Below are 144,179 nucleotides of genomic sequence, written 5' to 3'. Positions count from 1 at the left end.
TAGGTGCCAGGTAATTATCTAGTGATGTGGTTCCCCTCATTAAAAAGGGCTCCTTGAATTGTCCACTGCATTAAAATTTTTAGGGCTGGACATTTTTTCAACATGCAGCGTGTCCAGTTTTTGAATGGGCATTAAAGGTACTTTTATTCAGATTGTTTTTAAAAAAAGGTAAATAGGCCAATATTTTAAAAAGCACTAAGAGCCGTTTCGCTCAATATTTTCCCAGAACACGGTTCCATTTCCAATTATCCTACTTTTCTTCAAACCTTACAACTACAAATGAATAGCAGATGTCAACTGCTACTGAAGGTTACTTTCTGAATGCTGACTGTTCTTGCTTATTGGAAGCCCTTTTAGTGATTTCTTTTTCTTTCGGTTGCCATGACAATATTTGGCCTAATCCCACGGGTTTTTTCAAATCTAAAGAACACTCTGTAGGCAAGTGAAATTATCATTAAAATGGAGCGCGTTCAGCCTGTATTATGCTGATCTGTAATGTGCTTGCTTTGTTAGCGTAATGTAGACAAAGCAATGATCTCAAGTGATGCACTGAAGAACAAGCCTATGGTCCTTGAGTACTTGTCAGATGGTAAACGCAGATGTCCTCTCTCACCCACACTCTTCTTCGGGTCCTCCTACAACCCGCCTACCTCATTAGACGCCTCTTAGTTAAGGTCCAGTACTGTCAACGCCACACAATTTGGAGTAACATTGGATAGGGAGTTCAAATAGGTGCTCCGTTAGCTATGTTGTTCTTATATATATGTTATCCAGGCAAAATGTCCCAAACGTGATTAGGCTGATGCATCCTCCCTTATTTTAGTCTAAGGTCCAGATACAAGATGAGGCGTTCTTTATCACCCCTAATAAATAACGATACCATGGGATACGTTATGTATCTGGTGCGATAAATAATACCTATTATGAGTTTATGGGGAATGACATGAGGATTTTGGTGTTTAACATACCAAAATCCGCATGTTACTGTGGCCCATATTGAAACTTTTTTAGCGCCGCATTTGCGTCATTTTTTGACGCAAAAGCTGTGCAAATTTACAAAATACAGGGGCATATTTATACTCCGTTTGCGCCGAATTAGCGTAGGTTTTTTCGACGCAAATTCGGCGCAAAACTAATGCCATATTTATACTTTGGCGTTAGACGCGTCTAGCGCCAAAGTTGGAGTAAAGAGCGTCATTTTTTTGCGTGAACGCCTTCCTTGCGTTAATGAGATGCAAGGTAGGCGTTCCCGTCCAAAAAAATGTCTGCGACGCAAATGCGTCGTATTTATACTCCCGGGCAAAAATCACGCCCGGGAGTGGTCGGGTCAAAAAACCCCGCATTTGCGCCTCTTTTTAACGCCTGGGTCAGGGCAGGCGTTAAGGGACCTGTGGGCTCAAAATGAGCCCACAGCTGCCCTCCAATGCCCCCAGGGACCCCCCCTGCCACCCTTGCCCACCCCAGGAGGACACCCAAGGATGGAGGGACCCACCGCAGGGACATTCAGGTAAGTTCAGGTAAGTATAACATTTTTTTTTTATATTTTTTTTTTGGCATAGGGGGGCCTGATTTGTGCCCCCCTACATGCCACAATGCCCAATGACCATGCCCAGGGGACATAAGTCCCCTGGGCATGGCCATTGGGCAAGGGGGCATGACTCCTGTCTTTACTAAGACAGGAGTCATGTAAATGGCGTCTGGGCGTCGTTAAAAATGGCGCAAATCGGGTGGAGGCGATTTTTTGCGTCAACCTGACTTGCACCATTTTTAAGACGCCCTAGCGCCATTTTTCCCAACGCCGGCGCTGCCTGGTGTACGTGGTTTTTTTCCACGCACACCAGGCAGCGCCGGTCTGCTTGCGCCGGCTAACGCCATTCAATAAATACGGCGCCCGCATGGCGCTTCAGAATGACGTTAGCCGGCGCAAAATTTTTTGACGCTAAACTGCGTTAGCGCAGTTTAGCGTCAAAAAGTATAAATACGGGCCACAATTGTATTTTGTAAGTTTGCACAGCTTTTGCGTCTAAAATTGGCGCAAATGCGGCGCTAAAAAAGTATAAATACGGACCTGTATGTTTTCCCCTATTACATTTCAGCATGTTTGACCTGATGAAATTTAATAAACTTTTGGTCATTTAAATCATTCCATAATTATCGGATGCATTAAATAAAACAAAACTCGTATTTCCGTCCCATGTCTAAACAGGGGATTTAGGCATAGGACGAATTAACCGCACAACTTTTTAAAACTTGAAGGGGACGTGTAGATACCGTTTATGTACTGTAGACTTTAAAAAAAGAAACGTCTGCTTCATTGGCATCCTTATGGATTACTTATTTTATTCATTTGAGAAGAACAATAACTGTAAGCCACAGGAATCTTTCTTTCCTTATTTTTCTTTTATTGATTTCACAAGTTAACACCATTACAACACAATGGTAACAGTTCCCCTCTTCCCTCACCACACCCCTTCATACAGTCAGTGGACAGTCACCCCTACATTGCAATTGACTGTATAAAGCCAGATCACAGTGTCCAATAAACATTAGTATAACTGTACTCGCCAGACACAGAGGCATCGGAACCCAGCATGGGCCTCCCCCGCAGATCCTTCATCAGCTCCGCTGAACTACACATCCTCCAGATCCAGTATGCTCTCGTTTGTGAGTTTTCCAACTCTTGCTGTAACCAGGTCTCCATCCTATCCCATTCTATTCTACCATCCTGATTATTGCCACTGTATATCAGCTTTTGACATCCTCCACATGCTGCCCTTACTCATTGTGTGAGTTCCTACAGCCATTGCTTCCTGGTAGGAGACCGCTTGGTCATCCAGCACAGTGCTATCCATTTCTTTGCACTGGCTAAACCTAGCTTTAATACCTTCTTGGCATGTTTTGTATGGGTGGTTCGAGGCACAAGACCTAGAACGCACATCCGAATTGTGGGGGACACGTACATATCAGTTATATTTCCCAATATCAGGGTCACTGTCTCTCAAAAGGCCCCCACAGCTTGGCACATCCACCACATGTGAAGATAAGCCCCAGCGGTTGATCAGCATTTGAGACAATTTTCCTGTTTGGTTGGATCTAATCTGTGTAGACATAATCCCTGTGTATGCATTTGTAGTGAACCAACTTCCACCTTGCATTACAAATCATCCTTGTACAGTTACTCAGCGCAGAGGCCCATTCACCCTTGCTCAGTTCCTCACTCATGTCCCCCTCCCATAGTGTCTTAAGTTCTGTGATGCGGGAGGCCTTCCGTGGGACAAAAAGGACATATAAGCGTGATATAAGTTTATGCTCGTCCCCCATGTCAGGTAGAGTTTGATTCAGTGCGTGAGTGTCAGGCTCTAGTGGGAATCCCGGCAAAGTCTTTCTGATGGCCGCCGCCAGTCAGGCATATGCCAGGAAGCATCCACCCATGACATTCCACTGTCTGCAATAGTATGCATACCCCAACATTCTGCCATCCGCACATAGGTGCTCAAAGCATTGTGGGCCAGTGTTCTCCCCCTGTGCTCCAGAAAGATGTATGCCTCCCCCTACCTCCTTGTCGCTTTATCCCAGATAGTCAACAGCGTCTTAAACTGTTCTGGTAAGGCTAATCTGAATTTACGTGTTGTCAGATGTAATGCCAATAATTTCCAGGGTCTGATTAATCTGGCGAGAATCCCTTTAATAGGGCCCGTTCCTTCACCCCAAAACCATGGTATCACATGTTGAAGATGAGCAGCCCAGTAGTACATCTTAAAGTTTGGTGTGTGTAGCCCCCTTCTATCCTAAGAGAGAACCAAGACCTCTAGGCTGATTTGTGCCCGCCTGTGTCCCCAGTATCGTAATCTTAATAATCCATCTATTCTATGTAAGCAAGCCTCAGGGATACTAATTGACATGTGCTGCAGTACATAGAGTATCCTCAGGAGCATTATCATCTTGCTTATTGCTATTCGTCTCATCAACGACATTGAGAATTTTAGGTATTTTTGTATGCTTTTGTTCAAGACTATCTAATAATACTCCTATGTTTCCGTCATATCTTATCTTAAGTGTACTCTCTATGAATTTAATAGGTATTGTCTGCACTTTAATACTGGCGAGGTTCATCCCTGTAGGCTTAGACTTCTGAATCTGATAAAGTGTGGACTTATCTGCATTCAATTTAAATCCTGAGTGGGATTCCACTGTCTTTAGAGTATCATGTATTGTGGGCCATGTGTCTGTTGGATTCCTTATTGTTAGCAATATATAATCTGCGTAAAGCAGTATGACCTCCCATTTACCTCCCACCATTATCCCTTTGTCTTTATGTCCAGAGAGAATAATCCTGGCCATTGGTTTGATTATCATGGAAAAGATCAGCCCTGAAAGGGGCCACCCTTGCTGTGCCCCCCTCTCTATCGGCCAGTCTCCAGAAACCCTGTGGCCCACCTTCGCTCTGCCCCTGCTATTAGTGTATAACAATATTACCCATTTTAAGTAGTTCAGTCCTAAGTCGTATCTGCATAGTGTGTGTTTCATCAATGCCCAGTTTACGAAATCAAATGCCTTGTGTGCATCCAAACATGCCACCGCACAAGGCTCTAACCCCTTTTTTGCTTATTCCATCCTCAAAAAGGCTTTTCTGACATTAGTAGTTGTAGTGCGGCCACCCATGAATGCTGATTGGTCCTTATGTATGATCCCGTCAGTCAGTGTGCCAATATTTTCCCCAATAATGTTCCATCCACATTAATCATCGATAAGGGATGATAAGGTTTGCAATCTGTTGGGTATTTACCAGGCTTGGGTATCATTACTATATTGGCTTCAAGTAGTAACTCTGGAAGTATGCCCTTCTCAAAGGCCTCTGTATACATTGCCAGCAGTGGCCCCCATAACAGATCCGCATTTGCCTGGTAAAATTCTATGCTAAGGCTGTCCATAGCTGGTATTTTGCCCGTGTTCATGTTTTTAATCGCTCATCTAACATCAGATTCCCCAGTTGGAGCATTTGACACCTCTTGTGCCGTTACACCTACCATGGGCATGTGAGCCTCATCTAATATAGTTGCAATCCCTGCCTCATCCTCCTGTCCTGCTTGTGCATATAGCTGTCTATAAAATTCTGCAAAGCAGTGTAGAATGTTGTTTTGGGTGGTCAGAGATGCCCCAAGTGCATCTTGGATTGAAATCACTGCATTCCCACCTCTCTCTCTATTGACCAGCCACGCCAGGAGTCTAACTGGGTGGTCACCTTGTTCATGCATCGTTTCTGTGTACATCTTGTAGTCATGTTTCCAAAGTGTGTCCAGGCTTCCTCTAACTTCCCCTGCAGTCTGTGTCTAGCATCCCATATCCCCACTGTATGTGGGACCTGACTATGTATATCTGCTATTTGTTGCTCAAGGGTCGTAACCGTGTGTCCCAGTGATTTGCAAACTCCATCGGTTGTCACCATATATTTCCCACCTATAGTATCTTTAAAAGCCTCCCAAGGTATTTCGGCTGATTTTACTGTGCAAAGAACTCCTGTATTGCTGCCCTTATTTTTTCCTGATATGCCTCATCCAATTATGTTCAGGGCTGCAGCTGCCATTGCTGTACCGGTGCCACATACATCCAATTCACCATCTCCACCTTGTGAGGCACTTGATCCAATAGAGTTTCATGGAAGTACTGCGTCATCCCAAATTAGCCTAGCTGTTCGGGGTGTATGAATGTATAATCTATCATAGAAAAAGTCCCTTGCGGTGGAGAATAGAAAGAGTACCCCCTCTGGTCCCCATGCTGTGTTCTCAATAGTTCTTCTAGGTAGCTCTACTAGATTGCGTGTGTCCGTACCCTCTAAGAGGGCCCGGGAGGACCATCCAAATGGTCTAGCTTGGGTTTAGAGCTATCTAATTGCCTATCCGGTACACAATTGCAGTCGACCATCCAGAGTATCTCATTGTGCGCATACGGTGTTACGGTGTGCACCACTGTTTCAAATAATTCAAATGTATCTATATTTGAGGCATATGTGTTTGAGAGGACTATAGGTCTACCTCCTATTTCACCCATAATTCCCACATAATGACCATCTGCTGCCTCACAATATCAACCCCCTTGCTGAGGACAGAAATATAGAGTACTACAGCCAGCCCACCATTTGGAGAGTAGCTTCTCGTGTTCCTGTTGCAATAGATGTGTTTCCTGCAACATCACTATTTTCGCCTTCTGCTTTCATATATACGACCATATTCTTTGCCTCTTAATGGGATTCTGTATCCCCTTAACATTCCATGACAGTGCAGTCACCCCATGTGCTTATAATTAGATTCTCCTTTGTGCCTCGGTGAAAATGCACCAGTCTGGCTCCACTATGTGTTTAGCCTGCACCTCTCCTTCTGGCTCTCTGATGCCCCTGGCCCCCAACCAAATAACTAGTAAAATTGAACAGTCCCCTACACCACACCCATGTGGCTCTCCCCAACTCAGCCACCACAACTGACACATGCTGTGCCTCCCCAATTTCCCTCTCAACGACACATATTCTACCCTCTCCTGGACTGCTGCCTCTAGAGTCCCCATATGGGATTCCCTGGTTCCCTCTCCGACTCACAACATATTTTCGATCCAGTGTAAATTGCTCCCCCCTCGGACTTGCACATATTCACATCAGGATCTGCTTCCCCCTCCCACATTCTCCACCTCGTGTCAGTGATTACTTGGCTGTCACCCCACCAATTATCAATGGTTTTCAATGATCTGCATTGCATCCTCCCCATTGTCAAAGAAGTGTCTTTTTCCCTGGAAGTCTATGCACAGGCACGCCGGTGACATCAGTGTATAATCTAATCCTTTATCGATTGTGCTTGATTTCCATAAATGATCTCGGTCTCCATAGAGTGGCCACACCATAGTCTAATTAAAAAGAGATTCTATTTCTATAGTATTCCACTGTGCATTTTTGGCATGCCTCCTCTAGAATGGTCATCTTGTCCTTGTACCGCAAAATCAACATTATCAGCTTTCTTGGTAGGTCTTTTGGCTTGGGTTTACCTTACAGTTTTCTGTGACCCTGTCATTCCCCAACACAGGTTAATATCTCAACTAGCCAGGATTCAAGAAACTGTTCCACCGGAGTAGTGTCAGTTCCCTCAGGTAATCCCAGAATGCAGACATTGTTACATCTCGATCTGTCTTCTAAATCCACTAGTTTAGCCTCCTGTGCCTGTAGCCACCTCGCCTGATCAGCAACTTGGGTAGTGTGTGTGGCTAGCACCTCATTCATATCTTCAGTTTTTGTTCCCAGATCTTTCACTTCATCCCTCCTTTTATCCATGTCTTGGCACAATAGCGCCACTGTGATGGCCACCCCATCATGTTTCTTCTGTGATTGCTTTCTTACTTTTCAGGATTACATTTTTAAGTTCTAGGTTTGATGGAGGTGAGGGGTTCCTGAGCCCAGGCTCCTCATTGGGAGCAGAACTATGCATCTTCCCAGGTGCCCCCAGGTAGGGGAGGGATGGTGGACTCACCATCCCTCCCCATACCAACTACGAATGCCTTGGTGGGCACACCTCTGCTCTTACCATTCCGTCTTTGCTGGGGAGGCACCTCACTGCCCGTCCACGAGGCTTCAGCAGTGTTATGGAGGGCGGGAGAGAGGCCAATCCATAACCACCTCTTCTCGCTGCCTAGACACCTAGCGCCCTCTTTCCCCTAGCTGTGCAGGGCTGAGATCAGTATCCCCAGTATCCAGTGACAGGCCTCTTCTGACATCCGTCAGCTTTGCGCTGCTGTGTGACTCACCACCTGGTACTCTTCCAATGTCTTCTTTTAATCTTCCAGCATCTGCGTCTTAGTGTGCCCGTGCTGCACCCTGCAGGCGGTGCGGGACAGGCCTGGCTCAGCCTGAACTGTGCTCCCGGTCCGATAGCAGTTCACTCGCTGGTGGTTCAGCTCCTCTAGTCCACGCTTCACTGGGGTTGGGGCCATCCCTGCTTGTTTACAGGGCAGCGTACTGCTGGTCAGGAGCTATGGGGGACTCAGCACAATAATATGTTGGAGCCGCCATGAAGTACGTCCTCTCAGGTCTCAGATCTTGGCCCCTCCCGCCACAACAATGTTTGCATGAATCAAGTATCACAGTTTATGCTTTTTATCAATATGAGTCATCCGCAGTTCAACATGGAATGCTTATTACAACTAGTATTTCTGTCTTCTGCCATTCATTCAATTTGTGAAATTACAACATGCAGCTCATATTCTTTTAATAGTATTTTTTCTAATGATATTTGTTTTATTTTTTCAAAACATTTTATAGGAAATTATGGCCCTCATTACAACGTTGGCGGTAAGTGCCGCTTACCACCATGCTGACTGCCGCCAACATCCCGTGACCGCAGCGGTATACCGCTACTGGTATTATGACCCACACATAGAAATCCACCACTATACAGACACCCACACAAGTCCGCCAGCCCAAAGGTCAGTGATAAACTGGCAGTACCAAAACCCACACCGTTACGCCAACAGAAATACGCCCACAGCATCATGACCGATGAGTCACCGCTGCAGACATTCAACCACGGTAAACCATTGGCAGTACAGACCGCCGTGCTCAAAATACACACACACATACAAAACAACACCACATTGGACAATTCAAAATACACATACCTGACACTCATACGCACACCACACCTACACACCCACAACACTATGGTTAGAGCGGCAGACCCTGATGCAGAGATCTGGCCTGGGACCAAGGTTCAATTCCCGCCTCAGCGGGTCTTGGGCTCAATTCCCTTGGACCAGATAATTCTCGTCTCGGTGCTTAATCTAATTAATGGGCCCCACTATGTAACTCTGGGCAATAGCTTGCTTAATCTCCACAACGGCCCTGACAGCGCTTGGATGCCTGGCTTCCCCCTGGGGGTTGCCCAGGAGTGGGCGCCTCACAGGAAAACAGCCATGAGGGGTTCCACAGCGGTATGCAGACAGCGCCTTGAGACCCCAACGGGTGAGTAGTGCGCAATACAAGTGTGGAGTTTTTACAGTTTACAACACTATAAAACACACACCCACAATACCCACACCCCTTTATGACCCAGAGATATTGGCAAGTGAGAGAGAGACAAGCCAGGAACACCCACTGAAACTGAGCCACAAAACGCCATCACCAATACACCATCCACGCAACTCACAGCACACACCCCAACACATCACCCCACACACTCTCACGCATACCACTCACACTACACCTATGGCACCACAAAGACACCCCAGGTTCTCAGAGGAGGAACTAAGGGTCATGGTGGAGGAAATCATTCGGGTAGAGCCACAGCTATTTGGATCACAGGTGCAGCAGACATCTATTGCAAGGAAGATGGAGCTATGGCGAGAGTCGTGGACAGAGTCAACGCCGTGGGACAGCACCCAAGAACAAGGGATGACATCAGGAAGAGGTGGAACGACCTTCGGGGGAAGGTGCGTTCCGTGGTAGCAAGACACCAGATAGCAGTACAGAGGACTGGTGGTGGATGCCCACCTCCTCCCCCACAACTAACAACATGGGAGGAGCAAGTCCTGGCGATAACGCATCCTGGGAGCCTCACAGGATTAGCAGGAGAACTGGTAAGTCAAATCTTAACTACTTTCTCCCCCACCCTACGTACATGCCACCACAAACAACAACCCCTACCCTCACCCCCATCACCCCACCACCTCACATATACCCAATCATCACAACTCACCCATCCCAATACCAAGCCCTGCATGCAACATCAATGCATGGACACCCATCACAGACCTGCATGGACACCCATCACCACAACAGGCACACTGGTGACAATCACTTAGCCAAACCAAGCACAATTCACACAAGCCAAAACTGCCTTGCTAATAACAACCATAGAGGGAAACATATCCATACAGAAGATGGCACACGTAGATACAATAACACTGCATTTACATCCTGTACAGGACCTCCACTCAACATCACTGGAGAGGAGGTGCGAGCCACATCAAGTCCCCCCCCCCCCCCTGAAGAGGCCCACAGTGATGACAGCAGCTCTGGACACCTGGACCACGATGACCAACCTGGCCCATCAGGGACCTCTGGACAGTCGGTGACCCAGGCAAAGTCCCAACCCACCACAGAGCCCCCCCCCTCAGTAAACACCACCACAGCACCCACCCAGTGGGCCCATCCTTCTGTCTCCAGGACACGTCAATCAGCAGTGTGTCCACCACTACAGGGACCCCAGGCAACCCCACAAACACAGGACGATCAGGGACCTGGGGTCAGTGGCAGTGGGCACACAGTTCAGGGGACAGAGGCACAGGACAACAGGGAAGCTGGGAACACTGCTGTGCCACAGGGGGAGGACAGGCCCAGGGAACCGACTCTCCATGAGGCACTCACCAACATCCTGGGAGTATACCACCATTCCCAGGAGACCATGGGCCAGATACTGGCCAAACTGCAGGAGACCCAGCAGCTGCAGGTGGGACAGTACCTGGAGATTAGGAAGGACCTGAGGGGGATTCACACCACCCTGGTCACCATTGCAGTGGTGCTGGCAGACATGGCCGACACCATGAGGGAGGCAGTGGCACACCAGCGAGCCCCTGACACTAGCCAAACGGAAGAACAGCCCTTCACCTCCGCCGGCGCTAGTGGACAGGAGGCCCTGCCACAGGGCCAACAGGCCACCAGCACCCCACCCCCTGCAGAAGGAGAACCACCCCGCAAACGGTCCCTGCGATCCAGGCAGAAGCCAGAGAACATTGCCAAGACCACCGCCAGGAAATAAGGGTCTCCTGAATGGCACCCTTCTGTCCCACTCTGTCACCCTGTCTACCTTGAACTGCCATTGCTCCCCTTCCTATGCCCCCTTGGACAATGTACCTGTGATAAAAACAGACTGGACTCTATCCTGGACTTTCCTCCATCAGCAACCCAGCCCATTGCAATACCCCCTACACTTATTATCACAGAAATAAACACCCTTGGAACAAAATCAAATATGGAGTCTGTCAATTCTTTGACAAATGTATTAGTTTCACAAACTGTAAACATTGCAATTCAAATGCACTGTAATATTTACATAGGTATGACCTGTAGTGGGCAGCAGTAAACACACCAGGAGCCAGAGTGGGCCACAGAGATCTGAAAATAGAGATGCCAAAGGGTACAGAGAGTGGCCATAGAAATAGGGAAATCAGGCTGCCATGCTCAATGTCAAACACAAAACTGCAATGGAAGGTGAAGTTACAGTGTCCTACCTGTGTGTCACTGGAAGTACTGTTAAATTAGTGTACTTCTGTTGTCCACATCTTCTTCCTCTGCCTCCTCTTCGTCACTGTCCACAGGCTCCACCGCTGCCACACGGCCATCCCCAGGCTCATCCTCCTACAGAAAAGGCACCTGGCGTCTCAAGGCCAGGTTGTACAACATGCAGTGATGATCTGGCACACCTTCTTGGATGAGTAGTACAGGAATCTCCCTGTCAGATGGAGGTGCTGGAATCTGGCCTTCAGGAGGCCAAACGTTCTCTCAATGATCCTCCTTGTTCTCCCATGTGCCTCATTGTAACGATCCTCTGCCCTTGTCATGGCATTCCTCACTGGGGTGAGTAGCCAGGAGAGGTTGGGGTAACCAGAGTCACCTGAAAATATTCGAGGGATACCTGTTAGCCACACACTCACCCTTAGGGCCAACCCCACACCCATTTACCTACATCAACTGGGTGGGGACCATGGGCTCACCTATTAGCCACACCCGGTGCATCTGGAGTTGAGACATCACACATGGGATGCTGCTATTCCTCAAGATAAAGGCATCATGCACAGAGCGAGTATACTTGGCATTGACATGGGAGATGTACTGGTCTGCCAAACACACCATCTGCACATTCAGAGAGTGAAAGCTTTTCCTATTTCTGAACACTTGTTCATTTCTCCAGGGGGGGGGGACAAATTAAATATGTATACCATCAATGGCACCAATGATGTTAGGGATATGTCCCAGTGCATAGAAGTCAGCCTTTACTGTGGCCAAATCCTCCACCTGGGGGAATACGATGTAGCTGCACATATGTTTCAGCAGGGCAGACAAAACTTTGGTCAGCACATTTGAGAACATAGGCTGTGACATCCCTGATGCCATGGCCACTGTCTTTTGGAAGGAACCACTTGCCAGAAAATGGAGCACTGACAGTACCTGCACTAGAGGGGAATACCTGTGGGGTGGCGGATAGCGGAAATCAGGTTTGGCTCCAGTTGGGCACACAGTTCTTGGATTGTGGCCCTATCAAGTCTGTAGGTCAGGATAATGTGCCTGTCCTGCATTGTTGTCAGTTCCACCAAGGGTCTGTACACAGGGGGATGTCTCCATCTCCTATTCATCCTCAGCGGTTGCACTTTAGGGTGACAAACAGTGAGCAGAAGGTCATATTCACACATATGTCATAATTAATATTCAATTCTTCCTTTACAGAAACAGTATGTGAACTCGTAAGTCAGTTGATGTGCCAATGTCTGCTGTGACGCAGTTAGGTGCCATGGCCTGTACCCCCTGAAATGGCGGCTGCCTGACCTGTGAGGAGAGAGAAGTGGAAATGATGTAAATCCGCTGGCATTGTGCACTGTTGCGGTTGGCGGTCGACGACTGCTGCGCAACATCGCATTGGTTATCATTGGGCCCTATCGGTCCCAGGAACCAATGGCGATGTACGCCGGCGGTGACTGTACGCACAGCCGCGGATTTGACCGCCATTTTCTATCTATGCACTCACTTGCTACCTACCTTCAACAGGGGAGGACCTACACTGCAAGTGCTGCTGTGACCTGTCTCTGGAAGCGACAATGGCTTGAGTGTCTGGGGAAGGGCCCCTGCTTTCACTTCCAAGGAGTTGGAGAGACTAGTGGATGGGGTCCTACCCCAGTACACTTTACTCTGTGGTCCTCCAGACAAACAGGTGAGTACACTGTGAGCATGATGCGTGGGCCATGAATGCATGGATTGCTGTGTGTGTAAGCCCTGTGTGGGGGGTATGAGGGGTCCTGGGCAGAGTGCAGCATGTAAGGTGGTTGGTGTATGTGCATCGGGGCATGGGTGGGAACTGGTGGGCAATGAGAATGATGGTCCAGACTGGTGAGTAATTTCCATTTCTGCATATATGTTGGGCAATGTATGTGCGTAAGTGGATTGGGGCTATGGTGGGCCATGAGTATAACAGTCCAGACGGTATGACTAATACCCTTTCTGCTGCATTTTTTCTGCAGGTCAGCGCCCATCACAAAAAGGGTATTTGGCGTGCCATCACCAAGGAGGTGCAGAGCCTGGGGGTCTTTGACAGGCAGAGCACCCACTGCCGCAAACGGAGGGGGGGACCTGCACCTCCGGGCAAGGAAGACAGCAGAGGCCCAGCTGGGGCTGGCCTCCCAACAAGGAAGGGGTGCCCGTTGTACCCTGACCCCCCTGATGTTCCGCATCCTGGCGGTGGCTTATCAAGAGTTGGATGGGCGCTTGAAGGCATCACAGCAGCCACAAGGGGGTGAGTACAGATTCAGAATCATGACTGCGCGTGTTCAGGTATTACCTGGGTGGGGGATGTGGGCTGTGGGTGCTCCTAGGCCAGGGCAAACATGGCAGGGTATGTTCAATGATGGGCAATATCAGATGCATTCCAACCCCAATAGTGTTAGTGGGCATCTACTACTGGGCAGGGTCCTGTGGGTTTCAGGTGTGCAGCTAATGGCATTAGGCATTTTACCCCATGGGCTGGTGACTAGCAGTGTAACTGGTAGTGCATGGCCTACTGCATAGGGCTGTTCCCTGTACGTTTTGTACACCAACGGTAGTGTTGTTGCTGGCATTGACCAAGTGTATCCTCTGTCTCTCTCCCCATTTTTGTTTTGTCCCCCTGTCCTTTTGTGCATTAGCATCATCTTGCGGAGGAGCAGTGGCACCGGCGATGGAGGGAGCTGCATCCCACATGGGCCTGGAGGCCGAATCCACCAACGGTGAGGGCACCAGTGGGACAGAGGGCTAGGGGAGCACCACGACGGAGACAGGAGGGGACACTACCGACAGTGACTCCTCCTCCGATGGAAGCTCCCTGACGGACACCTCTGTGCCCACCACAAGTACAGCCACCACCCCCGTACCAGCACCGCCCTCCCAGCAGCCCCTCAGCGTGTTTTCCATGCCCGCTCACACAGGGTGGGCATCTCCTTCGCCCCAGGCACCTCAGGCCCTGCCCCAGTCAGCCCTGCTGCCCTCAGTGAGGAGGCTATTGACCTCCTGAGATCCCTCTCTGATGGGCAGTCAACCATACTGAATGCCATCCAGGGTGTAGCAGGGCATTTGCAACAAACAAATGCATACCTGGAGGGCATTCACTCAGCCCAACAGAGAGCATTCCAGGCTCTGGCCAATGCACTGATGGCAGCCTTTGGCTCTGTCTCCAGCCTCCCCCTCCAACTTCCTCTACCCAGTCCCAATCCCCTCAACCCCAGCCTATTCCAAGCACACCTTCAGACCAGCAATCAAAACACAGAAGTAGCTCACGCAAAAACAAGCACCACACTTCATCTCACAGGCACTCACACAAGCACCATCCACATGTAGACACACCAACATCCACTGCCTCCACTGTGTCCCCCTCCTCCTCCTCATCCACCTCCCTCCCAGTAGCATCTCCACTCACACCTGCATGCACTACATCCTCATCCACTACCTCCATCACCAGCACGCCTATCACTACACGCCCCTCACTGGCAGTCACCACCCCCACATCCATGCACACATCCCATGTGTCCTCTCCCACTCTGTCTGTGCCCCCTCTTCCCAAGGTACACAAATGCAAGCAGACACACACCCAACAGCCATCCACCTCACAACAGCATCCAGCCCATGCACCTGCACCCAAACACAGCAGACTGACACCTCCTACAACTACTCCCTCTTCTTCCACTCTCAAACCTTCACCCACTTCCCACCCCAGTGTCCCTAAGAAGCTTTTCCTCACAAACATTGACCTATTCCCTACCCCTCCCCCCGTCCTTCACCTCGGGTCAGGGTGGCCAGAACCCAGCCCAACACCTCAGCCACCCAGTCCACGGCCACCGTGGTTTCTGCAGCTACTGCAGGTGTGAGAGGCTCCAAGAGGCACCCGTCAGCCCAGCCAGTGTGCCAGCAACACCTGCCAAGGTCAAGAAGGGGCCGCCACCTACTAAGGGCAAGAAGGGGACACCAGCCAGCAAGGGGAAGGAGCCACAACCAGCCAGCAAGGGCAAGGCAAAGACACCAGCCGGCAGAAGCAAGGAGGCAATACCATCTGCCAAGGGCAGGAAGGGGCACAGAACACCAGCCATGGCACTTCAGCCGTCCGAGGCTGCAGGTGAAGGCCTGGAGGCTACCACCATCACTGCCAGCACCGCCACCTGCATTGCGCCCAGCACCGCCACCTGCACCGCGGCCAGCACCGTCACATGCACCGCCTCTAGCAGCACCACTGCCAGCAACAGCAGCCCCAGTGGGCAGCTGTCCGAGGCTGCAGGTGAAGGCCTTCAGGCTACCACCACCACTGTCAGCACCGCCACCTGCAGCGCAACTGGCATCCACTGAGCAGCCGTCACCGCCGGCGAGCAGTGTGTAGTGGTGAGTTCATGGGCTGCAGTGCGTCCTGGTCCCTGCAACACCTGTCGGTGTGACACCCAGGTGAGAGACTGTGACCTTGCCCCATCCAGGATGAAGCACACTGGGCACAATGCCCCCTCCAAAACCAGTGGAAGAAGCCATCCACTCACTGCATCCTTGCCAGGATGAAGCACACTGGGCACAAGCCCCTTCCAGAACCAGTGGAAGAAGCCATCCACTCAGCCCCTCCTTGCCAGGATGAAGCACACTGAGCGCAAGGCCCCCTCCAGAACCAGTGGAAGAAGCCATCCACTTAGCCCCTCCTTGTCAGGATGAAGCACATTGGGCACAATGCCCCCTCCGGAACCAGTGGAAGAAGCCATCCACTCAGCCCCTCCTTGCCAGGATGAAGCACACTGGGCACAAGGCCCCCTCCACAACCAGTGGAAGAAGCCATCCTTCCACAGCCCCTCCTTGCCAGGATGAAGCACAATGAGCACAATGCCCCCTCCAGAACAAGTGGAAGAAGCCATCCACTTAGCCCCTCCTTGCCAGGATGAACCACACTGGGCACAATGCTCCCTCCAGAACCAGTGGAAGAAGGCATCCACTTGAGAGACTGTGGCCTTGCACTCCCCAGGACCAAGCAGTGGGCATGGATCCCCCTCCTGGCCAGTGGCGTAGTACCATCTTCCGGCTGAGGTGCTCCCCCATTCCCCATCCCCCTGAGGTGCCTGTGTGTTTTCGACCTGATGCCCCTGCAGTGTTCTCTCCGTATTGAGGCAGGAGTCAAGTGTGGCCTTGGCCTATGTGTTTTGGCCCAGTGGGCCATGGGCATTTTGTAGTGGGCATTGTCCCTCCTTTTGTATATATTGTACATTCTGTTCATTGCTTTATGAAAGTATTTCTCAACATTACTAATATTACACTTGTTTTACTCCATTCCTTTTGTCCTTGCGTTATTCCTGAGGGTTACGGGGTGTATATGTAATGTTGTTGCATGTGTTTGTATGTATGGTGTTGGGGGTGAGGGTGGGGTGGGGGTGTTGCGTGTGTGTGTGTCACTCTCTCCCCCCCCCTCCCTTGTGTGCTAGGTGCAGTACTCACCATGGTCGTCTTCGCCGGCGTTTGTGTTCCTGGTGTATGAGAAGGTAGACCAGCATGGGGAACACCTGCAGTTCGGGCTCCATGGCGTCGTGGTTCTTCCTTGAGTGTCGAGAGGTGAGTCGTTTCCCTTCAGAGTAGTGTTTCCGTCGTGCTTTTGATGGCGTTGGTACCACCCCAGAAAATCTGGCGGATAGGCGTGTTGTAATGCAGTGGGCGGTACATTGTCTTCCGCCTGGCTGTTGGAGGTTACAGCCACGGTGTTTGTTGCTACCGCCGGTCGGTGTGTTTAAGTGGCTGTGTTGGCAGTTTCCGCCATGGTCATGATTCCAATTTGTTTACCGCTGTCCTGTTGGCGGTATTACTGCCATTTTATCACCGACCGCCAGGGTTGTAATGAAGTCCTATATCTTTTCTTACCTATTTTTTTCTCCTCTTTTTATTATTTGATTATCCACTACATTTCGTGCCAAATGAAACTTTGAATATTATCCTTGTTTACATCAATGAAAACATGCTAATTCTTATTCCATCCAACATTTACTTGCACTTTGTGTTTCCACTTTCAACTCCCTCCAGCTCTGCATACCTAAAGAGTATTGCTAACCAATCAATTCAGAAACTCCATGGTAGCTATGGAACTCATACAGTGTTCACATAATTCTGGAAACCTATCTACAATGACAATTACAGTTCGGGTTGTCCTGCACACATTGTATTCTTTTTAGAAAAACATGACCTACAAATGAACTACTTTAAACATAAAAAAATATTTTTTTCTTGTCATGTATGGTTGTCCCAGGGTTGAGGGCACCCAGGTTTTTGATCCACTACACTTGATCCCCTACACTATACTTGTGCAATCTATGGCCATAAACTGCACCTTTTCCATTCACTTCAGTCAAAGTTAGCTGAACATTCCCACTCCATTTAGAAATTTAATATGTTTACTGTACTGTGTAGATTCCAGGTCTAATTCTTGCATTTTGTTGTTCATTTACTTCTGTCCAGTTGTTTCAGAGCATTTAGGCCCTCATTATGACATTGGCGGTAAGTCCCGCTTACGGCCATGCTGACTGCACACACACACATAGCAATCCGTCACTATACAGCCTCACACGTCTGCCAGACCAAAGGTCAGTGATAAACTGGCGGTAGCAAAACCCACACCATTACGGCCAACAGAACTACGCCCACAGCATTATGACCCACGAATCACCGTGGCGGACATTCAACAGCAGTAAACCATTGGCGGTGCATACCACTGCGCTCAAAATACACACACACATACAAAACAACACTACATTGGATGATTCAAACTACACACACCTGACACACATACACACACCACACCCACACCACTATAAAATACACATCCACGTTACCCACAACCCTTTACGACTAGAAAGAATTACCACCAGAGAGCGAGAGACACCAAGAGCACCCACAGAACCAGAGCCACAGAACACCATCACCCATACACCATCCACGCCCCTTACAGCACACACCCCAACACATCACCCCACACACCCTCAAACACACCACACACACTACACCCATGGCACCACAAAGACACCACAGACTCTCTGAGGAGGAGCTAAGGGTCATGGTGGAGGAAATCATCTGAGTAGAGCCACAGCTATTCGGATCACAGTTGCAGCAGACATCCATTGCTAGGAAGATGGAGCTATGGCGGAGGATCATGGACAGGGTCAACGCTGTGGGACAGCACCCCAGAACAAGGGATGACATCAGAAAGAGGTGGAACTATCTACGGGGGAAGTTGCGTTCCGTGGTAGCAAGACACCAGATAGCAGTAGAGGACTGCTGGTGGACCCCCAACTCCTCCCCCACAACTAACAACATGAGAGGAGCAAGTCTTGGAATACTGCATCCTGAAAGCCTGGCAGGAGTAGCAGGAGGACTGGACTCTGGTAAGTCAACGCTTTACTACTTTCACCCCCCCCCCTACCTGCATGCCATCACATACCCCCACCCCTACCCTCACCACATTACTCTACCACCTCACATACACCCCACCATCACAACTCACCCATCACAATACCAAGCCCTGCATGCACTACCAATGCATGGACATCACTCATAGCCCTGCATGGACACCCAACACTAAAGGATGCACACTAGAGAGAATCACCTAGCCAGCAAAATCACTACTCACACAATGCAAAGCTGACAGGGCAATCACAACCATAGAGGGCAACACACCCATGCCCAAGATGGCACACGCAGAAACAATAACACTGCATTTACATCCCCACAGGTCCCCCACACAACGTCACCAGAGATGAGGTGCCAGCAACATCCAGTACCCCCACAGAAGAGGCCCACAGTGATGACAGCAGCTCTGGACACCTGGATCTGGATAACCAACCTGGCCCATGAGGGATCTCTGGACAGTCGGTTACCCAGCCACAGTCCCATACCACCACAGAGCCTCCCCCCTCAGGAAACACAACCACAGCACCCACCCAGCGGGCCCATACCTCTGTTCCCAGACACGTCATTCAGCAGTGTGTCCACCATTACAGGGACCCCAGGCCACCCCACAAACACAGGACGATCAGTGACCTGGGGTCAGTGGCAGTGGGCACATGGTTCAGGGGACAGAGGCACAGGACAACAGGGAAGCTGGGAGGACTGCTGTGCAACAAGGGAAGGACAGGCCCAGGGAACCGACTCTCCAGGAGGCACTCACCAACATTCTGGGAGCATACCACCATTCCCAAGAGACGATGGGACAGATACTGGACAAGTTGCAGGAGGCCCAGCGGCTGTAGGAGGGACAGTACCTGGGGATCAGGAAGGACCTGAAGGACATCCACACCACCCTGGTTACCATTGCAAGTGTGCTGGCAGACATGACCAACACCATGAGGGAGGCAGTGGCACACCACCGGGCCCCTGACACTAGCCACACCGATGAACAGCCCTCCACCTCTGCTGCCTCTAGTGGACAGGAGGCCCCGCCACAGGAACAACAGGCCACCAGCACCTCTCTCCCTGCAGAAGGAGAACCACCCCACAAACGGTCCCTGCGATCCAGGCAGAAGCCAGAGAACATTGCCAAGACCCCGCCAGAAAATAACACTCTCATGATTGTCACCCTTGTGTCCCACTCTGTCATCCTGTCCACCTTGAGCTGCCATTGCTCCCCTTCCTATGCCCCCTTGGACAATGCACCTGTGATACAAATAGATTAGACTCTATCCTGGACTTTTCTCCACCATCAACCCAGCCCATTCCACTACCCCCTCTACTTCTTAGCACTTAAATAAACACCATTTAAAAATACAAGTATGGAGTCTGTCAAATGATTGAACAAAGTATTCGTTTAACAAGCTTTAAACACTGCAATACAACTGTACAGGAATAAATACGTAGGAATGACCTGTAGTAGGATGCAGTCAGCACACCAGTTGCCAGAGTGGGGCACAGATATTTATAAATAGAGATACCAAAGGGTACAGTAAGTGGCCATAGAATTGGGAGAATCTGCCTGCCATGTACAATGTCAAACACAAAACAGTCAGTGTACAGTGAAGTTACAGTGTCTTACCTGTGTATCACTGGAAGTACTGTTGTATAATTGCTGTTCTGTTGTCCTCATCCTCTGCCTCCTCATCTTCACTGTCCACAGGATCCACTGCTGTCCCACGGCCATATCCAGCCTCATCCTCCTGCAGAAAAGGCTCCTGGCGTACATCTCAAGGCAAGGTTATGCAACATGCAGCATGCCACGATTATCTGGCAGACCTTCTTGGGTGAGTAGTACAGGGATCCACCAGTTGGATGGAGGCAATGAAACCTGGCCTTCAGGAGGCCGAATGACCTTTCTATTATTCTTCTTGTTCGCCCATGTGCCTCATTGTAACGTTCCACTGCTCTTGTCCTGGGATTCCTCACAGGGGTCAGTAGCCGTGAGAGGTTGGGGAGCCAGAGTCACCTGGAAATATCGAGGGATACCTGTTAGCCACACACTAACCCTTATGACCAACACCATACCCATACACCAACATACACTGTGTGGGAACCAGGGCTCACCTATTAGCCACATCTGGTGCCTCTGGAGTTGAGCCACCACATATGGGATGATGCTATTCCTCAGGATAAAGGCATCATACGCAGACCCAGGATACTTTGCATTGACGTGGGAGATGAACTGGTCCGCCAGGCACACTATCTGCACATTCATGAGTGAAAGCTCTTTCGATTTCTGAAGACCTGTTCATTTCTCAGGGGGGGAGACAAATGCAATATGTGTACCATTGATTGCCCCAATGATTTTGGGGATATGCCCCATTGCTTAGAAGTCAGCTTTCACTGTGGCCAAATCCTCCACCTGGGGAAAAACAATGTAGCTGCGCATGTGTTTAATCATGGCAGGCAACACTCTGGTCAGCACTATTGAGAACATTGGCTGTGACATTCCTGCTGCCAAGCCCACTGTCACTTGGAAGGTGCCAGTTGCCAAGAAATGGAGCACAAATAGGACTTGCACAAGAGGGGGATCCCAGTGGGGTGACGGATAGCAGATATCAGGTCAGGCTCCAATTGGGCACACAGCTCTGTGATTGTGGCCCTGTCCAGTCTATAGATGAGGATAATGTGCCTGTCTTCCATTGCTGCCAAGTCCACCAGGGGTCTGTACACAGGTGGATGTCTCCATCTCCTATTCACCCTCAGCAGTTGTAATCTACGGGGCAAAATGGGGAGCACCTGGTCAGTATTCCACATTTCCAAACACTACACTGCATTGCATGTTGTGACTGTAACAGTATTTTGTTGGTGTTAGAATTTGGGTCTTTGGTTGACAGTCAGGTTACCCCCTGTCCAAGCAAGGACCCTCACTCTAGTCAGGGTAAAAGAGAATCACCCTCAGCTAAGCCCTGCTTACCCCCTTGGTAGCTTGGCACAAGCAGTAGGCTTAACTTCAGAGTGCTAGGTGTAAAGTATTTGTACCAACACACACAGTAACGTAATGAAAACACTACAAAATGGCACAACACAGGTTTAGAAAAATAGGAAATATTTATCTAAACAAAACAAGACCAATAAATCACAATACACAAGTAAAGTTATTAATACAAATGCAAAAAGAGTCTTTAAGTATTTTTAAACACACACTAACCCTGTCAGCATGAAAAATACCTTGGGAGCATCAAAAATGACCCCCCACTGGCGAGTGCGTGTCAAAAAGGGCTTGCGATGCGTTGATTCCACTCACGAGTGGGACCTTGCATCATTTCTCCTTTCGCCGGGTCGGCTGCGTTGTTTCTTCTCTCTGCAGGAGAGCGATGAGTCGATCCGGTCAGCACTCTCGGGTCCGGGAAGGCTTTGCATTGTTTTTACACGCCCAGCGGTACTTGAGTCAGAAATCCAGCTGCACAATTATCCGAAAACCACGTAGAGCGGGCTGCGATCTCCCAGCCTCCGTCAGCGATGCTGCGTGTCGTTTCTCCTGCTCCATGTGTCAATTCTTCAGTCGCGTTTCCGGTGAGCGTCGATTTTCAGCTGCAGAGCCGGCTGTGCGTCGTTTCTTCAGCCGCAGATCGGAGTCACGCTGATCTTTTCCCCGCATGGCGCTCTGTGCGTGGATTTCCCTTTCTTTAGGCTTGCAGCTTCTCCTTTCAGGGTCCAAGGAACTGGATGGGCACCACAGGGCAGTAGGAGTCTCTCCAGAGACTTCAAGTGCTGACAGAGAGAAGTCTTTGCTGTCCCTGAGACTTCAAACAACAGGAGGCAAGCTGTAAATCAAGCCCTTGGAGATTTCTTCTCAAGATGGAAGGCACACAAAGTCCATCTTTGCCCTCTGCAGGATAGCCCCACAAAGCACAGTCACAGGCAGGGCAGCTCTTCTTCCTCAGCTCTTCTCCAGGCAGAGGTTCCTCTTGTTTCCAGAAGTGTTTCTAAAGTCTGTGGTTTTGGGTGCCCTTCCTATACCCAATTTCTCCTTTGAAGTAGGCCTACTTCAAAGTAATGTCTCTTTTGAATGTGAAATCCTGCCTTGCCCAGGCCAGGCCCCAGGCACTCACCAGGGGGTCAGAGACTGCATTGTGTGAGGGCAGGCACAGCCCTTTCAGGTGTAAGTGACTACTCCTTCCCTCCCTCCTAGCACAGATGGCTCATCAGGAAATGCAGACTACACCGCAGCTCCCTTTGTGTCACTGTCTAGTGTGAGGTGCAACCAGCCCAACTGTCGAATTGTCCCAGACAGGGAATCCACAAACAGACAGAGTCACAGAAATGGTCTAAGCAAGAAAATGCTCACTTTCTAAAAGTGGCATTTTCGAACACACAATCTTAAAATCAACTTTACTAAAAGATGTATTTTTAAATTGTGAGCTCAGAGACCCCAAACTCCACATGTCCATCCGCTCCCAAAGGGAATCTACACTTTAATCATATTTAAAGGTAGCCCCCATGTTAACCTATGAGAGGGACAGGCCTTACAACAGTAAAAAAATGAATTTAACAATATTTCACTGTCAGGACATACAAAACACATTACTATATGCCCTACCATAACCATCCACTGCACCCTGCCCTTGGGGCTACCTAGGGCCTACCTTAGGGGTGTCTGACATGTAGGAAAAGGGAAGGTTTAGGCCTGGCAAGTGGGTACACTTGCCAAGTCAAATTTACAGTTAAAACTGTACACACAGACACTGCAGTGGCAGGTCTGGGACATGATTACAGAGATACTTATGTGGGTGGCACAACCAGTGCTGCAGGCCCACAAGTAACATTTGATTGACAGGCCCTGGCATCTCTAGTGCACTCTACTAGGGACTTACTAGTAAATCAAATATGCCAATCATGGATAAACCAATCAACCATACAATTTACACAGAGAGCATATGCACTTTAGCACTGGTTAGCAGTGGTAAAGTGCTCAGAGTTAAAAAGCCAACATCAACAGGTCAGAAAAAATAGGAGGCAGGAGGCAAAAAGATTGGGGATGACCCTGCATAAGCAAAAAAGTTCAACAGTTGGATAGGCCCAAATGGTGCCTTTGTGTACTGTGACACAGTTAGGTTCCATGTCCTGCCCCCCTGAAATGGCGTCCGCCTGTCCTGTGTGGATGGACATGTGAAAATGAGGTAATGCCGCTGACGTTATGTCCCTTTGCGGAAGGCGGTCGAGTACCACTGTGCAACTCCTCATTGGTTGTCATTGGGCTCTATGGGTTACAGTAGCCAATGGTGATGTACGCCGGTGGTGACGGCACACACCGCCGCGGACGTGACTGCCGTTTTCTATCTGTTCACTCACTTACTACCTGACCTTCAACAGGAGAGGACCCACACTGCAAGTGCTGCTGTTACCTGTGTCTGGAACCGACCATGGATCGTGTCACTGGGGAAAGGGCCCCTGCCTTCACTGCTGTGGAGTTGGAGAGACTGGTAGATGGGGTCCTACCCCAGTACTGAATGCAGTATGGGCCTCTAGACCAACAGGTGAGTACACTCTGAGCACAGTGCACGCGGTATAAATGCATGGAGTGCTGTGTGTGAGGACCGCATGTGGGGGGGGTTGGTGGAAGTGTTCTGGGCAGCGTGATGCATGTATGGTGGGCAATGTCTGTGCGTAAGGGGATGGAAGGGCTATGGTGGGCAACGACAGGCCGGACTGTCTGACTGATACCTTTTTCTATGTTTCATTTTCTGCAGGTCAGCGCCCATCAGAAAAAGGGTATATGGTGTGCCTTTGGGACGTGCGGACCCTGGGGGTCTGGGGCAGGAGGAGCACCCACTGTCGCAAACGGTGGGAGGACCTGAGACGCTGGGCAAAGAAGACGGAGGAGGCCCAGCAGGGGATGGCCTCCCAACGAGGAATGGGGTGCCCATCGAACCCTGACCCCCCTGATGGCCCGCATACTGGCGGTGGCCTATCCAGAGCTTGATGGGTGCTTGAGTGCATCACAGCAGCCACAAGGAGGTGAGTAGTTTCCCTATATACTACTTGCACATGGTGGGGTGGTCTCCGGGTGGGGAATGTGGGCCACTGGGTGCCTCTAGGCCAGGCCGAATATTTCAGGGTAGGTCCCATGTTGGGCAGGGGTTGATGAACACCACCTCCTACCAAGGTAGTAGGAATCCACTACTTGGCAGGGGTCTGTGGGTGGCAGGTATGAAACTATTGGCATTAGGCATTCCTGTCCATGGCTTGGTGGCTAGCATTGCGACTAGTAGTGCATTGCCTAGTGCATAGGGCTGCTCCCTGTGTGTGTGTCGTGTACACCAACGGTGGGGTTGTTGGCGCCATTGACCAAGTGTATCCTTTGTCTCCCCCCCCCACTTTTTGTTTTTTCACCCTGTCCTTCTGTGCATTAACATCATCTGGCGGAGGAGCAGAGGCACCGGCGACGGAGGGAGCTGCATCCCACAGGGCCCATGAGGCCGAATCCACCGACAGTGAGGGCACCAGTGGGACAGAGGGCGAGGGGAGCACCACGGTGGAGACAGGAGGGGACAGTTCTGACAGTGATACCTCCTCCGATGGAAGCTCCAAGGTTGTGGCAGACACCTTTAGGCCCACCCCAACTACAGGTACAGCTGCCACCCCCGTACCAGCACCGCCCTCCCAGCAGCCCCTCAGAGAGTTTCCCATGCGCGCTCAACCAGGAGGGTGGGCATCTCCTTCGTCCCAGTTTGCCCCGTTGCCCTAAGTGAGGAGGCTATTGACCTCCTGCGATCCCTCTCTGTTGGGCAGTCAACCATTGTGAATGCCATCCAGGGGCTGCCAGGTCATTTGCAACAAACAAATACATTCCTGGAGGGCATTCACTCTGGCATGGCGGCCCAACAGAGATCCATCCAGGCTCTGGCCTCCTCCCTGATGGCAGCCATTGTCCCTGTTTCTAGCCTCCTCCCTCCAACTTCCTCTACGTAGTCCCCTCAACCCCAACCTATCCCAAGCACACAGGCAGACCAGCATGCACACAAGACAACACACAAGAGTGGACATGGCAAACACAAGCACCACACATCATCCCACAGGCACTCACACAAACACCATCCAGATGCAGACATACCAATGTCCCCCTCCTCGTCCTCCACCTCCCTACCAGTAGCGTCTCCACTCACACCTGCATGTACTACATCCTCATCCATTACCACCATCACCAGCACACCTATCAGTACTCACTCCTCACTGGCAGTCACCACACCCACATCCATGCACCCGTCCCCTGTGTCCTCTCCCACTGTGTCTGTGCCCCACCTCCCAAAGTACACAAACACAAGCACTCAGAAACCCAACAGCCATCCACCTCGCAACAGCATCCAGCCCATGTACCTGCACCCAAAATCAGCACACAGACACCTCCAAAAACCACTCCCTCTTCCTCCACTCCCAAAGCTTCACCCTCTTCCTGCCACAATGTCCCTAAGAAGCTTTTTCTCTCTACCGTTGACCTCATCCCTACCCCTCCCTCTGTCCTTTACATCAGGCCAGGGTGGTCAGAACCCAGGCAAGCACCTCAGCCACCCAGTCCACGGCCAGAGTAGTGTCCACTGCTACTGCAGGTGGGAGAGGCTCCAGGGAATCAGCCATCAGCACTGAAAGTGTGCCTGCACCAGCTGCCAAAGGGAAGGGCAAGGAAGCACCACCAGCTGCCCAGGGAAAGGGCAAGGAGGCACCACCAGCTGCCAAAGGGAAGGGCAAGGAGGCACCACCAGCTGCCAAAGGGAAGGGCAAGGGGCTTGCACGAGCAGGCAGGCAGGACAGGAGGTCTGGGGCTCAATCTGAGCCCCCACCACCAACCATGGAGGTTCAGCCATCCGAGGCTGCAGGGGAAGGGCTGGAGCCTCCCCACCCACTGCCTGCACCGTCACTAGCACCGCCACCAGCATCAACAGCCCCAGTGGGCAGCCGTCCGAGGCTGCAGGGGAAGGGCTGGAGCCTCCCTCCACCGCCACCAGCACTGCCAGCATCACCACTGCCAGCATCAGCAGCCCCTGTGGGCAGCCGTACGAGGCTGCACGGTAAGGGCTGAAGCCTCCTCCTCCACCACTGCCACCAGCACCACTAGCATCACCACTGCCAGCATCAGCAGCCCCAGTGGGCAGCCGTCTGAGGCTGCAGGGGATGGGCTGTAGCCTCCCCCCACCACTGCCAGCCTGCCACCAGCCCTGCCACTGCCACCACTGGGCATCCGTCACTACCGGCGGGCAGTGGGTAGTCCTGCCTCCATGGGCTGTAGTGCGTCCTGGACCCAGCAAATCCTGTAGGTGTGACACCCAGGTGAGAGACTGTGACCTTGCACTCACACAAGTGCTGCATCACAGGGCACAATGCCCCCTCCAGAACCAGTGGAAGAAGCCATCCACTCACCACACCCTTGCCAGGATGAAGCACACTAGGCACAAGGCCCTCTCCAGAACCAGTGGAAGAAGCCATCCACTCACCTCATCCTTGCCAGGATGAAGCACACTGGGCACAAGGCCCCCTCCAGAACTAGTGGAAGAAGCCATCCACTCACAGCATCATTGCCAGGATGAAGCACACTGGGCACAATGACTCCCCCAGCACCAGTGGAAGAAGCCACCCACTCACTGCATCCTTGCCAGGATGAAGCACTGGGCACAATGTCCCCTCCAGAACCAGTGGAGAGGCCATCCACTCAACGCATCCTTGCCAGGATGAAGCACATTGTGCACAAGTCCCCCTCCAGAACCAGTGGAAGAAGCCATCCACTCACCGCCTCCTTGCCAGGATGGAGCATACTGGGCACAAGGCCCCCTCCAGAACCAGTGGGGTAGCCATCACTTGAGAGACTGTGGCCTTCCATTCCCCAGGACCAAGTAGTGGGCAAACCACCCACTTAAGAGACTGTGGCCTTGCACTCCCCAGGACATCGCACAGGGCATGTATCCCCCTCCAGGACCAGTGGTGTTGTACCATCTCCCGGATGAGGTACCCCGCCATTCCCCATCCCCCTTAGGTGCCTGTGCATTTTCGACCTGATGCCCCTGCAGTGTTGTCTCAGTGTTGTTGCAGGAGTGAGGTGGGGCCTTGGCCTATGTGTTGTGGCCCTGTCGCCCACGGACATTGAGGACTGGGCAGTGTCCCTCCATTTGTATATATGTATATACTGTTTTGATTTAGAAGCACATATTTCTACTATTTTATCTTATTACACTCTCTTTAATCAATTCCTTTTGTCCTTGCATTATTCCTGTGGAGTACGGGGTGGATATGTAATGTTATTGCATTTGTTTGTGTGTATGGTGTTAGGGGTGGGGGTGTTGCGTGTTGCATGTGTGTGATACTCTCTTTTTCTTCCCCCCTTCCTTTTTCCTCCCCCATACCTTGTGTGCTAGGCGGCAGTACTCACCGTGGTCGTCTTCACCGGCTTTGGTGCTCGTAATTAAGGAAGAGGTAGACGAGCATGAGGAAAATGTGCAACTCGGGCTCCATGGCATTGTGGTTGCTCCCTGAGTGTCCAAAGGTGAGTCCTTTGACTTCTGTGTTCTGTTTCCGCCGTGCTTTTGATGTCGTTGGGACTGCCCCAGAAAAGGTGGCGGATAGGCCTGTCTTAATACAGTGGGCGGAACATTGTCTTCCACCTGGCTGTTGGCGGTTACTGCTGCGATGCTTGTTGCTAACGCCATGGCGGTCTGTGTGTTAAAGTGGCTGTCTGTCTGAGCGGTTTCCGCTGTGGTCAAAATTCCATTTTTTTTTGCGCCGGCCTGTTGGCGGTATTACCGCCGCTTTATCACTGATCGCCAGGGTTGTAATGAGGGCTTTAGAGTGTTTTGAAGTATGACGTGTGAATGATCCACTCTTGGGTGAGCTGTAATTGTAATTGTAATTTTATGTATATGATGCTTACTACCCGTGACGAGGCGTCAAAGCGATTTTTGGTGAGTAGCGCGTCACTCCGGAACCCAAAAAGATTAGTGGTGGCTTAGTATAGCGAAATATGAGCACAACATTATTATTAGTATGAGTTGATTTGAACAAAAGCTATGTGAGTTTGTTAGTAGGTTGGAATAGAATAATGGAGAGATAGGGGAGGGAAGAATCCAGAAGTGTTAATTGCGAGTTTATAGTAATAGGATGAGGCATGAGATGAGTAAAGGAAAGATGGAGGAGGGAGGAGTCTGTAGACAAGGGTTAGGGAGATCATAGTAGTTGAAGGGGTTTTATAGGATGAGTCAAAGGTGAGATAAGTCAGGGAGAATTTAGTAGGGTTGTTTGGGAGATCATAGTAGTAAACTGAGGTTTGGGGTGAGCCAGGAGCGGTAGAGGAGGGAAGAGCTTAGGCAGGGTGATTTTGGAGATCATAGAAGTAGAATCGGTTTGGGATGAGTCAGAGAGTGGGGATGGAGGATAGATAATTATAGAGGTATAGGGTGATAGGGTGATGGGTATACACAGCAAAGCTTACGAGAGAGATTTGTTTTTCTTCCTCTTGTACAGTAGGACTAGAATAATAAATAAATAGATATGTAAATACATAGTAAGGGGATATGTGTGTAAGGAATATAATAATGGATATAATATTCTGAGATTTAAAGTTGTGTTGTATAAACACAGACTTTGAAGATTAGCAATATTTGAGGTTAATTTATTTGTGTACTTTTCTAACATTATTTTATCTTTCCTCAATTTTCAATAGCAAAATGCCTGCTGATAATTGCTCATTGTGATAGCTAAAATGAAAGCAAGGATTTATAAGTAGCGAGTTTATCAAGGAACTATGCAATGACATATGAACTTGTTAAGCATACAATAATATACACATATGTACACATACACATACATTGTATACATACTTGTTTATACATATATGTGCACATATATATGCACATACACACACACATATATATCTATATCTATTTATATATATATATATAGAGAGAGAGAAATATATATATATACATTTAACTGTGAGTAAATATACATTTGTTCATTTGTTATACAGGTTGAAAGAGTATGTACATATTTTATTATTATGAAATAGTAATTATATATACTTCTTAAAGAAATAAACATATCTAGATATGTACACATAATCAGATTATATATGTTTACCAACACAGGCATATGCAGTCCATTGCTGTTTGAATATGGTGGTTATGAAGGAATGTGCCAACTCTAAAGTAATCTTCTGAAGGGAAGATAGTTATCCGTGGATCTTATATTTGAGGGTAAGGTATGCCATAGTTTGGAGGCTTGAACAGAGAAGATGTACCACATATAGGCCCTGATTTAAGAAGGCCTAGTGCCACTTTAGCGTTGCCTTAGCATAATTTTTTTGATGCTAGGGTGGCCTTTTCCCTACGCAATATTTACAAATTGGCGCAATGCGTGCATTGCACCACTTTGTAACCCTTTGCACTACATTATGCCTGCACCAGGCATAATTTATGGAAAGGGGGCATTAACCCGTTGGGGGAGGGACGAATAAATGGTGCAAAGTAATCTAAGAGAGTTCTTTTGTCATTTTTTTCAGCACTTTTAACGCCTGCTCAGAGCAGGCATTAAAAGGGGGCACACCATTGTTTACAATGCGCCCCTATGTACTGTTCATGGTTAGCGCCAACATTTTGAACAGTAGATCAATAGCATCAAAAACGTTGACATTATTGTCCCCTACGCTGCACCATGGTGTGCCGTATCTTAGATATGGCGCACACATGGTGACAGTAGGGGGGCACTAACGGGCAGGCCACTTTCCTTAAATCTGTCCCATAGTATTTTTCTTGTATGGTTGTGTTTTAAGGCAGGGTGCCAAACTTGAGCGGAGGTTTATTTGTTGAATATATTTGGTGATTTTTTTCTTAATGAAAAGTGGTCCTGTTCTATGTATTGCTTTGTGGGTGATACAAAGCAGCTTGAAGGTGGATCTTCAAGCAACCGGTAACCAATGTAGGTCCTTCAAGGCAGGGGAGGTGTGGGCTTGTGGCTTCACATGTAATAGTAGCCTGGCAGCCGAGTTCAGAATGCGTTGTAGTTTTTTCATAGTAGATCGAGATGATCCATGGTAGAGGTCGTTGGCATAATCTAGTTTAGGTAGTACAAGAGAGATAGTAGCCTGGACCTTGTGTGGAAATCCGAGGTGGGGGAAAATGTATCACAGATTTTTCAAGGTGATGAAGCTTGATTGTGTTAATTTGTCCACTTGGGCATTCATTGTTAACTTAGAGTCCATGGTAATTCCAAGGAAATTAACTTCCTTAGATACTTGAGGAGGTGGCCCCAGATCGTCAAGCCAGGCATACTGTGGGTAATAATTTTTCCAGTCCCCACAGGTGATTATTTCAGTTTTGGAATTTTTCTGTTTCAGATGGCTCCACATCATCCACTGATCAATGAGTTTGAGGCAACTGAATATTTGTGAGTTTCCAGTGCCTTTGGGGCATTCCAATTTAAGGAGTATTTGTGTGTCATCTGCATAGTTGTAGCATGTGAGTTAAAATTATTTAATCAATTCTGGTAATGACATCATGTAGATGTTGAAAAGCATAGGTGAGGTGATTGATCCTTGAGAGACCCCTGCTTTTGTGAGCAGGGTGTGGACGAGAAAAGGGGAGAATAGATGACATTTGTTCTGTTTTGAAGGTAGGATGTGATCCAGTAGAGAGCAGCTCCTTCTATGCCAGCTTTGTGGAGTCTTTGAATTAGGGTGTCATGGTCAGCAGTGTCAAAGGTAGCTCAGAGGTCCAAGAGAATAGTGCAGCAACTCCATTGCGGTCAACTGTGTTTTTAAGATCATCCCAGATTGTGATGAGTGCAGATTCAGTGCCTGTTCTTGCGCAAAATCCAGTTTGATAGCCTGAAAGTATGGAGTTATCTTCAGTGAAATATGACATCTGGGTGAATACTGCTCATTCTATGTGTTTGCACAGGAAAAATCAATTTGTAATCGATCTTTAGTTGTTGGAGTATTGTGGGTCCAGGTTTGTTTTCTTTGATGCACATGTATGTATTTTTAAGGTCTTCAGGAGATGTTCCCCTAGTCAAAGAATCTTTGATGATTCTTCTTGTGGTGGCAAAAGTAGTTAAAAAATGTTCTTGAAGATATGTGCTGGACAAAGGTCTGAAGGGCTACCAGAAGGCCTGCTTGCTTTGACCAAATACATAAATTCATTTTGTGATATTTGTTTGAAGGAGTGCAAATGTTGGGTTAGGTTACTCTTGGAGGGAATTTTAGGAAACAAGTTGGTGCTGGTGGTTTTCCTTTGTTTTCATTAGGAGTCCAATGTGTCTGCCTTAGTTGTGTAATGATTTGCCAGTTTGTCTGTGAATTCTTAAGTTATGGGATGAGTTTCTTCCATGCATTTAGGTTTTTGAAATTCGTTATAAAATTCTTTATTAGCAGATTTAGCATTTTGAATTCTGTCTGAGTAGTACCTTTTTTAGCTTTTTTGATTCATGAGTTGTCTGTTACGTTTGTGTAGATGAAGGTAGCCTTGAATGTTGTTTGTTTTGAGAAAGTTTTGTTGCGGCCTTTTAATTTGTTATTTTAACTTTTTTAGTTCTGTATTCCTCCAAAGTGTTGGTTTTCTTCTGTTGTGTTTCATTTTTTTCAGTGGTAATAGGATATCAAAAGCTTCCTGTAGCCACTCATAAAGTTTTGGAACAAAATTTATTGTGTCTAGATCTGTGTTGGCTGTTAGTTGTGTTTCTAAGTCTTCAAAATTGAATTTGTTCCATGGTCAATAGATGAATATATGTAAGGTGGTCTTGGGTGTGTTGGTTTGTGGTGTTTTTTATTATGGAAAGTTGCTAAATGGTGGTCTAACCATGTGACTGGTGTGATGCTTTGAACCGTAACTAGTTCTGGGTTTGCAAAAATGACATCTAGGTTTTGTCCAGTGATGTGTGTGGGATCGTGTACAATCTGATGTAGGTTCAATGTGACTAGGCCAGTGGTGATACTTTTTGGATGTGGCATATTGGTTTTGTCAAACCAAATGTTTAGGTCCTCAAGAATGCAGAGGTTGGAGTATAACGTTATAAGGTTTAAAACTGTGTCTAGAAATGTGTCTGGGAATGTTTAATTATTAGGTGGAGGTCTGTAAAGGAGGAGAAAGTTACAGGAGGAAGTTGGTTTCCGTTTGCATCTGGTGGTAAGGGCCTCACAACCTTGTATGGAAATGTTTTCTATTTGCTGAGATTTATTGTTTGAACAGAATAGCTAGTCCACCTCCTCTTTTGCCTATACAGTCTTGAGTGATAGTTTGATAGTCTGGAGGAACGTCCTCATACAACACTGGGGCCATGTCATTTCCCTGTTATGAATAGTAAGTCAGCTTGTGTGTCAGTGAACATGTCGTAGATGTGGTGCTCGTTTTTTTAGAGTGATCAAGCATTTATGAGCAGGCAATTTAGAAACTGTGTTTTGGTGGTGGGATCATTCTGTTTGGGAGGAGGGTGAGCAGTATATTTTGAGTTTGTAGCAGGTGAGTTGTTAGTTGTGATAACTGTAAGAGGGTCACAATACTGTTGTTTTCTATATTGTGTTCCTCGTCCAGCAGGCTTAGGAGGCATTTTGTTAGGTCTGTGTATGTTGGTGGTGGGCTTGGTGATTGAGAGTGACATGATGAGTTTATCTTTTTTGCACAGTAGCCTTGCTGTGACAGGGGGATGCAAAGTTGTTAAGAGTGGCATGTTGTTTATTTTGTTTCTGTCTGTTTAGGGTGGAAGAAGTATGGGTTAGGGGAGGTGTAGGAGCCTGTGAATCATAATCTAAGCCTCTAAATTGTGCAATGGATGAGAGGCGGGTGAATGAATGTTGCTGTGTTGGGATGTATGTGTTAGATGTTAGTGAATAGTGAGAAGTTTGGAGTAAAGATTGGTCAGGATTTGTATTATTTGTGTAGTCATGAGGGTGGGAGTGGGTGTGACGGAAAGTATTATGAAAGTTTGTGTTATTTTGTGCTGATGTGTGTGTGGTTTATTTAGTGGAAAAGTGAGAGGAGATATTGATGTAGTGGTTTCCTGTGAAGGATTTGCATGTGAGTTGCTGCTGGTGAGTGGCGTTTGAATAGTCCAGGGGGTGGTAGTATGTTTTGGAGAAGAGTGTATGTGGTGTTTAGGAGGGTATAGACAAGAGTTATGAGTGTTTGTGTTAGATTTCATTGGTGAAAGAGGTAAAATGTGTGGTGGAGTGGCATGTAAGGATTGTATGGTTGTATGTAATTGGTGAACAGATGAGGAGGGTGTTGGTGGATGTTGTGATGGTAGGCTGAGTATAGGAGTTGTCATGATAAAAACTGGTCTGGTAGGAGCAAATAGAGGATGGAGCTGGTATTTGTATGAACAGGGAGTTTTTGTCTCGATGGATGAAAGTTATGTAGAATGTCGCTTTGTGTTGTGTGGGCGATGTGTAGATGTGTTAGTGGTCATGGACAGTTGTGTTTAGTGTGAGAATGACGGTGTCAATGTTGTAGTGGTTGTGGATATGTGTATAGGTGTGGTATGTGGTATTTTATGGGTGTTGTTGGGATGTTAAAATCTGTATGAGGTTAGTTTGTGGTGCATGAGTTAAATGTATTGTGTTTGGTTGCTGGAGGATGTGGAGAGTTTAAGGTAGTTGCAGAAAAATGGAAAATTGGGCAGCATGTCTGGCCCTAGTCCCGACCTGTCTCGAACAGGCCCAAACAGGCAATTGCCCTTGTCCCCTCCACCCTTAGCCTCGATGTCCAGGCTGAGACGCCCAAGCCCTAAGCTTAAATAGCCCTGTTGGCAAATGGAACCCTAGCCCTAGCCCTAACCATTCAGAATCCTAACCCTAAACCCAAGAGCCAATAGGACACCAGGCCCTATTAACCAATCAAAACCTAGCCCAGACAGACAATCACAACAGGAACCCTAAAACCTTTGTCCAATATGAACCCTAGCTCTAGGACCAAGCAAAGCCCTTAACCAGACAGCCAGTACCAACAGGAACCCTCAAAACCTTTGCTGAATGGGAACTCTAGCCCTAGTCCCAAACCCGAACTGAGCCCTGACAGCCATTCACAACAGGAACCCCTAAAACCTTTTTTCCAATAGGAACCATAGCCCTGGCACCAATCACAGCACAAACTGTATCCCTTAAGCCAATAGAAATATAAACCGCAGCAACCACTCAAAATAACATAAGCAACAACCAATAGAAACTTATATAAGGGCCATGTTACCTTAAGCCCAAGCCCCTGTGGAAGGGAGGAGGGAAATAGCCCTCCATTCAGAATCTCCTTGGAAACATGCAGGCAGGATCCACACTTCCAAGCTAGCAGACTCTACTTTCCAGGTAAGGGACAGTTCAGAAAGCACTGAAATACTGCTTGTCGTGCACTCAAAATTATGGTTTTTTTAAGGCAAAAACAAGTGGTGCATACACTTTCCAAACACAGTTTAAATCACAGACCAGATTAAGCAAGCTCCTAAATACACTCTAGTTAGCCACTGAGGTGTATGTAGCCTTGTGAGAAACGAAAAAGGGGGACGCTTGAGGCAGTCTTTGTGAAAAGGTAGGAAGGAAATTTCAAAGTCACAGGTAAACAAACAGCAGTTTAAAAGCACTAAGTTTGCTGAAACACAGGGAGCCTAATAGAAACAGCTACGGGTAGGAGAAATACACTTTTTAACAAATAACAGGAATACACAGATTAAGCAAACTCTTACCAGACTCTTAAGACTCTGGCCCATTCAGCTGTATTAGGGTGCAGGTAAAGCTGGGGTCACAAAATGGAGATGGCTGTCTTGGGATTCCCAGAAAAGGGACAGGGTCCCTACGCGAATAAGGAGAGAGATACAGGGAAATATACAATAAGTAAAAAGTACATCACTCTCCTATTAATTCAAAACAACCTTTTTTCCAAAACAGGCCTGACTAATATTCAAAAATATATTGATCCAAACATAAATATATGTGTGTATATATACATCATTATTACAAACTATACAATTTCTAAAATAAACCATAGACCCCTGTCGTCTCAAAGGTCCTCAAACGCAAGACCTTAACAGATACGCATATATATCAACACACAAGGACCATGAACAACTGACTGCACATAAAACATACATATAGACAATAAAAAGACACCGGAAAGACAAACAATTACGTACACAATGATATTTTCAAGCAATAAATAAAGATCAAAAAACTCAAATTTAAATATCCAATAAATGATGAACTAAGCCATCACACCCATATATGGATAATTTTCAAATTCTCTCCAATAGTGAGCTTTCCACAAGTCCATTCCACAGATATGGTGGTTAATGTCACAAGAATCAATGCTCATACATTCCACAGATATAATGGTTAATATCAGAAGAATCACTTCTCATAATAAGCACATAAATTCGAGCTGTTATAGCTGAATCCGGTTCGTCTTTAGATGGAAGTTCTCATCAAAGATGTTTCTTCGTCAATTAATAAATCCTCCTTGCTGCCAATTGGTGGATCATCCTTACTGTTTTAGTGGATCCTCAGAACTGCCAAAACTGCTGATGCGTGTTTCGGTGGACTTGTACTTTCAAATATATTAATTATGCTCCCAGCCACCTTCATCAGGGCACTAAATCCCATATTGCGCACTGCATCATCTTTTTAAATTTCTAAATAAGTTAAAAACATAATTACTTCTGTATCGAGGATACAGCGTATTATAGGGGCATATGTTAAATCTGTTCCCATGTGTGGGGGCCCATTTGAGTGAGTGTGGGGACCAAACACTAGTCAACAGTGCGGATATAGTGTATAATACAGAGAACTAAATCAAGCCACGTGGTATGTACAGAAATAGCGGAGACCTTCAGCCCATGCATACAGAACGGTTAGAGAAGTGTCACACATAAAGAAATTGCATGTTTACCTGATGATAATAGAGGCAACATAGAATAGACTACCACAATGCTAGAGGGTCCGAGGACCAATGCGCTGAAACTACAAAAAGAATTGTCTTTCAGAAGAGTAAACACGGGCACGCACATACCTATAAAATTAAAAGAACGCATTTCCGCAGTCATTTCAACCTGTAAAACCTACCTTCAAAAATCTTCTGAGGAATGAAATGTGATCATCTATACGAGTGGACAGGACTAAAATCTCTGTGCGACGCGGCATCCAAACACGTTATTAAAACACTGGGAGCTGCTTACCAGAAGATATAGAAGTAGACGAGAGACAGCCGTCCCTCTTGCTGTGCTATAGTAATTCAGAAAGACATGGCGGCCATCTTGGAAGGGAATAGTTTAGTTATATGTAGCAATAGTAATTAACTAAAGGAGTACAAAAAGCGATGAAAATGCAAAATACATAATCAAAAGTGATCATTAAACTTCAATACAAGCTAAAACTTGTAGAAGTTAGGAAAATCATGGCTCAATGGTTCACAGGTACTTCTTCGCTCGCCTCTTTGTATGACTGGGCATCACTAGCCTAAAAAACTACTTAAAGGGCGTTGTGCCAAGGGATGTCTTCATTTAAACCCCTTTTAAAGGTCTCCAAAAAGAAGATCCAAAATATCTCCTTCTTTTTTATAAGTTTTTCAGAAAACATATCGTCCCTCGAGGTTATTTTTTCCAAGATGGTCCATCTGGTCTCATCTTCCTTGTGGTTAAATGTGATCCAGTGTGCGACCAAGGGAGCATTAGGCTTCCGAGTTCTAATGGAAGATTTGTGTTCAGACAGTCTCACTCTAAATTCCCTTGATGTCTCACCAACGTATCCTAGATTACACGGACATAGGATAAGGTAGATCACATTTTTTGATCTACAATTCATCATGGTGTTGAGGGCACTAGTTTTTCCATTATAAATGACATATTTTGAAACTATAGTCGCTTTACATGCATGACAGCTACCACATTTAAAATTGCCTTTAATGGGATCCATTCCTGTGATCGATCTTTGTGTCGGTTCTTGCAAACAAGTGACCGCAGTTCGAACTAGGATGTTGCACAAGTTTTTATTTCTCTTAAAAGCAAATAAAGATTTCTCTAGATAGACAGAGTCTTCACTGGTGTTCAAGATATGCCACTCTGAATTAATGATCTTTCGAATTCTATCATTTAAACTAGAGTGATGGATAACACATGCCAGCCTGTCATTGTTAGTACAATTCTTACCCTGGAAAAGTGATTCACAATTATAGTATTTTGCTCTTTTAAGCGAATCTTTAATTACTTTTGTGGGGTATCCTCTCTGCCTCAGTTTGTTGGAAAGGACATCTGCATATTTAACAAAATCTTTCATCTCTGTACAATTCCTTCTCAAACGCAAGAACTGTGAGAAAGGAATGGCCTGACTCTGACTCCTCGGGTGGAAACTATCATAATGTAGGAGAGTGTTTCGTGCTGTGGGTTTGGTAAATAGGGACACTAAAAGGCATCCATCAAGATGTTTAATATAGACATATAAAAACTCTACCTGATTATAATCCCACTTGATAGTAAATTTCAGATTATTATCACAGAGGTTCAGCCATAAAAATAGCTCATTCAGTTCCTGTTCTCCTCCACTCCAGATAAAAAACACGTCATCTATATATCTACACCATAGATGGATGTTTTAAAAAAATGGAGCAATCTCATTGTAGATATGTCTCTTCTCAAATGCTCCAACATCTAAGTTTGCTACACTGGGAGCGCAAGCAGCGCCCATACTTACTCCCTTAATTTGTACGTAAACTGTTCGATTAAATTCAAAATAATTGTTAAATAGAACAATCTTAAGACATTCTAAAATGAATGCATGTAAGGGATCTGAACCCAGGTCTGCAAAAAAAAGCCTCAACGCAATCAAGTGCCTGTTGTTGGGGAATGTTAGTATACAGGGACTCTAGGTCCATAGTAACCAATATTTCTTGTTTAGAATTGAAGCCTAATCCTTCAAGTTTAGAGATGACATGTCCTGTATCTCGAAAGTAAGAGGGGAGCTGCGTCATAAATGGTTTCAAGAAAGTTTCAACCTATTGAGATAACGGTTCAATGGCTGAATCAATAGTGGAGACAATGGGGCATAACAGGGTATCTAAGGGGTTCTTATGTACCTTAGGAAGTCCATATATGATGGGAAATCTAGTATGTTCATGAGTAAGAAACTCAAACTCTTTCTTGCAAATAAGGCCCGACTCTAGTGCAATGCTGTTCTTAACTTTAATCTCTCTCTTGATACGGGGCTCTGGATCACCAGATATTACTCTATAGAATTCACGACATAGGAGCATATTCAACATCTTCTCATTATAGTATGTTGTATCTAATACTGCAATTCCGCCTCCTTTGTCACATGGTTTTATCGTGAGCTTGTTGTTATCTTTTAAATTTAGTAAGGCTGCATTTTCTTCTTTTTTCAGATTGGATTTAGATTTGGGGATATGTTTAAACATGTTCTCGAATGTTTGTACCATAGCTTTCTCAAAGATGGCCACTTCTGGGCCTAAAGATTCAAGGCTTGGAACAAAAGATGATGGAGGTTTTAAGCCTGATCTACTAGGGTGTTGTGGAGGGGAAAATGTAGAGAAGTATTTCTTAACACAAATACGTCTGAAGAAGGCATGTAGGTTCCTCATGAATTCAAATCTATTGATGTGCGTATTAGGAACAAATGATAGACCTTTCGCTAAAAGACACTCAGAGACGCAGTCTAAAACAGTCATATTCAAATTGAAGATTGGGATGTTATCTAATCTCTCCAATATTGGTAGCGCCTGGTCTGTAAGAAACGAGCCGATGGATCTGACTGTGGAGGTCTGTTCCCTCGATGTTGTAGGAACCTGGGTCTGAAGTTGTGTCTTCTGTTCTGTAAAAAAAACAGGGGCTGGACTGATAGTAATCAGATTGATCTTGTCTGTTGCTGTATGAGTCAAAATGATGAGAACTACCCTCACCTTCAGAGTCTGAAGTATCAGAAAAAGTGACTATTTTCTTAGATGTCCAATCCTGTCTATCACTCAAAGGCAATTGAGGCTGTTTATAATACTGTTCAGATAGATAGGGGTATGTCTTTTCAAGAGTGAAATATCTAATATCCTTCCTGAGTTTATCAGTTTTTCTCTTGATCAAATATTGGTTGAATGACTCAAAATAAATTTTTATTTTCTCAAGCTTCTTCTTAGCTTCTTCTAGTGCTACGGATTGTTTCAGTTTACCCTCCAATTCTTCTATTTCTGAGAGTAATACAGTAATAATTTCTCTGGCTATCTCTATGATTAATAGCATCCAATCTCGTGAACAATGATTAGAGATCAGGGACCACTTCTGTAAAAATTGTTTAATCTCAACAAATAATCCTGGGACATTCCTCACTCTTAAACCATTTGGGATCGTAACTGCTTTGAGATATTCTAACAGAAATTCAGCATGGGCTTCAGCTCTCCGAGGTTTCATTTTTAGATTCAACTGTTTCATCTGATCATTTTTCAAACTGTTAGAAAAGATGGAGTCTGACCCAGTGTTAAGACTCGAGCCAACAATCCTAGGTAAATCTGCTTCGGAGAACCCAAATGTCTTAATGCTCTCCATCGAGTCAGTGACCTACGTGAATAGCACTGATGAATAGGTCCTCTAGAAAAACAGTGGATCTAAAGAAACTAATGAATAAATGGATTCACTGGGCCCCACAAACACACAAAGGAGCAGACAGGGGGAAACAGTTTGTACAATAAATTTCAAACCACGACTACCCTGACAGCAACGTGCAGTGCATCAACAAACCAAGAAAAGGTACAGGGTCCCAACGCGAATAAGGAGAGAGATACAGGGATATATACAATAAGTAAAAAGTACATCACTCTCCTATTAATTCAAAACAACCTATTTTCCAAAACAGGCCTGACTAATATTCAAAAATATATTGATCCAAACATAAGTATATGTGTGTATATATACATCATTATTACAAACTATACAATTTCTAAAATAAACCATAGACCCCTGTCGACTCTAAGGTCCTCAAATACAAGGCCTTAACAGATACACATATATATATCAACACACAAGGACCATGAACAACTGACTGAACATAAAACATACATATAGACAATAAAAAGACACCGGAAAGACAAACAATTACGTACACAATTATATTTTCAAGCAATAAATAAAGATAAAAAAACTCAAATTTAAATATCCAATAAATGATGAATTAAGTTATCACACCCATATATGAATAATTTTCAAATTCTCTCCAATAGTGAGCTTTCCACAAGTCCATTCCACAGATATGGTGGTTAATGTCACAAGAATCAATGCTCAAACATTCCACAGATATAATGGTTAATATCACAAGAATCAATTCTCATAATAAGCACATAAATTCTAGCTGTTATAGCTGAATCCGGTTAGTCATTAGATGGAAGTTCTCATCAAAGATGTTTCTTCGTCAATTAATAAATCCTCCTTGCTGCCAATTGGTGGATAATCCTTACTGTCTTAGTGGATCCTCAGAACTGCCAAAACTGTCGACGCGTGTTTCGGTGGACCTGTACTTTCAAATATATTCATTATGCTCCCGGCCACCTTCATCAGGGCACTATATCCCATATTGCGCTCCGCGTCATCTTTTTAAATTTATATATAAGTTAAAAACATAATTACTTCTGTATCGAGGATACAGCGTATTATAGGGGCATATGTTAAATCTGTTCCCATGTGTGGGGGCCCATTTGAGTGAGTGTGGGGACCAAACACTAGTCAACAGTGCGGATATAGTGTATAATACAGAGAACTAAATCAAGCCACGTGGTATGTACAGAAATGGCGGAGACCTTCAGCCCATGCATACAGAACGGTTAGAGAAGTGTCACACATAAAGAAATTGCATGTTTACCTGATGATAATAGAGGGAACATTGAATAGACTACCACAATGCTAGAGGAACCGAGGACCAATGCGCTGAAACTGCAAAAAGAATTGTCTTTCAGAAGAGTAAACGCGGGCACGCACATACCTATAAGATCAAAAGAACGCATTTCCACAGTCATTTCAACCTATAGACCCTACCTTCAAAAATCTTCTGAGGAATGAAATGTGATCATCTATACGAGTGGACAGGACTGAAATCTCAGTGCGACGCGGCATCCAAACACATTATTAAAACACCGGGAGCTGCTTACCAGAAGATATGGAAGTAGATGAGGGACAGCCGTCCCTCTTGTTGTGCTATAGTAATTCAGAAAGACATGATGGCCATCTTGGAAGGGAATAGTTTAGTTATATGTAGCAATAGTAATTAAGTAAAGGAGTACAAAAAGCGAGGAAAGTGCTAAATACATAATCAAAAGTGATCATTAAACTTCAATACAAGCTAAAACTTGTAGAAGTTAGGTAAATCATGGCTCAATGGTTCACAGGTATCTCTTCGCTCGCCTCTTCGTAGGGCGTTGTGCCAAGGGATGTCTTCATTTAAACCCCTTTTAAAGGTCTCCAAAAAGAAGATCCAAAATACCTCCTTATTTTTTCTAAGTTTCGAAAGATCATTAATTCAGAGTGGCATATCTTGAACTCCAGTGAAGACTCTAGAAGACTCTGTCTATCTAGAGGAACATTTATTTTCGAAAGATCATTGATTCAGAGTGGCATATCTTGAACACCAGTGAAGACTCTGTCTATCTAGAGAAACCTTTATTTGCTTTTAAGAGAAATAAAAACTTGCACTACATCCTAGTTCGATCTGCAGTTACTTGTTCGCAAGAACCGAAGCAGAGATCGATCACAGGAATGGTTCCCATTAAAGGCAATTTTAAATGTGGGAGCTGTCATGCATGTAAAGCGGCTATAGTTTCAAAAAATTTCATTTATAATGGAAAAACGATTGCCCTCAACACCGTGACGAATTGTAGATCAAAAAATTTGATCTACCTTATCCTATGTCTGTGTAATCTAGGATACATTGGTGAGACATCAAGGTAATTTAGAGTGAGACTGTCTGAACACAAATCTTCCATTAGAACTCGGAAGCCTAATGCTCCCTTGGTCGCACACTGGTTTATTTTAGAAATTGTGTAGTTTGTAATAATGATGTATACATACACACATATACTTATGTTTGGATCAATACATTTTTGAATATTAGTCAGGCCTGTTTTGGAAAAGAGGTTGTTTTGAATTAATAGGAGAGTGATGTACTTTTTGCTTATTGTCTTGGGATTCCCTCCACAAGCTCAAAAGCCCACTTCAGGTGTAAGGGAAGGGCTCAGGTTGCCTGGGATTTAGGGAGCCAATCACCAGGCCTGAGCTCCTGTGGAAGAGAGGAGGGAGGTGCTCCTCTATTCAGAATCTCCTTGGATACAGACAGGCAGAATCCACATTTTACAGCTAGCAGAGTCTACTTTCCAGAGAAGGGACAGATCAGAAAGCACTGAAATACTGCTTGACGCACACTCAAATATATGGCTTTTTCAAGGCAAAAACAAGTGGTGTACACACTTTCCAAACACAGCTTAAATCACAGATTGTGAGAAAAGGCCTCTTTTTGACATGGTTAGCCCCTACTTTTTGCCTGATGTATGATGTAGATTAGCAATTGTAGTGCCCAGAGTCCCTGCTAACCAGGTTCCCTGGGCCAGAGTTCTTTTCCTAAAACTGTTGTGATCCATTGGCACAATTGAATATAACCTTAGCTACTATAAGTCCCTAGTAAAAGGGTACTCAGATACGCATGGCATAGGGTACTATCGGTAGGCCCCTGAGGGCAGCAGCACTGATTGTGTCACCCTCTAGAGCCATGCATCCAGATGCACCATGCACGGCCATTGCAGGCTAAGTATTCTGGTGCAAAGCTAAAACACAAACTTGATATGGCACACTACCTGTGTGCCCTGTCCACCATGCGCTGCATTTACTTTGGGGAAGACACCCCTCTTGCAGGCCTTGCAGCCCAAAGCCAAGGTGCACCATATTAAATGTGAAGCCATAATGGCATTAGCAATATGTCCCACTGGGTCCTTGCTGAACCTGGGACATAGTGAGTGAACATAGCAGCCATTTTAATACATCTGCTGGACACTGGTCAACACAAGTTGCCCAGCGACATGATGGCCACTCTCAATCCTGGGTTGTTTGGTATCAAACAACTAACAATGATAAATCCAAACTGGTTCCAGTATTGGATTTATCCCTAAATGTACCCAGGGGTCGTCATAGAGGTGCCCCTGCAAAAGCTAACTACCCTGGCATGGTTGCTAACTGGTTCTATCCAGCCTGCTACCTCCAGACACCTAATCTACAAACTTTGAGGGAGAGCCCTGTCTCTCTGGTTTGTAGAACAATGCCCTTCCTGTGTGGAGGTGCTAACACTCCCTCCCTCAGGAATGTGCACTGCCCTGGCAGTGAGCTTCAAAGGGCTTACCGCCTTTGAAACTCGACCTCCAGGCCGCCTGCTGGTAGCAGCAGATGGTCAGCCCCTTTGCAAACCCCCACTTTTGGCAGAAGCAAAGGTGGGAAACCACACAAAGAATAGGGTGAATGGCCCCACCTGGCAAGTACCACCCCTAAAGTGTAGCCTGCAAGGTGGACACTCCATTTCATTTTCCTCCATCTTAGATGGAAGGAAAATAGCCAATCAGGTCTAGGGAAGTGACCCTTCCCACAGGAAGTGGTCAGTATAGTGGGTGCAGCCACACAAAGGTAAGTGTCCCATTGCACACTAACAGGTTCCCCCTAAAACGCCAACTAAATTCAATATTTAGTCGGCACCCCTAGACCAGATAATCAGATCTGAGGGACACAAAGAAGACCAGTACAAAGAAGATTCAAGGCATGAGAACTGTGGACCTGCTGCACAAAGAATAAGCGCCAAACCCAAGCTGCTGCACCCAGGGACCCGACAATCTTTGCTGAGGAGCTGCAGGACAACTGGACTGACCTCTAGAACCCCAGAGGGTATCCAGGCTTCACCAATCAGCCAAGAACTTCCCCCAGAGTGGATGTACCACCCTGCAACAAAGAAGAGACAATCAACCCAGAAAGGGTTACTTCACTGACTGGCCACTAACTCCCGAACCAGAAGTTACAGTGATACCCAACAGCACACCAACAAGCACAAGGACAAACCCTGTAAGTGTGCCATGTTTGGTGGCACTGTACCCTCCAGTGGCTGAACCATACCAGTACCCTATGAGGTAAGTGAGGGTGTGTCGGGGGAAGTGTTCAAGAAACTAGTGAGGGAGCGCCGCGCCCGCAACTCGTCGAGGCCCCATGCCCAATTTGGGGCCTCGAGAAAAATAAAGATTGGCAGTGGCGCAGCACGCCCGGCTGCCACGGACCACGGCAGCGCCCCGAGCTGAATGCTCGGCTCGCGCCGCGGCCTGCTGCAGCGTGACACGTGCAGGTTATTCACGGCGGAGACCAAAGTCTGGTGTTGTCTCTGGGACGCTCTTCTTTACCGGCCCCAGACAGTCAGAGTCAGGGTGTCATCACGCGTTGCAATCTGAATTCCCCAAATGTTTTCTGTCACCATCAGGTAGGAGACCAACAGTTCTTTATTGGATCGAAAGATCGGAAATCCAGTAACAAATTCAAGTGTTTAAGGTTTGGGTTTTTGAGTTTCTCTGGCAGGGTGAATCGCCAGTGAACTTTTGTAAAGTTTTAAACCAGTGAAAGCAAAGTCGTAGTGAACAATATTAACATATTGATGATTTTCGTGATTTCATGATGTACTCATAAAGCGAGAAACAAAATCGAAAGTGAACTTTTGTCAAGTGTTGAAGCAGTGAAATTAAAGTTGTAACGAACAATATTAATATATCATTGACTTTCGTAATTCCATGATGTTCTCGTGAAGTGAGAAACAAAATCGGAAGTGAATTTTTGTTAAGTGTTGAATTAGCTAAATCAATGTCATAACTAACAATATTTATATTCCGATCAACCCTAAAACAAAAGAAGGTCACAGTATTCACAGGTATTAGTGACTATGGTTTTGAACTTTGAAATTATATTTACTGAGAGAGAACAGACAAAATTTGAATTCTCATAATCTGCTTCCAGGTCTCCCCCCGCAGTACCCTCCCTAATTCCCTTCCCCTTGTCTGGCCATTCTGACACTCTGTATATACACACAATCAGAGTCAGAGCTGCCGGAAGGTGGGCCTCTTGAGGGTACTGCTCCTGAGAACCAATCAAACGAATCTTGACACCTACACTGAGCATATTAAGCAAGCTCCTAAACACACTGTAGTTAGCCACTGAGGTGTATGTAGCCTTGTGAGGAAAAAAGGGGAGGGGGCACTTGAGGCAGTCTTTGTGAAAAACTAGGATGGAAATTTCAAACAGTCACATGTAAAAAACAGCAGTTTAAAAGCACCAAGTTTGCTGAAACACAGGGAGCCTAACATAAAACGTAAACAGGCACATGTAGGAGAAAGACACTTTTTAACAAATAACAAGAATACAAATATTAAGCAAACTCTTACCAGTCTCCTAAGACTCTGGCTCACTGGGCTGTAGTGGGGCGCAGGTAAAACTGGGCTCACAAAATGGAGGTGGCTGTTTTGGGGTTCCCTCCACTGCAGGTGTGAGGAGAGGTCTCAGGTTGCCTGGCAGCTAGGGAGCCAATCACCAGGCCCAAGCTCCTGTGGAAGGGAGGAGGGAGGTCTTCTTCTAATCAGAATCTCCTTGGATATGGAAAGGTAGAGTCCACACTTCTGAGCTGGCAGAATCTACTTTCCAGGTAAGGGACAGATCACAAATCACTGAAATACTGCTTGTCGCACACTCAAATATAAGGGATTTTTCAAAGCAAATACAAGTGGTGCACACACTTTACAAACACAGTTTAAATCACAGAGCAGATTAAGCAAGATCCTGAACACACTGAACACACTCTAGTTAGCCACTGATCGCCTGGGGACCTTTTCTGGACTCGCTCATCCAGCCACATCAGCCCTTCAACACCAGACTCGCTGCTTCTTCATAATCTTTTACTGACGCTGGAAGTCAAAGGAGTTTTATCGTAATAGAAAACAATGTCCATGGCACCTTTTGAGAAAAGGCTCAACTAGAAGCACTAGAAGCACTAACGACCACTTAATGTACACCAAGTCACATTTGATATAGAGCCCAAAAAGGTTCTGGGACACCTTTGATAAGTACTTACAGAAAAGGAAACCTCCATAGTTATTACTGACTCAGTCATGCATTGACAACCCATATAGATCATGTGATTCCATGCAAGCCTAAAGTATCTCCCTCTGATAAAGTATCTGCTGCAAATCTCAAGTTCACCAAAATATGTAGATACCTCAGTTGATACACTGAGACATCCCTGTGGGGAAGACACCTAACAATATCAAAAGTTCGTACACCCTATCCCTGTCTCTTCTCTCTCTTTTACCTTTCTTCTTCCCATATGTTTCTTCATCTTAAGGATTTTGGTGGCCCTAGGCTAATCATATTGTGGGGGGCCCTACCAGCTTTGAATTAGGATTCAGTTATAGCTTTTTCATGCCCTCTTTAGCCATGTCACTGACAGTGCACAGGCATAGTTGTCCAACTTCTAAATCGGTTTTCGTCTACTATTCAGGGACTGTGAAGTGAGTTTTCTATATTGCAATATTGCAGCTGCACAGTAATGTAACTGAGAATAATCCCTCTGACATCCTCCCATTTCCCATATGTGAGGTACTGTTTTGATCTAAAAGAAACTTCTTTATGGATGTTGCATTAAACATAAACACAACATTTCTCTGAAAAATGTCTGTGATAGATTCTCACACATCACCCACATTAACAATAAATTAAAGGAAAGCAATTTTTAAAACAAGCTATTTAAGAGTTATTCAAGGTCATTAGGGCAAGACTCTCTGCAGAACAGAGTTGGCTCTATAACGGGCCCCCTGAAAGGCTGGGGCCCTGGGCCAGAGCACAATTTGCCCATGCCTTAAAACGCCTCTAACTTGAACATGTATGCTTGCATCCTTGTACCTCCACATGTGTACAGCGATGACTAATATAACGGTCACTTCAATAGTGTGAACCCACCTTTAAGTCGGATGGTAATTTATCTCATCAAATTCATTGCATGACAACTGTTCCTTAGCACCAACCAAGACGCATTTTATAAGGAGTGCCACGCTCATATATAATTGTATAGCACCCTACTGTCAGACTACATGTAATTCCATGTATGTTATTGTCACATACTCTCAGTATTTTAATGGGCATGTTGCTTTGTACTGTTTCTTTCAAAATTCAATAAAAGCATCTTTGAAATAAAAAAAATATTTCCAGTCTGTTTAGCTCACAGATCGCACATCGGCCTCCAGATTAGAAGCAGAAATATCCAACTTTGCATGCAATACAAGAGCCTGGCAGGACTGGTGCAGGAGGGCTTGGTGAGATGTCATTCATTCCCCACTACTACCATTATACTCCCCCCATGGCTAGCAGTGGCACATGAAGCTAAGGCAATGGCACAACTTTAAATGTTAGGATTTCAAACCAGGGACGACGTGCAAGAATACTACTTTCATCACTGTGGTAGACCTCAAGGGGTCCTCTTGATGTACACCTTTGGACATATTTATGTACTACTGCCTCAGAGGTGCCAGCAGATTGGTCACCCCTGGTTTTCTTGAAGAACCAGGGGAGAGGGGCTCTTCTGGAGAGGGGTAATTATGTTAGAACCAGGTGGGAAGAGGCAGTGGGGTTGATGACATCGATAGATCCCTGGACCCAAACAGTTGTGATATCCTCAGGCAGCATTCTGTGTATCATACATTACAAATTCTTGCATCAAGCATATTACACATCTTTGGCTCTTAGCGTTTTGACTTCCGGGAGAGGTCACACTGTTTGAGGTGTGGGGTGCCAGATGCCGATTTTCTACTTCAGTGCAGCGGGCCACAGGGGGCCCTGCACTGCCCACAATGATGTTATGAGCAAAGCAGCCCCCCCCGCCCAGCACCCTTGGAATGTACACTGTCTGCTACAGTAGACAGTGCGCATTCCGAGGGTGCTTGGGGCACCCTCTGTGCGACAACCTTGGCCTCGGCTCCATGAAGAGCCAAGGCCAATGCCCCGGCATGGTTTCCAATGTGCCTGCCAGAGGAAACCTCAGATTTCGGAGGTGTCCGCCAGTCAGCCCAGTGGAAATCTTGTAATGGGCCCAGGGGGTGGGGGGATATCACCAGCTCTGCAGCGGCCACCTCTCCAGGGGGCTGGTGAGCCAACGGTCAGCACGCCAGTAACGTAATGAGGCCCAAAGATTATTTTCAAACATCAAAAATGTTAGCTAATAATGTGTCTCATTGTGATGAAATATGTAGCTAATGGCGCATTCATATTTTGAAATCTAATGTTAGTTTTGTTTTCTGTAACTCTTACTTTACATTTCGTTATTGTTTTACAACATAAGCACTAATACATGGATATTTGCTTTAATAAATACAAAAAATGTGTCACACGTAGCATAATTATTGAGATTTGTTTGAATCCTCTTCCCTGATGGCATGTCTATTTTACATGCATGATGTTCGGACAGTCTATGCAATTGTAAAATAGATAGATACCTTTTATATTTTTCATTTTTATGAGTGCTCCCTTTGTGTTTTATTTTAATTGGCATAATCATTTTCCTTATGTACTGATTTTTTTGTATGCAAATGTTAGATTGGTATTAAAACTCTTTCTTTTAACTTTCCATCCATTTGAATCATTTCTGAATTGTTTATATAATTTCTCTCATGTTTCCACTTTGCAACATGTATCTTAAAAAGATAAAGTTCTATTTTTTTAAAAACTTTGGTAACAGTAGAACACATTTTGGCAGAAGTAAACAGAAATATTTTATGCGAAGAATATTGTAGGAAATCCTTTTCTGCGTGGTAATCCCGACTTTTTCACTTTCTACTGGACACTATTGGGGTCATTACGAGTTTGGCGGTCCCAACACAGGACCACCAAATTCGCAGGGAGGGCACCACAGCCATGGTGGTGGAGTTCCCCCTGTCCTATTACGATGTCTCTGCCAGTCTGACCAGTAGCAACATTGTACTATAGCATTCCTGCCAGTCAGTCCGGCAGGAACACTGCTACGAGATAGCACTCGGCTCCCTAAAAGGAGCCAAGTGCTATCTCGTAGCACAGAAGGAGATGAACAGACAGTGCCCATTCCAATGGCACTGGGCATGGGCGGCACATGATCGTGGGCAGTGCAGGGCACCCTCTGTGGCCCCCTGCACTACCTTTCCGCTAGCATTTTCATTACGGGCTCCATGCCATGAAAAGGCTGGAGGAAAGGGGGTTTTGTAATCCATATGGTGGCGCTGAGTTCAGCACTGCAATGGCTGATTACAGGCCCAAGTCTGACCGCCAAAGTCTTAATTTGGTGGTTGGACTGTCAAAGCTGCACCGGTCTGACTGCCACTGCGAGTCTAGTGGTCTGTAGACCGCCGGACTCATAATGAAGCTCTATATTTTTGCTGGCTTTAGAACAGTGCTCCCCCTTTTAACATAGTTGAACTGCTTACTCTAAATTGGCATATTTAACTTGCTACAATTCTCTAGTATATGCTACAAAGTGGTACTAAATGCCACTAGAACTGGATAGCACCTTTGGGTAAACAACTTTTACCATGCAGTCTTTACAACAAGTCACCTTTACAACAAAGACCCTCATTACGAGTTTGGCAGTTGGAAAACTCTGACCTCCAAACTCGCGGGGAGGAGGCAGTCGTCATACCGGCTGCCTCCCCCTGGTTGTATCACGATTCACCTGCTGGGCTGACCTGCGGGAACATAGTATTACAACGTTCCCGCCAGTCAAACCGATGGGAACCATGCTATGATATTGATCTCAGCTCCCTTAAGCAGAACAGTACCCTCAGAATACGCGCTGTCTGCACATTCTGAGGGTGCTGGGCAGGGGGAATGGGTTGTTCAGGGGGTCTCCCTGTGGCACCCTGCACTGTGTTTCTGCCAGCCTGGCGGAAACATAAGTCTTGATCAGCATGGTGGTGATGAGTTCAGCGGCACCGTGGCTGACCACGAGTCCAACTGCCACCAGCCTGTCAGGAATCCTATTCCTGACGGAGACAGCGGTTCCCTGGCGGTTTGACCCCCAGGGTTGTAATGTGGTTTTTGAGTGTAGCAGTCTAACCGTCACCATGAGTCTGGCTTTCCTTTATATGCATGTCTCTCCCATGCATGCCTTTACCATGGATAATGTTAAGTATAGGTAAAAAATACATATATATGTGTTTGTATATATATGTATATAGTACATCAAAATTATAAAAACATATACTATAAATACACAGATATAAATAAATAATAAAGTATTATTATACCTACTCTTAAAATGGTAAAGGTATATGTATGGTAAAGACCTCACTATAAAGGCAGGGAAGCACACATGCATGTATATATAGTTGTTAATATCTGTATATTAAAATTTATATCTATGTATATGGGACAGTGCATTCATAATTATTTATTCATTAATGCACTTGTGTTTTAATGTTTTAACTACATTCATATTTATTTAATTAAAATGCATTTTTCATTTAAAAATAGGTAATTTATTTTAGGGGCATATTTTAAGGATTTAAGGTTAATTGGTGGTGAAGTGAAATAATACCCAGGTCTTATTTAAATACTTGAATACTAATGTTTTAATAACATAATATTTTTTTAATTGTGATAGAAATTTCTTACAAATATGCAAAATAACTTTTAAGGGGCAGGACATAAGGAATCTAGGGGTAATGGTTGTGGAAGTGTATTAATATTCAGAAAATATAAATACTTTATTATTAGTAATGTTAGTTAAGTTATAGTTATTTATATTATAATGCAAGTCTCTTACAACTATGCGAAATATTTTTAGGGGCAGAATGTAAGGAATTTAGGGATAATAGGTGGGTAGTGTACTAATACTTGGGTCTAAACTTGAATAGTTTGGTAAAAATATCCTTCAAAAATAAAAAATCCAAAATTAATAAAAATAGTAAATGAAAAGTAATTCAAATATTTTGAAAAATTAAATAGATTACGAAATACATTAAAAAAATATTGAACAAACAATTGTTGCTGTTAGAACATAACAGGTAAATATAAATACATTACAAAATACACAACAGACAATTTAAAATTAAAAAACTATTAAGGAACTTTAAAAAAGTAATAACTAATTATTGATCTGTAAAAACAAATAAAGCTTATCCTTACAAAATGACTTACCATTTTCAATAAAATGCAATATCATTAATAAAAAAAATGTCAAAGGTTTCTCCATACCTTCCAATTCATTTTAATTGGGGAAATTGTATTTTTTGTTTTTACTATGCAGCTTGACATTGCCAGTTGTGAGTCTGTTTCTACAGGTGGCGGAGCATGGCGGCCAAAATTACAAGCAAGGAGAATTTGTGGCCTGGTAAAACCAATGTAATTCACTAAAAATAGCATATAATTTAGGATATCTATTGTAAGGAGAGAACTAGGGAGGTGGAATTATGTTAATTAAATATTTGTGTATGTATTTCATGTTCTAACCAGAATTAGATCCACAAACAGGTTGCTTTTGTGAGCACACATCATGCCAGTTGACATTTAAAAAAAAAAGGGGGGGTTGTATTGTTTACTTATTGTTTACTTCATGACTCTCTTCAGAAACAAAACTGTATGTTAGTCTGATGGGATGGATTTTTATTTGATTTTCATCATGGGGAGAAGAAAAAAGATTCCATGAAGAAAGTGGAACATATTAGTGGGTTATGTTAGTGGGTTATAACACTCCTATATTTGAAGAAGTAGGTCTTTAATATACAAAAACAATTTTTAGGTTATAACTGTGATGGAGAAGCCATGAAACAAGAAGATTGAACTTTGGGTTTACTTTTGTATTTTGTCTTCAAAAAACGAATATGTGGCATGTAAGGTACCTTGGGAGGATTTATTCAAATGATTGACAGTTGAATAAAGAAAACAAAAACAGGTAGGACTAATTGAATTTTAATTTTGAAATAAAAACATCTAATTTAAAAAATAGTCAATTTAATTAACCTTAATAAAACACAGGAAAAGAATATCATGTTATTAGAAATGGAGGTAAAAGTGTTGGAAGTATGCAGTATTGTTTAGGTAGTTAGCAGCTTTCAATAATGAAAACCATTTGATTTTAGCCAACAGTGTTTTCAGTATTTCATTATATATTTTTTTTTAATTTCAGGATGCCAGACTACTAGTCAGTGATTGCACTTGTTTCATCTCCATGGAAACTTTGGGGCATATTTAAGAGCCGCTAGGGCCACCAGTGGCTCAATGCCCTGCTCCGTACTTATAAGGTGGCGTTAAGCCCTTTGCGTACAGGGGCATGCAATGGGTGTTGCTGTGAGCATGCAACAGCAACCCCCATTGCATTTTGACGCTGCCTCAGATTTACAAGTTTCAATACACCTGAGGCAGAGTCAAAATTTATCCCCACCCAAGGGTGGTGTTATAGTGGCACAACGAGGAGAAATGCTTTAATTTCTCCTTCTTTTTTACTCTTTCTATGTGTGCTGCATTCTGCAGCATGCATAGAAATAACAAAATGCCAGACATGATTGTTTATGTGTGCGCACGTGTCCCTTTCTGCACATAAACGATCATTTCAAAATCACTCTTAGGCACCTCTGTGTGTGCTGCATTTTGCAGCACACACTGAATTGCCAAATCACCATTAGTCATTGTTTATGTGCAGGAAGGAACTCCTTCCCACACATAAACAATCAAATCCCCTCAATGCAGACATCCTTGCACAGTGATACAAGTATGACTGCATTGGCGCTAGGCAGCTCAATTTAGGGCCAGCGCAGGTGACCACACAGGAGTGCGCCATATTCAATTAAATACGCATTGCTATGGTGTGAAAATGACATGGCGCGGCGCTGCCAATTTTGGCACAGTGTCACACTCCATAATTTTCTGTTAAATATAGGCCTTTGTTCTTTTTTATTATTCCCAAGAAATGATACTAACTGTGGTGACCTTTTCCAATTGTGCTGTTAAATGAGTTATGACAGCCTTCAATAGCACTGTTGTCTCACTCTAAACAGGTTCAATAGCAGTACCGCCACTCAATTGGAAAAATGTGCTTCCTTCTCTGCCCTGCTTAGATGACCAATCCATGTCTCTTCAGAGTAATTTAGAAGTGGTGCCAATTTTTCCTCCTTCTGCATAAAAAACTCTGACTGTATAGTTGAAATACCATAGTCATCCACACAATCAGGAGGTACGAAACTCAAAGCAGTTATTTGTTTCAATCGTAATAGCAATTTACTAGATGAAACATAACCCTGAGCCAAGGATGCTTTTTGAATTTGTTTCCAGTAAACCGGGTAAAAATGAAAAAACAACCTTAAATTTGTGTATTAGGATAAATATTATTAATAGGGTAAATCTTCTGATTATGATTTTCCTAGGACCTTTATTCACTGGTTTGGATTGTGTCTCGGACATAAATTCAGTATAAGTTAAGCATTATTTGCCAGCTAATAAGCTATAAATTGAAGTACTTGTTTGTTACTAGTGTTAGCATGTATTGTGTACATTTGAGAAATGGATGAAGGATGGACTGGATTTAAAAGTACTGTTAATCATCATAATTATCCTGTTTTCAATGTTTACAGTATTATGAAGAATAGGGAATTCAGGAAAATGTTTCTTGGGGTATTTACTGTCGCACATAAGTAAGGTTAATGATTAATAGATTCTAGTTATTATAGATAATATTAGAAAAAGTTTGAGGAGTTTAATGATGGAGATTACACACCTGGTTTCACAGTTGAATCATTTTTCTTAAAGTCTTTCTATGCAATAAATGTACCCACCAATTTTCAAAAGTCTGTTTCCTTTTTGTGAAAGGACATGGTGGGCTTGGCCATGATTCTTCATGTTTTTCTGCTTTGAAAGTAAAGAATGTTATTTCTCCGAACCTTCTAAATAGGGACAATTTTACATTGTTTCAATCTGTAGAGAGAATCAAAAGAGATGTTAAACTATCATTTTCTGTATGGGGTTGAAAAAATAGTTAATGTTTTGTTCTGAAGAAAACGTTAAGTTGTTTACATTCTGCCTGTGAAATTGGCTGAATTTTGGTCAGTCCACGTTACTCTTTAATGCAAATATCCGGTTAAATTCCACCATTCACGGTATGGCGGAATGTTTCTCCAACAAGGCTCCACAAAATGCAAGCTGGCGAGTGCAAGCAAATTTTGGCATCCCCTAGCATGATTTTCTAATGGAGGCAGTCGCAGACGGTCACAAGCGGTCATGGTCAGAGGGCTGCTGAAGAAATTGATTTGCTGACGCTCAAGTAGATTTTCTACTTGTGTGGCAGCAAACTCAACTCAAATGGCTGTGTACGTTTCTACAATGCATGGTGTTGTTCATGCAGATTTTTCAGTCCTGCTTGTGCTACTTAGTTTAACTTGCAGTGTGAACAGCGCAAGCTGCATATTTTTCACCCATTGATGAAACTCAGCAGAATGTTGCAGAGTTGTTATGTAACTGTGTGGATTTCTGAGGAGTGAAACTCCACAAGTTTCACCCACCCTTATTATTTACCTTTAGGTTTAAACTTTTGTTCTTTGTAGGCAGCGTTAGTCATCTAAGACAGTTGAACTTTGGATTTCTACTTTACTTGAATCTGTGGTGTAGTCCTGAAATGGGACAAAAAGTTTTTCAGTTGGTTTACATTACTGTTCTAATATATCTAATTATAGCTAATTTATCAGGTAACAGAAAAAGTTGTTAGTTACTTAAACTTCATATTGGGGGCTACTTTTGATGAAGCCAAAGTTTTTCATCTGCATTTCTTGCATTACACAAGAATGTGTTGCTGTATGAAATCTGCAGGAACGTTTTACAAAGACAAGGAGTTATTTAAGAATTTCAAAATTTCAAAACAATGTTTACCTTGTTTGATGCCTCAGTGTTTTGGTGATCACTGGTACTTCTTGCTAAAAAGTAATTTATCTCTTGAATCAAGTTTTGTGAGGACTGTCATAGATCTATTCTGTGGAAAAAACAGATTGAAGATTTTGCTCCACAAAGCGTTTATATACTTGTTTTTTCTTTTTTTTTACGAAGGAGAACAAGGTTATTAAAAAAAGAAAAATGTTTGTAAAAACGTTTATATGTTATTAAAAAAAGCTTTTTATTTTACAGTGTCCAGCACCATCCCTGAGATAGCATTGACTGGAGATAGAATAGTAAATCTGCCCCTTACTGTGTTCAGCACCTTTCCTGTGATTGTGTAGATTGACGTTGGAAGAGTAAATCTGCCCCCTACAGTGTCCAGCACTTTCCCTGAGTTAGCGCTGATTGCAATTTGAATAGTAAATCTGTCCCTACAACATTCAGCACCTACCCCGAGGTGGCATAGATTGGAGTTGAAATAGAAAATCGGCCCTCTAGAGTGCCCAGCACTTTACCTGAGGTAGAATAGATTGGAATTGGAATAGTAAATCTACCCCTACAGTGTCCAGCACCTTCCTGGGTTAGTGTAGATTGGAGTTGGAATAGCAAATCTGTCCTGTAGGTCCATTAGATGCTTCCTACATGCCACAACACATCTAGTCAGGAGCTGGAATAAATATGATCAAATTTCATCCATCCTTATTCAACTTTATTGGCTTCCCTTTTTGGCCCTCATCATCTTCAAAACCAGTTGCTTCAGTTACAAAGCCCTCATGACCAGTGCCCCTGCTTATACTGCAGACATTCTCGCCGTCTCTCATGACTCTAGGCACAGTTGCTTCAGTTACAAAGCCCTCATGATCATTGCCCCTACTTATATTGCAGACATGCTCGCCGTCTCTCATGACTCTAGGCACACCCACAGCCAGGTCGCCATCAGATTAGAGACCATGAAGTGTAAAAAAGTGTTAAAAAGCCAGCAGGCCCTATCCATCTGTGCACCCTATAAACAATATCCTAATATCAATCAGGGTCATCACAATACTGCTAGAATTTAGGAAAGAGTTGAAGACACACCTCTTTAAAGAGCAATACGTCACAATGTAATAACAATACAATAACCAGCTACCTCTCATCTTTCCCTTGAGGACTGTACATTTGCCTATGACCCTCTACAGCTTTCGGATGCCTTTTTGGCTAGGTTAGTGTCATACAAATACAACATACATGCATACATACATACCACACTCACTGGAAAAAGCCATTGTGAGGTGGGTCTTTCCATATTTTGAATATATCTGAAAGGAAACGCTGAAAGCCTCTGTTGGATTCAGGTGGGATCAAGCTCATTCACAGATTAAAACCTAGAACCCACACTGTTGAAACCGGCAGAAAAGGTGGTCCAAGAAGGAAAAGCAGACTATTCACTATGCTACACATTCAGCCAATACCAGAGGAAATCAAAAAAACATTGAAAGTGTCAAGAAAGAGGACCACGCCATGTCACAGGCTTTTGAGACATTGTCTTGTGTGAAAAAAGAGATACATCTTCATTCTGACAAATTGATTTTTCTGTCCCATGCAGTATGATCCCTGGAAAATAGGAGATAAAAGTAAACAACTATTAGTTCCAAAAGAAATTCTAAAACTGATGCTGGATCTGGACCATGACCATATTACCAGAGGACACTTGGACACTTTTAATTTTACAATCTCCATCATCAAGAGGCTTGTATTGCATGGAGTACATGCTGACATCAGAAGAAATTGCTGGTCCTTCAAATACGCCACACGAAACTGTATGGAGGTATTCCAAAGTCGCTCCCCAATCTAAACCAGGAACAGAAAGGACCCATAAAGCCTTCTGTTAGATGGTTTACATATATTCTGATAATCCAGGATTATTCTGCTAAATACTTCAAAACAGGAGCCTTTTGCACCATCCTGACCACTAATATAGTGTTAGCCCTCATGCCAATTTTTGACAAGGACATATCACCAAAGGACACCCTCACTGACCAAGGCACTCCTTTTTATCCAGAATTATGAAAAGAATCTGAAAAGGTTACAGATTGAAGCAAAACGCCCATCTGCCTACCATCCCACAACTGACATGATGTTACAGCATGTTACTGGCATTTTATCAGCCATCCCAAAACCCATCATGGTATAGGCACTTATAAGGCATGCAGGTTCTATTACATGGTCTCCTTACAGTTATACCTCACCCCAATGGAGTACCAAAACCAACTGCTTGAGCAGGCTCACAGTCAGGATAATGTAACAGGAAATCCCGAAAACAACAGAAAACAATAATTCTACATTTACTACTAAATTGTTATATATTACTGTATTTTATGAGTTAGATCAACTACTGCAAGTTCCACATACAGAACAACCTGATCTGGATACTTATGCCAGAGGTACCTTTGATAATTCATGATATAGGAAAGATGCCTCTTTGTTGGAATACTGCAAGGAGTTCAAGGTGCAAATATGACCACAAATTGACAATAAACTGTTTACTGTTTGTGTGGCACTTCAGTGGCACACAAGAGCAGAAGGGTAGATAGTTGGAGAAACCAACAAAATAAATTTAGTCCATTCAGACTGCGTGTAAAAATTTTTTTGAGAAGGCGGAGGTTGTACTCAAAGAACAAACATTCTTGACTTAAGGCCACTAAATTACTCTCCATAAGTTAGTCTCAGATCACTAGCTGAAGGTTCCAACATTCTTTTCTTAAACGCTTCATACAACATAAAATTTACTTTGGAAGTACTCAGTGTCCTCTCTGGTTGGACACTCAGTAATGTACTTCTGTTCAGATAATAATGCATTTAAAAAACGTCTCAAAAGTCTTGGTACACAAAATCCCTTCTTTGATGAAAATTGTATTGCACAACGTTTTTCTTAGTAGGTAAGCTATCCTATTATGACTTCTTTGGTCCTGTGTTTGAAATGTCTGCTTCAAATCCATGCCTATGGCGAAAAGCAAATTGTGCTGGTTATATTTAAATAGAAAAATATGTTTCTGCTTGAGGAATTCAAAGGATTAGCTGATTTATCCAGTCCTTGCTCCAAATCCCCAGCCCACTGAGCCAAAATAAAATCTAAATTAAAGACACAAATGTGAATGTTATTTCATTTTTATAAATATTTTGATATCTGTTTGGCACTTGTTCTGTCAGGACGACAATGCAAAGAAATCTCAAATATCAGCCTCTGGTTTGTTTTGTTTATATAGCTGTCCATTGTATTCAAGTAATAGTGTGTCTATCATATCACATGTGTTGTGGATCATATGATGGGCTATTGCCAAAATCATTAAATCATAGAGAAGGCAATGCTTACAAAAATAATAAATATCATGTAAGCGACCGATTTATTGAAAGGAACATACATGTCGACCTACACAAAACTCTTTGCCCCGACTTTCCAGTATCAAATTCTCTCTATACTATACCTTATCTGATATCTAATAACTCCTTGTTTACTTTTATTGTCTTACACTTGGTCTGAAATATGATCTAGGCCATACGAATTTTGTGGCAGAGGAGGACCACATTAGATGGTAGAGCTTTCCAAATTTTTGGCGCAAAGGCAAAACAGGTGGCACATTCTCTGGCCTCATTATCGCGTTATATTGCCAATGTAACACACGTTGATGCACAAAAGATCCCAAATGCTGTGAAAAGTACACATGTTTCTTATGATTGAAAATTACTTGTGTTCAGCAGGGACTGTTTTATGAATAGCTGCACTAGATCATTGCATAGAAAAGCGTGTGTTTTATGTGCACAGGCTGCCTAAAGTGCAAAGATTGAACTCTTAGCTTCTCTGAGCTAGTGCATGATATTCAGACAGCACAACTTGGAAAATAAAAGAGGCAACCATTGCTCTTTGTTTTCCAAGATGTGTTTTCTACTAACTAAGCACTAACATGGAGACATTCTGAGTTAAATGTATGTGCTTTAAACAGTGCAAACACATAAAAACAGGTGTTCTGCTCTGAGCCAGAGCAACTGTTCATGATACATCCCCGAGCCTATTAAAATGTCGTTCATCAAGAAGTAATGGTTTTGACTTGCCTGGAAGCTCAAAAACACAATTGTTTTAACAGTATCTCTTTTAACTTCAAGAGAAAACAGTATGTGACCTATTCACAAAGGAAAATTTACAAATGAGTAAATCTACATATGGTAATTTACTCTTACACTTTCAATCATTGCGGCGAATCAGTCGGGGGGTCTCAAGGCGCGGGGGATGGTTCTACCTCGTGGTGGACTGTTCATTTGACGTTCTAGATATTAACTGCCAAGTGTGAGAAGCAATGTCCTCTGCTGTTTACTCTGCTTATCTGGGTGATGTTTGCGAGGAAGAGGGAGGTAGATCAAAGGAGTCTGTTTGGCTGGTGGAAGGTCATTTGTTTATTGATGTATGCTGGTCCTGCATTGTGCAGGACTTTGTATGCAAGGGTCAGCATCTTGTACTGGATCAGTGTAGTTTCTTGAGGTGGAGTGCGCTGTGAGTTCATCTGGGGAGTTCGAGCACGTGTCTGGCTCCTGAGTTTTGTATTATCTGTAGACTTTTCAGGAGCTGTGCATGGATTCCTACGCAGAGTGTGTTCCCGTAGTCCAACCTGCTGATGACGAGGGCTTGCGTGACGGTCTTTCTGGTGTTGACTGTGAGCCACTTAAATATCTTGCGGAGCATGTGCAGGGTGTGGAAGCAGGCGGATGAGACAGCATTCACCTGTTTCTTCATGGATAGCTTGTTGTCCAGGATGATGCAGAGGTTGCAGGCTTGGTCTACCGGTGTGAGAGAGGGGCCAAGTTTAGTGGGCAATCATGCTTCATTTCATGGTGAAGTGCTGTTCCCAAAGATGAGGACTTCCTTTTCATTGGTGTCGGGCTTGAAGCTGGATATCATCAGATTAGGAGATGGTGTACATTTCCCGTGATCTAACAGTGTTGGCCAGGGTATCATGTGCATGTTGAAGGGGGTGGGGCTGAGGGATGATCTTTGGGGGATGCCGCAGATGATCTTCTTGGGTTCTGAGTTGAATGGTGGTAGGCAGATACTCTGGGCTTTTGTGGGTGAGGAATGAGGCGATCCATTTGAGGGAGTTTCCCTAGATTCCAAAATGATGGAGTCTGTTGATCAAGATGTGGTGAGAGATAGTGTCAAAGGCAGTTGACGGGTCCAGGAGGATGAGGACTGCTGTTTCACCCCAGTCTAGGAGGGCTTTGATGTCGTTGGAGGCAGCAATCAGGACTCTTTCAGAGCTGTAGTTGGCCTGGAATCTAGATTTGAAAGGGGCCAGGAGGTTGTTGTGTTCCAGGTCTTTGGTGAGTTGTTGTTTGATTGCCTTCTTGAGAACCTTCGCTGGAAATAGGAGTAGTGAGATAGGCTGGTAGTTCTTTGGTTCTGCAAGGTCAATGGATGGTTTCTTCAGAAGGGGCCTTACTTTAGCATGTTTCCAGTCCTCAGGGAATGTGGTTGAGGTGATGGAGGTGTTCAAGACTTTTTTGAGATTGTTGCCAATAGTCCTGCTCCTGAGGGTGAAGGCATGGTAAGGCAGATTCCGAGAGTGCTCCCTAAAGCACGGAGTTCATGGTTAAGATAGTGGCTTCAGTCATGAGATGTTCCCAATGGGTGAGTGGTGTTCATGGTGAGTGTTTGTGGGCACTTGCAGGTTGAGACTGCATATGGCAGAGGGTTGGGGGTCAAAGTTTTTGTAGATGACAGATCTTGTCATGGAAGAGGTTTGCCAGGGTGTTGCACAGTTCTTGGGTGGAAGTAATGTTGTTCCCGGTGGCTGAAGGGTTAGAGAACTCCATCAAGAGCTCCTTGCTGTGGTTAGATCTGGCTTCTATGGGGTCTCTTAGGGTGCTTTTTTCATTGTTTTCAGGCAGGAGGTGGTGGTATTGGTTGAGTGCAGTCTTGATGGTGGAGAGGTCTTCTGGCTCTTTGCTGGTGTGCCACCTTCTTTCTAGTTGTCTGCAGCTGCGTTTATTGGATTTCCGCTCCTCGGTGAACCAGCTCGCTCTTCTGGTGGATCCTTTTGATTTTACTGATTTAGTGTGGCCGATTTTGTTGGCACCTTCAATGAACCCTTGGGAGAGATTTTTTGCAGCCTGGTCCGGGTTGGATGATGTGTGCTGAATAGTGCTGGGCAGCCATGTGCACTACAAGTGCTACAGTATAGTATAGTATAGTTTAGTATAGTATAGTATAGTATAGTGTAGTATAGGTAGGTGGGAGTTGAGAATGTTGTTCCACTGATCTCCCGATATATTTTTCCAGTTTCTGCGAATGGAGCTCGGGGCGTGGTGTTGGTGATGGTCAGTCCTGAGATGGTGAAATAGATGCAGTGGTGACTGGTCAAAGTGAGCTGTGAGACGTGGGTGTACTTTACTCTATCCCTGGAAGAAAAGATGGGGTTGAGTGTGTGTCCGGCGATATGGGTGGGGTTGGTGACAAGTTGCTTGACACTGATGTTGTTCATGCTTTCCAGGAGGTTGGTTGTGTTGGTGTCACTGAGGTCATTGAGGTGGAGGTTGAGGTCTTCTGGGAAGATGTAGTGCTCAGAGTTATTGGCCGTTGGAGACATGAGGTTTGAGATGTGGATGCAGGATCTGGGGTGCAGTCCTGGTAGTCTGCAGGTGAGGGTGCCTCTGATGGTGCTTTTTTCATCTGTGAGTAGTTGAAAATGCAGATGTTCCATTATGTGGGTTGGGTCCACCAAGGAGGTTGTTCAGTAGAGGGCATCCTTATAGATGATGGCAATACCACCTCTGTATTTGTTGGTTTGGCCCTGGTGTTGTATCTTGTATCTTCCAGGATTGCGTGGAGAATCCAGTGTGGAGGTGGGATTCAGTCGGGTTTCCGTGAGGAAGATGGTGTCCGGGGTGAAAGATATGATTGTGTCCCAGATTTCCTTGGCGTGTCTGCCGAGCGATCGTGCGTTGAGTAGGATGCACAGGAGTTGTGCCATGGTGATTTTGGTTGGAGTAGTGGTCGTTGTTTTGTTTGCAGTTTTTCTGAAGTTGTTGTTTGCTTTGGTATGCACGTGAACTGGCAGTACTGACAGGAGAAAGGTCCTCTGGTGGTGCAAAGAGATGTGCAGCAACAGTTGTTGTTGTCCATGTGCCCGGGTTCTGAGGTCTGCTGCGGTGTACCTTTATGGGGTGGAAGAACCTGGGTTTCTGGCACTGAACACAGCCCTCATGTGGGTGGGCACAGACTGGCTTGGCTTTGCCATGCCTTCATGCATCTATTGCTACAGCCTCTGTTAAGTATGTCCTGGGGGAGGCAGGGAGGGGCTTTGGGAGGCAGGAAGCGGTGGAAAACCACCAGTGTGGCAGGTCAGCTTGCAGGAAAAAACAAATAACCAAAGTGACAAAAGGCAACCAAATAACCAGAGTGAATGAAGGCAAGCAAGTAACCAGAGTGACAAAAGGCAAACAAGTAACCAGAGTGACAACAGGCACAGAAAGACAAATAAACCAAGGCACAGAGATAGCGGAGTGGACAGACAAGGCGATATAAGACAATACAATGCAGATGAACAAGTTAGGCAATGGCACAGAAAACAGCAAAGGAAGAGCAGCAAAAGTGAACCGGGGTCAATAGCAGACAAGAGAGATCACACTAGGCTGTACGACAGTGAGGGGGAGCTGGCACAGGGACCTGCTCAATTGGGTTATGCTGTAGCCTCCACAAAGTAGGTCCTGTGGGGAAGGAGGGGTGCTGGGAGGTGGGAAGCGAGAGGCAGGAAGCAGAGGGAAAGCAAGCAGTGCAGCGGGCCGGCTTGCAGGAAAATAAATACCCAGAGTGACAAAAAGCAAACAGTCAGCGTGGCAAAAGGCAAACAAATAACCACAGTGACAAAAGGCACACAAATAACCAGAGTGACAAAAGACACAGAAAGACAATAAACCAAGGCACAAAGACAACTTTACTGCTTGTGACTATTCACCATTTCCGAGTGTAATGTTACTACAAAGACTCCCTCATTAAATTCATGGGAGTGGAGTCTAATTTATGGATATAAAGTCATTACTAGTAACTTTCCACATGCAGGGCGATGTCTATCACACCAGGGTGGAGACCTCCCTAGGGTAAAGTATAGGGAAAAGTAAAAAGGTTTAAGAAACTTTTTTTTAAAAATACAAATAGTTTATGATAAATCTTAATGTATATCTATTTTACATATGTAATTTATATCTAGAAAAATGTAAGACATCTTTTCAAATTAAATATTTCATTAACGTAGATAAATTAAATTAAATGATTTTTTTAAACATGCATTTAAAACATAACACCCACCCAAAGTAAAATGTTTGTATTTATTATATGTTAAAAATCACAAAAACATGTATAGAATTATTTTTAAATGGTTTATGTATTTAAACTATACATTTATGGTTTTATTTAAAAGGGTTATTAAAATAGTTTATAATCAAATATTAATTTTAATTTGTTTATATATTAACATTAAAGTACACACTTATGTAGTTTTAAAGGTTCGAATAAATGATTTTATTTTAATATTATACCTATAGGGTTATTTTAGAAGTCACTGCCTCTATTATTTTCTTCTGAGGGCGTAGCAGTAACAGTGGTTGGCGATGTGTGGTGCAGGACTTACTCCACATCTGAGCTGGAGTACTGTTTGAGGTCCTCTATGGCTGTAGTGACTATAGTAGTAAAGCTTGTGAATAGCAATGGGCTTATTCTTTTGTGAATGGGTCTATGTCCTTACCTGAATCCCTCCTTACCTCTCCCTAAATCCCTCCCATTTAGTGGTAAGCATTCTCCATTTTCCAGCCCCTAATTCCTCCCCCATTTACTACTAAATCTTTGTCGTTTGTGTGCAGATATCTCCTTAGTCAGGCAATGACCACTGCATACAAAAGATTAGAGTTGTGGTATTAACCATAAAACAAAATGCAGTATGTTAATAGCCTTGATGAGTTTGGTACCAACAAATAGCTAAAGCTGTCTGTTGGCATGACCTAAGAAGCTATGCAGGACTCTATTTTAAACAATTCATGCATGCATATGTTGTAAGTGTAGAACTAAGGAGCACTGAATGATTCAAGACATCAGCGGTTGAAAAGAGAATGTTTTGTGGTCTGTGAATGCCCTCTTGAAATAACCACTGCTCTGACAACACTATCTCTGTCATAACAGGAATCTGCAGGAATAATGAAGTAAAACACATTCATGACAAAGAAAAAAACATGAATTCCACCCTGTTTGCATTCAGTGGCGGCTGGCAACTTTAGGAGGCGCGGGCGGGCGATAAGCACACTCACTCATTCATTCACACACGCACATCCATTCACAACACTCATCAACATTCAAACATACATGCCTGCACCAGACATTCATTTAAAAAAAACACACACACTTACCTTCAGCTCAGAGGTCCCACGAGGGCTGGGACTGTTGCCTTCCCTCTCTGGCTGACCCTAAGTCAGCCAGTGAGGGAAGGCAGCAATCCCAACATCGTCACAGAGTGGGATGGGGTCAGTGAGACCCAATACCCCGCTGATTGACACTCGCCCTGGACGCTTCAGAGCTTAAACCTGAAGCGCCCAGGTTGGAGTCAATGGGTGACGCTTCCCCTCGTCACCGAGGAGGAGGGCCTTGAGGAACCTTTGCTGAACCAAGGAGATCACACCCATAGGAGCTGTGAACGCTTCAGCCCAGCAAAGTTCAGCTCAGGCAGCCAGGTGTCTCTGAAAATCATGCATGTCTTGCTCCTTGCTGCCTGAGCTGAACATGAAGAGTGTCTGTCAGGCTGACCTTTCCTCAGCCTGACAGGCACTCTTCATGAGGGTCAAAAGGTGTGGGGGGCCGTGGCCCCTCCACCCTAAAGGACGGGCCGTGCCTGTTTGCATTACGTTGAAACATGTAATGAGTTATTTCTTGATGTATACCGAAGTCCTTTGCAAGTGCAAGGGTGGGATCATTTATACTCTCAGGGAAAGTTTCACATCATTAGCACCAGTTTAACACCTGAGCGCAGCAATCAACAACTGAGTTAACTTTTGCAAAGTGCGTGACAATGCACTGAACCATTTGTTATCTGTTTCTTTTAGTAACGTTTGACCCACTTGGGCTGGAAAAAAAAATTTCCTTTGAAATCTACCAAAGATTCAATAGCGTGTGGCATAGGCGAACAGTAGTACATTAAGTAATTAAATGACTCGGAAATCGTGACCTTGATGTAATAAATAAAGAAACAAAGACAATATGAAAGGATCATGTTTTTAAATACTTAGAATCTCACTGAATTTGATATCTAGCTGCATTGCAAGATCTGTGAATACTGACACTGGTATATTCAGTAGTGCGTCTTGGCAGCATATTAGTTGGATAATTTTCAGTAACTGTGTTTTTTGTGCAAGTCTGTTAGCACTAGTTCCTCTCTAAACCTGTTTGCTAAATGATTGCAAGCACCAGAAATCCTTTGAAAATGCTCTATACTGTTGGTGGCAGAATTGTTCAACAGCAGAATCAAATTATTATTCTACCTTACTTCTGTTGAACTGATATACATGATAGTATGGTAATAGTAAAACTGTCATTGGTGAACCCATTTGGAGACGCATCCTTGGTCCCCTTGTCTCACAGAAGCAGCCTCTGCAATCATGCCCACCAGTATTCTCAATCCTTTGCTGTCCCAGCATAGGCCATCCAACCTTGACTGTTGGGAAGCAACAGCCAGGATACGTAGCATGACGTGCAGGGTTCTGCCATAGGGGGATTCAATGGTATTCTGGGTTGTGGGCAGCTGAGGTGTCAAGGCGAGCCAATACTGAGTGGACATTGCCCTGCTTGAGTGCTACTATCAGGAGGTTTTTAGGGTTTTACACTTAGGGCTTTATTACGAGTACGGCGGTACATGGACCGCCGTACTCGCTGTGGTGGTTCTGACAGCCACAACCTTGGCGGTCCAACCTCCACATCACAGTGCTGGCAGTCAGACCACCAGGATCAGAGATCCTGACGGGATAGTGGCAGTGCAAGTCTGGTCAGCCATGGCAGTGCCGAGTTCTACAACAGTTGTGCTGATCATGACTTTCCTTTCTGCCAGCCATTTCATGATGGTGTCACTGCCATGAAGAGGGTGGTGGAAAGACAGAGTTGGGGCCACGGGGGGCTCCTGCACTTCCCATGACTATGTTATGGGCACCTGTCAGCACACTCAGAATGTGAACTGTCTGCCATGGCAGACAGTGTGCATTCCGAGTGTGCTGTGTGCTGCAGCCTTGGCCTCGCCTCGCCTCTCTGAGAGACAAAGCCTATACCGTCTCACTGTTTCCGCCTGCCAACCTGGCGGAAACATCGTAATATGGTGGTGGGGAGGCTGCCGGCTAGGCAGTCACCTCCCCACCGTTGTATTGGCAGTCCACCGGTCTGATTGCTGAGATCGTAATGAGGCCCTTAGACTTAATTTTCTTCTGAACTTTGATAAAATCATTTTGCAAACAGTGCTACTAATCTCAGGCATATGTAGGTGGCAAAGAATGGTTCAAACAACTGAGTGAGATGGTAAACAAAGCCTGCAAAAGAAAAGAAAACAAATTATAAAATGAGGCAGTAACACTTTGTCCATCTTTCTATACTAAGTCCAGGCACACTGAGGCGAGTCATTCACTTCACTGTATGTAGGGATGGTGAGAAGGAGACTTCGACCTGGAGTGATGACAAGCACAGGTGTTCCCCAAATATTAAAAAAGGAACAACCCAAAGTGGCAGGGGCACTGGTCTACCAAGTGCTTAAAAACAGAAGTGCAAGGGCCCACAGATTTTCTTAGGAGCTTACAGCAGGCACTGCTGAAGGGCAGAGTTGTGGGATACCAGCCCTGCCTGGTTCCGATCCCACCTCATACCTTTTTCTTGCACCCCTCTACGCTGTTAGACTCTTCGTCTCACTGTGCAGGTGTTTTTTCAACCTTGCTTTCTTCCTTTGGCATTGTTTACATATGTTTGCCGTCCTCCTTTTAAGTCTCTTTCCCAACTTTCTCCCTCTTGGTCAAAAACTGACTGAAGGAATTCATCATGAGCACTGGTGCCCTGACAAGGCTCACATTGATGTCAGGGATTGAAAATGAGAAGGAGCCACAGGCCCCAGCTCATGTTTTCAAGGTCACGCACATCTCGGGAGCTGCATGCCTGCATTAGTGGCACTCGGACATCTATTTCTGTACACTCGGCTTTTGCCTTTTTGGATATTGCCGCAGTGTATGAAATATAAGAGCGTCCCAGTGCCCCAGTGTTTGTTTAAACGAAATCGTAAGCCATAAAAGGCAACTTTTCTGAAGTCTAAGTCTCTGGTCACGCGCCGCTAGGAGCAGGGTGATTTGGAACATCGTGAACTAATTGTATTTGTTCGTAAAAATTGATTTCTTCAGAAATGCCACGCAGTTAACAAGGTTCATATGCGGCATAGTATTATAGAACTAGCAGGGAAAAATTTGTTTTCTGTAAACCAAACTGTACGTGGCCTAATCTACCCAATTAAAGTTTATAATGACTTTAGCTTCGCCCTGCGTTGCTAAACGGTTACTCCCTACTAAAGATATTAGCATGTTCTTTGTAGTAAACATGGTGAGCAAATGTTTGACTTTTATGTAATGGTTCTTAAAAGACAGCTTGTTTCCTCACGCAAAATACTAGACCTTGATTCCAAGTTTGTTGGCCAATAACATGCAGATTTTGTGCTTACCACGCCAACATCGCAATAGTATATAAAATGCCGTATAGTTTTCCCTTGTTAAATTCCAGCTGGCTTGACCTGCTGAAATTTACGTGTGGCCTCACATATTTGATTGTACTCACACGTTTTATTTACTAGAGCAGTGGACAACACCCATTCAACAGAACAGCGCACACTTATTTAATTTTTAGATGTCACACTTTTTTCCGCTACTTTTATTAAACTGTTGTTGCTAAAAACTCAGGTCACATGGTCTTAAGGACATAATTTGAATTAGCTAATTTATGCAGGTGCAAATGTATTTCTGACTGTTTGTCTACGCACCTGTTTAGAGTGGGTGCAAATTCAGCAGACTATTTAATAATTAAAGGTAATTTCTAATACCATTGCTCATTGCTTATAATAGGTTTAAATGCCCACCTTCCTGAGAATGGGGGTAGGTTGTTCTTTTTAATCTTTTTTAATTAACGAATGTCTTAATCCATGAACATTTGCGGGTGTTATGTGGTCATAGTACAAACTACTGTACCACAGACCTTCAACCATAGTGTATGCATAGTTTGTTGATTATAGATTCACTTAGCACAGTCAAATTGAGTTTGTGTTAATGAATTTGCAGTTACTAAGTCAATCTTGTTTCTCTAAAGGAAGGATTCTCAACACTTGCACCACAAAGTGAAAACCTGAAGAATTAGATATGAAAAAATAGCATTTTTGAATAGCGATTAGTGCACAATATGTTATGATATTTGTCTTCAGCAGATCCTTCCATAAAAGCAAGAAAACTGTTGTAATTGGTTTTAAAGTAATTAGGCATGGCCTTTTTACTTGGAAAATCACGACGGACGTGTGACTTGAACTTACAATCTTACAATTTTCAATACTTATAGAAATGTAATTAAATTGAAGAATGTTACCATGTTGGACATTATTATCTGTAAGTAACGTGATCCAAGCAATTTAATCATCTTGAAGTTAAATAATGCCAAAGTAAGTACATGTCATGTCTAATGGACAAAGCAGAAGGACGGTTACGTTATCACCTTACAGTTATGACGCAAATGAATTCAAATACCTATTGAAAACATTGGCGCCCATATTTATACTTTTTTAGCGCCGCATTTGCGTCATTTTTTTGACGCAAAAGCGCCGCAAACTTACAAAATACAATTGTATTTTGTGAGTTTGCGCCGCTTTTGCGTCAAAAAGCGGCGCAAACGCGGAGCTAAAAAAGTATAAATATGGGCTGAGTATACCTGCAATATACTGATGTGGGGTCCAATGGCAGGATGCAACACATCTGCCAACCATTTCTGTTCTTTCTTTTTGTTGTAGAGTGTTACACAGTTGTCAATTTGTCTTGGAAAGTGTTTGTTCTTTTTAAACTGTTTTGACCAGGGTTTTGCTCCGATTTACTCTTCCTTGGACTGCGAACGAGAAAACAACATTCAGTTTGCGTTCCTCTAGTCAAACAGCTGCTTTGTTGGGATTCATCTATGTCATGCAACACCTTTTTGTGAGTCTGAATTCTCACCTCTCTATGTGACTGTTAGAAATGGTCAGGAATCCATCATATGCCAGATTTATAAATAAATCGCTGTATTCAGAAAGGCAGTCTAGTTGGCTTTGCGATTGAAAGTCCTAATCTGCAATGTCCAGATGTGCATTCTAATGATCAAATGTCACAGTAAATTGGAATGCATACATTTTGAACCCTTGCGAGTTGCAAGGGGAAGTTTGCATTAAAGGTGTATCCCCTAGTTCAGACTCTCAAAAAATGCAACACTTTCTTGTGAGTGCTCCTAAGGTCATATACTGAATAGTACCATTCACAGATGGATGGATGTCGGAACTACGCCTGCCGGAACAACGAATGCCTGAACAACGAGGTCGGAACAACAACCTCGTTGTTACCACTAATGTCTTTATCACGAATGCCTTAACAACGATTTTTCGTTGTAAAGGCATTCCTGGTAAAAGCATTAGTGATAGGCATCCATTGTTCCTGCATGCGTCCCCCTGGCCCCCCACCCCCACCCCTAAAAATTACCACGACCCCCCACCCCCCTAAAACCATACCAACCCCCCACCCTTGCCCCTAAAACTACCCCGCCCGCCCATAAAACTGACCCCCACCCTACCCCCAAAACCTACAACAACCCCAACCCCCACCCCATCCCTGAAACCTAAAGTACCCCCAGCCCTAAAACTACTCCGAGCCCCCCACCCTGCCCCTAAACCTAAATCCCCCCAACCCCGCCCCTAAAATTACCCGACCCCACAATCCACCCCTAAAACCTAAAACCCCAAGCCCCCACCCCTGCCCCTAAAACTGACCCCCCCCACTCCCAAAACCTAAAACAACCCCAACCCCCACCCCATCCCTGAAACCTAAAGTACCCCAACCCCCACCCCTAAAACTACTCCGAGCCCCCCACCCTGCCCCTAAACTGAAACCCCCTAACCCCCGCCCCACCCCTAAAATTACCCGACCCCCCCAACCCACCCCTAAAACCTAAAACAACTCCAACCTCCACCCCATCCCTGAAACCTAAAGTACCCCACCCCTAAAACTACTCCGAGCCCCCACCCTGCCCCTAAACCCCCCACCCCACCCCTAAAATTACCCGACCCCCCAACCCACCCCTAAAACCTAAAACCCCAAACCCCCACCCCACCCCTAAAACTGACGCCCGCCCTACCCCCTAAACCTAAAACAACCCCAACCCCACCCCATCCCTGAAACCTAAAGTACCCCAACCCCTAAAACTACTCCGAGCCCCCCACCCTGCCCCTAGACCTAAACCCCCCAACCCCCACCCAGAGTGGAATAGCATAAACTGATGTGGAGTAGAGTGGAGTAGCATATAGTGGTATTGTGTAGAAGAGTGGAGTGCCATAGAGTGGAGTGGTGTAGAGGGGAGTGGCATACAGTAGAGTGGCTTACAGTGGAATAGGCTTTCGTGAAGTTGCCTACAGTGGAGGTGTGTACGGTGGACTTGTGTAGAGTGGAGTGGTGTACAGTGTCATACAGTCCAGCGGAGTAGAGTGTAATCGTGTAGACTCGAGTGGCACAGAGAGAAGGGACATAGAGTGGATTGGTGTACAGCTGAGTGGCATAGAGTAGAATAGCATAGAGGGGACTGGCCTACAGAGGAATGGCATATAGTTGAGTGGCGTAGAGTGGAATAGCGCAGAGTGGAGTGGCATAATGTGAAATAACATAGAGTGGAGGGGTGTAGAGTGGAGTGGAGTGGCATAAAGTGGAATAGCGCAGAGTGCCATGGCATAGAGTGGAGTGGCCTAGAGTGGAATAGCATAGAGTGGAGTGGTGTTGAGTGGAGTGGAGTGGTTTAGAGTGGAGTAACGTAGAGTGGAATATTGTACAATGGAGTATCATAGAGCGGCATAGAGTAAAGTGGTATAGAGTGGAGTGGTGTAGATTGGCCTTGAGTGAAGTGGTGTACACTGGAATAGCATAGAGTGGAGTGAATTACAGTTGAATAGTGCAGAGTGTAGTGGCATAGAGTGGAGTGGTATACAGTGGAGTGGCGTAAAGTGGATTAGCATCAATTTGAGTGATGGACAGTTGTGTAGTGTAGACTGGAATGGCATAGACTGGATTGACATGCATTGCAGTAGAATAGAGTGATTTGGAAAAGACTAGAGAGGCATAGAGTTGAGTACTGTAGAATGGAGTGGCGTAGAGTGGAAAAGCATAGAATGGAGTGGCGTAGAGTAGAGTAGCATAGAGTAGTGTGGCATAGAGTTGAGTGGCATACAGTGTAGAGTTGTAGAGTGGAAAGGCATACAGTAGAAAAGTGTAGAGTGGAGTGGTATTGACTGGAGTTGTGTAGAATGGAACAGCATAGTGTGGAGTGGCACAAAGTAGCACAGAGTCAAGTGATGTAGAGTAAGGTAGCATAGAGTGGAGAGGCGTAGAGTGGGTGAAATGCCATGTCATAAAGTATGGTGTCAGACAGTGTGTTACTGTGAAGGGAAATGGAGCAAAGTGGCGTTGACTGGCATGGGGTGGCGTGGCATACATTGGGATAGATTAGAGGGGAGTAAGGTAGCGTGGAATAGCATACAGTGGAGTGGCATACAGTGGGGAGACGTACAGTAGAGTGGAGTTTCGTGTCACAGAGTGCTGCGTTGTACAGTGTGCTACTGTGGAGAGGTGTACACTGGAATGGTGTAAAATGGTATGTCGTAGAGTGGAGTGTCATACTGTGGAATAGCATAAAGTGGAGTGGTATAGAGTGGAGTGGTGTAGAGTGGAATGGCGTACAGTAGAGTGGAATGTCCTGTCATAGAATGCTGTGTCGTACAGTGTGTTACAGCAGGGGGTGTAGACTGGAGTGGCATAGAGTGGAATAGCAGAGCATGGAGTTTCATAGAGTTGAGTAGAGTACAGTGGAGTGCTATACAGTAGAGTGGCATAGAGTGGAGTGGCATAGAGTGGAATAGCATAAAGTGGATTGGCATAGAGTGGAACAGCCTAGAGTAGAGTAGCATCGAGTAGAGTGGTGTACAGTAAAGTGGCATAGAGTGGAATAGCAGAGTCGAGTGGCATAGACTTGAGTGGTGCAAAGTGGAATAGAACAGAGTGGAATAGCATAGAATGGAGTAAAGTTAAGTGGCATAGAGTGGAGTGGTGTAAAGTGGAGTGACATAGAGTAGAATAGCGTAGAGTGGGATAGTTAGAGTGGAGCTGTGTACTGTGGAGTGCCATAGAGTAGAATAGTGTAGGGTGGAGTGGCATACAGTGCTGTACAGTGCAATGTTTAGAAAGAAGCAGAAAATGGCTACACGCATGTAGAGTATATTTTGCAGGAATATAGATCATAGTGTGGGAATGGGCCTTTTTGGAAGTAGATATAAATTGTTTTAGTAGTGTTAAAGTTATAAGGCACAAGATTGTAGTTATTTATTGGTCCCCAGTATACCGCTGTAACTGCATGGTATACAGCGGAACATCACAATGCCAAAACAGTGAATGATTGGGTAATAAAAGTCCTTATGAAATTAAAGGGTGGCCATAAAGCTTAGACCAAATTTATTCTGCTTTCTGGATTTAAGTGGACAGATAGGTGGTCATTACAACATTGGCGGTAAAAGCTGCTTACCGCCGTGCAGAAGACCGCCAACACACCGCCGCGGCAGCGGAAATCCACCACAGCTATTATGACCCACAGCATGGAATCCGCCAAAATTCAGACACCCACACAAGTCCGCCACACCAAAGGTCAGTGATAAACTGGCGAAAACAAATCCTCCTTCGTCATGCCAACAGAAATATGCCCACACTATCACGACCCATGAATCCACGTGGCGGTCTTTCAACCGCGGTATTCCATTGGCGGTACACACCGCTGCATTCAAAATACACACACTCTTACAAAACATTACCACATTGGACAATTCCAAATACACACACCTGATACACATACACACACCACTCCCACACACCCAATACAATATAAAACACACACCCACATCACCCACAAACCCCTACAACCACAATTACTGAGAGAAGGCTAGAGAGAGACACCACCATCAACAATACTAGCATCCACAGGCACACAACACCATCACCCACATAACTTCTACGCACCTCACACTACACACCACTACATATCAGCACACTTATCACCCCACACATCACCTACACCACCCCATGGCACGGCAAAGACACCCCAGGTTCTCGGAGGAGGAGCTCAGGGTCATGGTGGAGGAAATCGGCCGGGTAGAGCCACAGCTATTCGGATCACAGGTGCAGCACACCTCCATTGCAGGGAAGATGGAGCTATGGCGCAGAATAGTGGACAGGGTCAACGCAGTGGGACAGCACCCAAGAAACCTGGAGGACATCAGGAAGAGGTGCAACAACCTACGGGAAGGTGCGTTCCGTGGTCTCAAGACACCACCTGGCAGTTCAGCGGACTGGCGGCGGACCCCCACCTCCTCCCCCACAACTAACAACATGGGAGGAGCAGGTCTTGGCTATTCTGCATCCTGAGGGCCTTGCAGGAGTAGGTGGACGAATGGACTCTGGTAAGTCAAATCTTAACTATTACATCCCCCACCCTACATGCATGTCAGCACATACCCCCACCCTCACCCCATCACTCTAACTCCTCACAAATGTCCCAGCATCACAAACCACACATCCTAACACCAAGCCCTGCATGCAACAACAAAGCATGGACACCCATCACTAAAGCATGCCCACTGCACATACCCATACACACCACTAAACCATCATCACACAAGGTCCCACACAGGAATGCAAGCACTGGGGTACACGGTCACCCACCTATTGCACACCATGGCACACAAATATGTAATAAACATCCTTTTATACCCCTGCAGGACCCCTACCCAACGTCACCGGACAGGAGGGTCCACACATGTCTACACCACCAACAGAAGAGGCCCACAGTGATGACAGCAGCTCTGTCCAACTGGATCTAGATGACCAGCCCGGCCCATCGGGGACCTCTGGACAGTCGGTTCCCCTCACCCAGTCACAGGCCACCACAGACCTTCCCCCCTCTGGAAACACCAGCACAGCACCCACCCAGCAGGCCCATACCTCCGTCCCCAGGACATGTCAATCAGCAGTGTGTCCACCACTACAGGGAATCCAGGCTAACCCACCACCCCAACAACAACAGGGACCTGGGGGCAGTAGTAGTGGGAACACAGTCCAGGGGACGGAGGCCCAGGAACACAGGGGAACTGGGAGGGCTGCTCTGCGACGGGGCGGACAGGCCCAGGGAACCCACTCTCCACGAGGCCCTCTCCAACATCATGGGAGCCTACCACCACTCCCAGGAGACGATGGTAACGGTACTGGCCAAGTTTCAGGAGACCCAGCGCCTGCAGGAGGAACAGTATTCGGGCTTCAGGGAGGAATTCAGAGCCATCAATTCCACCCTGGGCACCATCATAGGGGTGCTGAAGGAACTTGTGAACACCAGGAGGGACACTGTGGCACTACAAGGGGCCCCTGACACTAGCATGGACGATGAACTGCCCACCACCTCCGCCTGCGCTAGTGGACAGGAGGCACCGCCACAGGACTACCACACCAGCACCCCACCCCCTGCAGAGGGAGAACCACCTCGCAAACGGTCCCTGAGATCCAGGACAAAGACAGAGAACAATGCCAAGACCCCCGCCAAGAAATAAGACCACCCTGAATGTCATCCTACTGTCCCACTTTGTCACCCTGTCCATCCTTAAACTGCCCCAGCTCCACTTCCTATGCCCATTAGGGCAATGCACCTGTGAGACTAATAGACTGGACTCTGTCATGGACATTCCTCCACCATCACCCCTCACCATTTTGCTACCCCCTCCAATATTGAGCACTTAAATAAACACCCTTAAAGTACAAAACAATCTGGAGTCAGTCTGTGATTTCGGAATAGTGTATTAGCAATTACTGTGGCAAAAAGCTCTTTCGTTTGTAATGTCAACATACCTATGTCACACAGCTCTAGTCCATGAGTAATCAAAGCAGATGTCACACATTGGGACCCACATCTGTGAAATCGTAAGGGAAAGTAACAACTCAGTGACCATACACTGAGTGAAAACGACAGACAGTAGAGAGGTAGTAGTGTTTAAGTACATGTAGTAGGCAGGTTTGTATTCGTCCCTGTGTTTCACTGGAAATATTGCTTGATCACTGAGTCCCTGTTGTCCATGTCTTCTTCTTCTGCTTCCTCGTCTTCACTGTCCACAGGCTCCACAGCTGCACCAACACCGCCATCTGGACCATCCTCCTGCAGAAAAGGCACCTGTCGTCGCAAAGCCAAGTTGTGAAGCATACAGCAGGCCACGATGATCTGGCACACCTTCTTTGGTGAGTAGAATAGGGATCCACCTGTCATATGGAGGCACCTGAACCTGGCCTTCAGGAGGCCGAAGGTCCGCTCGATCACCCTCTTAGTTCGCCCATGGGCCTCATTGTAGCGTTCCTCTGCCCTTGTCCTGGGATTCCTCACTGGGGTCAGTAGCCATGACAGGTTGGGGTAACCAGAGTCACCTGCAAATGGCGAGGGACAACTGTTAGACACACACTAATCTGTAGGGATATCCCCAGACCCAGACAACCATTCCCACTGTCTTGCTTCCAGGTGCTCACCTAATAGCCACACACAGTGCCTCTGGAGTTGACCCATCACATAAGGGATGCTGCTATTCCGCTGGATGTAGGCGTCATGCACTGAGCCAGGGAACTTGGCATTCACATGGGAGATGTACTGGTCTGCCAAACATACCATCTGTACGTTCATCGAATGATAACTCTTCCGGTTTCTGTATACCTGTTCACTCCTGTGGTGGGGGACCAAAGCCACATGTGTCCCATCAATGGCACCTATGATGTTGGGGATATGTCCCAGGGCATAGAAATCACCTTTCACTGTAGGCAAATCCTCCACCTGAGGGAAAACGATGTAGCTCTGCATGTGTTTCAGCAGGGCAGACAACACTCTGGACAACACGTTGGAAAACATAGGCAGGGACATCCCTGATGCTATGGCCACTGTTGTTTCAAATGACCCACTTGCAAGGAAATGGAGCACTGACAGCACCTGCACTTGAGGGGGGATTCCTGTGGGATGGCGGATAGCTGACATCAGGTCTGGCTCCAACTGGCTACACAGTTCCTGGATTGTGACATGGTCAAGCCTGTATGTGATGATCACATGTCTTTCCTCCATTGTCGACAGGTCCACCAACGTTCTGTACAACAGAGGATGCCGCCATCTCCTCACATGTCCCAGCGGACGGTGCCTATGAAGGACAACAGCGAGCACAGAGTCAAACAACTCAGAGGTACGTACCCACAGCTTACACAGAACACCAATCATAATCTAAAAAGTGGCCTGTATGTCTGTTGAGTCTGGGCCTAGGTATGTGTGACGTAGTTAAAAATGAAGCCATGTGGGCCCCTGAAATGGTGGCTGCCTGACCTCTAAAGTGGGTCAATGGGATGTGAGGTAACTGTGCTGGCGTTGTACACCATCGTGGTAGGCGGTCGAAGACCGCGGCGCAATGCTGCATTGGTTAACATTGGACCCTATGGGTCCCAGGAGCCAATGACGATGTACGCCGGCGGTGACGGTACGCACTGCAGCGGACGTGACCGCCATTTTCTATCTGTTCAATCACTCGATACCTGATCTTTGACAGGAGAGGACCTACACTGCAAGTGCTGCTGTGACCTCGGTCTGGAAGAGACAATGGCTCGAGTGTCTGGGGAAAGGGCCTCTGCCTTCACATCGGAGGAGTTGGAAAAACTTGTGGATGGGGTCCTCCCCCAGTACACGTTACTCTACGGTCCTCCAAACAAACAGGTAAGTACACTGGGAGCATGCTGTATGGGCTATGCCTGTGTGGAGAGGTGTGGATGTAAGAAGGAAGGGGAGAGTGCAGCGTGCATGAAACAACGGTGTGTGCATGTGCCACATGGCAAGGGTAGGGATGGGGGGCAATGACTGTGACGGTGCAGTTGGTAATAAGTTTCTCTTCCCCCTGTACAAATCATGTAGGTCAGCGCCCACCAGAAAAAACATATTTGGCGTGCCATCGCCAAGGACGTCCGGACCCTGGGGGTCTACCACAGACGGAGCACCCACTGCCGGAAAAGATGGGAGGACATTCGCCGCTGGAGCAAGAAGACGGCGGAGGCTCAGCTGGGGATGGCCTCCCAACGTGGGAGGGGTGCCCGTCGCACCATGACCCCCCTGATGTTCAGGATCCTGGCGGTAGCGTACCCAGAGTTGGATGGGCGCTTGAGGGCATCACAGCAGCCACAAGGGGGTGAGTACACTTGCATTCTGCTGATTTTGCGCGCAGTGGAGGGGTCTGGGTGGGGGAGGTGGGCTGTGGGTTTCCAAAGGCCAGGGCGAGTTCCGTAGGCAAGGTCCCTCCGTAAGGCAGGCCATGTGGCACCCCACCGCACCTCTGTAGAGTGGCAAGTACACCCAGTCATGCCCCTGTGTTATCCATGGGTGCAGATGTCGTCCATAGCCTAGTAGGCCATTTCCCAGGAATTTAACAGTGGAGCCCAAGAGCGCGTCGTAGTGCAGGGGGCTTCTGTGTCTGTCGTGTCCGCCGGTAGCGGTAATGCATGCACTCAACATGTCTTTCTTCTGTCGTCCCCCCCTTTTTGTGGTCTCCCTGTTCCTGTGTGCATTAGCATCATGAGGCGGAGGAGCAGTGGCACCGGAGCATGAGGGGGCTGCATCCCACATGGCCATGGAGGGCCACACTATGGAATCGGACTTCACCAGTGGGACGGAGGGCGAGGGGAGCTCCACAGCGGGGACAGGAGCTGAGACCAGTGACACGGACTCGTCCTCTGATGGGAGCTCCCTTGTGGTGGTGGCAACATCTGTGCCCCCCCATCTACCGGTACAGCCGCCACCCCCCCTTCCAGCACTGCCCTCCCAGCAGCCCCTCAGCTTTTGCCCCGTGCCCGCTCACCCTGGAGGGTGGGCATCACCTTCGCCCCAGGCACCTCAGGCCCTGCCCCAGTCACCCCTGCTGCCCTCAGTGAGGAAGCCATTGACCTCCTCAGGTCCCTCACTGTTGGGCAGTCTACCATTTTGAATGCCATCCAGGGTGTCGAAAGGCAGTTGCAACAAACCAATGCATTCTTGGAGGGCATTCATTCTGGTCAGGCGGCCCTTCAGCGAGCTTTTCAGACTCTGGTCTCAGCACTGATGGCAGCCATTGTCCCTGTGTCTAGCCTCCCCCCTCCAACTGCCTCCACCCAGACCCAATCCCCTGTGCCCCAGCCTATCCCAAGCACACCTCTAGACCAGCATGCACACACGTCAACACACAAGGGAAGCTCAGGCAAACATAAGCACCACACATCCCACAGGCAATCACGCAAGCATCACACACATGCAGACACACCAACATCCACTGCCTCCACTGTGTCCCCCTCCTCCTCGTCTCCCTCCTCCCTCCCAGTCTCGTCTACACTCACACCTGCATGCACTACCTCTACAGCCACTACTACCATCACCAGCACACCCACCACCACACCCGCTCACGTGCAGTCACCACCCCCACTACCATTCACACGTCCTCTGTGTCCTCTCCCAGTGTGTCTGTGACGCCCCCTCCCAAGATACACAAACACAGGCACACACCCACCCAACAGCCATCCACCTCACGACAGCCTCCAGAGCATGCACCTTCACCCAAAGTCAGCAAACGAACACCTCCTACAACCACAACCTCTTCCTCCACTCCCAAACCCCCTCCAGCTACCCGTCCCAGTGTCTCCCAAAAATTTTCCTGTCCAACCTTGACCTCTTTCCCACACCTCCCCCACCCCGTCCATCTCCTAGGTCCCGAACTAGCACCTCAGCCACAACATCTCCGGGACCAGTGGTGCCTATAGTCACCGGAATCTGGAGTGTACCGGCCACCAGGGCAGCCAGTGTGGAACGCAGCCACAGCACAGATAGTCCCCCACCTGTGAAGCATCAGAAGTTGGCCAGTGCCCGGCGGGAGAGGGGGAAGACTCCAGCCATCAAAGCCGCTCCCAGGGGTCCCGGTGGGAGTGTGGAGTCAGCTGCGACACCATCCAAGGTGGGGAAGCGCCACAAGAAACCAGGAAAGTCTGGGAAGAGCAGCACATCGGAGGAGACCGCCATCATCCCCGCTGCCCAGGAGGCCACAACCGTCATCCCCGCTGCCCAGGATGCCACAGCCATCATCCCCGCTGACCAGGAGGCCACAGCCGTCATCCCTGCTGACCAGGAGGCCACAGCCATCATCCCCGCTGACACAGAGAGGACCGCCAGCACAAGCCCCGCTGGGCTAGAGAGGACCGCCAGCACAAGCCCCACTGGGACAGAGAGGACCGCCAGAACAAGCCCGCTGGGCTAGAGAGGACCGCCAGAACAAGCCCCGTTGGGCTAGAGAGGACCGCCAGCACAAGCCCCGCTGGGACAGAGAGGACCGCCAGCACAAGCCCCGCTGGGACAGAGAGGACCGCCAGCACAAGCCCCATTGGGCCATGAAGGACCGCCAGCACAAGCCCCGCTGGGCCATGAAGGACCACCAGCAGCTGAGTCACTGCAAAGGAGCCCGCTGCCCCAAGCACCGCTGAACAGGGCACGCCGTCTCAAGCACCGCTGAACAGGGCACTGCCGTCTCAAGCACCGCTGAACAGGGCACCGCCATCTCAAGCAACGCTGGCCCATGAGCGCCAAGGGCACTGACGCTACTGAGTCCGTCACGGGCAGAATGAAGCACTCTGGGCACCATGCCCCCTCCAGAACCAGTGGAGACTGTTATCCACTTGAGAGACTGTGGCTTTGCACTCCCCAGGAATGAACAGTGGGCAACCCACCCACTGTAGAGACTTGAGAGACTGTGGCTTTACACTCCCCAGGATTGAACAGTGGGCAACCCATCCACTGTAGAGACTTGAGAGACTGTGGCTTTGCACTCCCCAGGATTGAACAGTGGGCAACCCACCCACTGTATAGACTTGAGAGACTGTGGCTTGCGCTCCCCAGGATTGAACAGTGGGCAACCCACCCACTGTAGAGACTTGAGACACTGTGGCTTTACACTCCCCAGGATCGAACAGTGGGCAACCTACCCACTGTAGAGACTTGAGAGACTGTGGCTTTGCACTCCCCAGGATTGAACAGTGGGCAACCCACCCACTGTATAGACTTGAGAGACTGTGGCTTTGCACTCCCCAGGATTGAACAGTGGGCAGCCCACCCACTGTAGAGACTTGAGAGACTGTGGCTTTGCACTCCCCAGGATTGAACAGTGGGCAACCCACCACTGTAGAGACTTGAGAAACTGTGGCTTTGCACTCCCCAGGATTGAACAGTGGGCATGTGGCCCTCTTGTGGATTTGGCGTAGTGCACTCAACCGGCTGAGGTGCCCCCCCTTCCCCTTCCCCTGAGGTGCCTGTTTTCTTGCTCTCTGATGCCCCTGCAGTGTTCTCTCCGTCATGGTCGGGGATCTTGTGTGGGCCTCGCCCATACCGTGTGGGTCCAGTGTTCCACGGACTTAATTGGAGCACTACCTGGACTACTATGCTTGGTGTATATTTTGTTAATGGTGTATATATATATTTTTGCATACTTTATTTTAATATATTACAATGGTTACACACATTTTCTTTTGTCTTTGCATTCTTTCGGGGGGTTGGGGGGTGTAACTGTGATGAATCATGCTGTATTAGTGTGTGTGTTGTCGTGGGTGAGGGTGGGGGTGGGGGTGTTGCTTGTTGCGTGTGTGTGTCCCTGTTTTTTCCCTCCCCCCCCCTGTGTCGTAGGTGCAGTACTCACCGTGGTCTTCGCCGCCGGCGTTCGTGCTCCTGGTAGAGGAGCAGGAAGACTATCGCAGGGAGAATTTGGAGTTCCGGCTCCATGGTGTCCTAGTTCCTCGTGGGGTGTGTAGATGTGAGCGTTTTCCCTTCGGAATCCTGTTTCCGCCGTGTTTTTATCCGCGGTGAATCCACCCCGGAAAAGGTGGCGGACTGGTAGGTTGTGATACTGTGGGCGGTACTTTGTCCTCTCCTGTCTGTTGGCGATGACCGCCGTGCTGTTTGTTTGTACCGCCGTGGCGGTCGGAGTGTTAAAGTGGCTGTCTTTGTTGGCGGTTTCCGCCACTGTCGTAATTGCTAAATTTTTACCGCCGGCCTGTTGGCGTTCTTACCGCCGCTTTAACACCGACCGCCAGGGTTGTAATGACCACCATAGTGTCGTACTGTACTCTAAGTGCATAGGAAGCAATCAAACAGTTTAGGAAAGTATGTAAAAGTAATGAAAAGTAGTTTTATTATTTAATATTCATTAAGTACTGCACTAGTACCTAGAAAGTTCAGCAGTAATTACTGAAAAAAATTAAATATGTAAAACATAAAAAGTACACCGTAGTAGACTATATTTGTGAAATTTAGGGCCAGATGATTGAACTTTTGTTTTGTCACTCTCCATTTGCAATCCGTTTGGGAATCACAAATTGCGCACAACAAAATGTACAATAATGTTAAGTACACTGTTTATGATTCCCAATGGGTTACAAATGACTTACCTCATCATATTCATGAGGTAGGTCGCAATTTGTGACCCCTTTAGGAATGGCAGCACTCGAAGGAATGGTGGCCTGCTGGGGACAGCAGACTACCATGTTTGTGACTGCTTTTTAAATAAAACATTTTTTTTTTTTAAATGCAGCTCATTTTCCTTAAAGGAAAATGGGATGCATTTCAAACAGAAAAATGAAAAGTTTTCTTTTCATTTTTTTAAAGTAGGCAGTGGTTCGTGGGACCATTGCCTGCTCTAAAAAAGTATTTTCACTACCATTCCTAAAGGCATAGGGGTATCTTAGGGACCCCTTCCCATTTGCAAATGGTTTAACACCAATTTGAAATTGGTGTTAACTGCTATTGTTTTGCAACCACATTCTCTGTTGCAAAATAATCATACATACCATGCAGATTTGGTATTTGGTATTTGAAAGGGACACCATGAACACGCCCCTCCCTGATACCGAATTGCAAAACCCAAATTGCGAATCAGTAACAAGTTACCAAATCACAATTTGGGTTTTGTTCAGCTCAAAAACATTTCTCCAGTCGCAAGTGGGCCAATTCTGTGAATTGGCCCGTTTGCAACTAGAAAATGCTTTGTACATGTGGCCCATTGTGTAGTGCAGTGTATTTTTATTGTGTTCATAATCTTTTTGTTTCTTTCTAGGTAGTGTGGTGGTACTATAAATGTAACAAAATTAAAATACACTGCAGTACACTGCATTTGTGAAATATAGTGTTGTACAGTGCATTATTTTTTTTTTTCATAGTTAATTTTTAAAAAAACATTATTGGTACTGTGGTACTTTCCAGGTAATACCACAGTACTCTGTAAACAATTTTTACCTTTACCTACCTTTAGAGCAGAAGTCTTCCAACTGGTGCACCCCCCTGGATGTCTGTGCCTGCATTCTCAGGGGGAGAAGAAAAGTGTCTGCAAGGACTTGTAAATGAAGACAGCCTTGAAGCATGACTAATGAGACATCACCCTTCTGTTTTTAACCACTAGACGGCTTCAACGTGTCTCAGGGCAGAACCCCAATTTCCAAGACTCACAAGATGTCTTTTCTCTTAACAGATTTATCTGATGATGAGTAGTTTTCCACATCTGAAGCTGACATTGAAAATGAGCTTTTGTCCACACAGGCTACTGGGAGGTTTAAATAACTAAAGAAAAACTGAAGAAAAAGGGAAACAAAGAGAGAGATAAGATGTCCAGATCCTGAAGGGATTTAAAGAAAAAAGTTGCACGAAGTTAAAACAGAATTAGAATTATTGGATGTAAGTGATGCAGAACTACATTGGGATCATGCAGGGGCTGATCTGACTCCAGTAAATGAACAAGATAACTTGGCAGACTTGATATTATGGCGAAATCCCAAGTGAACATTGTAGAACTGTCTCCAGATACCCACGTTATAAGGGCCTCAGAAACTCATTGAACCTCCTAGTGGCCAATTTATTCGTCCATATATTATCTTCGGTTGTTTCATGGGAAGGAATATTAGAAAGATTGTACCACGTTAAAAATAACTCATCTGAAGAGTTAGATTATCATAAGTAAAATCTCTAAACAAGATGGGACCCTGGGAAGTCACTTGAGTGAGCTCAACAAATTCGCTTCTGGGCTGTAGGAAACCTCATAAACTATTGAAGAGCAATCAACTAACTAGGAGAAAAAAAAATAAAGATCTTTCTTTGAAGCTAGAACATCTGGAGGACAAGATGAGGCATAACATTTTTTGAGTTCTGTGGATCCAAAAAGGAAGCTGAGGGGTGTAGTCCCAATGGATATATTGTTTCTGTTTTTTCAACAAGCCTTATCACATCTATTTGAATGAAATATTGATTGGCAGGTGCAAAGTGCTTTTTTTCCAAAGTCTCGGTCTGCTAGGGCCCATCAGTAGTTTCGGGCTATTGTCATCTAAGTTGTGAATTTTATTTTTAAATAATTAGTACATAAGCCAGTCGTCAAGCAAAGCATCATGATCATGACTTTTTGTTCAATCTGACTTCTGTCCTACAAAGCAGGTGGCAACTATGCCAGATAATTCCAGCCCTATAGAATATAGGGGCTCAGCTGTTTTCACAGGAGCCATCCAATCTCAAATTAATGTGTAAGGAACAGGCATTTTTCTGTCAAACTGAAGCCAGGGTTATCAAGTTACTCCCCCTCTGGTCATAAAGGTACACTTCACGTGTTGATTAACATATAAACTAGTGATGTCACAAGGGATTAATGGAAAGATCTATAATGATTTGTATTTATTAGTTTACTATTTATTTCTTATATTTTATTCTGGATGGTGGAGGGGCTCTTCTCTTGTGTTGCACCTGGAGTGAGCACCACAAATAATGGCTACAAACAGGTAGTGGTTTCATCCTGGTTGTCCCTTCTGAGGGCACAGTTCACGTGGAAGAGTAGACAGAATAATAATCCAAGAAGGGATTTGAGCACCTAGATTACTCAGACTTTTCTTATTCAGATTAACCAAAATAAAGATTGACTAATAAACGCACAGCCTTAGGGTTGAGCTATGGTTGGGATGGTACAAGCTTGGGAAAGGGTGTGTATGAGTCAAATAAAATGGTTGAGGATGGGAAACTATATTAAAAAAAAATATGAAGATGTGCATGCAGCAGCTCTGTGACAGCAGTGCAATGTTAGACTGTCAGTACAATTAATCAATCTTTATTTTGGTTAACCTGAATAAAAAATCCTGATTAATAAGGGCACTAAAATAATTTATTGGTACATTAATGCTTTTTCCCCAAGAACAAATATTAAATATTAATGAGAAGAGCTCATAAATTATGGAGCATAAATTATCTCCAAGATACTCACTTAACTACATGCTTTAATAAGAAGTAATATCTTCGGGTTTTAAGGCATTAACTGCTAAAACATTTGATCAACTCAACCAGGTTGCGGCATTATTATCTAAGAAATATAGCTGGTCCGTTTCATGCATAAAAATTGAGCCACATGGGAAATGGTTTTTGTTGGACTTTTTTTGCTTATGCAGGGTCATCCCCAATCTTTTTGCCTCCTATTTTTTCTGACCTGTTGCTGTTGGCTTTTGAACTCTGAGCACTTTACCACTGCTAACCAGTGCTCTCTGTGTAAATTGTATGGTTAATTGGTTTATCCATGATTGGCATATTTGATTTACTTGTAAGTCTCTAGTAAAGAGCACTAGAGGTGAACAGGGCCTGTTAATCAAATGCTACTAGTGGGCCTGCAGCACTGGTTGTGTCACCCACATTAGTAGCCCTGTAATCATGTCTCAGACCTGCCACTGCAGTGTCTGTATGGGCAGTTTTAACTGTAAATTCGACTTGGCAAGTGTACTAACTTGCCAGGCCTAAACCTTCCCTTTTCTTACATGTAAGACACCCCTAATCTAGGCCCTAGGTAGCCCCAAGGGCAGGGGGCAGTGTATGGCTAAGGTAGGACATTTGTGTTTTATATGTCCTGACAGTGAAATATTGCTAAATTCGTTTTTCACTGTTGCAAGGCCTGTCCCTCTCATAGGTTAACATGGGGGCTACCTTTAAATATGATTAAAGTGCCGATTCCCTTAGGGGGCGGATGGACATGTGGAATTTGTGGTCTCTGAGCTCACAATTAAAAAATACATATTTTTGTAAAGTTGATTTTAAGATTGTGTTTTTGAAAATGCCACTTTTAGAAAGTGAGCATTTTCTTGCTTTTACCATTTCTGTGACTCTGCCTGTTTGTGGATTCCCTGTCTGGGTGTAGTCTGCATTTCCTGAAGAGCCATCTTTGCTAGGAGGGAGGGAAGGAGTGGTCATTCACACCTGATAGGGCTGTGCCTGCCCTCATACAATGCAGTCTCCAACCCCCTGGTGAGTGTCTGGGGCCTGGCCTGGGCAAGGCAGGATTTCACAAACAAGAGAGACTTTACTTTGGAGAAGGCCTAATCCAAAGGGGAACATAGATACCAGAAGGGCGCCCAAAACCACAGACTTTAGAACACTTCTGGAAACAAGGAGGAACCTCTGCCTGGAAAAGAGCTGAGGAAGAAGAGCTGCCCTGCCTGTGACTGTGCTTTGTGGAGCTATCCTGCAGTTGCTGCTTCTGCCACAGTAAGAGGGCAAAAACTGGACTTTGTGTGCCTTCCATCATGTGAAGATCTCCAAGGGCTTGATTTAGAGCTTGCCTCCTGTTGTTTAAAGTCTCAGGGACAGCAAAGACTTCTCTCTGCCAGTACCAGGAGTCTCTGGAGAGACTCCTACCCTGCCAAGTCGTGCCCATCCAGTTCCTGGGACCCTGAAAGAAGAAGCTGGCAGCTCAAGAGTGAGACATCCACACAGAGAACGCCATGTGGGGAAAAGATCGGCACAACTCCGATCTGCAGCTGAAAATCGACGCGCCGCCAGCTTCGCTGCTGAAAATCGACGCTCGCCTGCAACGCGACCTGAAGATCGACACCCAGGGCTGGAGAAACGAAGCACAGCATCGCTGATGGAGGCTGGGGAGATCGCAACCCGCGCTGCGTGGTTTTCGGATTATCGTGCTGCTGGATTTCCAATGCAAGTACCGCTGGGAGTGTAAAACAACTTAAGGCCTCCCCGGACCTGAGAGTGCTGACTGGATCGACGCATCGCTCTCCTGCGGAGAGAAGAAATGACGTGCCCGACTCAACAGAAGGAGAAACGATGCAGGTCTCGCTCGTGAGTGAAATCGATGCACCGCAAGCCCTTTTTGACGCACACTCACCAGTGCAGGGTTATTTTTGACGCACCCAAGGTACATTTTCACGCTAACAGTGTTACTGTTAGTGTGTGTTTAAAATTACGTGAAGACTCTTTTTGCATTTTTATTGATAACTTGACTTGTGTATTGTGGATTGTTGTCATTTTGGTCTCGTTTTGTTTAGATAAATATTCTCTATTTTTTCTAAATCTGTGTTGTGTCATTTCGTAGTGTTTTCATTAAGTTACTGTGTGTGTTGGTACAAATACTTTACACCTAGCACTCTGAAGTTAAGCCTACTGCTCGTGCCAAGATACCAAGGAGGTAAGCAGGGGTTAGCTGAGGGTGATTCTCTTTTACCCTGACTAGAGAGAGGGTCCTTGCTTGGACAGGGGGTAACCCGACTGCCAACCAAAGACCCCATTTCTAACAGTGTTTTATAGTAACGTTCCAGAAGGGAGATATTAGCTTTGCCAAGTATTTACTCCAAATATATTGGTGAATTCTTGGCAAGTACGGCTAGTATTCATTGGGCATATTAGTCGACTGCTAGTTCCTTAAAAGACTTGACAGGACCTCTCTGATTTATGCATATGCAACATTTAAGAAATAATTTATTGCAGATATCACACATCTGAAGGCTTGTTGATGTATACGAGTATAACCAGTAACAAGAGCAAGGTTGCTCATTTTATTCATCCCCATAAAGGACACGTAGAAGGATTGACTTGATTTTAACAGAATTAAGTTTGCTACCCTGTATCTCCTTAAGAATGATTCTGAGAACTACATCAGATCATAACTCGATACCATTATGTCTAGCTGATAATTCTCTGTAAGGCAGTACCACCGGAGGTGGTGCACTTTCAATCGTAAGTTACTATTAGACTTCAAATATCGAGTTTACAAGTCCAGAATTCTTAGAGATTTATTGTAGCAAATAAAAGCACTTCTTCATTAAGTATAATGTGGGATACTGTAAAAGCTCCCATTCAGGGACACACATTACGTTTTACTACTAAGAAAGATAAGGCTGTCACAACTTACGTGCTGCTTTAACCTGGAGTCCGCAGAACGAGTGGCGAGGATCTTGTTCCTCAGTGTTCGGCCTTGACCCAGGTAGAGGCGACTCTTTCTGGTAGCCACGGTGCTGCAGGCAATGGAAACGCCAAGAGCAGGCCGTGTCCCTCAGAAGTAGTGCCAGATGGAAAAAAACCCTGAAAGGGGAAAAAACCTCCAAAAAGGAAAGGTTCCTAAAACAGGAACAAAATGAATAAGTAAATACAGGAGCAAAAGTACAGGAAAAAACACTGGAACAGATGAGAGCCAGTATAGAATTTGAGGAAGCAGGAGCGAAGACACCATCCAAACAGAAAGTGTTGCAGCGCAAGGAGAGAAAAAATCACAGCCCTTAAATACCAACAAACAGGAAGCGACTAACAGGAAGTACAAGGACACCATCTTAGATAGGGAAAAACACATAGAACATAATGGACTAGAAGCTATAGAGAGTAGGGAACAAGGAATGCTGGGAAGAGAGGAGTAATATGGGAAAAGGAAAAGACATAAAGGAAAGCACAACAAAACAACAGGAAAGGAAGAAGAAAAGAAGTACAGGTGAGTGGGGGAGGTCAGACCTGCCTGGAAGCGAGTCGCGCTAAAAAAGAACAAGGCCCCATGCCCAATTTGGGGCCTGGAAATGTGCACAGCAGGCTGGGGACGCGGCGCGTCTTCGTGCCGCGCACAGAGGCGCAACAGTAGGCCTCCCCCCGAAGGTCCAGGTTTGTGCGGAAACAAGCGGTGAAAATGACGAATCAGAAGAGGGGCGTAAACAGAACATGCATCTTCCCAAGAGCATTTACTGAGAGGGTAACCCTTCCAATGAATCAGATACTGAAGACGTTTGTGAAAGATACGAGAGTCACAAATCTCTTGTACCTCATATTCTGGTACATCATCCACTAACAAATGAGGAGGACAAGGAAACTGTTGAGAGTAAGGATCGGGTACATAGGTTTTGAGCTGGGAAACATGAAAGACCGGATGAATCCTCCAGGTACGAGGCAAGTGAAGACGGACAGTGACAGGGTTAATCAGCTGAAGAATACAGAAAGGACCGTAGTAACGAGGTGTGAACTTATTCTGAGAAAGGCGTAAAGGCAAAAAATTTGAAGAAAGCCAGACTTTATCCTGGAGGTGATATACTGGAGCATCCCTATGCTTCTTATCTGCTATTCTCTTCATGTATCTCTTGGGGTTCTACAAGTTAGATCGAATCAATCTATGGATCTGTAAAAGTCATCTGGAAAATGAAGTGACAGCAGGAAGAGAAGAGGTAGACTGAGGAGTGGTAGGAAAAGAGGTAGGATGATAGCCATAAGAACAGAAAAAGGGTGTGACCTTGGAGGCACTATGGACAGTGTTATTGTAAGATAATTCAGCGATAGGAAGTTAAGTGTTCCAGTTGCTCTGGGTAGAATTACCAAAGCAGCGAAGGTACTGCTCCAATCCTTGGTTGAGACGCTCAGTCTGTCCATTGGTTTGGGGATGGAAACCAGATGATAGTGCTATATTGATATTCAGTATCCTACAGAAATGTTTCCAAAACCGGGAGATGTACTGAGGACCCCTGTCACATACAATGCTGTGTGGGAGTCCATGGAGACGGAAAATATGATGGATAAATATCTGACTTAGTTCTTGGGAAGTGAAGTGAGCCATCTTTGTAAAGGAATCTATTGTGACCATGATAACCCGGTTTCCTGCTGATGGAGGTAGCGAACACATGAAATCAGTAGAAATGGTGTGCCAGGGAGCCGGTGGAACAGGTAATGGTTGTAGTAATCCTGCAGGTCTGGTACGGGGTATTTTTACTTGAGCACATATGGGACAAGCCTGAACGTATCTTTCGACATCCAATTTCCAGGTAGGCCACTAGAAAGACCGTGAGAGTAGTTCCTGTGTGGCCTTGATGCCTCTATGACGAACAACCGGAGAATCATGGCACATTTGTAGCGCCTTTTCTCTTACTCCGTTAGTAGGGAGGAACAACAGGTTCTTATAATAATAATACCCCTTCAGTTTACGTATTAAGGGGTTTAGTTTATTTAATTCTTGATCAGATAGGTTGGCATATTCCAGCTGTACCTCATCCAGGAAAGATTGAGCTACTCCGATGATTTTACTGGGCTCAAGTAGATACTGTGATGGGGTAGGAGGTACAATCTGGATAACGGCGAGACAGAGCATCAGCCAGTATGTTTTGGGATCCAGGAATATAGGTGACATAAAAGTCATACTGACTGAAGAAAAAGGCCCAACGAGCCTGACGACTGTTCTGGCATAGAAAATTACGTAAACATTGTAGGTTACGATGGTCTGTTCTCACCTCGAAGGGCTCTTTGGAACCCATAAGAAACTGTCTCCACTCTAGGCAGGCTGTTTTCAGGGCTAATAACCCCCTTTCTAGTACTGAGTAATGTTGTTCCGACGCAGAGAGTACATGGGACAAATAGAAAACAGGATGTTCAAGACCGTCATCTTCTTGTTGTTGGAGTAAGGCAGCTCCGATGGCTCTTTTAGAAGCATCAGTGACAACAATAAATTGTTTGTTGGTATCTGGGTTTCTCAATATCGGTGCTTGAGTGAAGGCCTTTTTTAGACTCTGAAAAGCTATTTCAGCCGCCCTTGTCCAGACAAAGCCTTTCTTTAAATTCTCCTTTTTTAATGTTTGAGTTATGTGGCTGGTTTGATCTGCAAATTCTAAGATGAACTGTCGATAAAAATTAGCCAGTCATAGAAAACATTGTGTTTCCTTAATAGAGGAAGGGGAACGCCAGTGTAGGATGGCTTGAACCTTTTCCTGGTCCATAGCTATTCCAGTGGGACTAGGGTGATATCCCAAATATTTGACTTCGGTCTTGTCAAACTCAAATTTTTCTGGTTTACAGTACAGTTGATGTTCCCTGAGTCTTTGGAGGACTTGTTTCACATGAGAAGAATGAAGTTCAGGACGTCTAGAGTAAATAAGGATATCGTCTAAGTAGATGACGACCGTATGGTTCATGAGATCAGAGAATATAGAGTCCATAAATCTTTGGAAAATTGAGGGAGCATTAGTGAGACCAAAAGGCATAACTCTGTACTCATAATGACCAAATGGGGTTCGGAAAGCAGTCTTCCACTCGTCCCCTTCTTTGATACGCAAAAGGTGGTAGGCTCCACAAAGATCTAGTTTGGTAAATCGTTGAGCCCCTCTGACTGCCTCTAGAATATCCTTGATGAGAGGCAAAGGATAACGGTCTTTTATAGTTATCTTATTTAGACCTCGAAAATCCAGACAGGGATGAAGATCCTTCGTCTTCTTGGGTACAAAAAAGAGAGGAGCCCCTGCCGGAGAGGATGATGGTACAATAAGACCTCTGTGTACATTTTCTTGCAGATACTCCTTGAGAACTTCCCTTTCGGGTTCTGTGAGTGAATACATTCTCCCAAAGGGAACGATCGCCCCAGGTTCCAAGGGAATAGCACAATCGCAGTCTCGATGAGGGGGTAACACAGGTCTGGATGGTTTTTGGAATACATCTTGAAATTCTAGATAGTGATCGGGGACTCCTTGGACTGTATTGATGGAACATCCGGTAGTAATTTCAGTAGGCATCAACCTCTTGGGTGACCAATACGTGTCTGAAACAAAGCAGTTCTCATGACAAAACTGTGAGGACAAGGAAATAGTCCGGGTTTCCCAATTTACATGAACCACGGAATTCCTAAAATGATAGTATGATTGGGGGATGATATTAGGTCAAATGAGATGTGTTCTTGGTGGTTCCCAAATTGTAAACTTAGTGTCGGGGTGGCAGTATTGACTGGACCAGAGGATATTAAGGATCCATCCACTGTGTGAACTTGTTCCGGGACTTCTTTGGGTCGTGTTGGTATTTGTTGTGTTGTGGCCCAAGTCTTATCCATATATATGCCACTAGCACCACAATCAAGCAAAGCCATTGTTCTTTCTTCACGACCGTCCGGTAACTGTAACGTCACAGGTAACAGAAACAAAGTTGTGGCATTGTCCTTGAATGAACTGATGGAAGGTATAGCAGATGATCCCGTCCCCTCCCTTCTTACAGAGGACGGGAAGAGGCGTTTCCCGATGGCCTTAGCGGATGAACGGGCAGGTACGAAGCATGTGACCGGCAGCACCACAATACAGGCATAATCCTTTCTTCCGTCTTTCTTCCTGCTCGCTGACGGATAGTGGGCCTCGAGTAGTATCCACCTGCATAGGTTCACCTTCTGTGTCTCTGACGGGAGGACGAGGTTCCTCAGGACGATGCAAAAAGACACTTGAAGTGCTTGGCTGGGAAGATCCTCTATTCTTTCTCTTCTCCATACGTCGTTCTTGGAGACGTTATTCGATGGATAGAGCTAGATCCATCAGACCAAGAAGATCCTCAACTCGGGTAGAGTGTACTAACTCATCTTTAATCTCCTCTTTAAGTCCTCTATGGAATAAAGTCACCAGAGTTTGTTCCATCCAGGTTGTCTCAGCCGCTAGCTGTCGAATGTGGGTAATATATTGGAGGACATCTTGTGAGCCTTGTTGGATGTCACATAATGCTTCTTCAGCATAGGCCTCCAATCCTGGATGACTAAACATCTGTTTGAACTGATTCACGAAGGCTGGATAGTCTTACAATACTGGGTCATTAGATGATACCATCAGGGTTGCCCAGGCCAAGGCAGGACCGGATAGCGCACTGATAAGATATCCCACCTTTGTCTTGTCGTGGGAGAATTGGGTGGGTCGGAAGGCGAAATACACAGTTAATGTATCAAGGAACTCTCGCAATTTAGTTGGTTCACCAGAGAAACGAGGAGTAGAGGTAGAGACGCCCGGAACATCTACACTGCGGAAAGCCAAAGCCTGTCAGAAATCAGCATTCTCATTGCGTAATTGTTGCAGTTCCTGAGCCTGTTGCTGAATGGTTGCCAGAAGAGATTGATCAGGATCTGCAGCAACCACCACTGTATCATCCATGGTGTTTGACGACGTCAGGAGTATTGGGCGCTGCAATCTGTCATGACTTACGTGCTGCTTTAACCTGGAGTCCGCAGAATGAGTGGCGAGGATCTTGTTCCTGATTGGCCTTGGTCCAGGTAGGGGCGACTCTTTCTGGTAGCCACAGTGCTGCAGGCATTGAAAATGCCAAGAGCAGGCCGTGTCCCTCAGAGATAGTGCCAGAGGGAAAAAAAACCCTGAAAGGGGAAAAAACCTCCAAAAAGGAAAGGTTCCTAAAACAGGAACAAAATGAATAAGTAAATACAGGAGCAAAAGTACAGGAAAAAACACTGAAACAGATGAGAGCCAGTATAGAATACGAGGAAGCAGGAGCGAAGACACCATCCAAACAGAAAGTGTTGCAGCGCAAGGAGAGAAAGAATCACAGCCCTTAAATAACAACAAACAGGAAGTGACCAACAGGAAGTACAAGGACACCATCTTAGATAGGGAAAACCACATAGAACATAATGGACTAGGAGCCATAGAGAGTAGGGAACAAGGAATGCTGGGAAGAGAGGGGTAATATGGGAAAAGGAAAAGACATAAAGGAAGGCACAACAAAACAACAGGAAAGGAAGAAGAAAAGAAGGACAGGTGAGTGGGGGAGGTCAGACCTGCCTGGAAGCACGTCACGCTAAAAAAGAACAAGAACACCATCTTAGATAGGGAAAAACACATAGAACATAATGGACTAGGAGCCATAGAGAGTAGGGAACAAGGAATGCTGGGAAGAGAGGGGTAATATGGGAAAAGGAAAAGACATAAAGGAAGGCACAACAAAACAACAGGAAAGGAAGAAGAAAAGAAGGACAGGTGAGTGGGGGAGGTCAGACCTGCCTGGAAGCACGTCACGCTAAAAAAGAACGAGGCCTCATGCGCAATTTGGGGCCTCGAAATGTGCACAGCAGGCTGGGGATGTGGCGCGTCTTCAGACCGCGTGCTGCGGCTCGAGCCGAATGTTCGGCTCGTGCCGCGTGCAGCGGCGTGACAAAGGCAGATAAAAGAGCAGTAGCTTCTCTTACATAGCAGCTCTTAGACATGGAGTTCACTCGTGCTAAATATTTGAGAGAACAATGGCCAGAAGCTGATGAGAAAGAAGGCTGTGGGATTAGATTCTATACCAGTGGTTGATTATAAAACCTTCTAACAGAATGTCCTATCGTTCCTTCTTAAAATTTTTAATTCATTTGATAAAGGGACTAACATTCCTAGTTCTTCGAGACAAACTAATATTGCGGTATTCCCTCAAAAGGAAAAGGTCCTAAGCTTTCTGGTTCTTTTAGAAGCATATCATTAATCAATTGTGACTGCAAAATTTATACAAGTGTCCTATCGACTAGTCCAGCATCCCTGATAATGGGTTTTGTCGATCCCTTGCAGGATGGGTTTATCCTTACAAGAGACACTGCATTACTTATTAATTTAGCCCTTTCTGTATTTGATGTAGCAGAGGAACCAGGGATACCAGTCAGAATGATCCTTTTGGATATATAAAAGCCATTCAGTGGGCTTTCTCTGGCATTTCTTTGGTATGCCATTAGAATCATGAGTTGGGCTCTTTTTCCTTGAAAGAGTACAAGTGTATTGTGATTTTACCAGGCAAATTTGCTGTGTGGAAGAAGCATCAGCCAAATTACAGATTACTCAGGGAACTAGACAAAGCTGACGTCTCTCACTCCTCAGTTGCTTGCATTGTATTTGGAACCCTTTTTGCAACTTCTTAAACAGTCTCCTTTAATTCCCTGCTTCAAAATTCACAAGGCTGAAGTCAAGAGAATGACATGTACTGATGACATAGTAATTTTATCACAAATAAAGAGGAGGGATCGGAGGATTTTGTGGTCCAGTGTATATCCTCCAGTCAACCTGATAATATAATATAATACACTGTTCCAAAACTAACAAGAGGAAAAGGAAAGGAAAAGGAGTCCTGATAGTCAGGAGCAAAAGTCCTCACACACCGCATTTGGTGTCATGCTTCATCATCGGACAGCTCCTCGTCAGGCCGGCGCTGCAATGCCTGACGGGCTCCCCCCGAAGGGGGGCTCTTTGCCGGAGATCTTTTTGTTAACGATGATGCCGCGGAGCCAAGTATGGGTCCAAGAAAGAGGACGGAAAAATAAGAGGAAAAAATAAAATTGGCTCAAGACCCTCACTAAACAATTTATTATTTGCTATTGGGAAATGGTCAAGATTAAAAAAAAAATGCGGAGTGACACAAGAGGTAATGCTCAGACACTCACACACGAATTAGAAGAGAGGGAGATGGTGATTATCCGAAATCCCTCAATATATGGTTAGTATACGGTCGACATGTTTCACGTCTCTCATGGTCCAACAGGATCCCCTGACGCTTCTTCAGGACCTACTTAATTATTGGAATTTTCCAAGTGAAAAAAAGACAAGACGAAATTACAGCTCCTATGATCTAGCGCTCACAGTCAGAACGTCATCAGTCACTTACTGGAGGTCAACCGGACTGGCTTTCCTTTCCTATCAGTCACCCTAGATACAGGGAGAAAAACTAAGGTTAGCAATAAGAGTGACTACTTCATCTATACTCCGAGAGTAGTGCGTATGAGTCCAAATGCAAAAGATTTTTTTTTTTTTAAATATAAAAAAAACTTGTTCGTGACAAAACCGTGCAACACATAGTGATGAAGTGGATGGTAGCAACCCATGCTGGTGATATATAGGAGGGCTTACCATCTCCATTAGAAAGGGGGCTTCATGGGATCACGCAGGCCTGTTGCCCGGTTCACAGTGAATCTGGTTATAAGATAAACACAAACAAATAACAGGAGAGCAAAGTATCTCTGTTACTCAATCATCAGTCAGACCTATGGCAAGGTAACTGGGAATAGGCAGAACATGGTCGAAATTAGGAACAGGATACAGGCCAAATGTAGTATGCATCCACACATATTCAATAAAGACCGAAACACAGCAATAAGGTTACAGATATGTCGTCGTAGGTAAAAAGGTAATAGTGGTAATAATCACCCTGGTTATTAGTGTGAGTACAAGAGGTCTGCAAGGTGCCCACCAACAGGGAGAGGTCTACAAAATACTAAAATTACTTAGGTCAACTAGCGCGGGTTTGGCGTAGAAGAATTCTTATTTAAATACTGGTAAAAACCAGTAAATGTCAGTGGTGGAAATGGGGGGACCAGACTGTCCAATCTGAGATGGTGGTCTCCCTATTCATAACGAAAACAAATCAGAATGTAAGCGACATTGAGCTCAATTGTAGTGGGCTGTATTTCCCATCATTGTGATTCAAACGAAGAATGGAGGTGAGCTGCTTGAAGCGCTACGCGTCCCGCCCCGGAGGCTGGGGAGAGTGTAATAGGAGACGCGATCTATGTATCGCGCTCCAACCGAGAAGGTACGCGGGTCCGTAGCACTTACTTGTTTAACTGCCGGCGTTTGGAGAAGCACCTACCCCTGCGTCTGCGTTCCCGGATGTGGATAAAACCGAGAACGCGGGGTATAAATAAGACGCGTGAGAAATACGTGTTGTCCAATCATTCGATTGGTTGCCAGGCAACCACTACCAGCATGGTAGGAGCGATCAGAGAGCGAAGAGGCACTTAACCAATAAGACAGCTCTGATTCAAAAACACTGCGGCGGCCATCTTTAAGCCTATGGGTAGTCATAGGAGAGTTGGAGGATACTCCGATGTGGTCTGTAAGAAATGGGGAAAAGTTTATCCACCCACAAAAAATAATATGAAACCCCGATCATGAACTCCTTATAATAGTAAAAGGAGACAGATTAGGAGAGAAGGAAATAATGGGATATAAAAAAAGATTTTTTATGGACAAAGACCATGTCAGTAGTCAGACTAGCAACAGTCAGAGGACTCAGGCTAAGGGTGAGTCATCAGGGAAACAGTCACCATCTAAGTTGAGAGATTAAACCACGGAATGTCGTCATTCAGTCCTTGACGATGGGTGTTGAGTCTGTACACCCAACGTTGTTCAAGCTCAAAGAGTGGGCGGGTACCTGTAAGGGCACAGGTCTGTAGTACTACCCACCACATGTCGTCTGGTGTGTGATTACGTTCGATGAAATGGATACTAAGTTTTGTTGTGGCACGTCCACACCGAATATTGCTGCGGTTTTCATTTATCCTTACTTTCACAGGTCGTGTGGTCATACCTACATATCGCAGGTTACATGGGCATGTAATAAGATAAATACAATTGCGGGTATTGCAATTAGTATGTTTCATCAATCGCCAAGTTAGTAGGGGCCCTAGTGCAAGAGTATCTACCCGTTTCGTAAGAGAGCAAACGTTGCAGTTTCCACAGGGAAAATTACCCTTAACTGGAGGGAGGTCCCATAGTGACCTTTGACTGGTCGGGGTCATGGTGGGTCTTGGCCGGGTGTGTACCAACATGTCTTTAATGTTAGAGGTTCTCTTAAAGGCAAAAACAGGCTTGGGAACATTCTCACCTCCACTACAGAGGACTGACCATCTTTTGTTAATTATTTTTTTGACTTGATTGGAAAATGGTGTAAATGTAGATACACAGGTAAGTTTGGTTTCTGTGGATCTAGGGGTCAGCTGTAGTAGTGATTCCCTATCACTGTATTTGGCTCGTTTGTAGGCTGTATTGATAACTCTGCTCGGATAGTGACGGGCACGAAGTCTACTCTGTAAATCAGCGGCTTGTGTATTAAATAGCTGCAGATTACTACAGTTTCGTCGGAGGCGTAAAAACTGCCCATACAGTAAATTCTCTCTTAATGCCTTTGGATGGTAGCTGTCATATAGTAGCAAGCTGTTCCTATCCGTCACTTTGTGGAAGGTTCGGGTTTTCAATTGGCCTTCCTCTATACTAATCAGCAAGTCTAGGAAGGAGATCTCTGTAGTAGAGACAGAGGATGTAAAGTTCAGAAAAGAATCCAAACCATTTATCCAAGTAGTGAATGAGTCAACTTCAGATATAGAACCATGCCATATGACAAGAATGTCATCTATGTACCGACGCCATAGTTTTATATTGTCATAGAAGGGGTTGGACTCAGGTAGGATAAAACGTTTCTCAAAATCATACATATACATGCAGGCTAGGCTTGGGGCGAAGGTACTGCCCATTGAGGTGCCGCGAATCTGGTGGAAAAGTTTGTCCTCAAACTGAAAAAAATTCTTGGTCATGGCTAAGCTAGCACAGTGCATGATGAAGTGGACAGGAGTCAATGAATCTAAGCCAGCAGACAGAAGAGTAGTCTCAACTACCTGCAGTGTAGCTGCCTGCGGAATATTGGTGTATAGAGCCTCGACATCAAGAGTGATGAGGGCATTCATGTAGACTGTGGAGTTGATGGACTCTATGAGATTCAAGACGTCTTTGGTGTCTCTGAGGTAAGTAGTAGACTGTTGCACTAGCGGTCGTAAAAAATGGTCACAAAATATGGATAGTGGTTCAAGAACAGATCCAATCCCTGAAACTATCGGGCGTCCAGGGGGAGGGGATCTACCCTTATGGATCTTCGGGAGACAGTAGAAGTACGGAATGCGAGGAACTTCGGTATCCAGAAATTCTGCTTCTTTCTGGGATATCCAAGTATTGCTGTAGGCTTCCTCTATCATACCTCGGATCTCTGTTTGCAGACTGGCTGTGGGATCCTGATCAATCTGGGCATAGTAAGTGGAATCATCTAAAAGGCGAAGACATTCCTGTCTATAGTCCTCAGTGTTCATCACAACAATCGCACCTCCCTTGTCCGCTGGTTTAATAGTGATATTGATATCAGCTGATAGATCTCGGAGTGCCTCATTCTCAACTTTAGGTATATTGATAAAACTATGCTGTGGTTGTATTTTCGTAATGTCGGAGGTGACCGCTTTCTCAAAAGCCAGAACCTCACATGGCATCGAGGAGGAGGGAGGCATGAACTTAGAAGGTCGTCTGAGACCAGAGTCCAAAAGGGAGTCATCAGAGGGTCTGTCTTTGAAAAAGAATTGAAGACGAATTTTTCTGAAGAACCGAGAGAGTTCACATTGTAAACGAAAGGGGTCAGTCTTGGGTGTAGGGACGTACCCCAGTCCTTTATTCAATGCCCTTGTTTCGTAGAGAGAAAGAGGCCTAGAGGACAAATTGACCACTAGGTCTTGGTTGGGGGGTTCTTGCCCTGGCTCCTTGTGACCATCTGTGGTTCTTCCTGAGACCAGTGGACTCTCCTGCCTCTTCCTCGTCTTCTGCCTCTTCCTCTGGCCCTGCCCCGGCCTAAAAAAGGCATGTATGGTGGCATTGGGCGTGGTTGATAAAAAGGGAAGGGTTGTTGCCGTGCCATAGGGTGACCTGGGTGGTATTGAGGAAAGTTGTAATAAGATTGTGGTCTCTCATCTTCAGTGCTCCATCCATCTGAGGATGAGCTATGGCTATATTTGCGGGGTCCTCTACTAGGTGTAGAGGATTCGTCTGATGAGACGGATGGCATATCTGTAGCGTAATCTTCCTTGATATAAGGGTAGACCTTCTCTCTATTGAACTTGTTAATATCTTTCTGTAACTTCGTGATCTTTTGTTGTGTTAAGAACTCTTTTGTTTCATTTAGGTCAGTATTAATTTCTGCTAGCCGGCTCTTAAATGCTGCTATAGAAATTGTGGTTTTAAGAGTATTCTCCATAAAAGTAATCTGTATAGCTATGGACTCTGCTAGTCATCTGGATGTATTAATGATTAAGACTAACCAGTACCGAGTGCACTTCCATGCAATCTGAGCCCAGTCCCTCCTGAAGACGAGGTCTTGCAGGAAGATCCTGGGCATATTGGACACAAGTAGTCCATTGGGGGCTATGTTAGCTCTGAGGTATTCGGTCATGATGGTCCCATGTAAAACTGTTTTAACCAGGTCACGTTTAAGTGAAGACAGTTTGTCCCATTCTTCCTTGGTGGGGCCGGATGGTCCTGCACCGTCATTAGTAAGAATGGAAGGAGTCTGCAAAATGGCAGACACAATATCATCATCAAAGCTGAGACCTTGAAAATTATCCATATTGAGGATCTCAGAGAAATTATCTGGTAAATAATCCCCCAGCAGAACTGCTGTCCTTAGTATGACAAATAAAGAAGAGGGATCGGAGGATTTTGTGGTCCAGTGTATATCCTCCAGTCAACCTGATAATATAATATAATACACTGTTCCAAAACTAACAAGAGGAAAAGGAAAGGAAAAGGAGTCCTGATAGTCAGGAGCAAAAGTCCTCACACACCGCATTTGGTGTCATGCTTCATCATCGGACAGCTCCTCGTCAGGCCGGCGCTGCAATGCCTGACGGGCTCCCCCCAAAGGGGGGCTCTTTGCCGGAGATCTTTTTGTTAACGATGATGCCGCGGAGCCAAGTATGGGTCCAAGAAAGAGGACGGAATAATTAGAGGAAAAAATAAAATTGGCTCAAGACCCACACTAAACAATTTATTATTTGCTATTGGGAAATGGTCAAGATTAAAAAAGTAACAGCGGAGTGACACAAGAGGTAATGCTCAGACACTCACACACAAATTAGAAGAGAGGGAGATGGTGATTTTCCGAAATCCCTCAATATATGGTTAGTATACGGTCGACATGTTTCGCGTCTCTCATGGTCCAACAGGATCCCCTGACGCTTCTTCAGGACCTACTTAATTATTGGAATTTTCCAAGTGAAAAAAAGACAAGACAAAATTACAGCTCCTATGATCTAGCGCTCACAGTCAGAACGTCATCAGTCACTTACTGGAGGTCAACCGGACTGGCTTTCCTTTCCTATCAGTCACCCTAGATACAGGGAGAAAAACTAAGGTTAGCAATAAGAGTGACTACTTCATCTATACTCCGAGAGTAGTGCGTATGAGTCCAAATGCAAAATATATATATATTTTTTTAAATATAAAAAAAACTTGTTCGTGACAAAACCGTGCAACACATAGTGATGAAGTGGATGGTAGCAACCCATGCTGGTGATATATAGGAGGGCTTACCATCTCCATTAGAAAGGGGGCTTCATGGGATCACGCAGGCCTGTTGCCCGGTTCACAGTGAATCTGGTTATAAGATAAACACAAACAAATAACAGGAGAGCAAAGTATCTCTGTTACTCAATCATCAGTCAGACCTATGGCAAGGTAACTGGGAATAGGCAGAACATGGTCGAAATTAGGAACAGGATACAGGCCAAATGTAGTATGCATCCACACATATTCAATAAAGACCGAAACACAGCAATAAGGTTACAGATATGTCGTCGTAGGTAAAAAGGTAATAGTGGTAATAATCACCCTGGTTATTACTGTGAGTACAAGAGGTCTGCAAGGTGCCCACCAACAGGGAGAGGTCTACAAAATACTAAAATTACTTAGGTCAACTAGCGCGGGTTTGGCGTAGAATAATTCTTATTTAAATACTGGTAAAAACCAGTAAATGTCAGTGGTGGAAATGGTTGGACCAGACTGTCCAATCTGAGATGGTGGTCTCCCTATTCATAACGAAAACAAATCAGAATGTAAGCGACATTGAGCTAAATTGTAGTGGGCTGTATTTCCCATCATTGTGATTCAAACGAAGAATGGAGGTGAGCTGCTTGAAGCGCTACGCGTCCCGCCCCGGAGGCTGGGGAGAGTATAATAGGAGACGCGATCTATGTATCGCGCTCCAACCGAGAAGCTACGCGGGTCCGTAGCACTTACTTGTTTAACTGCCGCCGTTTGGAGAAGCACCTACCCCTGCGTCTGCGTTCCCGGATGTGGATAAAACCGAGAACGCGGGGTATAAATAAGACGCGTGAGAAATACGTGTTGTCCAATCATTCGATTGGTTGCCAGGCAACCACTACCAGCATGGTAGGAGCGATCAGAGAGCGAAGAGGCACTTAACCAAAAAGACAGCTCTGATTCAAAAACACTGCGGCGGCCATCTTTAAGCCAATGGGTAGTCATAGGAGAGTTAGAGGATACTCCAATGTGGTCTGTCAGAAATGGGGAAAAGTTTATCCATCCACAAAAAATAATATGAAACCCCGATCATGAAATCCTTATAATAGTAAAAGGAGACAGATTAGGAGAGCAGGAAATAATGGGATATAAAAAAAGATTTTTTATGGACAAAGACCATGTCAGTAGTCAGACTAGCAACAGTCAGAGGACTCAGGCTAAGGGTGAGTCATCAGGGAAACGGTCACCATCTAAGTTGAGAGATTAAACCACGGAATGTCGTCATTCAGTCCTTGACGATGGGTGTTGAGTCTGTACACCCACCCAGTACCTGACTATCAGGATTCCTTTTCCTTTCCTTTTCCTCTTGTTAGTTTTGGAACAGTGTATTATATTATATTATCATAGTAATTTTATCATCAGACCACTTCTCAGTGATTAATTCAATTGAACAGTTTGCTAGGACATTTGCACCGGAATCTGGATACCTGCTGATTCAAGTAATATCCAAATCCAGAGTAACTCCTTCACTAATAGGTTAAATGAAAAGCATATATCTTCACCCACTTATCTAGGGGTCAACATTTCATTTCGGTTCACAGATGTGGTTGACTTAAACTATGACACTTTGCTGGCTGAAATGAACACGGACTTTCATTGGGACAGAATTCACCTGGGGTTAATTGGTCACAGTAACATAATTAAATGGTCACCCTTCCAGCGTTTTGCATGTCTTTCGAGCCATACCTCTTTTTTTCTCTGTGTTTTATTTTTGAAAGATAGAAGCTTCCTCGTCTAGCTATGTACAGCAATTACAAAAACCCTAGGAGAGCTCTCCCTTTTTAGCAGTTGCAACTTTACAAGGGAGGGTGGTCTCTTCCACTTACAAAAAATTATTTTAGTCAACTTTTCAACACAGATTTCAAAAGTTACAAGTCTCTGGTCTAGAATAGGCTTCTTAAGTGATTAATACTCATGTTCTCTTTTCCCATTGGGGTTTTATGACTCACCCTACTTTAAAAGGACACAGTTTAAAACTGTAAGTGTATATATACACAAATCTCACAGAATCTATGTCTTTGATTTCATGTCCCCAAATTTACTAAATATATGTTACTTTGGAATAATATGAATTTATCACAATTTGCACATCATCCCTTAGTAATTAAATGGATACTGTCTTCACTTTTCTCAGTAGGGGTACCTGTATTATCAGGGAGAACTCCATTGTTTTGACAACATTTCAAAGCAATATAGTATTCAAAAAGTAGGAATTTTCTTCTTTAGTGTTGCCTCAATTTGAAGGCAAACACATTTTTAGACTGATCACAGTTTGGTTGATGGGTGTGATCATAATCTATATCTGTTTGTGCTAGAAATTGGGTTTCTAGTTGGTAGTGGTTTGCACCCTGCCTAACTAGGGACCCTCACTCTGTAAGGGCAAAGGAGCCACACACACTTAAGATGACCCCTGCTCACCCCTTGGTGATTTGGCTCAAGCAGTCAGGCTAACCTCAGAGGCAATGTGTAAAATACTTGTACACACAGAGTAACACAGTGAAAACACCACAAAAGTACTCCAAGCCAGTTTAGCATAATAGCCAATATTTATGTGATTAAAACAAAGACCAAAACAACAAAAATCCAACATACCCAAGCAAAGACATCTCTTTTTAAAAGATTAAATGCAATTGCAGTTCCTTGAAATCAATGAAGCGCTTGACTGGAACCTGAGATGCGTCAAAAACGAAGATGATGTGGACCGCAGGGGAAGTGATGCGTCGAAAGAGCCAGAGCTGCATTGGTTCCTTACTGCTAAGCAGGGGACGTGATGCATTGGTTCCTTACTGCCACAGGAGAGGTGATGCATCATTTGCAGCACAAAGCGTCAGTTCCATACTGTGGTGCAGAGTCGATAAAGAAAATGTCACCCAGGGGCAATGCATTGGAAGGCAAGCTGTGATGTGTCAATCTCACTGTGATGAAGCAGGTGCTACGTTTGAGTCAGGGCAGACGGTCACAGACTTCAGTGATGCTGTGCTTAGAACTCATGCAGTGGTGGTTCTTCCAAAGCGCCACAATGGAAAGCTGGGGCCTGCGTGGAAAACCATGTTGTTGCGTTAAGCGGGGACCTCAATCCAGTGCAGGCAGCAGAAATACATTGAATTCTTGCAGCAATGTGTTGGTTCGGAATTATGCAGTGAGACCCGATACTTGAATGTTTTCCTTGTAGCACCAAAAACCTCCTTCAAGGGCTCAGACTGGACTTGGCACCACTTGGCTGAGGAGCCCAGGTGCTGGCAGATGAAGTCTTTGATGTCCCTTAGACTTCCTAACAGGAGGAAAGCTCAACTCAATCCCTTGGAGAACCATGGAAAGCAGGATGTAGAAAGCAAAGTCCAGTGATTTCACTCCCAGGACAGAAGCAGCATGCAGCAGGCCAGCACAACAAAGCAACAAGCAGAGTGGCAGGCCCTCCAACAGCATCCAGCTTTTCTTCCTGGCGGATTGTCTTCATTACAGAAGTGTTGTAGACAAACTTCAAAGATATGTTTTTGTAATGTACAAGTCCCTGCCTTTCCTGCCCTGGCCCTAGACACATTACAAGGGGGGGTTGGAGACTGCTTTGTGTGGGGACAGGCACAGCCATATTCAGGTGCAAGTGTCTGCTCCTCTCACCACTCTAGCTCAGGAAGACCCATCATCCTGGTGATGGGCCATCAGGATATGAAGGGCACACCTCAGCTCCTTTTGTGTGACCGTCTAGAGTGAATAAACAAACAGCCCTACTGTCATCCTGACCCAGACGTGTATTTAGCAGACAGGCAGAGGCACAGAATGGTTAAGCAAGAAAATGCCCACTTTCTACAAGTGGCATTTTCAAACTCACAATTCAAAAACCCACTTCACCAAAAGATCTCTATCTCCTCCCAAAGGGAGATTACACTTAAAAGATATTTTAAGGCAATCATCATCCTACGCTATGGGAGAGATAGGGTTTGCAATAGTGAAAAACAAATTTAGCAGTTTTTCACTATCGGCACATGTAAAACACACCAGTGCGTGCCTTAACTTTTAAATACACTGCACCCTGCCTTAGGGTTGATATAGCCTACTTTAGGGGCGACTTACATGTAGTTCAAGGTAAGGTTTGGGCTGGAAAGTAGGTGCACTTGCCAGGTTCAAATGGCAGTTTAAAACTGCATACACAGACATTGCAGTGAGACATCTCTGCAGGGCCACACAATGTGGGTGGCACAATCAGTGCTGCAGGCCCAGTAGTAGCATTTGATCCACAGGTCCTGGGCATACCTGGTACACTATACTACGGAATTACTAGTAAAATGAATATGCCAATCAAGGATAAACCAATAGAATTTAGGCAGGGAGCATATGCACTTTAGCACTGGTTAGCAGTGGAGAAGTGCCCAGAGTGCTAAAGCCAACAAAAACAGGTCATAAAAAATAAGAGGAAGAAGTCAAAAAGTGTGGGAATAACCCTGCAAAAAGGGCCAGGCCCAACTACTTGACACTAAATGGACTATAACATTGGTACGCCTGTTTCCTATTAGGGCATATCCTTAAGCATAAACGTCAGTCATTGAATTCTAAACATTTCCCGGGTTAAATTTCAGCAGCATAGGCTGTTTCAAGATTTTTATATTCTCCTAGGTGGATGGATCATTTGAGGTTTAGGGAGATCTCTCATTGATTTTGCTGGACAAATGTAGACGGTCGCAATATACACATCTATGTGACTTGTACTAAGATTGAAAGATATTTGAATCAGGTCTTTAAGGAAATTAATAATTTATTGGGAATAAATGCCTCACCGGAATCTAAATTAATCATTCTGGGACATTATCCAAATATCTCCCCTAATCACTCTGGGTTCATTAATTTTTCAATTGTTACTGAAGACAATGCATTGCTAGATTGTGACTTCAATCTCAACCACCTGATAAGAGAATATGGTGGAGGGTTTTTTAATATGTGGATTAGAAATGTCAAATGTGAAGTCCAATCGAAGATGGAGTTCTCTATGGGTCCCTGTATGACAATGATTGAGGGCATTACTCCCCGACTACTACCTGGTTGATGATCCTTTGCTTTTATTTATGCATATTGGATTTCGGTGGCTGCATATGACTAATTATTTATATTAGCTTAAGTTGTTGACTAATTGTTTACATGAACTTAAGTTGAAAAATATCAATATTTTGTACCATATTCCTAATAAAAATTAAGAAAAGATTATAAAAAGCACATTCATTAGATTTTCTAGTTTGTTCATCCTGCAAAGTTGTAGGCATTGGAATTAGAGAATACACCACATTTCCCTTTGATTTGGCAAAGTCTCTCTGTTGCCTCCTCTTGAAAGGTGTGTAAAGGCTTCTTTTATTTGAACATAAATTTGGCTCATCGTATGGCTGAATTTCTTAATGAAATGTTGCTGGATGTTTGCTATCATTGTAACATGAGTAGTTTGACCAATGCCACAAGGACATATAATATAATAAATTACATACACATGTTCACACATTGCATAATGTTGTACTGGAATACTATTGCCCATACATTGATGCTAATACCACTTAGTGTTATCCTAACTTTGTGTCTTCTGTTTGATTGCAATATCTTTGAGATTCAGACCACATTGGTTGGCAAATAATGGGCCATCTGGGAACATGTTATTGAGAGTTGTGTCATGTTTAAAAGTGTTCAATGTTTGTTAATTGTTTTTAAGTTCTTCTAGACGTCAAAAAATACTTAGACATAAATGGTACATATTCCTTAAAGGCTTTCTCCTTCGGTCATAGTGGAAAGTAATGATGCTATAGGAATAATGAAAACACAATGGCTGCAATAGAATGTTTCTATCAATTGGTTTAGAATAGTACTCTGTAAATGTGTAAATGTCATACCCATGATAGCAGCTGATAGTACACTTATAGCTAGTGTGAATTTAATTAAGTTTTGTCTATTATTCAGTCCTTCAACAAATATGTCAAGATCAATCATGTTCCCTTTCAAAATACCTCATGTTGTCATTATGTCTTTCCCAATATCTCAATTAATTTTGTGCTGGTGTTTTATTAATTATGTTTTGTGACTCAAAGTAATACATGAAGTATTGACCTATGTGGGTACTGCTGAATGCTGAAGATGTATGTAAGAAATGTCCTCCTTCAAACAGATTTTAATAATGTATGCAAAAACTGTATCAGAAATGTATTGTTGAGTTCAATTCATCATTCAGTATCAGTAACCACGTTAAATTTCTTCCTCTTATAAAATAGAGGTTTATATTGTTGTGACATACCAGGTAAATAATATTAGTAATGTTAATATTGAAGTATTTTCTGATACAACCGCCAGTGTAGGTCATTGAGTTGAGGATTAACAGCTAAAAAAACATGGTCAATATATTTAAGCAATGTCAATAACTTTAATAATGGTTCTACATAGAGTTATGTGGGCATTGTTATGATTCTTTTATTTCGGAATAATGTGTTCAGCATACACTAGAGGGCCACTATTGCATGAGGCAATGTATGCATGCAGTTCTTGCATGCACTGACTTCTAAAATGTAAGTATAAAATGGTAACAAAGCCTGTTCCACTATATCTTTTTTGTACAAGTAACAAGGCCATCAGTTTAAGAACAAGTAGTAGCTTGTGCACCTCAGCTAACCATCTTAAGTACAAGCCTCCAAAAACTAAAGACAGGATAAGGAAATAGGTGAGAAATGAGAAAAAAGAAAAAAAATAACAATGGCTTATGAACGATACAGTAAATAGAGCCAACAAATCCAAGCGTGTTTCTATGCACTAAACTTGTGATCAGGATCTAATGGCATTCAGGAAGTAATGCACTCTTCTGTCTCTTACCACCTTAACAAATGTCTACATATGCAGTGATATGAGGGCCAGAGGTAGACTATAACCATAAAAGTGAACGATATATCTTAACAATATGTCTGTGAAACTACTCTCTGCACTTTGCATGGAACTAATAATTCTTGAAACTAAAACATTCAAGAAATCAGTTGCTTAATATTTGTTCACTGACACTTCTCGCTTTCAAAGAATAACTATATCAAGCTTGATCACTGTGTCTGTGGTAGATGAGTTATATTTTCTACTGTATTCTTGTAGCGCTACAAGGTAATTAAAAACCATTAACATTCTGCTATTTTTTATTTTAGCAATCCCTGTTAACAAATTAGAACTCTAATACTTCATGTTTTGACAGTCAAAGATAGCATCAGCCTCATAGTCCTGACTAATGAATCTTCCATCAGAGGATAACCCTTAAGTGGAATGCAACAACCACATGGTCTTAGAAGTTTGTATAAATGTTCAATTAGTTTCAATATTTGTTTCTACTAAGCAACACTACATTTAGAAATACTTCTCTGAATTCTCTATGGGTTTCAATATGGCCCAAAGGAAGCAACTAGTCCTTGGAAAAGGAAATCCTAGATCCATGCAGCAACATTGTAACATGAATGCCTATCAAAGATGCCATGGCCATGAGGGACATGAAAACCAGATGACCAAAATGGCTGCTGCATCTCCAGACTACGGGAGAATTCATAGCCTGCTGAGAAATGTAGTCTACTGCTGGGATGCTTTTGCATAGTGTGTTCTCCAGGCATCCAGCACCTCAGTCAAGATAGTGCCACAGATCTGCAGGGACTGACAACCTTTCTTCCTACACTGAGAAATACATTGCTGCAGAGTGTTTGGAGTATTGCTCCCCTCCACTCATCATGTTCCAAGTTGTAAGTGTAAGAAACTTAATTATTATTTGGGGTGGGTCACTCAACAACCAAACACTAAATACACAAGAATTGTCCTGGCATCCTGTTCAAGCATTATATGTTGTTCAGCAGACCTGTCAAGCAGGATTTAACACCGTAATTTCAAAAAGGATGATCACAGCCCCACCTTTCTGCTGAGCTGAAAAGAATTATCCCTTTCCATTCAGGAAGACTTGTCACTACTATTGACCTATTGTGTAGCTCCTGGGAGGAATTTCCCACCTCATTAACACCTTATTCCAGCTAAGTGGAGGCTGGAGAAAGCCAGAGAATTCATGCAAATTAGTCGCCTGGAGTTTAAGGTGGGGAAAATGTAACTTTCTCAAAGTTACTTTTTTCTTACTATTTACTAAAAATCCAGCTTCACCATTGAATTCGAATTCTAATGACTTCTAAAAAATATTGGTTTTAGTCATTGTAAGAACATGTGAACATTGCATGTCTACATCTCGTACTTTTAAATTCCATATACTCTGCCTTGTCGGCTAAACTGCCTAAATGGGGTGACATTACTATTTACGAGGGGGGCTTTTACCTGTCAAAAGGGTGAATTTGATGTGTCCAGTTAATTTTTTATAAGTCTCCGTTCAGGCTACAATGGTAGGCTTGAAGCCCTGTTTGCAGAGTCATTGTTGTGGGTGGCACAATAGGTGCAGCAGTGATATTTAACTTCCATGCCCTACCTACACTTTGTACCAGATACTAGGGATTTATAGGCAAGATAAAAATACCAATTAGGAATATGCCAGTGCAACCATATTAAAAGAGGGGGGTAGGCACTTTACTACTGGTTAGCAGGGGTAACGTGGTAAGTTCTTCTAAAGCAAACAAAAATATAGGGTCCAGCAAAAGGCAAAACATTTAGGGTGACCATGCAGAAAAGGCAAATTTCCTAAGTAAGCAAAACGTCCAGCCGTTTATTCTGACAAGATGTCAGCCTACTATACTAGAATTGTCTATCTAAATAAATATGCTGATTCTTAAATTCAGAAAAATGCACTGATTTAATAATGGTATTTTCTAAGAACAATAATAAAAAAACAGAAACATCTTTCTATTAAAGTGGAAACAGAAGACTTCAATTAATAGCCTTGTCTGTGTGCCAAGGTGTGAGATAAGTTTATAGGTAGTTGCAGAAATGGACAAGGAGAAGATGATAAAGGGAGACCGTGAACTTTTTTTAATGTGACTTGTAACAACAGCAAGGAGACAGACTTAAAAAGTTAAAGGGCAGCATAAATCGAGGAAACATATCACTAAATGCTTTAATAACTGGGCAAGATTAATATAAATCAATGTGTGCTGTGCTCCTTCTTAGTTTCTGTGCAGTGCTGTTTGAACAGTCATAGCCATAGATAATATTTAGAAAACATTTGATTGATTCCCATTTTTATCTTTAATAACAGGTACGTTGCTACCACATTCGTCTATACCAAACAACTGTTCTAAAAGAGTGAAAACCTATTTTCAGATTTAGTATAGGATCTGCCTGCCTTCAAAGATATGATTTATTAGTAATGAGCCGCGAGCCTAGTTCTGCACAGAGTGCTCTGAAGTAACCGTAGGGCTTCGAGTGGCGCTTTATAAATCGAAATATATAAATACCCTGGGCCATATTTATACTTTTTGACGCAAAACTGCGCTAATGCAGTTTTGCGTCAAAAAAATTAGCGCCGGCTAACGCCATTCTGAAGCGCCATGCGGGCGCCGTATTTATTCAATGACGTTAGCCGGCGTTAGCCGCCGGCGCTGCCTGGTGTGCGTGGAAAAAAACGACGTACACCAGGCAGCGCCGGCGTAGGGGGATATGGAGCTTGGGCGCCAAAAAATGGGGCAAGTCAGGCTGAGGCAAATTTTTCGCCTCAACCCGATTTGCGCCATTTTTTTTGACTCCCAAGCCCCATAGAAATGACTCCTGTCTTAGCAAAGACAGGAGTCATGCCCCCTTGCCCAATGGCCATGCCCAGGGGACTACTGTCCCCTGGGCATGGTCATTGGGCATAGTGGCATGTAGGGGGGCACAAATCAGGCCCCCCTATGCCACAAAAAAAATATAAAAAAATACTTACCTGAACTTACCTTAATGTCCCTGGGATGGGTCCCTCCAGCCTTGGATGTCCTCCTGGGGTGGGCAAGGGTGACAGGGGGTGTCCCTGGGGGCATGGGAGGGCACCTCTGGGCTCCTTCCGAGCCCACAGGTCCCTTAACGCCTGCCTTGTCCAGGCGCTAAAAAACGGCGCAAAAGCGGCCGTACGTCATTTTTTTTGACCCACCCACTCCCGGGCGTGAATTTTGCCCGGGAGTGTAAATACGGCGCACATGCCTCGGAGTCAATTTTTTAGACGGGAACGCCTACCTTGCATCTCATTAACGCAAAGTAGGTGTCCACGCTAAAAAATTACGCAAACTCCATGGACTTTGGCGCTAGACGCGTCTAACGCCAAAGTATAAATATGGAGTTAGTTTTGCGTCGGAATTGCGTCGAAAAAAACGACGCAATTCCGGCGCAAACAGAGTATAAATATGCCCCCCTGTACATTTCCAATTTACTGACATGTTAGCGAATGCAGATGTCTATCCCTTTTATCAAAGTAGATAATTTATGCCGTTAGAACTCTATGTGGTAGAAAACAAATGAAAAATTACTGGACTATTTAAAAGCATCATTTATTTATTCTATTTTAAAAGTGTATCTTTGAAGTTAAAAAAGGTTAACAGTATAAATCAGACCTTTGAGCAATCTATGTTTTGTTTTTAAATGAATTGATAATTGCTTCTGGTTTATTTAAAATATTATTCCACTTTGTTATTACTTAGCTCAGTTAGCTTTTGAGCTGTGATAATTCGTGTCGCCAGAGAATGTAACTTGCTCTCTATTGGTCACGGTAGTATTTCCTGCTTCATAAAATGATACCGTGAACTCCTAAGAAGGCCACCCAAAAATTCTCTTTTTTTTTTTTTTTTAAAGCTATGTTTCATGGAGAAAGGTTGTTTTTTTCCCTTAGGAGTGCCGTTTCATGCAGTAAGATTCCTGCATCCTATTCGTGTACATGAAATGTTAACTACGACGCTTTTCATACAGGTCGTTAAATTCCACATCTTGACCGTTTTATTGACTTTGTTGAAAAAAATGCCCTCGTATTCTTTGGAAAGTTTGAACATTGGACATGGAACGTCTTCTTGCATAATGTGACACGTAACACAGGCATCAACTCATTAGGAATCTTCAGTTGCGTGCTGCAAGGTGGCCATGTCACTAGGCAGTTCATTAAAAGGCGCACGAGCTCGCTGATGCATCAGCAAACACTGCTGCCAGCTTGCTTCCTAGGTGTGGCCACAATGCTGCCGCAATACGAGGCCTCTCTGTTCTATCCCAGATAGTGGCTGCCCTGGAGAAATCAAAAAGATACTGCTCGTCTGCATCGCTCCAAAGCCTATTTTAGGGCGCCCTTGTTCTGAAGGTCCTTCCTCTGTCAGAGAGGACTCCAAGTAGAGTCAGCAGAAATGCACCCGTGGACAATCATATGGCGCTGAAATATTGATGAAGGATCTATTTAAGTGCCGGAGTGCTCTAGCACTTTAATAACACGCAGTCACGTCCTCACATCAGCTTAGCCTTGTTTCACATAAAACACGAGGACACTATCCGCAGCTGAAAAGTTAATCAACGGCATCACAGCAAAAAAATTAGACCGCTTTGTTTCGAAGAAATCTTGGCTTCGGACGAGGTGCTTTATTGGGTTGTACGCAGTGCTTGAAATGGAAAAATAGAAGTGCAGGTACTCTGTACCACAGTACCTGTTTATTTCTGAGAAGTGCCGGTGCTCTCCAATTAAAAGTATTACGTTTCTTTTGAGAAGTGCAGGTACTCTCCCTCTCAAAATAAAAAAGTGCCGGTACTCCGTACCGGACAGTACCGGCCCATTTAAAGCACTGGTTGTACGCATGGATGCAACTTTTCGAACTACTTTATTTTGTTAATTTTTGCGTTTTTATATAGAGTGCCAATACTAAACGACATAGTACTACCTGGAAAACACGGAACGTACAGTTCTTACCAGCAGGGGCGTTACAGGATAAGAATTAGTTAGCTAAACATCACAGTTAATCTGTAGCAAACAAGAGAGAAATAAAGAGAGCAGAGCCAACATTTTGTAACAAGAAAGACAGTTCAAGTCAACATAGGAAATACAAGCAGTGATTCCTACATTAAATAAAGTGTCTCTCAAATTGGAGAATTGTGACTTCTTGCTTCAATGTGAAGAGACAAGAGGTTGGTGGAAAGGAGTTCCAAAGATTTGTGTACCAAAATAATATGCTGCTTCCTGCAGAATTGCCGCAGGAGCCACACGGGCATAGTCTGAGGTTTGAGTAGGAGGGGCCCAGCATTTCTAGATCCTCGTTGAGCTCTGTAGATTTTGAGTTTTCCAGCCAGGTAAACCGGAGTGGAGTTGTGAAGGACTTTATCCATGCAGTCTGAAATTGAGTCCTGCATCAATGGAGATCCATTGACGAGTGTAAAGAGTAGGAGAGATGTGGTTGAATTTCCTATTGTCTGTCACAAAGCATGCGACTTCATGGAGCACTTGTGACAGAGGAGCTTGATGCCCTTTAGGGAGACCAGAGAGCAAGGGATTAACATAACCTTGTCTAGAAAGAAACGGTGGCCATAGAGTTTATGTCCTGCTCAAGAATGAACTGCTTGAGGCCACACAGCCATCCTAGCTGGTGAAGTGTGCTTTTAGCCCTGACTGAGATTTGCCTCTGGAGGTTTAGAGAGTTGTCATGGATAAAGCCTAACTATTTGGCATTCTCAATAATGTCCAGAGCTCAGTTCTGGGGAGACAAGGGTTCCAGACGCTCTTGGATAGGAATTTGGATTTTTTGAGACATTAATAGAAATTAAGTTTTAGTTGCATTGAGTTTTAAGTGGCGATTGGTCATCCATTTCTTAACTTTGTCGAGGGTGGAGGAGAGAAGACAGACTTCTTCTAAATCATGATTTTTTTTAACCTTGTCAAGGGTGGAGGAGGGAAGACAGGCTTCTTCTAAATCATGATTTAAAACGGAGGCACAATTCTATGCAAGTTAATGCAGCGTCATTGTCCGTTTGGAAGAGTGCACCCATCCGAGAAGCATCCCCAGGCCCAAACTACATATTTTTAAAACATTAAGAGAAGATTACAATGGTTTCTAGCAGTTCAAACCTTATGAATTCATAAATCATTATCTACTAACTGTTTGCAAAAATGTAAGTGCCAGGCTTCAAAGTATTACACAAGGGTTCACTGCATCTGGCACAAACTATACTTTTAAAATGCTAGTTTAAGCCCACGTTTCCTCCTATTTTAAGATACATTAAATAGCTAAATGACCCACTAATAAACCTTGTTTAAAAATACACTTACAGCGTCACCATGCGGTGGTTCCTCATTAATATAGGCTGGTGTTTACAAATGGGGGCTGGTGCCGAGCACTGACATACACCTGAGAAAATCAAGCACAGCTAACTACTGTGCATTGTTTGGTGCCACTTGTCAGCTTGACCACTATGGAGAAGTAGAACTTTCCCTTTAAATGAAGGAAATTAAATAAGGTATTTTATTAAATTGCAGTCGATACGGGCATATTTGCAAAATAATTATTTTGAAATATGAAGATTGATGTAATGGAATTTGGGGTACCAGTGTAATTTGTGTTATAGAGCAAGCTGTGATAATTACTACTTTTGGAAATTGGGCAGCATGGAAGATAATTATATTTATTCCATATGATAAGTTGTACAACGTTAGTTAGGGACCAGTACCTTTGGCATTCTCTTTGCTTGTGAATGTATTTGTTCAGCTTGTTGTTCCATGGCAACATTATCAACAGTCTCGCATTAAACTGGGGGTACATCACGCAAAAAACATCAAATGACAAATTCACAACAGTTGTTTCTGGGACAAGTTCTGATTTACACCAAAAGTAGATGTGACTTACTCCTGATTTTCTGGGAGTAAGACGCACAGAAACAACATCGTTTCTCCGATGCACAAAGCTTTTGTTATGTGGATAGTTGTCGCTTACTCTTTTTTAGATGTGATTTTGTTCTTGTATTTCCTGGCCTTATTTAAACAGCATTTTCTGTGAATAATTTTATGATACTTAAGGCTTAGGTGAGACTTCGTTATGATCCTTTATTTGGACAGTCTTTTCTTAGAGCAACAGAGGAAAACCCAGTTCCATGAAGCCTAAAGTGTCCTGCGGTATGAATTGTTCATTAGTGGTAGTGAATGCAAACAAGTCATGGCAGATGATGAGTTGAATGCAGTAAAAGTTTGGTTGTTGGAAAGATTAACCCAGGGCTTTAGACGATTGAAGCTCTATGCCATGGTGAAGGATGTATTGAGTGAAGAGAATATGAAAGTGAAGCATTGTGGCAAGTGGATGCCACGCATAAGATTAAAGAAGAAATTTTGAGTGCTGGCACACCAAGGGCATTTGGGTTGTAGCACGAGAAAAATGAGGTCTACAGAATTATTCTTGTGATTGGATATGGATTCAGAAGTTGAGTTTATGACCAATGATTGTATAGCATTTGTGCAGAGTGCCAAGGCACAAAAGACCTGTACATGCTTTAGAACAATTTACACCTTATCTATAAACGGGATAGAAGGTTGCCAATTATTCAGGTCAACAGAGACCCTTGTCTTTTCCTCCGGTGGAAAACTGACCCTTATTTCTAGAAATCCCCACCTTGCCTGGCGGAGGTTCTGTGCCGTCACTAGAACCGCGAATGCAGGGAATGCAGTGAAGGCAAAGCTGAATGCAATGTGGGTGGCTTGTTGTGTTCACTCGCTTTGTATTCTTTTTTGTATTTCACAAACAAATTCTCAAATGCAGAGTTTGTCTGTGAAAAACAAAAAAACGGTCCTAATACACTGGGAATGCGCCCATTCCTATTACTTTTGCCAGTGGAATGCTTCGGAATACACAACATGTCGATTAAGATGGTCGTTCTGAAAGGGTACAGTGAATGAAGAAGGTGAGAATGGTGGCGACTGTGTTAGTACTAATGATAGACCATGTAGGAGCAGGGCCATGTATGACAGGCACACCTGTTGTAGCCTACATCAACATGTACAATTCATTCCATTATTGTGTTACATGCAGGAGAGACGGGAGTGTATCATAACGTAACCTTCTTGTTCAGGAATGCATTGCAATGTTATTGGAATCGTATCCAATACTGAGTCTCCAGTATTTTTCAGACAGTAGCTTAAAAGGGGTCTCTTCTGAGTAAACAGTGTTCTGCCATCCTGCTGGTTTTTTAAAAATCGACCTGCAGCAATATCGACCCAAAACCATTGAAATGCACAGTATGTCAAAGTAAGAAGATGTGGAGTGAAAAAAGGTAATTTACACTTTCCTGTCTATGCTACCTTGATGATATTGCACAAGTCGATATATTGTAGTAGGTATTGATGTAGCTGAATGTCAGACTATCTTACAGAAAAATCAAAAGACAAATATTATTGTGTACAAGTATATCATCCCATTAGGTGTAGATTAGGCTTTCTATTATTAACTCCGATTGGGCTATATTATGGTAAATTATATTTGAAATACAATATTTATGTCAGGTGATAGTTTGACAATGATAGTCTGGTAAAAGACTACTGTTGCAGGTCTATATTTTTATTAGAAATTTTGATATGCAACCAAAAAAAATTAGAGTTAACATTACTAACGGTAATAACTGGTTATTCTTCAGGAGCCTCACAAAAAATATCAACTGAAGCCTTCTCTCTGGTCCTACCTTTAACTCTCTGTAGTCGGCGGGCTTCTGGAAATAGAAATGACTATGATGGTGTTTTCTATTCACTTCAAATCTCTTATATTGGAAGCCTGTTCTCTCGGCTCAACCTCAAAAAAGGTTAAACCCAAAATAGCTTTGTTAGAATGGATGATTTTGAGGCTCGGTCTCTCAAATGAAGATGCCTCTTGCACCCTCCGAAGCCACAACACCAGGGAAAACAACAGAGATTGGCCTTAAGTTGCTTCATGGACTTCAGATCATCAGCAGGATCGCAAGACTATTTCATGCCACCTGGATATCTAAGTTCTCAGTTAAAAAAACAATTCCCAGTGTTGTAGTCATGGTTCGGTTCAATGGAACACAAATAAAGTGATGTGTAAAAGGAAACCCAATGACCGGAAAAAGGAGGCACAGAGATATCTGAGCTCCTTGTAACCATATTCCAAACAGCCTTTGCCAGCTTGAAAGCTTATTGCTAGAGTCTCAAATTATTTTACCCAACTCACCAGTCACATACGTTTCGAGGCATGAGGTTGAGCCAAGAATATGCTTTCTCCAAATTAAGGGGGTCATTCTGACCTCGGCGGTAAAAGTCGCTTACCGCTGGCCAGAAGGCCGCCATAACACCGCCGCGGTAAACCGCCACGGTCATTCTGACCCGCAACTGGCAAACCGCCAAAAACCCGACATCCACAAAAGTCCGCCACACCAAAGGTCAGCGGGAAACTGGCGATGACCAAACCTCCACCGTCAAGCCAACAGAAATACGCCCATACCATTCTGACCCACAAATCCCTGCAGTGGTCTTTCAACAGCGGTATTCCATTGGCGGTACACACCGCCGCGGTCAAAATACACACACCTTTACAAAACACAACAACATTGGATAATTCAAAATACACACACCTGAGACACATACACACACCACTCCCACACACCCAATTAAATATAAAACACACACCCACATCACCCACAAACTCTTACGACCACAATTGCGAGTGAAGGACAGAGAGAGAGAGCACAGCATAGAGTACACCATCACACAGAGGAAAATCACAACATCACCCACACAATTTCCACGCACAAAACACCATACACCACCACACTCACCACACTCTACAACACATACACCACCCCATGGCACCCCAAAGACACCCCAGGTTCTCTGACGCAGAACTCAGGGTCATGGTGGAGGAAATAGTTCGTGTAGAGCCCCAGCTCTTCGGGGCACAGGTGCAGCACACCACCATTGCCAGGAAGATGGAGCTATGGCAAAGAATAGTGGACAGGGTCAATGCTGTGGGACAGCATCCACGCAATCGGGACGACATCAGGAAGCGGTGGAACGACCTACGGGGGAAGGTGCGTTCCATGGTATCAAGGCACAACATTGCGGTGCAGAAGACTGGCGGTGGACCCCTACCTACTCCCCCAGAATTCACAGCATGGGAGGAGGAAGTCTTGCACATCCTGCATCCTGAGGGCCTCGCAGGAGTAGGCGGAGGAATGGACTATGGTAAGTCAAATCTTCACTACTCCATTCCCCCCACCCCACCTGCATGCCAAATCTTATCCCCACCCTCACCCCCACCCCATCACACCAACTCCTTGCAAATGGCTCACCATCACATCCCACCCATCCCAAAACCTAGCCCTGCGTGCGTCCCCAAAGCATGGACACCCATACCCAAAGCATGCTCACTGCACACACCCATCACCCCCACAAGCCACCGTCACAAAAGCCCCCACAAGGGAATGCCAGCACTGGGGGACACGGCCACCCACCCATTACACGAAATGCCACACACCGAAGCAATAACCATACTCTTATACCCCTGCAGGACCCGAACGCCACCACACCGCCACGGAGGGTCCAGAGATGTCCATCCCACCCCCAGAAGAGGCCCCCAGTGATGACAGCAGCTCTGTCTCCCTGGACCCTGATGACCAGCCCGGCCCATCGGGGACCTCGGGACAGTCGGTTCCCCACAGACAGCCACAGGCTAAACCAGACCTAACCCCCTCTGGGAACACCAGCACAGCTCCCACCCAGCGGGCCCATGCCTCTGTCCCCAGGACACATCAATCAGCGGTGTGTCCACCACTACAGGGCACCCAGGTTGACCCACCACCCCAACAACAACAGGGACCTGGGGGCAGTGGTAGTGGGCACACCGTCCAGGGGACAGAGGCCCAGGAAAACAGGGGAACTGGGAGGGCTGCTGTGCGACAGGGGGGGGACAGGCCCAGGGAACCGACTCTCCAAGAGGCCCTCTCCTCCATCATGGGAGCATACCACCACTCCCAGGAGACGATGGCTACGGTACTGGCCAGGTTCCAGGAGATCCAGGTCATGCAGGAGAAACAGTACATGGGGTTCAGAGAGGAACTGAGGAACATTAGTTCCGCAATGGGGACCATCGTCGTGGCCCTAAACCAGATAGTCACCACATTGCGGGACCATGTGGCACCACAAAGGGCCCCTGTCACTAGCCTGGACCAGGAACAGCCTACCACCTCCGCCGGCGCTAGTGGACAGGAGGCCCCCACACAACGACAGGCCACCAGAACCCCACCTCCTGCAGAAGAAGAACCACCCCGCAAGCGGAACCTGAGATCTCACAAGAAGACAGAGTAGGATGCCAAGACCCCCGCCAGCAAACGATACCCCCTGATGTCATCCCACTGTCCCACATTGTCACCCTGTCCAACCTTGAACTGCCCCTGCTTCATCCTTCCACAGGCATATGGACAATGCACCTGTGCGACTGAGAACTGGACTCTGCCATGGACATTACTCCACCATCACCCATCCCCGTTTTACAATCATGTTCCTTAAATTTAGCACTTTAATTAAATCACTTCTTGCACTAAAAAAATCTGGAGTCTGCTTGTATTTTGAACAAATGTATTAGACATAACGGTGCCAAAATGTTCAGTTACATTGTGATGACAACATACCACTTTCCCACAGCTGTAGGGCAAACAAAGCAGAGGTCACGCAGTGGGGCCCACAGCTCTGAAAACGGAAGGGAAAGTCACAACTCAGTTAACAGGAACTGGGGGGGAACTCAGACAGTAGAGAGGCAGGAGACTTTAAGTAAATGTAAAATGGCGTGGTTGATTCGTACCTGTGTGCTACTGAAAATACTGTTGTATCACTGTGTCCCTGTTGTCTGTGTCGTCCCCGTCGTCCTCCTCCTCTTCACTCTCCACAGGCTCCACAGCTGCTACAACACCACCATCTGGACCATCCTCCTGCAGGAAAGGCACCTGGCGTCGCAAAGCCAGGTTGTGAAGCATACAGCAGGCCACGATGTTATGGCACACCTTCTTTGGTGAGTACATTAGGGATCCCCCTGTCATATGCAGGCACCTAAACCTGGCCTTCAGGAGGCCGAAGGTTCTTTCTATAATCCTCCTAGTTCGCCCATGGGCCTCATTGTAGCGTTCCTCTGCCCTTGTCCTGGGATTCCTCACTGGGGTAAGTAGCCACGACAGGTTGGGGTAACCAGAGTCACCTATTAGCCACACACGGTGTCTCTGTAGCTGTTCCATCACATAAGGGATGCTGCTATTTCGCATGATGTACGCGTCATGCACTGACCCAGGGAACTTGGCATTTACATGGGAGATGTACTGGTCAGCCAAACAGACCACCTGAACATTCATAGAATGATAACTTTTTCTGTTCCTGTACACCTGCTCACTTCCACTGGGGGGAACCAAGGCCACATGGGTCCCATCAATGGCACCAATGATGTTGAGGATATGTCCAAGGTCATAGAAATCACTCTTCACTGTAGCCAAATCGGCCACCTCAGGGAAAACAATGTAGCTCCACATGTATTTCATCAGGGCCGACAACACTCTGGGCAAAACCTTAGAAAACATAGGCTCAGACATCCCTGATGATATGGCCACTGTTGTTTGGAATGATCCAGTTGCCAAAAAATGGAGTACTGACAGAACCTGCACCAGAGGGGGAATCCCTGTGGGTTGGCGAATGGGGGACATCAGGTCTGGCTCCAGCTGGGCACACAGTTCCTGTATAGTGGCTCGGTCAAGTCTGTATGTAAGTATGACATGTCTTTCTTCCATTGTCGACAGGTCCACCAGCGGTCTGTACACGGGAGGATTCCTCCATCTCCTCGCAAGTCCCAGCGGACGGTGCCTAGGAAGGACAACATGGAGCACAGAGTCAAGCAACCCACAGGTACGTAACCACAGCTTGCACAGTACACGATTCGCTATGCATTGAATGGCTTGTATGAGTGGCAATGCAAGGCCTAGGCCTGTGTGACGCAGTAGAAATTCAGCCATGTGGGCTCTTGAAATGGCGGCTGCCTGACCTGTGAAGTGTGACAATGGGATGTGAGGTCAATGCGCTGGCGTGGCACACCGTGACGGTAGGCGGTCGAAGACCGCGGCGAAAAGCAGCATTGGTTAACATTGAACCCTATGGGTCTCAGGAGCCAATGACGATGTGCGCCGGCGGTCGCGGTACGCACTGCTGCGGTACGCACCGCCGCGGGCGTGACCGCCATTTTCTACTTGCTTAATCACTCGACACCTGATCATCCACAGGAGAGGACCTATACTGCAAGTGCTGCTGTGATCTCGGTCTGGAAGAGACAATGGCTGCTGCGACTGGGGAAAGGGCCCCTGCCTTCACATCTGAGGAATTGGATAAACTTGTTGATGGGGTCCTCCCCCAGTATGCGCTACTCTACGGTCCTCCAGACCAACAGGTAAATACACTGGGAGCACTTAGTATGGGCTATGCCTGTGTTGAGTGTGGTGGATGTAAGATGGTGGGGAGGGGAGCGAATGAGGAGTGCAACGCACGACAGATGAGAGCATGTGCCACATGGCAAGGTTGGGGAGGAGGGGCCGCGCACATCGACCATGCAGAAAAGTGATGATATTTATTTTTCAACCCTGTACATGTCACGTAGGTCAGCGCCCATCAGAAGATCGACATTTGGCGTGCCATCGCCAAGGACGTCCGGGCCCTGGGGGTCCACAACAGACGGGGCACCCACTGCCGCAAGAGGTGGGAGGACATCAGCCGCGGGAGCAGAAAGACCACTGAGGCTCTGCTGGGGATGGGCCCCCAACGTAGGAGGGGTGCCAGTCGTCAATTGACCCCCCTGATGTCCCGGATCCTGGCGGTGGCCTACCCCGATTTGGATGGGCGCGTGAGGACATCACAGCAGACACAAGGGGGTGAGTATCAGCACATTCTGCTATATTAGCGCACAGTGGAGGCGTCTGGGTGGGGGAGGAGGGCTGTGGCTATCTCTAGGCCAGGGCGGTTTCTGTAGGCTAGGCCCCTCCGTTAGACATGGCCCTTTGCCCCCGCCCCCCACCTCTGTAGGGTGCTAAGTACAGCTATCCATGGCCCGGGCTCACCTATGTGTGCATTTGTCGTCCATAGACTTGTAGGCCAAGTCAGTATAATTGAGTAGTGTACCCCGAGTGCGCGGCGTAGTGCAGGGGGCTTCTGTGTCTGTCCTCTCCGCCAACGGTGCCGCCAATGAATGCACTCAACATGTCTTTCTTTCTTCTCCCCCCCCTCTTTTTTTTGGTTTTCCTGTTCATGTGTGCATTAGCATCATCAGGCGGAGGAGAAGTGGCATCGGCGCACGAGGGAGCTGCATCTCACATGGCCCCGGAGGGCCCTGCAACCGACTCGGAGTTAACCAGTGAGACGGAGGGCGAGGGGGGCTCCACAACGGGGACCCGTAGAGACGTCAGCGACACCGACACGTCCTCGGAAGGGAGCTCCATTGTGGTGGCGGCAACATCCGTGCCCACCGCAACAACAGGTACAGCCGCCACCCAGCGCACCAGCTCCGCCCTCCCAGCAGCCCCTCAGCTTCCGCCCCGTGCCCGCTCGGGCAGGAAGCCGGCCATCTCCTTCGCCCCTGGCACCTCAGGTCCTGCCCCAGTTACCCCTGCTGCCCTCAGTGCGGAGATCATTGACCTCCTCCAGACGCTGATTGTTGGGCAGTCTACCCTTTTGAATGCCATCCAGGGGGTAGAAAGGGAGGTGCATTGGAGCAATGCATACCTGGAGGGCATTCATTCGGGTCAGGCTGCCCATCAGCGATCGTTCAACGCTCTGGCCTCAGCACTGACGGCAGCAATTGTCCCTGTCTCTAGCCTCCCCCCTCCAACTTCCTCAACCCAGTCCCACTCCCCTGTTCCTCTGCCTATCCCAGACACACCTACAGACCAGCCTGCACACACCTCAACACCCAAGGGCAGCTCATCCAGACATAAGCACCACAGATCACACAAGCATTCACCCAAGCAACATCCACATGCAGACATGCCAACAGCCACTGCCTCCTCTGTGTCCCCCTCCTCCTCGTCTCCCTCCTCCCTCCCTGTGATATCTCCACTCACACCTGCATGCACACCACCATCAGCCACTACGTCCATCACCACCACACCCACCGGAACAGTCCGCACACGTGCAGTCACCACCCCCACTGCCATTTACACGTCCCCTGTGTCCTCTCCCAGTGTGTCTGTCACTCCCTCTTCCAAGCCACACAAACGCCGGCAGCCACCCACCCAACAGCCATCCACCTCACCACAGCCTCCAGCACAAGCACCTGCACCCAAAGACAGCACACTTGACTCTCCTACAACCACATCCTCTTCCTCCACTCCCATACCCACTGCACCTACCCTTCCCATTGCTCCTAAAAAGTTGTTCCTCTCCAAAATTAACCTCTTTGCATCACCTGACCCACCCCCTCCATCTCGTAAGAGTCCAAACAGCACCTCAGCCACCACAAGCCCTACACCTACTAGGACCATCGTTCAGGGCTATTGGAGTCCACCAGCTCCTAGGGCAGGAACATCGGCCAGCAGCAAGGGGACAGCCAGCCCACCCCCTGGGAAAAGAACCAAAAAAGGGAAGGGCCGGCGCGACAGGCCTGAGACGGCTGCCCCCAAGGACACCACCCTTGCACCGTCACCTGGCCCATCCACAAAGGGAGGCAAGGGCCCCAGAGATTCGGCCAAGGGGGGCAAGGGCAGCAGGGCGGACAAGTCCGGCAGCAGGCGAGCTGCCCAGGAGGGCACCACCAGCCCCATTTGGGGTGTGACGGAGGACACCCATGGGCCCAGGAGTCCAGCACAGGAGGGCCCCGCAAGCGATAGGTCGGATGGCGACTGAGCGGGAATAATTGCCCAGATCTGGTTCCCTAGGAACACAAGACAAGCACCGCTGAACAGGGCCCCGCCGTGAGAAGCACCGCTGAACAGGGCCCTGCCGTGAGAAGCACCGCTGAACAGGGCCCCGCCGTGAGAAGCACCGCTGAACAGGGCCCCGCCGTGAGAGGCACCGCTGAACAGGGCCCCGCCGTGAGAAGCACCGCTGAACAGGGCCCGCCGTGAGAAGCACCGCTGAACAGGGCCCCGCCAAGAGAAGCACCGCTGAACAGGGCCCCGCCGTGAGAAGCACCGCTGAACAGGCCCCACCGTGAGAAGCACCGCTGAACAGGGCCCCGCCGTCTCTGCACCGCTCCGCTGGGCCCTTCCTGTCAAGCAGCGCTCCGCTGGGCCCTTCCTGTCAAGCAGCGCTCCGCTGGGCCCTTCCTGTCAAGCAGCGCTCCGCTGGGCCCTTCCTGTCAAGCACCGCTCCGCTGGGCCCTTCCTGTCAAGCACCGCTCCGCTGGGCCCTTCCTCTCAAGCACCGCTCCGCTGGGCCCTTCCTGTCAAGCACCGCTCCGCTGGGCCCTTCCTGTCAAGCACCGCTCCGCTGGGCCCTTCCTGTCAAGCACTGCTCCGCTGGGCCCCGCCGTCTCTGCACCGCTCCGCTGGGCCCCTCCTGTCAAGCACCGCTCCGCTGGACCCTTCATCTCAAGCACCGCTCCGCTGGGCCCTTCCTGTCAAGCACCGCTCCGCTGGGCCCTTCATCTCAAGCACCGCTCCGCTGGGCCCTGCCGTCTCTGCACCGCTACGCTGGGCCCTTCCTGTCAAGCACCGCTCCGCTGGGCCGTTCCTGTCAAGCACCGCTCCGCTGGGCCCTTCCTGTCAAGCACTGCTCCGCTGGGCCCCGCCGTCTCTGCACCGCTCCGCTGGGCCCCTCCTGTCAGGCACCGCTCCGCTGGGCCCTTCATCTCAAGCACCGCTCCACTGGGCCCTTCCTGTCAAGCACCGCTCCACTGGGCCCTTCCTGTCAAGCACCGCTCCACTGGGCCCTTCATCTCAAGCACCGCTCCGCTGGGCCCCGCCGTCTCTGCACCGCTCCGCTGGGCCCCTCCTGTCAAGCACCGCTCCACTGGGCCCTTCATCTCAAGCACCGCTGGCCCATTGGCAGGGCCGGATCTGTGTCGGGCAGGGCTTCACGAAGCACTCTGGGCACCATGCCTCCTCCATAACCAGTGGAGTCTGTAATCCACCTGATGGACTGTGGCTTTGCACTCCCCAGGATGGTACAGTGGGCAATCCACCCACTGTAGAGACTTGAGAGACTGTGGCTTTGCACTCCCCAGGATGGTACAGTGGGCATGGAGGCCCCTCGTGGATCTGGCGTCGTGGACTCATGTGGCTGAGGTGCCCCCCCTTCCCTTCCCCCTGAGGTGCCTGTGGTTTTATTATCGAATGCCCCAGCAGTGTTCTCTCCAATGGAATCGGGTCTCGTGTGTGGGCTTTGCCCATGTGTTTATGCACATTGGCCCACGAACAATGGCATGTAGCCAATATGTGCCGGACTTTTGGACTATGTATACATTGTTCATGTTGTGATTCATTTATTTTATAAATTTCATATTTCACTTAAGTTCAAATATGCTTTAATATACTTCTATTTTAATGATCATTTTATTTTGTCTTTGAATTATTCCGGGGGGTTTGGGGGGTGTAACTCTGACTTGTTGCTCTGCATTGGTGTGTGGGGATTTGGGGGGGGGGGCGGGGGGTGTCGCGTATGTGTGTGCCCGTAATCTTTTCTCCTCCCCCCTCCCCTGTGTCGTAGGTGCAGTACTCACTGTTGTCTCCTGCGGCGGCGTTCGTGCTCCTGGTAGAGGAGCAGGTAGACAATCGCTGGTAGGATGTTTAATTCGGGTTCCATGTTGTCCAGATTCCTCGTGGAGTGTACAGAGGTGAGCGTTTTCCTGTTCGTGGTCTGTTTCCGCCGTGTTTTTATCGGCGAGGCTCCCGCCCCGGAAAAGGTGGCAGATTGGTGGGTCGTGATAGGGTGGGCGGTACATTGTCTGCCGCCTGTCTGTTGGTGGTGACCGCCGCGCTGTTTGTTTGCCCCGCCGTGGCGGTCGGAGTGTTAAAGTGGCGGCCTGTGTTGGCGGTTCCCGCCAGGGTCAGAATTCCATTTTTTTTACCGCCTGCCTGTTGGCGGGTTGGCTGCCGCTTTAACACCGACCGCCAGGGTTGGAATGACCCCCTAAATGTATTCTCTTTGTTTACTGTGTCAAAATGAGGGCAGTCGTCCTTAAAGACTAAAGGCTTTGCATACAAGTTGTCTAGGATGTGGTGCCTAAAAATGAGTTCCTTTACCCTCTGATGAATATACTGCTTAAGAATAGAAGGGAGAATTGCATGGTAAATAGACCCTCCACTTGTATTCGTTTAGGATTCAATAGATTTTAGGCTGATGTTCACACTCTATTAGACAAGCAATGCTGAAAGATCCACCTGCATGCCTCTATCTCTGTGTCTCTGTGTTCGGGTCTGAATAACTCCAGGGACTGACCAACACAGGTAGGAAGAGTTCCCACAAATGACTTGCAAAGGCCAGCTGGAATTCCTCAAAGAAGGAGACCCAGCGAAAAAGTCAATAATAAAAATGTACAGGTTCTATTTTCTTCTAACCTCACAAGGTCCTGCCACCCAAATATACTTGGAAGATATAAAACGTTTGGAGGGCAACACATGAAAACAATTTTCATAACTTAGTTTAGGAGGATTATATTTCACACCATCAGTTCCAACTGTAAGGTTTCAAGCAAATACTTATATATCGCCCAAAAGTTCATAATATATTGTTTTTATTTAAAAACATGTAGGCCCAGATTCTCAAAGTAGTAGCGTTGGGTTAGCATTACTTTTGTAATGCTAAACTGACGCTAAACTGCTTTTGGGATTCACAAACCAAAACAAATTGGTATTTGCATTGGTTTGTGTGGCAAAGCAATGCAAAGCAGGGCAAAATGCTGCTTTGCATTACCTTGCATCAAGGGGGCGTTAAATGGGTGGTACATGGGCGTACCTGTGCTACCACCCATGCTTTTTGGCATTAAACCCTGTTCTGAAACATCAGAAGAAAGGGTTTTGTGCCAAAAATTAACACTGCTGAAAAGCAGGCACTAAACGGAGAAATCTTCTTATTTCTCCCTGCTTTTCTAACTTTGCATGTGTGGTGCACTGTACAACACACATACAAAGTAGGAAAGCATTTCAACTTGCCTAGGTGTAGTATTTTGTACAGGTAGGCTACCCTTCTTGCACAAAACCTATGCTAGACTCACGCACACACCCACGCACAGTGGCGCTAAGGTGCCACATAACCATGCAGGCCCCTTTCCTGAATGCATTGATCATGCCCTCTTAGATTGTGCTGCTGAATTTGGGTCTTGCCTCAGAGGATCTGAGCAAACCTGCAATCTGATGGTAGTGCATTGCGGCTCCACGTACACTACTGGGTATGAGACAGGGGTCTCTGCAGAATGTACAGCATTTCACAGACCTGCTGGAGTCCAGTCGGGGTAGGCACTGGCAGATGCTCTGTGACAGTGGGAAGAGGCAGCTGTATAGGTGTTAGTGGCTGAGTGACTGATACTACTTCCATTGATGCGTCCAACAGGATGACATTTGTGAACAGGAGCACCATCTGAACACTCTGTGCTCCAAACTTTTCTACCTGATGACAGCAATACATCACCAGGAAGGAGTGGGTGAGGTTCATAGTCTAAACTTCTAATTTCAAGGACAGTCCCTCCCACAGATCACAAGGGAACCTCTATAATAAACCAAAAATACCTATTGCCCTTGCCAACATACTTCTACATTTGGAGTTACTACTGAGATGGGTAACCCACTATACTATTGCATGCCTTCCTTTACATGGGGGAAACAGTCTTCTCTGTCATATTGCAAGACCAAAAAGAGTACTCTCATGACAAAATCGAGAAAGTAACTACAGTGGAGCAGCAAGTGGCACAGCTGCACTCTAAGGTGGAGGCCATTAACCAGGAAGTTTGTGGCCTTTGAAATTAGGAGGGATCATTGGACATCCATCTTTAGCAACATAATATGAACATCTGGGTCAAAACACTGAACCATTGCAACTGTGCTGTCATTGGAGGTCAAGGTCAATGAGTTGGAAAACATGGGAAGGGCTAATTAGGTGAGAGTGCGGGATGTTAGTCCACTGAATAAATCAGAATATATAGGAAACTGTTAAAGAACTTTTTAAGGAGCAAGGATTTTCCAAAAGACTGCACCAGTATCACTAGACAAACAAAATCCATTCTGATCTCTACAATACAGGATACAAATGTAGTGGATGATTGTGGAATTGTTCTGGTTGTTATAGGGTTGAGAAAGGAGAAGGAAGTATTGACAAGAACAGTGGCAAGGAAAAATATATTATAAGAAAGAGGGTTACTGGTTGAAGGGGGGTGAAACCTTACTCAAGCAGCAGCCACAATCCTTGTCAGGGTGAAGTCACAAGCAAAACTTAAATTAACGTGTATTCAGACCACTGGTAGGTTGAGAGACTTAACTTAAAGGCAATGTAGAAAGTACTCTCACAATGCTTCAAACAGTAATAATCTGACAACACCACATAAGAATGATCCCAAACCAAAATAAGAAATATAATACGTTTTAAGAAAATGTACAAGACCACAACAGCAAAAATACAATTAGTACAACCAGAGATATGGAAGTTTAAAGATTTCAGTGAAAATAGCCCCTAAAATCACTAAGTGCCAACTGTGGATATCTGGTTTCACCAGACCGGGACAAAGTCACAAGTTCAGCATCACCATGAAGGAGTAGCTAAAGGGACCCAGTAAGGCTCACTGAACAAGAGTACCTTAAGTCCTTCTTGCAGAGCATTGCTAGGTCCTGTGTCGAGGATGCGTTGTGCAGCAAGGTGATGCAAGGTCCAGGTCGAGTACGCGTTGTGCAGTGTTGGTTAGAAGGAGCTGTATGGCTGTGATGTGAGGTCTTTAGTTTCTGTGAAGAAGGCACTCAATGGGCTTGCAATGTGAAGTTCTGCATCAATGATGTGTCACACGCCGGTTGGTTCCAAAGAAGCTGTGGGGCTTGCAATGCAGACTCCTGCGTCGTTGGTGAGGATGCCATCAATGTGGAACTTGCTATCCGAGGCCCTGTTCCGGGGATGCATCATTCAGCAGTAGTTCTGATGAGTCTGTGGGGTGTGACCCTGATAAAAAAGTATTTGCAACGGGAAAGTCCACATAGCAGAAATGGTGCGTGGGTTGTGCTGCACAGCAGAGAAGATGTGTCAGTTCTGCTGGATTCACATATGGGCTGACATAGCATCTTCAGGGCCACTCTAAAAGGGTCCAGGACTGGGTGGCCCCGCTTGGCAGGGAAGGACTTACTGCTCAGAGTCCAGGTGCTAGTTTCAAGAGACTAGCCCTTGGACTCACTCTGGTTGTTCCTGGGTACAGGTTGCAAGTCCAGTCCTTTTCACTCAGACAAAAGGGCAGCAGGGCAGCAGTGCTTCAGTTCGGCATTCCAGCAGAGTGGCAGGCCTTTAAGCAGCACAGCACTTCTTCTTCCACCTGTCCAGGAGTGTACTGAGGAGATTGTGCCTGCGGTCCGATATTTTTACCTGGTGCCTTCTTTGAAGTGCGTGAAGCACTTCCTATTTGAGGTGCAGAGGTGTCCTGCCTCACCTTCCCTGGCTCCAGACTAACTACAGGGGTTATGCAGCCTTTTGGTGAAGGCAGGACCCAGCCTATGGAGGTGCAAGTGTGGCTGTGCTGAGCTACGCCACCATCCTGCCAGTGATAACCCGTCCAGGCAGACCTAAGCTCTCTATAGTGTAAGGCTGCCTGGGAAAAATACACAAACTGCAACTGTCATCTACACCTGGTCACTTGACCCAAAGACTGGCAGCATGCACTAAATAACAAAGGTGGTCAAATGACAAGTGTCTAAAAGTAGTATTTTAAAAATTGTAACTTGAAATCTGGTTTTACCATAAAAGAGAATTTCTCAGTGTAATTCCAAAGACAAAAAGCATGAAATGTTTACCTGCTCCCATTTGGAGGTTACAGCTTATTGGACCTGGACAATTTTGCAGGGTCATCTCCAAACTTTTTGCCTCCTTCCTCCTATTTTTTCTGACCAGTTTTTCTTGGCTTTAGGAGTCTGAGCACTTTACCACTGCTAGCCAGTGCTAAAGTGCATATGCTCTTTGTGTAAACTGTATTGATGATTGGTTTATCACTGATTGGCATATTTGATGTACTAGTAAGTACCTAGTAAAATGAGGTAGAGGTGGCCAGGGCCTGTAAATCAAATACTACTAGTGGGCCTGCAGCACTGATTATGCCACCCACATGAGTACCCCTGTAAACATGGCTTAGACCTGCCACTGCAGTGTCTGTGTGTGCAGTCTTGCACTGCCAATTCGACCTGGCCTGTGTACCAACTCGCCAGGCCCAAACCTTCCCTTTTTATACATGTAAGGCACCCACAGGTAGGCCTTAAGTATCCCCATGGGCAGGGTTCAGTGTATGTTAAAGGTGGGACATGTACTGATGTGTTTTACATGTCCTAACAGTGAAATGCTGCCAAATCTTGTTTTCACTGTTGCAAGGCCCATCTGCCTCATAGGTTAACATGTTGGCTGTCTTTAATACCTTTTAAGTACAGTTTCCCTTTGGGGGCAGATAGAGATGGGGAGCTTGGGGTCATCTTTTGGTAAAGTTGTTTTTTAAATTGTCAGTTTGAAAATGACACTTTTAGAAATTGGGCATTTTCTTGTTTAAACCATTCTGTTACTCTAGCCTGCATGTGTATTCCCTGCCTGGGTCAGACTGGATGTTTGTGAATCTCCACTAGACAGTGTCACAAAGGGAGCTGGGTTACAGCCTGCATATCCTGATGGCCATCTGGTCTAGAGTGGAGGGAGGAGTGGTCACTTACACCTGAATGGGCAGTGCCTGCCCTCACACAATGCCGTCTCCAACCCAATGGTGTGTGCCTGGGGCCAGGCCTGGGCAAGGCAGGATCTTGTAAACAACAGAGGCTTTCCTTTGAAGTGTGACGTCTTCAAAGGCAGAAAGGGGTATAAGTAGTGGACCCCAAACCCCAGATTTTCAGATTACTTCAAGTATTCAAGAGGAACCTCTGCCAGCAGAAGAGCCGAAGGAAAAGTGCTGCCTGTGACTGTCCTTTTTGGGCTATCCTGCAGTTGCTGCTTTTGCCTGAGAAAGGGGACAAAGACTGGACTTTGTGGTATATTCCTACTTGAGAGGTATCTCTAAGGACTTGGACTGAGCTTGCCCCCTGTTCTGAAATCTCAGGGCCATCAAAGACTTCCTCTGCCTGCACCTGGACTCTCTGCAGAGACTCCTGCCCTGCCAAGTGGTGCCCTATCCAGTCCCTGGGCCTGTGAAAGGAGAAGTTATTGAAAAACCAAGAAGAACCAAGTGCACCGACTTCGGACAACTACGGACTGACGCCGCTGCGGAGTTCTGCAACACCGCCTGCAACTGAAGCCGTGGTCCTTGCTGGAGTGCAAAGACCCCGCAGGCCCGTAGCCACTGCAGCCTCACTGAAGTCCACGACTTAGTGTGACACCGACTGCACCGCACCACGCTGTGACTGCCAGATATCGACCCCCACCAGAAGTCCACGGATCCAACACTTTGCACTGACGCTGCCTCACCTCCACAGCTCCTCAGCAAGGAACTGTTGCCTCCGCTCCTTCGCTCTGCAGCACCGGAAACATCGCCACACCGGATGCCTCGATCCCTGACTCCATGCACCAGCTTGTTTCCTCATTTTCACAAGGTACTGTACCTGGGGTCGTTGTGACTCCGTGACGGCGCCATGATTCCGTCACAACGTCCTGATATCACCAAATTGAAGCCCTTGTCTTTCTAAGCCCTACATTGAAGTTTAATCATTAACAAAATCACAACTTTGCTTGTGTATGTTGGATTTTTCTCATTTTGGTCTTGTTTGATTTAGATAAATATTGGATATTTTTCTAAATTGGTGTGGCATCCATTTTGTTGTGTTTTCACTCTATTACTATGTGTTTTGGTACAAATACTTTATACATTGCCTTTGAGATAAGCCGGACTGCTTGTGCCATGCTAGCAAGGGGGTGTTCATGGGTTATCTTAAGTGAGTGTCTCCTTTGCCTGACTAGAGTGAGGATCCCTGCTTGGACAGAGTGAAAACTGACTGCCAACCATTTCTAACATAGCTTATTAAACAATTAAACAAAATAAGGTTACCCCAATGTTATCCTATGGGAAACACAGGCCTTGCAGTAGTGAAAAATATTTTGAGAGTTTTTTTACTACCAGGGCATGTAAAACTTAAAAGTACATGCCCCTCTTTTTAAATACATGGCACCTAGCCCTTTCAGCTGTTTATGGCCTAACCAATGGGCGACTTATATGTACTAAAAAGAAAGATTTGTTCATGTAAAAAGCTTTATTTTACTAGGTTGAAATGGCAGTTTAAAATTGCACACAGGCTGCAATGGGCGTGTCTATAGGGCTGCTTAAGTGAGTGGCACAATCAGTGCTGCAGGCCCACTGGTAGCATTTAATGTACAGCCCCAAGGTGCATGTAATACTACTTTACTAGGGACTTTCAAGTAGATTAAATATACCAAATGGTGACAAACCAGTGTTGACATGTTTTAAGGAGCGAGAACGTGCACTTTAGCACTGGTTAGCAGTGGTAAATTGCACAGAGTTCTAAGGCCAACAAAAGCAAGATCAGAAAAATATGGCAGAGTAAGGCAAAAAGTTTGGGTGAAGACAACCCTAAGGCTGACAGGGCTCACATATATTTTTACTATGACTTAGGTAGATCTATGGAAACAGGTAAATAAGCAACTCTAGGGGCTCACGAAAGAGTTCATATATAAGGGTCCTGAAGCTCTTACATGGTAACCTGCAAAACTGCATGTGGTCTGCAATTGGGTCTCACGACTATTCAAATACCACAAATCCTGAAGCTGAAGAAGAGTACCTGAAAATTCTCTGTGTTGGGACAGGCCCAAAGGGGCACAGTTTGTTTGAGAATTTTCTTGGTGAACTAGCTAGGTGGCAAGTTTTGGATGTCTGCAACCTGGCTGGCTGATGGCTCTCATACTATTCTGAATCTGGTTTTGTTGGGATAGTTAATATGCTTCTATTTCCAATTAATAGCTTGGTGTCGCCACTTAGTGAATCCTTATGAATTCCCCAAGCAAACACCCATAACTCTGTTCTCAAAGAGGTATCAGTACTAGGGGCACTGATAACTCAGGGAACTGTGGAGTATTTGGCCAATTATAAGTGAGACTCAGGAGTGCCATTAGAAAAGCTGAATTACTGCAGTAATTGTTTACACCTGATTTCCTTTGATAAGTTCCCCAAAGTTTTTCTCCTGGAGAGGTCTCCTGTTTGGTGCACCCTAAATCCGCACATCACTAAATTCTGATGGGACTGGTAACAGTAGTTGCCAGCACCAACAGAATGAAAGGGAAACTCATAATGGGTAGTTCCAGGAGTTAAGGTAGGGTTGGATCCCAGTGCACCCGTGATCTCAGCATTTCATTATTGTTTGGAGAGAAAGAAAAAAGGCAAAAAAATGGAAAGAATGAAGGCAAGTAAGAAAAGGCAAGAAAGAAAGATGTCAAGCAAAAAGGAAGGCAAGAAAGAAGAAACTAATGAACAAAAGAAAGAAGGAAGATAAGAAAGAGGGTAAGAAACAGGCTAGAAAGATAGAAAGACAGGCAGAAAGGGTAGAGTGACAGTAAGCAAGAAAGAATGAAAGCAATAAAAAATGAGTGACGGAATGAAAACAAGAAAGAAAAAATAGAAAGAAAGAGATTGAAGGAAAGATAGATAGAAAATAAAAAGAAAGAGAGAAAGAAAGAAAGAAAATGAAGGAGGTTCAAGAAAGAAAGAAAGAAGAACAGCAGGAAAGGGAAGAGAGAAGGAAGGAAATGAAGGAAAACAAGAAAGAAGGTAAAAAGATATAAAACAAAAAGAAAAGAAAGTAGACAAGAGAGAAAGAAAGTAAGTATGAAGGAAGAAGGAAGGAACAAAGGAAACTGAAAGGCAAGAAAGAAAGCATGACAATAGGAAATAAGGAATGATAGAAAAAGAATAAAGAAGGAATAACAGAAAACAAGAAAAAAGAAATCAAGAAAAAGGGAAAGAATAAAAAAAAGAAAAAAGAAAAGCAAGAGAGAGGGAAAGAACGAATGAAAGAGGAAAGAAAGAAGGAATGAAGAAATTATAGACTGAAAGGAAAGAAGGAATGAAAGCAAACATGAAAGCAAGAAGATAAGAAAGAAAGAAAGAAAGAAAGAAAGAAAGAAAGAAAGAAAGAAAGAAAGAAAGAAAGAAAGAAAGAGAGTAAATAATTTAATAAAAAGTGCTAAAAGTGATGTTTTCTTCCTGGTCAAAGTTTATTAAAGAACGATTGGTGAAATTGAGTCCAGAATAAAACATTTCTGGAGAATTGTCCGCTTATGAATTCACATGTATAGTAATACAGTTTTCAATAAGTTAATACAGAACTGTTTCAAATGGAATCAGCCTGTTGACTCAATCTGTTACGCTGTGAAATACCAAGAGTCCAACAGAAAACAAAAGACACTCCAAAAGGAATTTACAACAGCATTGGCGGGAGACAGGAACTGATAAAGTGTGGAATGTGGCCTGTTTTCACATCTGGTATAGCCTGCTGCTGTCATATCTAACTCACCATTGGCACAGAAAGAACCAGCTTTGTGTGGATGCTATCCTTGTGAAAAAGCAAAATGCAGTCACTCAAAGTGAAGCTATCCAGTGGCTGAAGTGGGCTGACTGACATAATGTGCCATGCTATATGGTGCAGCGGGTGGAAGCAAAATGTGAATGACAAACCAGTAGACCAATGGATGAAGACAAAAGCTGGCTGAAAGTCCCTTTAAATATTTATAGTGTACATATATTTGTTTCTAAATCAAAAGGTCTTGGTGAACGCCAGACTTAGAAATGTGATGGGCGGAATGCTTGAATGCATCTCAGCCACTGGTAATAACTCAGGACCACATTCTAGGCCATAATTTTTGTTGTCCTCTGTGCCACTTCGGAACTCCGCGTGTCAGACTTTCTGACTTGCTAGGGCCGCCTTCAGTGCCCTGACAGAATAGCTTATGTTAAAGTGCTGCGGGATGAGGGACTAGGGACCTTTCTACGTGACTTTCTAGCCACAGCAGAAGAGCCTGATGCCTGTTGTTATACTTTTTTAGCGCCGCATTTGTGCCGCTTTTTGACGCAAAAATGGCGCAAACTTACAAAATACAATTGTATTTTGTAAGTATGTGCCGCTTTTGCGTCAAAAAATGACGCAAATGCGGCGCTAAAAAAGTATAAATATGGGCCCGAGTGTCACATTTAAGTTCCGAGCTACAGTAGATAGCGAGGAAAGCCTCAGCAGTCCTCTTGTTTTAAATGACATCATTGTGCCCCGTCAGTGGAACACAGCCCCTTTGTGTTTTGAAAAACATCCAGATTTTGATGTCATGAGTTTAAAATTCGCACATCTAACCGAATTAAACGGTTCCTTATACACGGACAACCATAATTTAATATATATTGTTCACAATAACAATGGAAAATCAGGCAAATTGCGTTTGTCAGAATAAAAATGTGCCTGTGTTAAATTGTTCTTCGTTGAGTAATCTCAGTAATTAAAGAAAGATCAATTCTCCTCTTTCTATTTGTGTCGGTTTGAAGGCTGGAAGCAGTTCTGCAGTAAATTCAGCTCTTGAACACTGCTGACTGGAGATTAAATCAGCTGTGTCAAGTCATTTTAGGCACCAAAGCTCATCAGCATGGCTCCTCTCAGATTAACACATGCATCCTCGGACTTGGCAGTAGGCTGATGTGATTGAATGCACTGTGTAGATAGAATGATATCGATGTTAATTGTCTCTGTCAGATAATGTATGACGTTTTACGCGGCGCAACAAATGAGTACGTTGAAGTCTCTCCATCTGCTTTTTGATTGATTATAAGGGAACTCTAGTATCAAAATACATAACATAAAACATCATTGGTGCCTTAATTTCCAAGTATTTCTTTATTTTCATATGCAACTAAGCGTGGCTGTCTAAATTCAGTCCGCTGCCGTGAACCATGTCATATTTTCTACGTTGTCTCTTTTCCTCGTCTCAATCATTATCTCTAAAGGCGGCCTGCAACCGGAACCGAAAATACTTACAAAATGATTATTTATTTATAAACTTTGGAGATAGGGCTGCCGTTGTGCAGTCTTTCCTCTTGGATTCTCTGCTTCGTGGTGATCGGACAACATTAATCGTCTGCTGTTAAAAAGCAGTCTATTTTTACCCAGTGTAGTTATTGCTCATGCCTTCATGCAATTTCTTCTGCGATGCTAACTGACCTGGTGATGGTGTGAGATGGCTTACTCTGCCATCTAAGATTTGTCTTCCACTGCATCCCTTCTCTCTCAGACATTGTGGTACCTGCTGGCCAGGGATACTGCTGTTTCACTCTTAGCTGGGAATGTCGAGTCATCCACTCGAAGGCCTTAATTTGTGAAACAAATAGGGCCAGGGCCCTCGTCAGGAGGGCCCTGCAGCTTGCATCACCTATTGTTCCTGCCAGCGCTGCCAATGAAAGTACCCACACAACTACTAACCATCATCCTCATACAAGTGTGGTAATTCTGACTATTCCAAGACCCTAAAGCTACAGGAATGGCTTGGGCAGTCAGTATTAGTCATTTAATATATATTAAACTAATAGACAACAGTTGTTGTGCTGATCTCTAAATTAGACAAACAGCTCCACAATATGGCAAAGTGTCATAAGTGCCAGTGTTGATAATTAAGTGCTGGTGCTGAGCACAGGAAACCACTGGCTCTAATTAAGCACTTCACTGACTAAAACAACAAAGTGATTGATGTTGCAGTCCATCATTTTTTTCACACTATGCCACTCTAGACAGAGACCAGTCAAATGCAAATCAGACTTGCCCCTGCTCCAGCAAGAACATTTGAACCTGATATACTTGGCTAGACCCCTTTCAGGTGAGAACACAAGCAATATCTATGCCTTTGCAAACATGTTGCAAACATATGTGTATATAACTCTATCTTAGACAATCTCACTTGCAAAAACAAAAATGTCTAGGGTAGAATGCTTGAATTAATCTCAGTTACTAGTAATTACTCAGAACCAAATTCCAGTCCATCGTTATTGTGCCTACTTTTCCACCCTAGAGCAAGACTAGTGATATTCTAATCAGTCTTGCTCCTGCACCAGTAGGAACAGTTCATGCCAAACTGCCATAAAAGGTCTCCCCTAGACAAGAACACAAGCAACCCTAAAGGGATTTCAGTCTACCTGGGCCTCCACAATGAGGTGCAACCTAAGGCAAATAACTCTGAGTGTGGAAGTCGTGCCTGCCCATATCTATCACACTTAGGGCATTTCACTTATTAAAAAAGTGAGGTGTTGAATTCCTGAATTAATTTCAATCCATCATTTTTTTGCCCATTATGCCATTCCAAGACAGAGACCAGCCATTTGCAGATCAGAATTGCTCCTGCTCCAATAGGAACAGCTCAGCCAGAATTGCCAGGACCCCTGTACAATAAATCAAGCAACTCCAGACCAGTTGTGGCATACGTAGAGCTCAGTAGTGAGGTGAAGCTTGAGTCCATACTCAGCAAAAAATAATGGACTGGAATGATGCCCCCAGTGATTACCACTAACTGAGATTAGTTCAATCATTTCCCCAATTAATCTTTTTTTTCTAAGTGAGGTGATCTAACTGAGACAGATAAGTCCAGACATGGGTATCTTGCTCATTGTGCCATTGGACTGAATCCGTATCTTCCTGATGTGACCCAACTAGGCTGAAAGCAATCTACTGCTGCTTGTGTTCCTGTCAGGCCTGCTAGTACTGGCTCGACCTATTGAAAGAGGGCCAAGTCTGATTTGCATAAGGATGGCCTCTATCTAGAAAGGCATAGTGGGTTAAAATGACAGACTACAATGTGGCCCTAAATAACTACCAGTGGTTGAGATTAATTCAAGTATTCCTCCCATCACTTTTTTGTTTTTCCAAATGAGACCACCATTGGTGGCAAGGGCAGGTCAAAGAGCTTTGGATGTTGCAGAAAAAACATGACAATAGACTTCTGATCATGGTTTGATGGTTGCATTGTCTTATCTTTGGGACTGTAAGTTAGGCAGCAGTTCCTGGAACTTTGGCCCAGCCCAATGGAAGGGAAGCTGAGGTACACTGAACAGCAAAAATGCATCTGAAAGAAATGCTTCCTACAGATGGTGAGGACAGGTCTCCTCATTTTCATTGCTTCAGATTTAATGGAGCTGCTTCACTTACTGTCGTTGTGGTTCTATGTTTTTCAGATCTGCTTTTGACAGGCAGTGTAGTGTAGCCCCCGCTTTTGCCATAGCAAATACATGTTTTTCACATCATGGCAGCCTGTCCACATAAAGATACTTCCAAACACTGCTATATTAGTTGGAGAGAATGGAGTTTTTCACTTCTGGGTATTTAGCAGGAAGAACAATCACAAATACCATCATTAAGAGAAATTTGCTGTCCCATACCCGAGATACTATTTTCCGGCACTGGCCTTATTTACAATATACAGGTACTTCCTTCAGCCACTCTAACCACACATGGTGGCAGAATCTGATGACATTGAAAATGGGACTCTACCTACATATATATTCAAACCAATTCCCTACCTCAGGGAAGGCAACAGCACGATTGCAGCTACTAAGAAAGTGTAGTGGGAATTAGCTAGACATACCACTTTGAAGACTGTATACTGACCACATGTCCCTCGTTGGCTAACTTGGAATTTCTGTTGACCACAGAAAAAGTGGTAGAAGATACCCTCTTCTCCCATGACATGGCACCTGTAGAACATTTATACACTGGCCTTCAATTCAGGACAAGAATTAAAAAACAAATGCCATTAAAGCCAAGTACACTAGATATATGCACATATTATAGAATTTGACAGGGTGTAGGAGTACACTACAGTATGTTTCCTAAGGAACCAAAAGAACCTAAGCATCTAACCACCTTAGTCATTCTGTTGTATAGTAGAGGCTTAATGTGGTAACTATATAACCTGGCAAATGAAGAATGATTATTGACAAATATACCAACCATGAACCTTTGAGAAAAAGATCTGGGTGAACGTTGGGTTGTGTCTAAGTGGTCCTTTTATTGTGTTAAGCTCTCAGCGATATTGCTGAACTTCAATCACATTGTGGTACAATTTTCATTCCTCCATAGACTATATTTCACACCAAAGAAGTTGCACAATATAAACCCTTTCAGGACACATAATTGTCTCAGATCTGACTCATTATGGGCAGATTTTATACGTTTGGAATGGTTGTGTAAAAATATAGCTAAAGTTTGGACAGAGAAACTACAAAATATAGTTCAAATAATGACTAACACTATACCAGCATCCACAGATGTGGCTATGTTGCTGATTACCCCCAAACAGTTGAGGTAATCACTGGTGATCCTGCTATTAGTAGGGAAAAAGGAGAGAACTACCCATTGGCTTCTTGGCCCATTCACCATTGGCGCAGATGTGGGGGTGTAGCATCACCAACAAAATAACAACGCTTGAGTTCAGAAGTAGATTGAGGTAAAAGGATGACTTTAAAGTTTGTTTTCATCTTGTCATATTTGCTCTGTATTCAAAGACAGAAGCCACATATTAGGCTGTGTCTTCTAACAAACTGCTCCTTACTGTTTTAACACAGAGATTGGTATTTACTTTTCTTTCACTGTCAACTAAGTGAGAGTATTTTATAAAGTCAACATTGTAACAGTCTTAATGGCCTACAGAGAGTGAGAAAGGAAAGGCCGTAGGGCGTTTACTTTTTCTAACAGACAACAACAGTGAAATATCCGTAAATAAGCTAGACACATATTTCAAAATATATCACCAGTTAGGAAACTGAAGCCCATTTTTTTGTAATTCTGAAGTGTGACAGAAACAAAGATTTTAACATGATCAAAACAAATCAAGACACTTTTTACTTGGTGATGAACAAATGCTAAATATTCACTAAAATCCTACATATTATCTATGGTTTGTGCCCTATATAGTTTTATCTGTACACCACCAAGTGTGTATAAAATTCATGGCAAATTAAATGGAAAATGTTCTATCTGCAAATTACAAACACTATCACGCCATGCTTTTGTAATGTATTTTCAACAGTGTGCTCCAAAAAGCATCACTTACTAAATATCTAACCTTACCACTCTCCTGCTGAATGGACATGGCTCATTTGCTATACATATTCTTTGTGAGCCACTTGGATTTTTCGCAATGCCTATTACTTCAGTGATGTAACATTGATGGCTTCAACCCACTCTGAAAATTGTCCCAGCCCCACTGCCATTCCCATGAGCAAAGGTTTGGCTTAGAATTGTACTGACTGGCAGTACACATGGTGAAATATAAGTGGTGCAGCAACCAGAGGCACCTAGGCCAAGAGAAATATGTATGGGTTCCCATTCAAGATTATCCGGTGTAATTAGTCAAACATGAAGCAGGTGACACTTGGAATTATCTGAACATAGTCCAATTGTGTTGTGTGAGCTAGGAAAATATGTGGTAATATGCTCTGATATGTGTTGCCATATACCTCTTCACTGCACACACAGTAGTGCTGCGTACTGTTATTTCTTTTCTGATGTGTATTATTTCCTGAAAACTGCTCTTCGCTTCACTGTTAAGTAGCATAACAATACTCACGTGCTGCTACTTTTATTGCAAGAATGAAAATAAAATAATGCCATATTCACACCATTCTCCTTCTATTTGTGGTTCAGTTCTCCATTCTACATCTGTTCAGCCCTTGTCTTTGCCACTCCATTAATGCCTCATCCAATGCTTCTCACTCCCCTGGCCATTAAACTTGAAATTAAGGAGATTGTGGGATCAGTTTTTAAACTACTCACTCCGGATCCTGCCGCCAGTGTGTGGTTGCCTTACCCCACAGAGGCTGTCCCACTTGTTTTCCCTGATGTGGAGGCTGGAAAGGAGGATGATCCCCTTTGTGGTTCGACATTAACAACAACATGTGCACTAGAGCAAAGGACAAGTACATATAATGGCAGTACAAGACAAAGTGGTAACTAATCTCTGTAATGACATAGGATTTCCAGATCTCTTCCTGCTTCCCCAGTGGATGGCTCAACAATTTTGACCTGTCACTCCCCACTGTGATTATGGTACTCCCTTACATTATAGGGAATATGATAAGTTGAGATAGAATAATGGAAAGAGTGTGAAAAGGCTTTTGTCCCTTGTTACCGGGTAAAGATTTGCCCGCTCCAGTGTTTTGATCAGGATTCCCTGAGATAGTAAAGCAGTATCCTCTCCTTTATGGTCTTGCAGTAGAAAGCCTCTTTCTCATATGAAACAGAGTAAAATGTAGAATAATCCTAGAAGCAGCCACATACTGTGATTGTGTTCACACTTAATTCTTAAGTTTGTGTGAGAGAGTCTCTGATAAAGAACTTTCGGTATCTTCTGATAACCCCGTAGGACAAAGGAGCTGACTGAGCGGCTCTTGTGGACTTCATTGAGAAGCAGTCGTAGTTCATCTTGGGCATTGCTCTGGATACTCCAAGGCCACATTGCTGGAGACAGAGTGTGCCATATCTGTCAGATGTAAGTTGTGGCACCGAACACAGAAGAGGATTCTTGTTTTAAAGGCTCTTTTTCTGAAGTTTTTGTTTTTGGATCACCATCATTTTGGTTTTTGGCCCCTACTTAGTAGAAACAGTAAAACTGGAATAATGTATAAGAGGCTACCCAAAACTAGCCTTTCCTTTTCATCCCAAGCTACCCCCCACCTGACCTCCCCTTCCACAAATACGGTCCTCAAAAATCAGCTGTGTCACATGCCCCATGTTTACAGGGGGAGAAATCGTGGGGCTGGGTCTGTGTTCAGAGGATTGATTACTGGCTTTTCAACACTCAGTGCTCCTAACTATGTTGAAGTTTTGGCACTTTCCTTGACTTCATACCTTCCACATTTGTAAGGCAGGTTGAGGTATTCCCTCAGCTCTCAGGTGATGTATGTGATGAGCCAATGGTAGCTTAACATTATTTGGAGTTAACTTTTCATCAGGATTTTTCCATCTCCTCATCCTCTGTGTTGTTCTGTGTCTGAGCAATCCATTCAAGCTAAATGTAGTTGTGTGTTCAGAGCTTTTCTTCCGACAGATTCTTTCTCTGTTGCAGACTCTGAATGGGGGTTCACATGTGTACTCAGTCCTACCAGGGTGAATGTGTTTGGTAAACCCTGCTCAAGATAGACACTCTTAGGTATATCAGGGAACTTCAGTACTTCTTTCAACTTCAGGGATGTGGATTTCCCTTTTCCCTTTGCCATCTGACCATTGAACAGCAGTTTTTGCACTTTGCTTTTGCAGATGCTCTCAAGTTTCAGGTCCAACCTTTCAATGACAAATTTTACCCTCATGTTGTTGTCATATTGCTGGCTTTCTCAGTTGCCAACCTCCAAGTACAGGGCATTCATGTTCACCGTTACTTGGTGGACTCATTGATTTATACACCTTTCTCCCTTCAGGTCTCCTGGGATGCGCAGAGGGCTTGTTGGTTCCCACATCATCTTCCCTTTATCTGTCTTGTGATATGCACAGGGTTTTCTCTTTCTTCAATCATTCAGGCCCTTTGGAGCAATTAAACTTGTACAAGTTCTTACTGGTAAACATCTGGTGCCTCAGGTTCATTCTCACCTACTTTGACTTGTTTATTAATACGTTTTTACTTTTTTCTTCTCACATCTTTAAGCTACATCCTCATCTTCCCAAGGTATTGGCAGCTAAAATGTCATAGAGTTCTCAATTGGCTGTAGGTCCTAAGAGACATGCAGCATCCATGTTTGTGGTCTATGGACTGGATTCACATAAAGACTGTGACCTATCCTGTTCTACGTCACTAAAAGCTCTTGTCCTTCAGTCTTGAGTTTCATTTTCCTATGTTTGGAACCATCTACTGCTGTCCCCAGTGATGGTTTCAGGTCATAAACCTTCACTGGAAATTCATCCTGATTCTACTGGCCCTGTTGATTATCGCAGCAGAGACAACTATGAGGGGTTGAGATTGGATTCTTTCAAATGTCTTATTCCAATGCTGTAGGTCCACAATGGACTTTTCTTTGTCATTTCACTAGAAGGAATTCTCAGTCTACAAACTAGATTTAAGTTTTACATTTTCTATCCACCCAAATAGCCAAGCTCAGTCATGAGTATATTACTTGGGGACAAGTTTCCCTTTCTAGAGAGGCAGGCATTGCCATCTAGTCCTAGGTGATGTGAAAAACATGTGACAACAATTAGAAGACCCATCAAGTGACCCAATCATAAAACAATTAAGCCGTCCACATGTCTCTCCCACAGTGAGCTTTGAAAACACAAAGGCAATGAGACAATGTGCTTGGCCATTGGGTGCCTAACATCAGCACTGTAATAGATCAGTAAATCACTTCATTAGTCATTTAAGGACTCTGGATCAAATGGTTTAAAATACCAGATCTTAAGAGTGGACTACATATGAGCCCAGTAAACCCAGGATGTAAGGAAAAACACTTGGTTTAGAAGTGATTACCTACTTATATGATATTAGAATATTTGGGCAGACTCTTGAAGAGAATGATCAGTGTTTGCTGAAAGTAATGGACAAATTAAAGAATCAAGGGTTAAAGCAGCTCCTTACCCAGGGCATATTGTTTCAGCCAAGGTGATAGCTGCCAGTCCAACCAAAGTAGACAACTATTGTAGCGGACCAAGACCAGGTTTTGCCAAAATCAACAAACCTCTAACTGAAGTCACCAGTGGGTATCTTCCACTAAAAAATACACAAAAGAGAGACTTACTCTGTCATGCCCTTATTCAATGAGCAAAAGACCCTTAATTGGAGACTGACTAAATTGTCAGCAATCATTTACCAATAAGAAACTGACAAGAGAACCTGCACATGTATTTGCTACGTATATCCTAGACATGGATGCCAGTCAAGATAAGGTGCTAGAAGCATTAAATACATGAGTGCAAAATGGCACAGGAATTGCAGCTGTAGGTC

This window comes from Pleurodeles waltl, chromosome 1_1 (assembly GCF_031143425.1).
Source record: "Pleurodeles waltl isolate 20211129_DDA chromosome 1_1, aPleWal1.hap1.20221129, whole genome shotgun sequence".
Taxonomy (NCBI): domain Eukaryota; kingdom Metazoa; phylum Chordata; class Amphibia; order Caudata; family Salamandridae; genus Pleurodeles; species Pleurodeles waltl.
This window is presented reverse-complemented; position numbering follows the sequence as displayed.